The sequence below is a fragment of the Haliotis asinina genome, chromosome 15 (genome assembly GCF_037392515.1).
Source record: "Haliotis asinina isolate JCU_RB_2024 chromosome 15, JCU_Hal_asi_v2, whole genome shotgun sequence".
Lineage (NCBI taxonomy): Eukaryota > Metazoa > Mollusca > Gastropoda > Lepetellida > Haliotidae > Haliotis > Haliotis asinina.
Window position 1 is genome coordinate 14,614,600 of NC_090294.1, and position 144,179 is coordinate 14,758,778.

Consider the following 144,179-nt stretch of genomic DNA (forward strand, 5'->3'; position numbering starts at 1 on the left):
TGAGCTCATTTCAAGCATTAACGTCGCCAGCTGGAGCCGATATTAAACAGTATTACCAGCCGCGAGTACAGAGGAAATCTACCGTAGCTTACGTCCACACAACAAGGTTTCGAGCCGAGTGGTGCGCTTCGACTGTTTATACATCAAAGCACAATTAGCTTATTAAAATAAAAGTTTACAAAATTTGATAATCTTCGTCAAATATTGAAGCGCATAATTACCACTCTAAACTATTAGACAAATTGATCCGTTGTTTGGCGATTTGCACGTGTAATGGCGTTGTTTTGCTCGTGTTCAAAGGGCTGAGAATAGTCCTAATATTCTGACCCGGGGCCGGCTGACTCCGCGGAAAATTGATTTCAAGTTGAGAATATGCCACTACCGTTATCATCGTGTGGTCTCGATAGAAAACAGATCTCGGCTAATGCGAATACACTTTTCCTCCGGTCGCTAATTGTCGCAATCAGGCGGAAAGGAATATTTCTGTTAATACAGATCTGTGCTGAATCCAATGCCTCGACTGAACGACCGTGCAATTATTGCTTCAACACAGTGTCGTTACTGTTGCTGTTTTATATTCGTGAAGCGTGGCTTACAAATCAGGAGAGAATGAGATATTTTACACACCAGAAATATATAAAGTAGAACATAACTTGGGTGTTCTTGTAATGTTTGGATATTTTTCAGCTTCAAGATGCTGCAACAGTAGCTCTTTTCATTTGATTTTAAATACTAAATTTTGGATTTGTTCTTATATAGGTTGGATATATATTTAGATTATTTTCCAATACGTACCTTACAAAACATGCCGATGGGCAAATAAACTTGTTTAACTATGACAAACAAGGTAGAGATATTTGTTAGGGATATATCTTATTTCTGCTCATGATGCTGTTTTTTAACCAAACTTAGCTGCACTGATCTATATCCAGCGTAGAGGCGTTTTCATAGCATTAATCATTATTGCTTCAAATCAAGATTTTTTCTTTTGTTCTGCAACAAATAATTAAATAGTTTTGGAGGACGTTACCTTCAACTGCCATATTTTGTTATTGTGAGCATCAAAAACTTGAAGGGGTATTGAGTACACTGCTTTGTTTTCTATCTCTGTCAGTGAAAAAACATTTTTAAATCGCACAATAATACTAGTGTTAGACAAACGTGACAAAATCCTGTTGATAATTCACGATGAAATATTACATCTTAAAAGAAAAGGTCATCAGTTAAGTACATGGCCAGTGAATTTGATTGATTGATAAAACTACATGAAAGTATCATTTTGTAGCCTGTCCTCAAGAGACTTGCGAGTTCATCTTCATATTTCTCAATTTAGAATTACACGTTGAAACGCTATTCTGTTCCGATTGACATGGTAGAAGCGTGTCATTTCGGTTCCACCGCCAGAGGGACATGGCTGTGACAGTGCCTTATCATATCATACCCTGTCTGCCGCTGCCTCGTCAGAAAATGGCAAGGGAGTCAATTGCTCTGACCTTAATCCACCTCCCCGTTTCCCCTGCGTTTTATCTCAATACACACGGTCTGAAGCTTCCTGACATCAATCTAAAGGAATCTTTTCCGCTCAAATCTCATGTATACACATTTCGGGCATATGAACTGCAAACAGCGCTTTAAACATGCATATTTACTTTACGAATTCTGTGTTCATTTCATCTCTGATCTCATAGCCCAACCGATCATTCAGGTGGTTTGTAAGCTGTTCGAATCAAATATTGCTTTCGTTCATGCCCTAAGTTTAGAACTACGTCACTTTATCGTCCAGTTATATTTTTTTAAAAATTCCAGCTTAATTCTGTTAAGTAATTCGTTACGAAATTTCAAGACGGTCATTCGGAAATAACCCAAGGGTGAGCGACCGCTGTCGGGTACACTCGGGAACGGGGTAGCGACAACGAAGAAATTACCGTGACAAATTGAAGTCGCGATATGCTGACATTTCCGTAAGTGGGAAATGAATTTCATTACGATAGTTCCCTGGGAGTAAGGATTAACAGTTTTGCCCTGCGCTACCCCCGGGGGAGGGACTAGGGTGTGAAGACAGGAGGGGGCACTGTCGTCTTGCATCTCGTCAACACTTCGGTATCAGTTGATCAAGCTCCTTACAGCCACATGCACCTGTACTCAGAGACAGTGTTGTCTTTCACGCGTCGCTTAGGACACACAACGCTGCAAAAAGAAACAAAACTTTCTTTTTAAAAATAAATAAATAAATACTGCTCACGTTCATGGGAAAAGAAGCGCTAGATGCCTCTGAAACGAAAGAGAATACTTTTCTACAGTGAGACGGCTCATTGTGTGGTTTGTGTGTTACAGAATTTGACATTTAAACTTCAGTGTTAACGTTCGTTTCAATTTCTGAAAGACGATCCTGCTATTTATTAGGAGAGATGGGAAGCTTGAAATTTACATGCAAATAGACATCAGAATAAAACTGAAAAGAAACTGTCACACTAATGTGACCTACGGGTGAACGTGTGTATTATGTTATAAATATATTGTTAGTCTACAAATGTATTGCTAGTATTGCTAGTGCCTTCAGGTGTCAGATGGATAAACTGTACCAGTAGAAACGGTATAAAAACTCCACAATTTTACTAAAGATAATCTGTCAGATCATGACAGATTGTTTCCAGTCATACGAAACAAACGCATATTCTTATAAATTAGGTTAATTGATTAGTTAATTGACAGTTTTGTCATAATTTGTTCTTTTTCCTGACTGATACAAAAAGGAAATTTGAAAAGAAGGTATTTGAAACTATTGAAACAATTATACAGCATGTAGTATTTTAATGACAGAGTACTTATGGCATATGTTCGTTGTGAAGTTTTCCTAAACATTATAATCCTTCGAAAATAGCCTGATTCTGAATTTGCTATAAAGTGATGATATAGTACACAGACCATGATGCCGTGGAACTACTCTCAAGCTAGTACATTACAGCACGTCCCTTCTTTGTGCTGATGCTTGTTGTGACAACATAATATGTGATTCCTGTATAAACAAAACTTTTCACTGCTTCCGAAATGTTTGAAATCAGACATCAATTTGAAGAAGAAACGTAAAAACACAACAAAATTGCATTTAAAAAATAAATGTGACTCACAAACTAAACGACATTTATCCAACACATTTTCACAGCGAATTAATTTTTCAAAAATAAAGATCACGATATGAATATTGATAGGAAATCTTCAACTGTAAATAATCTGTCGCACCCATCTGACTACCAGTATGCTTCTGGGCAAGAAGATAGAAACATCGCCGTGATAGCGTGACTTTGTCAATAGCTCCTATGAAATGAGAGTGAAATTGACAAGGCTTTGTCAGCGCTAGGCTATGACTGAGATAGGAGAGATCCGGCTATGTATTAATTATGGCCATCATACCAGATGCCTACCAGTATATGAAGACAGACATAATGGTTAGGGGCGGGGGGTTGTGTTTGATCATAGTACAGGGACAAATTAACGCTGACAAGCCCGAAAGAATTTAAAACATCCTCATGAAAATTTAGGTGTTGGTTTCGTGGGCCATATGACACACTTTAAGCAGCCCCGATAGAACTGCAACGGGAATACATTCGACAATGAGCGTGTATCATTACAATAATGCGACTATAGGTTAAAGTACCTCTATAAGGAGTATTTCATTACATCCTGATTAGCGCTACCGCGATCGGTTTAGACCAAGTTTGCTGACTTGGAACAAGTTACGTCCAACCTGAGTTTCGACGTTTATTTAAATCCGATAATGATGAGTGGGATTTAGCATTGTGTTACAGGTAAACAGCGTGGTATTATCCATGCTTGGCCTCCATGTAAGCAGAAGCTAGAGCTGTTTTAATATTTTTTATGAAACACCATATGGAACTGTGTGATTATATCAGTCTTACTGCTTTTTAACGATCGGTTGTAGTATGTTCGGCCTCGTTAGTTGGAGATTTATTGTACTTTCTAACTTAAAGTTCGTCATTTTAAGGAGATATTTGGTAACCGGGTTATGTGCTGCCTGACATGAACAATAATCTTTAAAGCCATATGTTTATTATAGCATTTGTCCATATAGTTTTCCAGTACGAAAACTGATGCACGTGCATCTCATGCAGATTTGACCGGTTACAGTTCACAAATCCCCATCATACTAGTATTTCCTGAGAGGATTACAGACTAGGTATTACACTTGCTACTGTAAATTTAAAATTTGTTTTTGAAGTAAACGAGATGATTGCGTGTGTATTTTGACTGTAGGTGTTGGCTTACTAGAGTGTGTGTATTGTACTTGTCGTTGTAGAAGATCTCATGTCTATCTCTGGTTGTTGGTTTTGGCGTTGTTTGGTTTTTTTTCTCTTTTGTTTTGTTTTGGTTCTTTACTTTGTTTTTTTTTTTTTGCTTTTTGTTTGTTTTGTTTTTGTTTTTTGTTTGGGGGTGTTTTTTTGGGGGGTGTTTTTGTGTTTTGTTTGTTTGTTTGTTTGTTTTCTTTTGGGTTTTTTTTTGGGGGGGGGGGTGGGGGTAGAGGGAGGAGATGGGGAAGGGGTTTCGTTATTATTCCCGAGTTTTTTTATTCGCTTTGCTGTAATTGTATTTCGTTTATTTGGGTATTGTGTTTTGTTTTTTTTCTGCTTTATTTTGTTATTGTGTGTGTGTGTGTGTGTGTGTGTGTGTGTGTGTGTGTGTGTGTGTGTGTGTGTGTGTGTGTGTGTGTGTGTGTGTGTGTGTGTGTGTGTGTGTGTGTGTGTAGGGGTGGGGAGCGCCTGTATTTCAATCTGTGGGGGGCGGGGTGGGTGGTCCTTCTTTTGTGTTTGAGTTTGTGTGTGCATGGGGGAAGGGGAGGGCTGTCTGGTCTTGTCGCTTTCTGGGATGTGTTTATGTGCTGGCGTGTGAGTATGGGGTCATCACTGTGATAATGCGATGATGGTGGTTCTGTGTAAGTGCGTGTTAGTGTGCGTTCGTGCGTGTGTGTATTTAGGCGTTGCATGGAGTTAGGTGGTCAATGGAGGTGAGACGATCGATATTATGGTTGTATGATCTTTGCAGATCTAAGCGCGTGTGTGCTTTCGTGCGTGTGTGCTTGTGCTTTAGTGAGCTTGTTTGTTATTGTGTATGGTTCGAACAGGTTGCAGGCAGTAAGATTGATTGAGTTTGATTTTATCCCGCACTCCTCAACCATATAGCCGTGTTCTGTAAATAATCGAGTCTGGACCAGACAATCCAGTGATCAACAGCATGAGCATCGATCTACGCAACTGGGAACCGATGACACGTATCAGCCAAGTCGGCGAGCCTGACCACCAGATTCCGTTAGTCCCCTCTTGAGACACGCATGGCACTCGTCATATAGTTGCAACATTGCTGAGTGCGTTGTCAAACAACAAACAAACAAACAAACCTTGTCTATAGTACCAGATGAATAACCTACCCACAATGGCATCTTGTAAGGGTATGTACGAGACGAAGAAAAAGAGCTTAACGGTGGACGTAAACCTATGAGTCTAAACCAATACATTATCTATTGTTGATGAGACGTTCACATCTGTCAAGAGACAATACATCTGCGAACAAGATCTGCCAACATGTCATCCATCCCCCTATCGAGATGAAGTACTTAAGCTGGGGAAGCTTCAAAACACATGACAGAGATGTAACAATATATACCCCAGACCACTGCAGCATGCGATCAAGAATACTCTTACAACAGAGAACTTTGTGGCCACACAAATACGTTTTCCATCGTAAAATTGCATCCCCAGAAGCTTTAGCTTTGTTAAGTAGGACAGTATAGTTAGTTCAATAGTTTCGTTAAATATATTTTAGTATAATTTTACAGTTTAGGTTAGTTTAGATATGTCCAATACATGTGCATGTGGACGTAGTTTGCAAGTTGATAAACGCTTACATTTCCATCTGAACCTTTCTTAATGAAACAATTGCAAAACACGTGAACAATCCTCTGTTGATAATCACCTCTACATTTACACGTGTATAAGTTTTCGACTGACAAAGCATTGTGTCTGGACAAATGGACAAATTCTTTTTATAAAACACATTTACACTGGAACTATCATTTTTTGCTATCAGTAAAAAGTTTCATCTTGACACGAGAACATTAGGCAAGTCATTTATGAAGCAATGTGTGACATTCGAATTGACACTTTGTGAGAAACGTTGTTTCATAGTCAGTGTATCTCACTTAAACCCTTTGTGGTTGAAGGGCAGCCAAGTGCTGAAAGCGCTCGCCTGTCAGGTTGAAGTCCGGGTTCGACTCTCCACATGCTTACAAAGTGTAAAGGCCATTTAGGGTGATGGGGTTTTGCTACAAGCGTCTTATTAACCCATTTTTACTCTTAATTATTGGCACTCTATCCCGTGTTCATAGCTATATATTATCAAAAGACCATACTTGTACATTGTCTCATTTACATATTTCCATGTACACAGTTTTACATTTAGTTATTGGCACATTATAACATTTTCATAGTTATACATTATCGTTTACATATTGTCTTATTTGAATATTGTATCATTTACTTACTGACATAGTTTTCAAACATGTAACGAGATTCTATAACAACGTCAGACTTATAGAGTAATATTCCATCTTAACAATGCCAATAGACTTTACAAATGAAAAATAATTAAGACCAAGATTACGACACAACACTATGAATCTAACAATTCAAGTTTTCTGAAACTGACATCACAAGAATACTACATTCCTAACAAGGTACCTCGTCACAGAACACAGTTGGTCACTCAGTTGGGCGTCGTTGACATGTAATTTTGTCAAAACCGAACACAAAACCTTAATCACGCAAATCATAAAATAATCATATTGACAGCATCAGTCGTTGTCGTCTGGCTGAGTTCTCCAGCTTTATCAAACCCAGGCATCTTAAAATACCCGCATTAACCGCAGTAGTCTGTCGCCTGCTGCCAGACCAAGCAGGGTACAGCATCAATTCACTGTTGCTAGCCGTCAAGAAGCTAGTTTTGATTGACTGTGCTCACAGGGGTCCGTTTGATTATGTCCATGTAAAATGGATGTTAATGGGCGTTCCGTTTTCATCGGTACGCCAGTATATAACTGCTCATCTTTTATGTGCAGTGTTGAGAGTGAATATTCATAAGTTTGTGTATTAACCGTAGGGTTTTCTTAATCGTATATGAAAAGATATTGGGGTGTCTGAGATTGTTGTCAAGTCACGCGCTGTGACTGACGTTGAACACAGTCATGTCTGGGTTACAGGGATCTCACCCAAAGAAAATCAGACAATGTCTTGGTCACGTCTGTTGTCTCCAGCCGTACACCTCTACACGACATTACAGACATTGAGATTATTAATACACTTACCTGTGCTGCCAAGATTACTGCATACAAAGTCTCGATGAAAGCAGCCTAACATGTGTCAGTACTACTGTGTCATATAATTACTAGGACTTGCAATTTCTTTATTATTTACACACAACGTTTCAGGGCTAATGCTTACTACCACGTGTCCCTTTATCACTAAGAAAACAAACAAACAAACCAAATACATTTCATCTGCTAGAGGGGAGCGTATTAGCCCAGGAACGCCGCGTGCAAAATAATAAAGAAGTTGCACATCTATGTCAAGTGTCTTGAATCATTACTCAGTCAACTTCTATCAAACTGCTTGTCAAGCATCTGACGTATGTATTCTTGGCCCAACATCTATAATGTACACTAGTGCCTCCTGCTCCATTGTACTCCCGCGTAATTGTAAAGAAGGACATCACTAATCCACAGTACCACCGCCTAACTTTATGTACTCAAACATACCTATGTGTGAGCTTAGATCTCTTTAATCCACACTACAACCGCCTACTATGTATACTGAAACAGGTGTGTTTCTGAGCGGGATCCCTTTAATTCACACCATAACTACCTACGATGTACCCAAACAGGTTTATTTGTTATCCCTAATCATTCTAATCCACACTACAACCGCCTACTCTATGTACTCAAACAAGCCTATTTGTGACCCTGGATCTCTTAAACCAACACTACAACCGCCTACTCTATGTACTCAAACAAGCCTATTTGTGACCCTGGATCTCTTAAACCAATACTACAACCGCCTACTCTATGTACTCAAACAGGCCTATTTGTGTCCCTGGATCTCTTAAACCAACACTACAACCGCCTACTCTATGTACTCAAACAGGCCTATTTGTGTCCCTGGATCTCTTAAACCAATACTACAACCGCCTACTCTATGTACTCAAATAGGCTGGTTATGACTCCTCCCACTAATGTAACGGTCAAAAGAAATGATTATAAAGTCGAAATCGCTGATGTTACAAAGCGGCTAACCGCCATGCTGAAAAGGGAAAACGTGAATTTTAATAAAAGGTGTATGGACAAAGAAACGTGCATATTGCCAACACACCTGTTAATAAGATTCACTTTCACTGGTGGTTTGTCAGTTTGCAATATCAGTGAAATCGACTTGGTATTGTTTTCGTTTTGTTTTGTTTTTTTGTTGTTGTTGTTGTTGTTGTTTTTGGGAAGTGGTTTGGTTTGGTTTGGTTTGGTTTTTGGTTTTTGGGAGGGGGGGTGTTTTGTTTTTGTTTTTGTTTTTTTGTGTGTGTTTTTGTTTTGTTTTGTTTTTGTGGGTTTCTTGCCCGTTAGTTTATGTACTCAAATAGGCCTATCCCTCTTATCAACACTAATGCATTATAGACTGTTTTCCTCACTCAAACCTAGATGGTTTTGTTGGTTGCCGATATACAGACCTCATACGACACTAGACAACAGATGGTGTACCAATTATTATTCACTGCAAGTGCAACATCAGCGACCAGCATAGGGGTCCAGTTGTCACTAACATGCAAGGTTCATAAAAGGTCACTTCCATCGGCTATAATCCGAGTCAGCTCCATGTCATCCAAAATATTTCGACGTTTTCTTCCACATTCAGTTTCAGAAGCGTCCGTGCAGAAACACATATCTCGAAAGAAAAATATATGGTTTGTTCTTTAAAAGAGGAGGACGAGATATGTCGTCATTCAAGAAATTTGCAAAAACCGTTTATGGAATAGTTAGTGTTCCACATGGTATTAGGTTTGTTGCATGTGTAACACGTGTGTTGCATGTGTTCAGAGCGGCGTAGCTTGATGACTTGAAAGACGGGATACAACGTTATATATGAAACATGGCTGAATCTTGTGCATTGCTCATACCGCTACACAGAGGTAGGTGTCATGGATGTAGGTAGCTATTAAGGAGGGATACCAATAATAAATGTCTTATCTGAAATATGTTGATGGAAATGACTGGACACCTCAAGACAAATTTCACACCAGCACTATATTACAATCTGTATTTCATCTGGCGCTTCTGCACATAAATGGTTGTTTGTACTCACCCATTCATGAACAAATTTTCTCTTCTTAAAAGAACACGCGCGATATTTCAACGAAAGTTTAATTAAATATATATTTAAAACTCTGTCTATACCATTCAAAGAATTCCATTCCATTTTGCGAGCATACCACTAGCCAATGCATATTATGAGAAAACGTAATACATATCGATACAGATGAAACATTTCCACAGGAACGGAATACATTTTCACATTTTCCTCTAATTTCACTACATCCGCTTTCCGCTTTGGCTTCATCATTCGCATTTCATCAATTTTATAAATTCAATATCACCTACTTTTTTGTAATGACATACATGATGACAATAACCTTTGGAACTAGAAACATGTAAAATTGATAATTAAATCCAGTTTAATAGATCAATAAAATTATTTTCTTTGAGGTTTATGACACTTTCCTGTGTGTAAATACAAAAAATATAAAGATTTACGACTTCAGCCCATAACACTTAGCTCATTTTTTTAAAATAATGACGGCCAACTAATGGTCTTTTCATCATATGAGTGAAGTGTCAGACTGTGAATATCACGTAATTAAACAATCGGAATTCATAGTGATTAGACTTTTCGTTTCGTGGCGATATTCTCAGGATTATTGAAATTCTTTCATTTTTAATCTTTGGTAACTAACAGTCTGGCACTGTGACCTATCGTATGCTTGATGTGTTTATGAGTGTCCACGAAAGTGTTCAGATCTCATTTTTCTCATCTGCCTTCAAAGTGAAAATAAGGCGTTTCAATCTCTCTAAATATTTCGGACCATACAAACTACAGAAAGAAGCGCTTAATCTCCAAATGCTTTTCGACTCGGAGGCCAACCCTATCGCTAATGTTTTTGCCCCCCTCGAGGGTCAAAAGCGTTTTAAGGGTTTCATGAGAATCGGCTTCACTGAACGCCTGTTTGTTTGGTATCCCTGGAGACCTCAAGTTGGATGTGCTCCTATGAATATTTATAATCTTGATATTGTTTGAGACATTATTTCATGCCAATATTCACCAATGTCATGAAATCCTTTTCGGCGTTGTAAATCTGTGTGTTGTAAAATAACGCGCACTTCGTAATTTGTGTAATGCCCTTTTCTGTTTCCACCACTAACCGTTGCCAAATCATGTGAAAAAACTCTGTCTGGGAAGTTGAATAAATACGGGAGTCTTTTTTGGAAACACGTACTCATGAATATGATGATGTTTACACATAAAAGAATTTTTTATTATTGTGAATGCCTGCATACTGCAGACATGTACGCGTCTTGGTGATTTTTGATATTTGTAGACAAAAAGTGAAAGATAACATAATCTTGTGAAACCGTGTGAAGAACACATGGAGAAATCGGAGTACAATCAACACGTACTGTTTCTCATAGAGACTCTTTCATCTGAACGCACAGAAAGTTCTTTTATATAGTCGCAAAAATAGTTACACTGCTTTAGTCTTTAGTCTTTTTAATGATCAGTTGTATACACCCTTCGAACTAAACTGTTGCAAATTATGAACTATTGAATGTTCTTCCAGTATAGTGACATCCGGTAAGTAAGAGAGAGAATTAGCGAGAGAAAGATGAGAGAGATAGTTTAGAAAAGCAGGACTAATACAAAACAGCCCAAGTGAGGAAAGTGACACAGTATCCGAACCAGAGGTTCGTAATTCTATTACTAGAAACAGACCCCTATCATTTCAGATGTACATTTCATTTCCAAGATGCGTTCATTTGTCTACAGGGTGACTACAAAGATTGCGTTGTACAAGATACTTTCAGGGATAGCGACAGTTTGTTGAAGATAGTGGTTGTTGACTCAAGCAGATAGTGTCAACGCTTTAACCAGTGTAACGCAGAACGATGAAAGGGGGATAACTCACTCTACCATGGCTCCGTCCAAAACAATCATTACGGGTATTCAACTGTTGTAACAACGTAAACGCTGAGCATGTAACTCGTGCATTTGTGTGAATGTCATTTGTGTGAACGTGTTCTGTTTGTATTTTGATCAGAATCTCCCGACATTAACCAAATAGTGAGTAGTTTGTCCGCATGACTGTGAGGCAATGTCTTCTGGTGGCGTTGCCACAGCTACAAGAATCGGAGCCAGTGCCTCGTAAAGGGAGTGATATGCATAATATAAATGACTTGACCGAGGGCGCAGTTAACAAAAGATGTGTCTGTAGAATGAAGGATGCCCATTCTTTAAACACCCTCTCCACGCATACATGGACACACGCATGCACGCACACGCACACGCACACGCACACGCACACGCACACGCACACGCACTCACTATACTCACATCCACAAATCACGACCGACTCCATGCTCACCGGTACTACAACTGCTACTGCTACCACTACTGCTACTGCTACCACTACTGCTACTGCTACCACTACTACTGCTGCCGCTGCTGCTGCTGTTGCTGCCATTACTAACATTAACACTCTTACTACCACCACCACTACTACCACTACTACTACTACTACTACTACTACTACTACGACTGCCACTACTACTACTACGATAACATCTACTACTACAGATACTTTTGTTGCAAAACAAGGCCCATACAGCTTAATGCTGTGCCCAAGTTTTCAAATTGATAGAGGTATTAGATATATACTATATATTTTTTAAATAATAATTTATGACACATGTAAAAGTTTGGTGCGTATTTCACTGACATATCGACACTTTCTGACATTTGATTGGGAGGTCACATGATACAATAGCAAATACAGGATGTTGATAAAGACTCGATTCTGAACGGTTTCACGGAGCTGAATACCTCGACAACGAAAACAATATTAGGCGGTGTCGACTGTTTCAGAAGCCGAAATCAAAAGAAACAACGAACTAAATACCGATTCGCCGAAACTGAAGTTGCTACACCAGCAGCGTCCGTAACAGCAACTTCACCGTCGCATTCAACAGCCGGACGTCACAGATAAAACAGATTTAACAAAATTCTCGAATCTTAGCAAAATAAAAGCGAATTTTAAAACAATTCCCCAAGACACGTATTGTAGCTACCCCTGATCAATCGCCACGAGGTCAATGAACATGAAAAAAATCAATCAGTTGGACCTAATCCTTCAGATCATTATGATCTAGATTATTATCACAGAACTTCGCATAATGCCACCGCGGATTGTAACAGGTGAAGGTCAGGATTCTTAGATATCCGAAACAGTACCAGAATTTCCCATGAATGAGGAACCTTTATCAATAATCTGCAATATTTCGGTTAATGAGACGGGTTAATCTGCAATCTCTCTCAATAATATACACCAATAAACTAGCGCCCTGCCTGTACGGAATCTCTCCGAGTGCTATAGGATGGCTTTACGACATGGTTCTATGTCTCAGTGCCGCATCTCTCGCAGATATCATATTGGGTTGTTAGTATATCACCCCCTTGGGAGGTTGATAAGTGGGGTACAGTTCCCTACGGAGTAGGGATATTGTTTTAAAGAGCCTCTGTGCATCTGTGTGTCTCCGAGCGTCATATAGTTCCCAAATTGCTTCTTAGGAAATAGTCGTATATTAACTGATAGACAGTTTGTTCTATTTTTATTCGAACATTTTATTTGGGTACAAAGGGGAATTCTTAGTTCGATCTGTCTTACAGACATATACTGTCTCTTAGAGATAAAAGTCACAGTCCTAATACCATCAATAAACTCATAGTGAAATAGGAAAGTATTTTTTGGGATAATAGGTTTTTTTTCATGTGAGTTTTTTAACGGTACAGAGTGCAAAGTTTTGAGTGTTTCGAAAATAAATTGTTTTAATCGGAACCGATCTCAGCGCTATGGCGATCGTTACACCCGTAACAACGACCTACAGCACTTAGTTCAGTTTGTTGAACGGGTCTCTGGGGTATTAGGTGACGCGAACAGGGTCTTAATGTCGCTCTGTTCGTACTGCTTGGCCAGTGGCATCAGTGGTAGAGAGGTACTGGAACGGTAGTACTGTAAGTGGTACATCAGTTTTGTTGGTACAGAACTATTTGTTGTCAAACAAGTATTAACAGTGTAGTATTTTTCATGGTACGGAATTTTTATTTACAAAAGATTTAGTGGTAGAGAAATATCGCTTGTATCTTACTTTAGTTCTATATAGCGACGAAGACATTTCGTTGGAATAAAAAAAATTCGTAGTAGAGGCGTGCTGAGATAGTATAGTTTTCGAAGTTTTTATGTACAAATGTTTTAGAGGTAGAGAAATATTGCTTTGCTCTGGTTTTAGGGTAACAGACGTTTTGTTAGTATAAAAGTTTGAGTGGTACTAAAATATCGCTTGTATAGTAGTTTTAGTGGTACAAATGTTTCGTTGGTGCAAACAATTTAGTAGTAGAGACGTATTAATAGTGCAGTAGTGTTCGTGGCACAGAAGATTATTTTTACAAACGTTTTAGTGGTAGAAACATATTGCTTGCATGGTAGTTTAAGTGAAACCGCGTTATCATGGTGAAATTATCATGGTGAAATTATCATGGTGAAATTATCATGGTGAAATTATCATGGTGCAGAAGTTTGTATTACCAAACATTTTTGTGAAACAGTCGAGTTGTTTGTAAAGTCGTTTAGTTGAAAAGTTTCGGTAGCGCTGGAGAATTAGTGGGGCGGTATTTTTTGGGGTAGGGAGGTTGGGAGGCGTAAAAGTTTCGGTAGTACAGACGCATTGCTCGCTCTGTGCTGTTAGTGGTTAAGAACTATTGGTGGTACAATTGTTATAGTGGTATGGGCTTAGTGGTGATGGTGGTTGCGGCGGCGGCGGCGGCGGCGGCGGCGGCGGCGGCGACTGTTGTGGCGGTGGTTGTAGCTGCATCAGTAGTATGAAATGTGTAGCTGAAAGATGGGAGTAGCGGTGTTTCTAGACATATTTGGCATTAAGCGAAAACAAAACGGTGCGCGGCGGCGACTGTTGTGGCGGTGGTTGTAGCTGCATCAGTAGTATGAAATGTGTAGCTGAAAGATGGGAGTAGCGGTGTTTCTAGACATATTTGGCATTAAGCGAAAACAAAACGGTGCGAGGGCGATCACGTTGTTGTCACCCTGTTACCCTCGTTGTAGCAATGGTGTTTGTGATATTTCCTTTAACACTATCATCATGTCCGCGGAAGGAGAAAATAATCGATGAGTATGAACGTTTAAGACGCTCATCCGGCTCAGCCTTTGACAAAAATCAAAATCTCCTAATTAAAGTATGTCAAATGAATTAGCGCACACTGACAATTAACAACGAGACACGTGATCACGCAAAGGGCAGCAACGAAAATCAAGACATTTCCTTTGTCTCTGAAAGTCACATTTCAAGTTTCAAGATGCTAAGACGAAGTTTATATCGCCGCAGAAGGTGCTGAACTCATAAATCATGTCCCACTGCTAACGACCACGGCCATCCTAAATCCATTACACAAATTTGTGTTGTAAAATCTCCATATTCTGTCTCAAATATCCTGGGAATTCAAGGGCGACAACCCACTTACGCAAATGATATTTTGGTTGACAGACGCCTGCAGTGAAGCCGAATGGCGTTACGGTTGGTGATCAAGAAGCAAGATCGCAGCAATAAAAAATATTCAGAATGAGAAACACTTAGACTCAGGCTTATGATAAGGGCCGGGGTCGGAATTCTCTGGACAATATCCAAAAGTGTTGTAAAAACTAGCTGCGAAACGAAACTTGCTTTGATATTGTAAGCTATTTCATGCAAATCGTGCTGACCCATCATTACCCACAATGCAACACAAGACCATACGAGTTCCGGTATGAGATCAAAAGATGGCGGCCAACCTCTGGTTAGGACTTCAAAGATGACCAAATCTCCATGTGGGCATAACGTCTTATATATAACAATGACTTTTGATTTAATTACATAAACGTTGTCAGAGGCTAAGGAATTATTAGATCACAAGTGAGAAGGTCTCAACATGAACATAATGTCGACACATTGTGGTAAATTCGTGCGTGCCCTGAAGGCTAGTAAAACCAGTTGTTGTCTTGAGTGAGTACTAAAGCTCCGCTCCGTGTCGGTATAAAGAATAGGGTCAGAGGGTAAAAGATACTGAATGTCCTTTCGGGCAGAAAACTAGCACTGACGAAGAAAACCAATTTGTACACTAGAATACAGTAAACAACATAATCATTATCGCGTGAAACTAACTTCTTGGTACAGCAGAGGCCGAACCCTGCCCGCGTGTTTGGAGCTGAATAGTGGTAGTTAAGTAGTTTTAGTGGTGATGCTGTTACTGTAGTATTAGTTTCTTTGTGTGACATTTTAGTTGGCACGTACAATACAAGACGAAACGCAGGGTTAATTGGTGACAATACACATCCGTCCGACTCCTCGTCACACGCCGGATTATACAACAATAATAACTTTTGAAAACACATATTCGGGCAGCTCATTTCATGCAGAGATCCGGAATTGACAGGTGTCGGATTGTAGAGATTATACGTGATGATGAATGTACAAGCCAAGGAAGGGACGAGAATGTATGCCGATGGTGACTATGCGCTTGGACAGCTGCCGGTTTTACAAACTGTATAGACAAAGTTGTTATTCATAAAGTTTGTATACATTGTGCTTTCCAACTTCTAAACTGACAGTCAAAGAAGTACATTCACGAAATAAAGAAGCTGTTATTCATAAAGTGTGACTATACAGTAGTTTTAGTGCTGTAGGATACTGGTCGTACACACTTTTTGTGTGTTGGTGGTGGACAATAGTGGTAGTTTAGTAGTTTTACTGGTAATGCAGTAATTTTAGTTCTGTAGAAATAGTGATGCAAAAGATTTAGTGGTGGATAAATAGTGGTAGTTTAGTAGTTTTGCTGGCGATGCGGTAATTTTAGTTCTTGGGAAATAGTGGTGGCGCAAAATTGTTAGTAGCGGAGAAATAGTGTCAGTCATATAGTTTTAGTGATCGTGCAGTAGTACAAGTGGTAGTGAAATAGACTCAGTCAAATAGTCTTAGTTTGGTGATGCAGTAGTTTCATATCATACCACTACATTGATGACCAGTATGGGAATGCAACCTGTTGACCTATGGAATCGGGTATGTTGACTTGTCCTTGCATGTGTTCGTGATGAGTGGTGCCTTTATACACGTAACTGTGATCATCACTGTCTTAAAGTGATAGATGACAACGTAACAGATGGAGATTGGCATTTAAAACTGCTGTGGACTATGACAATTTATTCAGTTAGCTTTAGTGACTGAGTGAGCTTACGCCGGGTTTTTTTTCTTTTTCTTTTTTCTTTCTTTTTCTTTTTCCTTTTTTTTTTTTTGCAATATTCCGGAAATATCGCGGCAGGGGACACTAGAATTGGGTCTCACATGTGTGGAATCGAACCCTGGTCTTCGGCGTGTGCAGCTACATGTGAACTCAATTCCACCGTCGTGCACTGCACGTGCACGAGCCTTCACCCGCTCTCCCTTTCACAAACCCAATGGGTTTGCTCGTTACCATGCACCGCCTACTTCATGTAAACGCGTTCTCTGCACCGGGGCAATTTATCCTTGTTTGACAGTAGATGAGTGTGGGTGCGGTTTATGGGGTCGGATTTTAACTTGTAACTGTTTTTAAAGATAAAAATGTATTTTAAAAAGTAAATTGTGCAGGATTTGCATGTCATTACGTATCTGTTTTATAACACCATGATATATGATGATGCCCGCTGAAGGCGTTTCTAGAGCAGATGGGCTCTTTTCATTTGACATTTTGGAGATACTGAATCTCGCCATTATATTGTGTCGTGGCTAAAATAGAGCTTCAGTTTTATAGAATTTATTTACATTTAGAATGAAATCATTTCAATACAACAGAAGCAGACACATGAATGGAATGTTCGAGGAACATCCTGCATGACAGCATTACAATCGCCTTGTTCAACCCGACACGCAGCGTAATGACTAACGCTGTCGGTGTACGAATTCAGATCCTTATCTTACAAGAGACATTTTTACAAATAGCAAACACAAAACTCTGCATGGTCGCCATGGTAATGATTTAATTCTTCAGGGTGCAATAGTATAACATTACCATGACATACACTGTGCCATTCAACCGACCGTTCGAAACGTGCGTCAGTATGATCACACTGCAAGCAAAAAACTGATCTCAGACCTGCCAAGGACCACTTGCTACAGGACACAGTTGGCAGTTCGAGACTGGGACAGATCAAACTAAATTATATCTGGTGTGGTTTGCTTTACAACAAATGGAATATATTGCAATCTTGGGAAAACACGTAACCTTACAAGAACCCAAACGTACCCGATGTATTATTTAATACGTTATGGATAATTTCTGTGACTTAAACAAGAAATTTCATCACTGACAGAGAATTCCTACACATTGTAGGCTTTAGATTTTTTTAGTAGTTAATTTGTAAATGTTTTGTCGGAAAATTCAACGAAGGTCATCAACTTTCTGGTTAGGACGAAGGGACGTAAAACAAAGCACATTTGAACATGGATGGACACCTACAAGACCTAACTAGCATACACAAATTGAGAAAGAGAAGAGAGAACCCCTGCAATCTTGGGTCCAACAATGGTATGGAGTTTCATTTGAACAAATACAGTGACAATATCGCTGTATGTGAGAACATATAAACAGTGGTCCTCGAAATAAACAATCACAACTCCCTGTTATCATGTACGTCGTACACCAGGGTGCATTACAGGGAAAATTCATATGGACTTCTATATACCAAAAGGCATGGCACACCAGCTGACTGAAATCCAAATCACATCGGAAAACATTTCAGATTGCGTTTCAAAGGGTAGGTTTTCGTGGTTGAAATGCGATTTACAGCTGACAGAGATGCATTTTCTGTACGACTAGAAATGGTTCCATCTTTTGCGAATTGGTCCTTAGTTATGTTATAGCCTCAAATTCACGTGGCAGTAACACACATAGAAATATATACTTTAGGGCTGCAAACACACAGAAAAACGTGTTTCAAAATTTAAAGAAAAAAATTAAAATGAGTAGAGAGAACAGGAAAGAAAAAAGTCTGTTCCTTCTCATAGCCAAGCGGGACATATGTTAAAATATCATGGTCAATAACATGTCTATGTGGCATCATATTCTTTCCACTCTCCACAGGGGCCAGTTATATGTTGGGATTTGGGATTCTTACCCCACACATAAATGTCGTTTTCTGATTGGATGAGCGCTCTTGTATTATTTGATGTGTCTTTCATAAAGACATTACGTAACATTACGTTACCAGCTGGGAATGTCGAACTGTAGGGGATTCATTTGTATTGGTACTTCGTGCTAGTAACTCTTTATCTCGAAAAACTAGTACTGCGTCACGTATTATGTACGGAAATTACCGGTCTTTTCCGAATGCAATCGATGGAAGGGAGATAACTCTAATTATTATTTTCCCTTGTCTGTTGGACTTGGCCAAGTGCTTAACTCTGGCACCCCAAATTACGAAACACTTCAAAATTAACATTGAGATGTTCGGTAAGATAATTACGTTGTTCACGGGTCCCTCGGGGCCCTTCGGTTGTTGTAGGTAGGTAGATAAGGCTTTAGGGCGACCTTGGGCCTTAAAAGGCCTATATGCGCCCACCGGCTGATCTACACTCTATGTTTGTTTATGTCCCCCGAGACCAAACAAACAAAATGGGCTTATGAACCCATGTCCCCTCCTGACCAGTGAACAACTTATAATATAATAGTAACGCTGAATATACTTTTGATTTCCAAATACAGGCAGACTATTTTATGTACTGTTTCCCGACGGACCGGCAAAGAAACGTATAAACCTTGACAGTTTGTGCGTGTAATTGTACATAGACAATGAAAATAAACTGTGAAGTAGATCAGAGTCTATGCTCATGGGTTGTGTATTAAAACGTAAAATTTGGTGAATGCCGAATAACTATTTACCATGTGCTTTTTGGGCTCCCTTAATCCGGTTTAGGCAAGATATCTGCATGACAAATTTCGGAAAAGTTCACATGACGTCCCAGTTGGAAATTCGTGAAACATCCGTTGGTTACCGTCCAGTGAAGCTTGAATGACTTGAGGAACCTCTGAGACCGTCTATCAAATAACGCTTGCCCACAGGGACTGTAAAAATTAATAATTATTAACAAACTTCTGATTTTTTTAAAGAACTTATATGACTGATAAGTTACATTGTTGTTTTTAACGCCATCAGTTCCAGAGAGGGAAAACTATGAAAAACAACAGTTTAGATGGAGATGTTCTTAATCTATTTTATGTTTTTCATCACTGCTCCATGCTGATGTGTTCACGAGATACCCGTTGTTGCAGTGTGGTGATACTGGGGAATATTCATCGGTGGTGTCATTTTCAACGTTTTCCGGCAATGAAAAAAAAACATGCCTTTTTCAAACATTAGCAATAGCCACTCAGTTAATGTCTCCATTAGCAGAACATTAAGAGAGTAAATTTAAGAAATGTATACGATTTCAATTTTTTAAAGGTTTCCAAATTTTTTTTATAATTTTTTAGATTCTACTAACCGATTGAATGCAAATGTGACATTCGGAACTACTCGCTTCTTTCGGTGAGCTGCAAGAAGACACGGGTAGTCACGAATGCGAATGTGAGTGAGTTGACTGATGAAATAATGAGTTGTTGTCGCCCTTTCACTATACTGAAACCTTTGGCTGTGGGATCGAATCCCTGTGCCCCCTAGTATGTTTCTACGTTTGTCCGCACCATACCAGTGCTAATGGCTTTACCAAAGCTGTAACTGACAGTCACATGCATCATTCGGAAGACGGTGGCATGAAGCCTAGTGGTTAACACGTCCGCTCAACAACGACCAGAGTTCGATTCCCCATATGGGTACAAAGTGTGAAGTCCGTTTCTGGTGTCCTCGCTGTGATACTGCTGGAATATTGCTAAAAGCGGCGTAAAACTATACACATTCACTTTCCTCCCACATTAAGCAAACACGTCATGCTGAGCGAGTGAGTTTAGTTTTTATGCCGTACTCAGCAATGTTTCAGCTATATGGCCGCGGTCTGTAAATAGTCTGGGCTAGACAATCCAGTGATCAACAGCATGAGCATCGATCTGCGCAAATGGGAACCGATGACGTATGTCAACCAAGACATCGAGCCTAGCGTGGTTGCTGAAGGCCTATTCTACCCGGACCTTCGCGGGTTCGCCGTGCTGAAAGACGAATACTGTCCAAGAGGCGTTAAACTCTTACTTAATCAGTCAGTCTTAAGGTATACAGAACTTGAGATCGTGTTAAAAACAATTTGTATTGCAATCTGCAACTTGGCCTTTGCCCTTTTCAGAAATAAAGAAGAACATTGTGTTAGTCATTGATAACGTCTTCTGGTAGATGAAACCGTCATTGATCGTCTGTGGTGCCACAGTTATCACTAAGCTTGCCGATTAGCTGAAAAATATTTTTTTGTTGATCTAAGTGTCAATTTTACAATTTGGTAGTACGTTGGAGCAGAAACTATAATCAAATACAGATCTTTCTCAAAAACCCCAGGGAATTATTTCTAAACTAACGAGGCTTGGATCAGCACCAAGATAAATCTAAAAGCAATTCTGTTTTTACCAAATAAAAAATAAAGATTTTTCTAAAGTTGGTTGGCTGCGAAAAGTTATTTTTTATTTTTTTCTTATTTATTTCTTTAATGATATACATTTTCACCAAAGCACGAATGGACAATGCTGGCTCGGGCATGACAAGATCACACAATTTTCTTACACACTTACCTCCCATAGGTATCAAGGTTTGTTCGAATCCTAGTTTCGACCTGATTATTGGTGTGTCAGCACCATACACACGCTCTACGGTTTCCCAAGGACGTAAACGTCTGAGAATGCATAACGGCGAGATAGTGAGTAAGTCACTGACTAAATCTACAAGGGTGGGCGAGTGAGTTTAATTTTACGCCGCTTTCATCAATATTCCAGCTACATCACGGCGGTGGACACCAGAAATGGGCTTCACACATTGTACCCATAAGGGAAATCGAACCTAGGTCTTCGGCGTGATGAGTGAACACTTTAACCACTAAACTGTCCCCTAAGGTTCCCACGGCCAGATAGATTTCCAAAGCCTGACACATCTTGATACTTCAGGTTCTGTTAAAAGTAGGGTAGACTCACGCTCGTAATGTCGACAGACAGACGCGTATTTGAAGACCTGCATTTGGTCTGCTAGAGGATTATCATCAGTCTGTATCAGACTGTCTTGCCATACGCAATATCTTCCATCATTCAGCGCCAGTCGATTGGTCATGGCGCGGCTTTTAGCAGATCTACTTCAAATTTATCTGGACATGAAATGCTATGAACATCCTCCTTACAGAAATAGGATACACTGAAACAGAGAGGTAATGTTCTGAATGTCTTTTGGATTTGTTTGCTTTCGTTGTTTAACGCCACACTCAACAAAATGCCAGCCATTGGACAGTGCTCTGTAAATACTCAAAACGGGACCAGACAGCCCATAAGTAATTATCTACGCTGTTTATTGTGAAATTTAAAGACTATTTGGGCTGAACTGGAACTGTTGAAATAAAGGTGGTGACATAGAGGTGTTAATACAAACCTGTATATCTTGTTACCCATTGTTATCGGTCTACTGTTATGTGTATATATACTACAACCCTTTAGTTTTATCCTCACCTCACCTGAAGAAGAGACTAGAATCTGTCTCGAAACGTTGTGACCTTGTATAATAAAGAAGTTGAACCATAATGCACTTTTAGTTTGAGAATATATTCAAAATAAAAAAATCAAAAAATCAAATCAGTTTCTTCGCAAAACTCTACGTATCAAATATCCCCGAAGTGTATCAATACGTTTTGTTTTCTTAGATGTTTAACAAAGCATTCAGCTTTATTACCGCCACAAGACGGCGATCTGTAAATCATCGAGTTTGGACCAGACAATCCAGTGATTGATATCATGTGCATCGATCTGCGCAGTTGGAACACGATGCCAGCCATATCACGGCGGGGGACACCAGAAATGGGCTTCAGACATTTACACATGGTGGGGAATCAAACCCGGGTCTTCTGCTTGACGAGCTATCTCGCTGCCTCGGTAACTTTATACATCAGCAATGCTTAATATGTTTGACTCCACGTAGAGTGCAGTGTTTGACTATAGTTTGACAACAAATACAATAGTGTGGTGTCTGACAATAGTGTAGTGTTTGATAGCAAATGCTTTAGTTTAGTGTTCAAAAGGCAATATTACTGTGCATAGTGTCTACTATAGAGATTACTCCCGTATTTCTGACAGCAGAATGAAAAGATTGTTTGACAGCATAGTGGAGTGTTAACTTCAATCACGATATTCAAAGTCACCCTTAAAACTTTAACACCTAGCCCACTGTCTGTGACTTCCGACATTACCCTTGTCACACCAGGTACGTTATTGATTAATGTGAAAGAAGCCCAACCACAGGGGTCTAAGGGAGACAACTCGTCGTATTCAAAGTCATCGCTGGATAGATATTTTAAGACGCTTTTTCGACAAGAGTTCGTCAAATAGTGAGTTAGATTTACACCACACTCAGCAATATTCCAGCTATATGGTGGAGGTCTGTAAATAATCGAGGCTGCACCAGACAATCCAGTGATCTGTGCAATTGGGAACCGATGACATGTGTCAACCAAGTCAGCGAGCCTGACCACCCAATCCCGTTAGTCGCCTTTTACGAAAAACAAGTCGCCTTTCACAGCAAGCATGGGTTGCTGAAGGCCTCTTCTACCCCGAACCTTTACCGGTCAATGCGCCAAAGCACGTAAATGGATGGTAGAACGGTTCCCGAAGGTCTATGAATCTATCAGGATGTTTACAGTATTTAGTCACGATTGTCAGAATAGTCTCTATATAGGCTCCGTGGTATAAACGAATCGTTTATTGGTTTATTCTAGAAGTTGAGTAGAATGAGGACTATGATTTATGGATATACAACTTCTTTTATTCAGTGAGTGATAAGTTTCGACTTAGATACTAATGTATTTTATACAGCTTATGAAATGTATCATAATTCATAATTTAATAATAGTACATAAATGAAAATATTTATAGTGTAATACATTTCATTGCCTGCTTCTGGAATTTGGAACATGAACTATCAAGACATCATTGAATATGTACAGATGTTTCATTGAAAGCGCTTCTGAGTATAATTAGATATGCTTTAAATGACAGATCATAATACATTGTTGGTGGTATGCTCAGGGTTATAAGCACTGAAGAAATTCGCAAAGGCAATCAATGGTAAATATAACTGTTCTTAATAACTCAGATGTAGCATTTTCATTTCAGAGGTCCCCATATGTTTTTTTGAGCAAAGAATTCAGACATGTATGTTCAAAATATATACAATGATTTGTGATGAATTTCGTAAACAAAACAATTACCTAATAGAAGCTGTTCTGAGACTGCAAAGACATATAAAGGTGCTTGAGCACTTGCTGGGCACGTGTGGTTAAGGGGGAGACAGCAGCCAGTATGCAGCAACAGATTTTTGTCTTAAGAAACCTCTGTGCCAGCCAAACCCATCCCACCCCAAACAAACCACCAAAACAAGTCCCTAATTCTTGCTGGATGGAAAACTTTCACTGTCTGACATTACCTAAAACGAATAAATTATAGTTAGATAATACAATATTGGAGCTTAAGCCTTAGAAGAAATTTGACTTGAGTGTGTGAGTGAGTATGGTTTCATGCCACTTTCTGGAATATTGCAGCTATATCATGGCAGAGGACACCAGAAATGGGCTTTGCATATTGTACCTGTACAATGTACAAATGAACCTTCTAACAACTAGGCTACCCTACTGCCATGACTTGCAATGATGATGATGATGATGATGATGATGATGATGGTGTTGGTGTTCCTGGTGATGATGATGATGATGATGATGATGATGATGATGATGATGACAGTTTGATTCACTATGTTAGCTGTTTTCAGATCGAGATGAAGGCTCACGTTTCTCAGGATGAGCCTGATTGTTTCTAAAGTCCACCTTCCACAATGGCGGCATATGTTTGGGCTGCATCGTGTCCAGGAAATGCTTCCTCCACATCTTCTCAAAATCATACAGTTTGTTCTGGGACCTGTAGTACATCACCACCTTCTTACCATGGGGAACATGCGAGCTGTTGACAACTCTGAAATACAAAATGGATGTTTTAGTACTAGTCTTTTGGGGTGTCTACAGGCAGACTTTGAAAATCATTTGTTTTGAGATGAGACCTCTACTTATGGCAACTGTTCACTGTTCAACTGTAGTCTGCAGACTTTGTTGCCAGTCATGTGTAAATGACACTAAAACTGTTATTATAGTTCTTGTATTTTCCCAAATGCGCAGATCGATGCTCATGTTGTTGATCACTGGATTGTCTGGTCCAGACTCGATTATTTAGACCGCCGGCATATAGCTAGAATATTGCTGAGTGCTGCGTAAAACTAAACTCACTCACTCACTTTTATATTCTCCGTTAGCTTTAATCAGTTCTATCTGTATAAGGGACTGTGATAGCAAGCACAAGGGACCAGTAATATTAGTTCTTCATAACTGTCATTGGTTGTGGGCATTTTGAATGAATTCTACAGGTGGTTATTTGTTATATCCAACAGTTCATTACAAGTATGTGTGTTATAAACATAACTTACTCATCAAAATCGCAACATGGCTGTAATATTGCTGATGCGACATAAAGTTTTAACTCACTCTCATCGAAAAGGAATATCATCACTGGATCGTCTGTTCAGTACAATTTGCTAGACATGGTAAACTTCCAAAGTCAGTTATGTGAGAGAGTCAGTGCGTCAGGCAAAGTGCAGCTTTGAACAGAATTTCAGTTGTATAATGATGCAGGGAAATGCCAAAAATGACACATCTCTGACACTGACCAATTTGCAGAACCCAAGACCACAGTATTATTCATTTTGACAAACCTTGAAGGGAGGGGGTCATTTTCCCCCGTTTTCACAAATTCCAACTCTCACCCCCTCTGGATCCATCTTTGTTATCTTGGCAAACCAGCATTCAAACCCACAATAACAGGTTGCAGTTGTGTCTGAGGGACATGACTCAACACACGTACTTGTAACTATTCTGGGTTGGAACTGATCTTCAGTAACCAATGCTCCTCATAAGAGGTGAGTTACAGGATCAGGTGGTCAGGCTCACTGACTTGCCTGTCATATGTCATTGTATCCCAATTGCATAGATCGATGTTCTTGCTATTAATCACCGCATTGTTTGTTTATACAGACAGTTAAGATCAAGGAAACTAAATTGCCGAGTGTGACATAAAGCTAAATTCACTCACTCACAGCAATGTACATATTTCATGATGACAGAGCCACTTGTACCACATCACTGATCAGAAGACACCAAATATATCAATGCCTGTATCACATGGCAGCAAGTTATCAAGATCAGTAACCACATACAACAGTGCCATGGCATCACAATACTGAAAAATTGAATTAAATGGGATCTGAAATATATCATGAACATGTACAAAGACTCACTTTACATCCATTTCTAAAGCTTGTTCAATGATTTCAGGTTCAAGGGAGGTAACTTCATAAAAATCCATCACAGTCTTTTCCAGCTCTTGAACTCTGGTTTGTGGGATCTTCTCTCTGTTGAACTTGAGAGCTCTGGAATAAACACAATAAGAATGATCTATATCTGTGAAATAATACTGATTTGGGGGTAATTTCCTACATAAAACTGTGACAGACCCGAAGTTCATACCCTGGCGTCTCCAGGTAACACTTTTCCCCAAAAAAAGCTGAAAAACTGCTGATGCAGTGTGAAGCAGCGCTCACTCGCCTGAACAAAAAGAGGTGAGCTAACAAACACTGTCCTTACTTTGCTTAAATTCTATAAAGATTGCATGAGCACATACTTAGCAGCAGCCTTGACCTTCTGTAGTTCATGATCTGTCACGGTTTTGGAGCCGGCACCTGAGTCTAGAGGAGCATTACACTGATGGGCCAGTTGCTGTCGGAGGATGGCGTCATGTTGAGAGCTCACTTGATAACAGTCAGGACACAAGATCAGAATGTTCTGTGAGTACCGTGCCGATTTCAGTACACTATGAAAATACCTGCAAGAAAATTATTTGAAACATGATCTATCATGCTCTATCGAGGGTCATGTTTATATATACTGAGCAGCAAAAGAAATGCAACTCACAACATAAACATGAATGCTTACTTTTATTAGATTTCATTTTGGGGGGGGGAAACTTCCATTTCTTTTGTTCTTCAGTATGTATACAGCATGAGAGCTGTTTGATGAATGATTAATGTCCATATTTGTGGGCATGTGATTGAAGCTTAAATATTGGGCGATTTGCTGATTGTGAAAGGAAGTATAATTTAGAGTTATCACCCTCAGTTGTTGGGTAAACTGGTAGCTTGATCCTACAGGAAGTTACATGATGTGAATGGATGGGACCTTCAATATTAACTAAACATTAACTACACAGTACTTGCAAAGCATGAACACCACTATAGATTCAAGACTAAAGCATGGGTTCTTGTCATGATGTATGATTGTGACATGTACTCTGCTTTGGGGGATTGAAAGTACAAGCCTTTCTTTATTCTTTTCCAGGTTACTTCAAAGGGTATATATTGCAGTGTGGTTGAAATTCTGGAAAAGAACAAAGCAACACTTTCACATTCATTCTATGAAATGAAGCTGTGATGTAGACCTGTTGAATTCTTACCTCTTATACTCAGTTGGAATGACATATTTCTTAATGAAGGCCTCTGTTCGGCCACACACTGCACACATGGCTACTTCATCCTCACTGTCCCCGTACAGATTATCGTAGTCCTCATTTTCATATGTCTTGTCCAGCTCATACTTCAACTGGACAATGAAGGGGTCATCACTGATCTTCCCTGTCAGTAGGAAACGCCAGTAAAATCTCAACCGATTTAACTCAGGCTGGTTTTCACCTTTACGAATGGCAGTACATGATTGGACTGCATTGTAATAAAGGAAAAGTGTCCTCCACCATTGTGTGAATGCCCAATATATCACTCACCACCTAAGGTGCTTTAAAAGAATCTCTTAAAGACTTTTTGTCTGTAGTTATAGAAATGGTGAGTGAGTGGTTGTATAGCTGAGTAAGTGGGTGAGTGGCTGGGTTTTGGGTGAGTCAGTGTGTAGCCCATTGTGAAACATGCTTCAGAACACCAAGTTGCCAGTTAATATTAACAATGAATCTGTTGAAACCATTAATGAGAACAAGTATCGTGGAATATACATTGATAACAAACAGAATTTTAATGTGAACACAGATGCTGTATTCATGTGGTGTCAACAAAGGATACACTTCTTGCACAAACTGGGATCTTTCAGTGTTAATCAGTCAATTATGTGTCTTTTCTATCAGTTCTTTATACAGAGCATTCTGGCTTTTTCTGTACAATGCTGGTATGGAGCCTTGTCCCATAAAAACAGAAACTGTCTAACATTAACAAGAATAGTTGTATTAGCAAGTAAAATTGCAGGTGTATCTTTTCCTAACCTAGATGAAATACATGTATATGAAGAAATTGTCTAGTCAGTCCTTAAGATTATATCTGATACAGATCATCCCATTCACTCTGGGTATATATTACTTCTGGGTGCCGTTATATTTTACCCTGTTTTAAATCCAGTCACGCCATGAAATCCTTTGTCCCACCAATAATAAGATTTTAAAGTATTCATAGTGTTTGTCTTACCTTGTTAGCGTGTTATTAGTGTTATTTATTCAATGAAAAAATTTAATCATTTCAAGAAAAAATTCCCTGATGTGTAATAGAGTATTGTCATTCTCATCATTGTCACTTTCCATACTGGTATAATCTAGAAACAGGTATCATAGACTAACATACCACGAGCAAACCAATAATCCACTCCAAAATGTCTAGGGAACATCAGTGCCTAAATGACATGGCAGCCTGTGACCCCTAATGTTTATTGATCCTGAACACCACTTAAATAGTGCTGTTAAAACTGGACTATTAGGAAATACACGCAAGGCCAGACAAATATTATTTTTTTGCTTTCTGGATCTGCCAGTTGTATTTTTTTAAAAATAAATAAAAATAAACATTAATTTCCACTGCTCAAAAAATAAAACAGTAATGTTTTCACTAGCCAAAAATGTAAACTTACTAGAAAAATTTGTTTAGGGTGTTATTTGCCCCATATACACTTCATAAATTGCCAAAAGTAAAATGATTTTAGCATCAAAAGGAAATATTACCAGTACTTTGACTGGTGATTAGTTTTATATTCCCTCTTGCCTTTAGGGTCTTCTGGAAGGACAAATCTGTAAACCTAAAACCAAAATTGGTCTGGCCTAATGAAAACCTTACAGTTCTAAATACACAAAGCATGACATTGCTAAATTGTCATGTTTACTCTGCCAATGAATCAAACTGAATTCAAACCAGTTGTTCAACTGAAACTGAGTTATTAATCTAGTTATCAACATGGCCAAGCTACTTACGTCCAAGGTTCTTCTTCAGGTACCACTCTGCCCTTAGTATGTCACAGCGTTGTATCAGCTTGCCACTCAGCGTCTGGAGCTGGCACCGGAAGTCTATGGGGCGCTGTCTTGGGGAATAGGCCCGAGCTCCATGACTGTCAGTGTCTACTGTCTTATTCAATGGCTGGTAACAATAATCACAGCAATGTGAAAATATGTACATGTATTGTAATTATCATCAATAAAGATTATGAAACTAGAAAGTGTCTGCATTTTAGCAAATGTATCAGAACAGGATGACCACCTTTACATATTGTTTAACATGTCCTTCACCACTGATGACCTTGAGAATGGCCTTGACGCAAGACAATGGAGGAGTCAACATGTCAAGAAGTCTACAGAGTGAAAGTACTCACAATGCCGTAGCTATGCCTCTCCATTTCCCAAAACTTTTAAAAAACAACAGGAGGCAATAAATGATACAGAGATCCTTTCAAACTGCATACAATCAAATGTTTGGATAACTTGCCGAGGACCTGTGGATTTCCTTTCAATACACTATCAAATTCTTAAAGAAGAAACAAAACAGATCCCGTAACCCCCACTCTCTCCACCAAACAAATTTTCACTGGGGAGCGTTTCCCCCTTCCGCAATAATCTCCAGGGTATATGTTATGAAAAATCTCCACTATATCCTGGGTTCATCTATGATCTGGCCAATGATTATATTACATGTACCTCCCTTGGCTGGCTTTCTTTCCAATCAGGTGTCTACGTTGAAAAGTTGAGTGTACCAATCACAACTCACTTCAACTTGGCAATACAATTGATGCAGAGGTACTCTGAAAGAGGTAGAAGGACTTCTTGCATACATTTTTCTTGAAGTTTCAGACCTGTGAGTTTGTCTGTTTGATTTCTCCCAAAATTAAACAAACTTTGCAGCTGCAGCCTCAATCTTTGTTGACAATGGCAAACTCAGTTGTCATGGCAGCTTAGCTGATTCGCTACTGTGAGAATGTGGAGCCAGCAAAGGGAAATAATACAAAATTATTAAGCAGAGCCTTGGATGCATCCAAGGTACTTTTGTGGAGATCTTTCGGAACATGTACCCTGGAGATTATCAAGGATGTGTTCCCCCCTAACCTTTGAACTTCACGATTTATGTGCACACCCCACAACCTCTCCCCTACTTCTCCAAAATATTGGATCTGCCCTGTGCACAACCTTATGAAATTGTGGACTCTAGAACCCCACCTGTCTGACACCATCTTCTTTGTTGTGCGACCTGGTACTACAGAAAGGTTTGTCTATATACCACTGACACATGGCTAATGCAGACTGCCAAAACTCCTCCTCTCCCACACTCTCCATCCCTGGGGGGTACAGCTCATCGGGGTTCTGATTCAGCATCTTCGTGAGAACCAGCTTTGTGAAGATGTCAACAGCTACAGCTGCGTCAGCTGCTGCGTACTGTATCTGGAAGAATGGGTGACTTTCTACTAAACACTGGTGCTTGTAACACTAAAAACTGCCATCAAGGTATGTAGTGTCACTGATGGGATCTGTGCAACTAACAACAGATCCTGACATATCAAAGAGAAGTAACTGTGCATAGTCAGTATTAATTGCTGTATGAGAACGTAAGGCGACACAACCATAAAATGTGCATACAGTTGGAAGGAATATTTTGCTTATTATTCTGGATTACAAGCAGACATATTGAATGAAAGTAGATTTTGTTTTAATGTGTTAAGAGTGAGTGAGTGAGTTTAGCTTTATGCTGCTTTTAGCAATATTCCAGCCACATCAAAGCAGGGAAGACCAGAAATAGGATTCAAGCATTGTACCCATGTGGAGAATTGAACATCAGGTATTCGGTGTGGTGAGAGAACACTTTAACCACCAGACTACCCTACCATCCCTGTATCAGAATGACATGCTGATTCCCACCTTACCAAAATGGATGTGTGTAGTTAAATAGGTCTCCTTTACATGTTGTATTTTAAGAATATTAATTACTGAAACCAAAAAGTCACTTCAGGAAGTTAAATATACCCAAAATAGCTTAAAGAACACTCACATTTGAAAGGTATGTATGGCAAGCCATGACAGACGAACTTTAGTTATAAAAGAAATATGTTGCTCTTTTGATTGGTATATTTGGCACATATAATAAAACTAATAACTATGTTTTTGTTGTCCAACAGTCTAACCAAGTCCACAGTATCATGCAGAGTGTTACTGTCAGGCATGATTGTACCGCAGATTAACTGCTATTATGGTATATACGATGATGCAGATAAAATATAAAAAAATTCACCTAATTTAAATTATAATTTCAGATATTTACAACCAGAAGCTTACTAAATTAAACTAATGTTCTCTCTCCCTGTGACCACTGACAAAAAGAGTACTGAAGTTTGTGATTGTCCTACTCACCTGTTGTTCACTGAGCGTCTCTGCTTCCCAGTTTCCACATCGGATGTAATCATCCTTATCCAGCATCACTCCTAGGACAGACTCTGCCAGACCCTGGAGGCCACGGGATTTACTGTCACATGAAAAAAAATTATAAATGCTTGTTATAGATACTTCACACAAACATCACACACATAGAGCCTTTACATCCACACTACACACAGAGATCCTCTACATCCAAAACCCACAGACACCGAACAAGCATGAAACTCAGGATCATGTTAAAGACGTTGGATACTGTGGTTTGTGCACATACTGTATGTGACAGGATGTGACAGTAGGAACTCATATTTATTGTACACGGTTATTTCCATTTATCTTGCTTCTAATCATATGTCATTATAATTTGGCCATACAAGCATTTATCCTGAGATAAACCTGGGCAAGCGTTACCTCCCCTTATCAAATTTCATTTGTTTATGCTATTTTAATTTGAGATGTTGATACCCATATTTTTTTATAGTGTGAATTTACTATATAAAAATTCACTTCATAAAAAAATCTTTTTACGTCTTTTTTTCATTGATGAATCCATATTGTTTTTTAGATACTTGTTTTTTAGATTTAGTTAGTGTGTCAGATCCTACTTGCTGCAATGAAACTTGATTTCCCTGCTTTACTTCATATCAATACTGAAATATCTTTACAAAAAACACATACTGAACAATAACAGTATACAGTTATTTTTAAGAGAACTTTTATTGACATACTACTTTATAATTAGATACCACTTGTCAAACAAATGCCATGGTAACTTGCTATATTTACTACATGATTAGATTCGGGACACATTTTCCCACAAAATGATACTAAATTTAGAAATTTCTTGACATTTTGATACTTGGTATGGAACCTCCTCAATCATGCAGTTGTCACCATGTAACCGACTTACCAAGTGTATACATGGGTCAGCTGAGGCATGAGGAACCTCAGATCCACACAGCCACTTACAGGAAGGCCGTAATCTCGATACAGCTTCTTGCCATCATCCTTCACAGCCACACCCACTTTCAAAACACTGAAATGACAGACTTGGGATATCACAAGCATAATAATGTCTTAACTGAGTTTAGTTTAACTCCACTTTAAGCAAAATTTCAGCTGCTGCACAGCGAGGGACACCTGAAATTGGCTTCACTAATTGTACCCATATACGGAATCAAACACAGGTCTTCAATGTCATGAACCAGTGCTTTAACCACTAGGCTTCCCCATCATCCTATATAGATTCAACAATATTTTATTGAGTCAGGATCCAAACACACATCATATATTACACTGTCTTGCACATCACTGAACACATTACAAAAACCTAAAAATAAAAGAAACTTCTGCCTCTAATGTGTTCGAGTTAGATTTCTAAAAAGCATGTAAGTATAATACTGACTGTTTGTCTGTGAGGAAGTGTCTGAGTGAGTGAGGAACTCTGTTCTCCATCTGACAGAGGCGTACCAGTAGACAGAGGCCATGTTGTGTGGAGATCTGTAGAAGGGCCACGGGGTGACGGATGAACTCCTCGAACACCCATTCACAATCCAGACCTACCACCTACAAGATCAAACTGACATGGTTAACATGTTCTATTCAGCTAATGCAAACATCCCTTCAGACACCAGTTTCTTTTCTATTTTCATGTTTGTGCAAACATTTATTTTTGCAGCCTTTGAAAACAGCTACTACAAATATATTTTTCTTAATTTGCTATTGAAGATTCATTTCTTTAAAGATTTAAATAAAATAGATTTGACTAAGAGGTACCCAAGCATCACATGTTCAGTTAGTTTCAGTGCCTCCTGCCTAACTGACCATTAATGACAAGTTTCATTGCCTCCTGCCTAACTGACCATTAATGACAAGTTTCATTGCCTCCTGCCTAACTGACCATTAATGACAAAGAAAGTGTCAGAAAAGAAACTTGTTATAAGCAAAAGATAATATCAGCAATGGCATGACAAAGTAGAAAAAAGGTGCAAGAAAGAATTTGTTTTTATGTTTTCTGATGGTCACTATTCATACTGAAAACAGGTTTTGTAGATAGGTCTCACAATATTGGTCAGTTTGTACTACAAGCATCGGTCGCTTGGGTCCTACTCTAACCAAGCTGACTCAGAGTGCCTGTTGAGCATGATGAGGTTGAAATTCAGCAAACAACAGGCAAATATATCTAATTTCAAACTGAGCACAGTTATTCCCATTAAATCTAGCTATTGCTATAGTTCATTGCATATGTATTTCATAGAGAAAAATCTTAAACAAACCCTGATTTGTTTAGTGTCTTCAAGTAGTTGAGGAAAGACCTTCTCCCACTGTGCCGCTGTTGTAATCACATGGGTGACTCCTTCACCATTTTTACGAATCCTCACCTTCTTCTTGCCTTTACTTGATGTTGATGTCAAGTGTCTCTTGGTCCATAGTAGATAACCTTAAGGAGTTACGACATTTCATTCAGCAAACTCAGATATGTTTGAGAATGAAAGAGATTTTGGATGGTTAGAATATTTGAATATTTAATGGCAGAAAATTCAAAGAAATGACATTTTGTTCTAAAAAATAATATAAATATATTGATATACTAAATAAAAAATATATATGATAAAAAATAGCACATATTTTGGTGTTTCATGTTGGAACAAGGAAAGTAAAATATGATTAAGATAATATTTTGTACAAAATATCATAAGCAGAAATAAAAGAATAACAAAATAGATAATAGATCTATATGCTTCTTTAAATTGACATGTGTTTTTAACGTTTAACTTATTTCAATTTCATCTTTACAGTCAGTGCAAATGTTTATATAGAAATAAACATACAATGAGATAACTTCAAAGATAATGAGTACTTATATGCTAGGAAACATTACGTTTATCTTTTTGAACCGGCAACTTTACTTTACTTGGCAATCATCTGTCATGATCTGACGATCGAATACGTACCTCCAAATCCAAAACCCACAAAAATGAGGGCATGAACAATCAAAAGACCCATTGAGGCTTTTATTTTATACATTGTGTTTTCTGACTACCGGGTAGCGTGGTTCTAGCCTTGTGAAACTGTCAGTCTTAAAATACGTCAAACCCTACAAATAACGTGAACCTGGCAATAACATGTTTGTGTGGTGCAATGTTGGTCGCCATTTTAGGTCACATGATGAAAACATTCAGTCACATGACTTCAAGCTGACTTAGAAATTCCAACTGATTGATGTTCATGAAAGTTAAAGCTCATTTCCGTATTTTGATCAGTTTTAACGCGACGAGTTGCTGTTGTTGTTTTGTTTTTTGTTGTTTTAGTTGTTTTTTTTTTGGGGGGTGTGCTTTTTTTTCACTGCACCATATTCACACAAGGGAAAATAGATCATAGAAGAATCATGGAAGCGTTTCTTTCTTTTGTTTCGGTTTTATTTATTTATTTTGTGTGTGTGTGTGTGTGTGTGTGTGTGTGTGTGTTTTGTTGGGGTTTTTTTATGTTGGCTCATTGCGTATCAGGGAGACTATACAGAGATGTTGCAGATTATCCTTGTCCGTATCTAGATTAGATAGCCTTTGGTAGCTTCATAATTGCTCATGTGATATTCCTAATTACTTCTTGTAAACCGTTAATCATAGAAGTTGTTCACTTGCATTACATTCATTACGGTATAATATTGCAGACACGACTGTCGTTTGAGGTTAAGACACCATGTGATAAAAGTTCAGTCCGAAGCACACGCGGCCATGACCTTGGGGATCACTTCAGAACTAACCAGAGACCATATATTATATGGTCTCTGAACTAACCTTTAACTGTGGATCGGGTGGTAACAACCCGTGGATTGTCGCAGAAAGTCTTGTCAACGACTATATATTTCTCGCCTAGCCCTGACAGGCTGCAAAGCTATTCATCTAGATAGTATTGGAGACTTGGCCAACTTTTTCAGCAACAAGAATATATGCATGTGCACACCCAACATTTTTTTTTATAATGGTAGCAATGCCCCTGTCTATAATATTTTCATAAAGTATGAAACATGTACCAACTGCTACCGACCTTGTCATAATTAAACATGCACTCACTCCTGAAGTATTACATTGTTCGTGCTCCTTTCATTCAGTTTATGGCGTGATCTTGAAGGTCCCGGGGTAGAATAGGCCTTCAGCAACCAATGCTTGCCATAAAAGGTGACAATGCTTGTCGTAAGAGGCGACTAACGGGATCGGGTGGTCAGACTTGCTGACTTGGTTGGCACACGTTATTGGTTCCCAAATGCACAGATCGATGCTCATGCTGTTGATCACTGGATTGTCTGGTCCAGACTCGATTATATACATACATTATTTATAGCTGGAATATTGCTGAGTGTGGCGTAAAACTAAACTCATTCACTCACTCACTCACTCAGTTTATGGAATGATATTGCTAAAATATTGCTAAAAGCATCTCAAAGTCCAACTCCAATTAAAGGTCCAAGACCTGCATCACTTTCATTTCAAGGCTTTCCTTAACAGGCAGACAAGCGCTGATATAGTAAGGGAAAAATTAAGGGATTACATGAAAGCACAATTGTTCCTTTATTTTCCTTTCCAGATTTCTTCACAAGCTGCATCATTCAATGCTTGTGAAGAAACTGGAGAAAAAATCAAACAACACTTGTGCTTTCATGTGTTCCCCTATTCTTTCCCTCAGTATATATAACACACCAAATCACTCTGTTCATTGCAGACTGAAGATGTGGGTGGTTCTGCTGTATCGGTGTCTGCTAGTTCAAGCCTTATGGATTCATGGCAGATGCCATTCTTAGCTTGTCAGACCTCTCCTTTTAAATAGAACTAGGGTAGGATCTGTACACCTATATATCTTTCTAACACTGCTTCTAAGTGACGCCAGCGTGATGTTACTTGAATCCCTAGTCACTGCCACATTAAACCAGCCTCTCTTACTCTTTCAATGCTAAACACCTGTTTTCATCTTAATGGTGCAAATAGTCAAATAGTCTAACTATAGATGGAAGTATACTTGATCTGTATGTATGGAGGTACTTACAGTCTTCTGGAATATCAGGATAGATACAAGCAGATGCCCTGATGTAACTGCGTTGTACACTGTTTAAGGGTACATGTACATATAGAATTATAAAATCATATCCCAACAAATACTGAAGAGGAAAACTGTTGTCCCAATGATTATTTTACAGGCAACTGCATCATGTGACCTTGGCGGTTTTGTATGAATATGACCAGCAAAGAGCAGATTTTGTCCTCTCATAAAACCGAACTCTTCTGGCAAGAACATGGGTATTGAATTACAATTTACAGTGCATTTTAGTGGACAGATAAGAACTTTTGACTGTTAGCAGAACAGAGCAGAATAGAATTTTATACAGTACAATAAAATTAAGCAATATATTAGAGTATCACATGACGGTCAACGTAAATCAAATACATTTCTCAAAAATATGGCTACATTTTTTACAATTTTGACATTTTTGGTACTTCAAATGCTACTAACATGTAGGTAAGATAGAATATATTTTTCATGAATAGCTGAATATTTCTCACAGTCAATCATAACATGAAATTCATCTTCTCATTACATAATTTACAAAATGAATTCAAATCATTATCAACCCGTGAAGGTCCCGGGGTAGAATAGGTCTTGGCAACCCATGCTTGGTGACTATGCTTGTCGTAAGAGGCAACTAATGGGATCGGGTGGTCAGACTTGCTGACTTGGTTGGCACATGTCATCGGTTCCCAATTGCGCAGATCGATGCTCATGTTGTTAATCACTGGATTGTCTGGTCCAGACTCGATTATTTACAGACCGCTGCCATATAGCTGGAATATTGCTGAGTGCGGCGTAACACTAAACTCACCCACTCACTCACTCACTCAAATCATTATCTTTAGATTTACGGTAACTGTTAACTCTAAAGTTGTGTAAAGAGATTCTAAATTTGCAAAATGCTCTGATCAATGATATGTCAGTCAAATGGAGAATGGATCCCCCTTTTCACCGAGCAGAGAGAGGGTACCTGGTGGCATAAATCGTCTAGCGCCTCACAGGCAGCTTAGGTTATCTGGGGTAATAATAATCAGATTGTGATTAGTCAGCGCTTCTAGCATTGCCACTGTGTGGTGGAAGTCAGTCCTCCACAAATACTCTTATTATTAAACGAGCACTTTCAATTATTAGGCTGTAACATGCTTAAAATTAACTTAACAACACCAGGGAGGGTGATACACTATTATATTATCAGCCTTTGTTGACATAAATAAAATAAATTAACATGATGTGGCTACTGTGTTGTCATGTTGACATGAAGCATATCTTGCTCCTCAACATCCTGTACACTGTTGCTAGGCAACACTGGAAGGTAACTTCCAGTGTGTTTCCTGACCCACCATGCACCAGTCTCCGCCTCTGGACTTCCAACCTTAGAGTAGCTGTATCTGTACAACTCTGCTCTGATAAATCTGAAATATTATTCATTAAATCTTAACGCTTTGTTTCTTCATGGCATTATAACATTCATTCAGAGACCACTCACTAAATACGAGAATGGTGCTTTTCCAAATGGACACGCTCAACCAACTGTCACTGTTGTCTGCAGTAAAAATATTCATCAAGCACAAAAGGCGTACAAAATAAATGAACTATTGTCATTATTTATAAATAAAACTCAAGTCTGTTGGTCAAAAAGCTTTTAAAAATATTAAATTTCTATTTCATACTTCCCCTGGTGGTATTGCGAGATTGGGGTACATACTTGGGTGGCTGTTGATCTTCAAATGGGTTATAAGCAATCAAGGACAACATATCCTCATCATTGGCAAGTAGTTTGAAGATGAGGAGCTTCAGCCATGAATGTTTCTTGTGGCCCTGAAAAGTTTATAACTTGACGTGAGTCTATTATTGTTATTATTATAGGATATTTATATAGCACACATATGCTTGCAGCTAGTACACGCTCAAGGCACTGGTATATTTCCCTCAATCATTGGATGTCAATCCCAACGGCACATCATATTATCATCCTCAGCTCCATGGGGATCATACAACTCTTGCAGCCACAAGGCGCACTGAGTTATTGCGGCTTCCTCATCTTTACTAGGTACCCATTCAGAGCTGGGTGGACTGAGACACTCAGTCACAGTATATCTTCCAAGTTTACTGCACATTGCTGTACCTGCCTCGGGGCGTTTGCATGTATTCATGAGACCACCATCGGATCATATACCAAAGGTTTCATGGGTTCTTTTAAGTGCACTGGTTTGTGTACTGTACACCAGTGGTTGTGACAACACTGAAAGAGTCAACACAGAAAGTTGACTTCAAGGTCTTTTCACCTGGTCACAGGTGGGCTTGATCCATACACCTTAGGTTCGCTGGATCACAGGCCTGGCGCTTTAGCCAGCCTGCCCACCATGTCCCTTTGTTCTACAGAGCAGACAAATATTTTGTCTTTCGAGAATCAAAACCATCAACCTTGCCCTGTCTAGGACATCCTCAATATCTCCAGAGTATACGTTCTGATAAGTCTCCACTATACCCTGGATGCATCTACTGCTATGCCCAATAAATTTATTACCTCCCTTGGCTGGCTTTTTATCCAATCAGGTGTGTACGCTGGGAAGTTGAGCGAACCAATCACAACACACTTTCGGTTTTTAAACTATCTAACCGATTAAACTTGGCTACACGAACTATGCACAAATTCTCTGAATGAGGCAGAAGGAGTTCTTGCATATATTTTTTTAAAATTTTCGGACCTATCAACGTGTCTGTATGATTTCTCCTAAATCTGAGTCGCACTGAGAACAAACCTTCACAGTTGCAACCGCTATCGTTATTGACACTTTCAAGTTCAGTTGTAACGGCGGCTTAGCTGATTGGCTGATTGTGAGAATGCGAGCCAGCAAAGGGAGGTAATAAAATTTTCGGACCGAGCCAGGGTATAGTGGAGACATATCGGAACGTATACCCTGGAGATATCGAGGATGTGTCTAGGAAGACGTTTATCCACTTCAGAAACAGTTACAGACAAAGAACATGAAAGAACATTTATGAAGATTTTCTCTAATTACCAGTCATCGAAAGCAGGGACTCAGATTGTTCCTTGTTAGAGCTGCCTCTGAACAATAATCAGTATTCTAGCACGACATTGTGAGATACCATTACTTGATTCTGACTGGACTCAAGAGTTCATCAAAACTGTACTTACATGGCAGTTCTAGTACCACTAATTACAGTGACCAATTGAATCTGTATTGATAGAATGAACTCTTTGACCCTTTAGTTTGTAACCAAACATCTTGGACATGAGTGATTTCTACTTCTGCAGCATATTTAATGTGTTAAAAGAATAAAGCGAATGGTCTGAAGAAGAATTTCTACAGCATAATCTCACTGAAGAAACGTTGCAGCAGGAAAATTCGTAAGCAGCGAAAAGGGAAAGTATTCCTCCATACTTCACCCTAAGGTGTTTGGTTTTCACATTACATTTAGCGATCTTTAATCAATAATGAAGGGCAGCAAGACTGAAAACAGGGTAGCGTTATCTTCTAATTCCAGCTATATGATGTTCTCAGAAATAAGAAAGTATGCACCTCATAAACCAGTGACTGATACAATGAGTGATAACCCAAACTGTAAGACCAACAATGACAACATTCCAGAATACCAAAATCGATACATCTTCTTCACATGCTTGTTAGGGATAAGTCTGACCCAGAATCCTCCTGGGACTGTGGACCTATTCTGACAGGAGTCTTTCAATGTCTTACTGGGCCGAGGGGTAGCCAAATGGTTATAGCGTTTCTAGTCATGCCAAAGATTAGGTTCGATTCCCCAAATGGGTACAATGTGTGAAGCCCATTTCTGGTGTCTCCACCGACTTGACATTGCTGGAATATTGCTAAAAGCAGCATAAAACTGCTCACTCAGCATTATACACAATGAAATCATCGATGATGACCACCAACCTGCAAAGCTGCGACCCACATCAGCCAGTCTAGTCTATAGTGATACGGAGAAATGACACATGGGCGTCGGGTAATGTTGCCAGGCTTACACTTAAACTCATACTCTAGCCACTTGGCACTGGGGTCGTTGGGGTCACTGCTCGAGGTCCCTTCTAGTATGATCTCCGTTCGTTTTCTTGTTATGCTGCAAAGAGAGACAATCCAGAAAAAACTCATATTTCTTCCATGAAACAATTCAGGTTTGTTAATGATCATAATGTACACACCCTCATTAAGTTGGATTAGATTTTACATTTTGGTGTTCTTTAACACCATGTCCAACTGTATAGCAACATTACAGATAGTTTAATGAGTGTTTGCTAAAAATGAAGACCCATAAACAACAAGGTCATGCACGGACATTACCTGGATCACTGAGTTAAGGTAACTTGTGTTGTTTAATATGAGCTTCAGAAAGTCTTAGCCCAAAGATCATGATTGAAATAACCCTAAGATCATGATAACAATAACCCTAAGATCATGATAACAATAACCCTAAGATCATGATAACAGATTCATGTCAGCTTTGAGACACATTAAGATAACACAATAACTTTTGAATGTGCTCTGTCCATCAGCCTTTGAAATATATAGCAGTCACTATCCTGAGACTATTAAAATGTGTAAGGCCCAAGCGAAAATAAATCACTGTTAGCCCACAAAGACTAACAGCACTGGAGTGATAGAATTCTGAATCAGTTCTCAATATGTCAAAACTACAAATCTGATTGACTGCTGGCTGACTTACCTTCCAAAAGCCCCATATGTATTGACAAGTCTCAGACTGTCATAGTATTTGTTCATAGCCTGGTGCTGAGAGATGAGATTCTGGACAACTGGAACACTGAGTACAAGGATGAGGATTCCCAAGCCAATGTTGAATATACATCTCAGTGACCTGCCTGTGCAAAGACAATATTTGATACACCATGGTCAGGGGTAGGACAACTGGAAGGTTAGTCCGAGTTAAATCTTAAGTATACTAGATGGATATCAACCTGCAGCAATAAAATATATTCCTACTGCTATGGCTGAAGTGGTCACTGTTGGCATAGGTACTACAGATATGTAAACCAGGTACTTTTGATGCATTTAGGAAAAAATAATGTAATTCTTGTTTCAACATTCATGATAAGAGTTTGCTGACTGTTTTGATGAAACCAACCTAATGTGCATTGACTGTAAACATGCATGACTTAAACGTTTTCGTGCAACCAATTTATTTCACACTCTATGACAAGCCGAACGAAACAGCTACAATTTATAATATAACTCCTCCCCCGTCAAGTATGAAATGTACGTATAAAAGAATTATCTTTGCTGCCAAGTCACCAGTTTCTTGAAAAAACACTCACATTTCATATTTATTCCACTTTCTGTTTGGTGCTGTATTTGGGTCACTTGACACTTTACAGACCCAGAATGTCCCGAGAACATCCATCCTAAACTGCGATCATCAAAACAAGCCAGGCTAGGAACAATGGTCAACCAGTTGAGAAAACTCAGGTTCCCACTGGCGATTAACACAACCTGTAAAAGTATCAGTACTTAATATTGATAATCATTATTCCACGCACAATTCAGAGTAAATGGGTATAGCACAGCCAAGTTGTTATCACAGTGTTCTCTGGGTCACAAAACTCATCAGAACTTAAAACCAATTTTGGACATACTTTAATCATACATGACTCCAAAGTAGCATTAATTGGTTCACTTTGCATTAGTTGTGTGGATATACCTGAAAGAAGATCTGTATTCCTCCACCAATGATGGTCATTCTCCGTCCCAGGATCAGGAAGAATGGAGCCACAAGTTCGATGAAGTGGTTGCCAAGTGTCTCCATCTTGTGAATCAGTTCGGGAGACTGATGCAGGTAGTAACTCAGGGGGTTTGGCAAAGGCTGGGTCTGACAAGAGACATGAAAAACATTTGAGTGAGTGAGTATGGTTTCATGCCACATTTAGCATCATTCCAGGGATGCCAGAAATGGAGTTAATGCATTCTATTCAACTTGAAATCCAAGACACAGACAAATATATGAAAAATATGAAAAGGTCTTGATCTTGAAAGTAACCCTGAGATGTTGTTTACATGAAATGGTGTTGTAGACTTTAATGAAAGTGTTCTGTACTAGACCTATACGGTATCTGTGTTACCATAGTTACAGATGCCCATGCCGGTCTTCGGACAAAATGTCAGCTGATCCTATTCTTACCTCATAGTGATAATTCATGCATGTTAAATTTCTCCAGCATTTATCTCCCCTTATCTTGATCAATCCCTGAAAAAATATGAAACATGAGTTTAGCCTCTTACCTCCTCCACAAAGCAATAAAAATACAAACAGTTCTTTTTTGATGACACACCAACATTATTATCTTAAATATTTGATTATTTCCTGATATTATAAGGTGCAGATTCAACAAATACTGTATTGTCTGTATGACCAATTTCTTGACAAACCTCTAGTTTTCTTTTTAAATATGCAACCAAGACCAAATTGAGAGTGCAAAGTACCTAGTGTATGTTACAGAAAACAGTAGCATAGACAAGGTCTAGAACTGCCTTGGAATTATTACTGAATTGATTCTACTGATGTGAGAACAATGTTCATTCTTAAACATGCTATCTCTGAATGAAAACTATGCCTGTATTTTAATGAGTGCTGAATTTTCTAGGGGTTCTTATTATGACAAATATGGTATATTGATTTGGTCTTGGTTATTTTCTGTCTGCTAAGGGTAATTAATAACTTCTCATGAAATTTGGCTTCATCATTAAAATGGGGGTTTAAGCTGACTTGATTCAGTCTTCACAGAAATAGCAACTGGCCTCTACCAATATACCTCTGTAATGTAATTTGTAATTTTGGAATACTTTGACTTGGATACCAGTGAATGCATTTTGATTGCTTCAAAATAGATGTCTATATGGATTAATTTTGTGAATACCAACTGCTCCAATTATCCTTCTGCAGAGCAGCCACCGAAGGCTCCAGATAACGATGAGAGATGTCGGGGTGTGATGTGGAATAGATGACAGGTTCCACACTGGACACAGGAATACTGTCAGGAACGCAGTCTCAAGTATTTGGTTTTCCCAACCTACACAAATTTTGAAATGACAATAAGTCCTTTTGCAGTGATGTAGCTGTCATTGTTAAAAAAAATGCCCACACTTACACATGATTGTTGCTAAAAAGGTTGGGTAATACTCCTCCATACTATGTAATATAAAGCTCTGCAACCTATCAGGCTTACTCGTGTTTTGGAATATTTGAGGTTCACCCATGACGTTGTAAGGTCCAAGTTGTTGAGTCATAAGATCAAATGAACAGCCATCTCACTTCTAGACTAGGATGAAGACAGTCAACAACTAGACATAATAGGCTGAGCCCACACCGCAGACTTCGGAAGCCAAATTTTGCACCAGCAAACAATATGCAATGCAAGTAGAATGTCATTAATTGTGTTTTATGAAGTGTCTATTTGTTTATTAAACATCATGAATTCATTCTAAAATCCAATGTATCAGACATATTACTTACCAAAGCTGTACCTGAAAAAAAGGAAAACATTAATCAAGATTTAGATGTCAAGAAGTGTTAATTTTATAACTTCTAATACAGAAAGGTCACAGCGAACCATCCTCTGAGAAAATAGCCTTTTGCTGGTATCTGAGTAAAATATCTACAAATTATTAACATGTATTGAATAACAAAGTATATCTGATGGCAGTAGGAATAATAACTATACCGTACAATCAGAAAATCTACAATCAGAAAATATGCAGAAAAGTAACATAGTTACCATTTTTGTCCAACATTGGCAATAGAATGGTAAATCACCCATAGAGCCAACATAATGAACCAGTTTGCTGCTCCTTGTATTACAAGAAAAAGAGACAGAGTCAAGCCTGTGTATACCAGGTAGTCAAGGATCTCATCCAGGTGTGTGTTGTAGCTGAACAACCAGAAAATACTGGGGCATGTGTTGAATGCCTCCCAGTTAATTCCACCTGTCTTTTTCTTAATCTCATTAAGATACTGGTTGGCAGGTAGGAGGCCATTTCTTCCAATCAGCTGTTTATTCTGATTCAAGGCCACAAGGAAAGCAAACACTGAAACACACCAAAGACAAAGATTCATTCATTCATTCATTTCTGACTCAGATAAAGCATGTATGCTTTAATGCAGCTAGGAAAATGTTCAAATACTGATTGGTCAAATACAGAGTTCTTGTATACAGATTCATTCAAGTTAGTCAACTCCTACTGTTCCATTGCTTACTTCAATCACATGATATTGCATGCATATAAGTTTACAGCACAGCTCTAACTGCAGAGGCAATGTCTCGGCTATTTGAAGCCTAGATGTAGATGTCACATTGTAACTTCCATGGTCTCACATAACTTACATATTCAGGCATAAACTGGAAAAGTACACTATAGCCGGTCACGGACACTGTCCCTGATTTTGTTTGGTATTATCTGATAAGAAAGCATGTGGAATTTTCATCTTCCACAGTGTACTGAAAAACATTTCCCAAATACTCAATTTATGTAAGTGCTCATCCCTCAACAATTCTTCACTAGTTACAATGACAGTTCACTCACAGTAGACAAATCCAAAACATCTCAAAATAACAATCCTTGTTAACCAAAATGTTTCCTTGCTTAGGCCACCGATGCTCTTCTTCTGAGTCTTTGTGTCTCCATTGTCACTGTCGATCGTGTCGGTGTGACAGACGCTCCTTTCCGACATGTATTTTTCACTACTGGAGTCACTGTCATCCACGTCTTTCTTCCTCCGCCTCTTTCTCAATCTCAAAACCTTCTCTCTATCGTCTCTGTTACTTCCTATATTACTCATAATTGTTACAAACTATACAAACTATCTGACATCAACAGGTTGGATACCATCGAGTTCGCAAATATTAAAGGTAGATAACTCTGGTATAATTTATCCGAAACATATCGCTAAAACATTTAAACAAATACGTACAGTGCTTGAAAAATGAAGATCATATAGTTTTTTGTAATCATGCAAAATTGTTCGTGAATAAAAGTCTCCCGTGTGGTTTCACTGGATAGAGATGCGATGTTGATGGTGTATCCGGCCAGTAAACACAGTAGTTGGCCTTAAGAGAGTAAGCATTGGTGAAATCTCCATTTAACTTAAGGTAAGTTGTGTTGATGTTTTGTTATTATAATTTTGTTGCTTGCACAGACTATAAAAGGGGCGCAAAGTCCATTTTTTATGTGAGCCAGTGACTGTTAGTTTAAGTAGCACTTCATAAAATAGCTGTTTCACAGAGCTAGATTTCCAACTTGAATAGTTTCTTGGAAACGGTTTATATGGAATCGAAATGGGAAACATGGTTTGTAATGGGTAGAAGAAATTATTTACTACCTTCATCTTGTTCTCCTTTGGACACATACAGAAAGGCACGGGTATTTGAGGTTACTGGTATACTAGACGGCACGTTAAAAGGATAATAATCGTTTGCAACGAATAATTGATTAAGTGAACTGTTACAATTATGCCCTCACTTACGGCCTCTGTGCAGAAAACAGGTCACATAAGCTCACGAAGGGTAGGTGGATGGGAGACGAGTTCGTCAGATTGATTCTGGGACTGTTCTACGCTGCAGTGAAGCACGTTACTTATGACGTTTCCTTTGCCAAGTGACTTTGTTCACAATAAGCCGCAGTTCAACCAGCAAATACCACAGAATCATTTTTCTTTGTATCGTTGTTTATTAGCTCATCGGGAATCAACTCATTATTTTCAACTGAATTATGCAGATGAAAAAGTATACACCAAGGACTGAGCACATTTCGCGACAATCTAAAACACACACTATCTGATGGTCGTAACACTTTACAATATTATTATCAGGAAAATATATTGGCGACAAAACTCCTTGAAAAATGCATTCTGTTGTGGGTCCTCTGCATGGTACTACACATGCTGTATGGCACACAGCCAGTACTGTAGACCATACTATCAGTACTGCAGATCATACAACCAACAAAGTATATAACAAAACCAGCACTGCAGATCATACAACCAGTCCTGTAGATCATACGATGAATACTGCTGACCAAACCACCAGTACTGTGGATCATTATCAGTACTGTAGATCATATCATCAGTATTGTTGATGATATCATCAATTGTACTGTAGATCATACTATCAGTGCTGTTAACGTAGATCATGCCATTAACACTGCAGATCATACTATCAGCACTATAGATCTGTAGATCATACCATCAGTAATGTAGGTCATAGTATCATTACTGCAGATCACACCATAAGTACTGTGGATCATACCATCAGTAGTGTGGATCATACCATCAGTACTGCAGATCACACTACCAGTACTGTTTTCATACCATCAGTACTGTAGATAATATCAGTAGCATTGTAGATCATACCATCAGTACTGCAGATCATACCATCAGTGCTGCTGATCATACTATCAGTACTATAGATTGTACCACCAGTACTGCAGATCATACCATCAGTACTGCAGATCATACTATCAGTACTTTAGATTGTACCACCAGTACTGCAGATCATACCATCAGTACTGCAGATCATACTATCAGTACTATAGATTGTACCACCAGTACTGCAGATCATACCATCAGTACTGTAGAATATACAGGGGAAGCCGCCTAAACAGGCACTCACTGGGACTGAAGAAATAATCCAGCTTAGACAATGTACCAGATTGTAGAGCTGATGATAAATGTACAAGCCGCGGATGGGACTGAGATTTTATGCCGGTGTTGACAACTTGCCGAATTGGACATGTGCCGGTTTTGACAGCTTCCACAGTTTTCTTGTACAGACATGTTTTTGAACCATTCATTTTCTTATTATGATATGAAACCATCTTCACTGAAACACATGCACACACAAGCATTTTCACACTGATATCAACATCTATAACCATCAACCACAAACAACATATTGTAGGAAAAATGTATGTTAAACACAGATCATGGAATAAGATGATAGGACTTTCCAACAACAAATATTAACTACAAACATACTACATACACACAATAAGTTCAGATAAACTCAACATAGCATAACAAGTCAAAACATTGATCTCACCAACACTCCACTTTTTGTCAATACAAAAAACATCAAGGTGAGCTAAAAAGACTCAGAATGGGTAAATGAATGAATTTTGTTTATACGAAATCACCAATATACCTGATCTTATGTAATCAGTGAGCGACAGAAAGATCAGAGGTTGATAGCATAAACAACAACAATCAGTTGGCACACTGTAACCACCAGATTCTTATGTTTTAACATGCTGACTGTCACCACAAACATACTCTTAGTATCAATGTCTAGCTGAATTTGCTACTATGAATTATCTCGTAGATATATCATTGGTATTTTCAAATAAAGTTTCTTATGCTGGCAAAGCAGACACAAGAAGCAATAGTTTCCAGGTGGCAAGAAAGAACACCATAAGATGTTTGTTTCTTACCACTAATTTAGCTACGATATAAGTCATAGTGATTAATTCAGCCAGAATTGATACTACAAGCATACTCATGATAGGCAAGACACTGAATACTGACAACTGATTTGACATAGAATTACATACAATCTCACACTTTTAGTGTGTATACGTGTATTTTATGTGTTTTGACATTTAGAAATGCTCGGTCAGCTGTTGTCTGCAAATACATAAAAGAGATTTGGAAATTTTAACCACATATTGCATATTTACATACTTATCCTGTCTCATGCAGTTTGCCCTTGTTCACTGCTATCCTACAAAGTATACACTGTCAGTGTTTTTTTTCACTCTCCCTTGCTTCGATGCTGAGTGGAACGAATGAGACCTTTCCCTGTAGGCCTCTCTTGTCCATATGCTTGTTTTCCCCAGGCTGCTCTCTTTCTAGGACAGGTCCCTAGTCCCTTGCTGAGCATGCAGCACTCTCCCCTATCTATCCACGTGACTGCCTCAGAGTGATCATTCTCTCCTTGGAGTAGCTTGGAGGCAGGCGTACATTATGTGAGATAGGATAAAGATATAAATAGTTAAAAGTTAATAGTTAAAATTTCCAAATTTTTAAACTTATCCTATCTCCCGATTTGCACTTACCGGTATCCCATAGTTGGACAGCGAGCTGCAGATTACCCAAAGTCAAAAGGCACTGCTGACAGCATACACTGTATAAACTAATCACAACCACAGACAGTAATGAACAAAGGCAAATCATGTGAGGGGATAAGTTTAAAAATTGGTTTTTCGCATTGAATGGTAATGGTCAATGCATCAACATCTCGGTTGTGTTACCTAAATTGGTTTCAATGTCAGAGGTGAGTTCATGGAGTGAGTGAGTTTAGTTTTACGCCTCTTACAACAAGCACAGTCGCCTTTTATGGCAAGCATAACGTGCATGGAACTCCAAACAATTTGCATCAGTAACACATTTGGAGAGATACAGTGGAAGATCAGTCAAAGTAAACTTAGTCTCTGTATCATTTGTTACACTCTAACAAACCCAAGTAGGTGGTCACATCATGTAACCAACAGCATTCAAAATCGTTCGGGTTCAAACTTTTTCGAGTTAAAAGTTCAAAAGTTCAAAATGTAAGTGTGAATGCCCAGTTTTTGCGATTTGGTAAGTTGTGCTCTGATTGGTCAACCTCACAGGTCACCTGACGCAATTTCCTAGACAGACTCAGTGGAGGAGTGTTATAATAATACTGAGGTTAAGTTTACTTAGATTGAGTGGAAGTCTGAACTTAAACTGTAAGTATGGAATGTTGATGTTTTCATATTTGATGAAGCCAAATACTTCACAAATTATTGCATTTATTTCATCCCCACCCCGACAGAGCAATGTTATAGCAGGGAATAAGACCAACAAATATACACAAAGGAGGACCTGGGTTCTGAAAATATACTATGAGGTCAAATCAGTTGTATTTCTTGTTTTACAGAATTTTGTCCTGAAAGACTTATAAGCTGGAGGGAAATATTTTTTTTAAAAATTCACCAAAGTAGTATTCCATTTATACTCTAAAAGCATGTTACTTCGGGCAATTTATGAAGTGTATATGATGCAAAAATAAAAAAATGTTTACATGTTTGGCCAATGAAAACATTTTATTTTTTGAGCAGGCAAAATATAATTTTTTTTTTCTTCTTCTTGAAAAGATATGACTGGCATATCCAAGAAATAAAACTGGTCTAGTCTTAATAAAAATGTTTTCACTGAATTACACCATTAAGACAATTATTTCAAAGTTATTTACACCTAGTTTTGAAAATATGGGATAGTCGTAACTGTAATCTATACTATAAAATCAGTATGTTTTAAAACAATCTTCTGCCTCAAGTTTATTTGAAAAAATATTTTATAAAACACCCAAGGTAAAACTAAAAAAAACCCAAACCACTTAAACAATATCCTCAAGCCCAGAATGTAGGCATCATCACCAAGTACAAAGCATGGTTTTCCTGCAGCGTTGTCATGGTTACTTCTTCTTCAACCTAGGTATGTCCCAGTCCATCTGTCTAGCAATGTCTCGTGCAGCTCTCAGTGATATTGGCGGGAGATAGTTCCCTATGTGTTTACGGCGCCACCAGAATCCAGACTTGGCTTCCTTGCTTCCAATTTTCGTATAGGCATATCGGTAATGTTCAATTCTGATATACCTGCAAGCATGTAGTGATATTATTTGCTAGATGGTTTACATGGATAAATGGGATCATATTTTAATACAAATTGTTCATAATCTGATGTTTGGGTCCAATAAATGTGGACAATCAACGACTTTAATGCAATGCAATGGGCAAAAATATGACACAAGCATTTAATCACAACAGGTTTACATGCTAATATAATTTTATAACATTTTGATGACGTTCTTATCCAAAGTCTGAAGACGCCTTGTCCACATGACAATGTGGACAGCAATGTTCCAGCTATATGGCCGCAGTCTGTAGATAATCGAGTTTGGACCAGACAATTCAGTGACCAACAGCATGAGCATTATTCTGTGCAATTGGGAACCGATGATATGTGTCAACCAAGTCAGCGAGCCTGACCACCCGATACCATTAGTCGCCTCTTATGATAAGCATAGTCGCCTTTTATGGCAAGCATGGGTTGCTTAAGGTCTAGTCTACCATCACGGGTCCCTTAATGTTCAGTACTACAATGCAGGCATAACTGTGAAAAGTGTAGACAAAAAGTGCTAAAAGTCCTGGAAGAATTATCAAAGATGCTGATAAATAATATCCTACTAACAACGGTCTACATACTTTGGTGGTGGTTGACCTTCAAATGGATTGTGAGCAATCAAGGACGTTGTTCCTTCATCGTTGATTAGAAACTTCATGGCAGCATGCACCAACCAAGGATTATGTTGGTAGTTCTGGAACAAATGGTTCAGTTTCAATTCTCATAAATTCCCAGTCTAAGTAAACTTAGTCTCGAAAAGTACTGAGGATAAGTTTACTTAGACTGCATAAATTCCTGTCATGTCAAACCACTGCCCTAGCTTTCAAAGTTTTTTTGAAGTTTATTATACATCCTGACCAACCAACATGGCTGCCAGTCTCTCAGAACCTGAAAACAGAGGACCTTAGGGACCGTTCATAATTTATCACTAGGTGGGGGCGATGAGGATTTTTATATTTTTTCTGTACAAATCTGGTAGCCCCCCCTTCAATACTTGGGACAAAACAAATAGGCCCCCCATGCATTCTATGTACAAAACACATGACCCCCACCCCTCCCTCCCTGCCTATCTAAAAAAATAAATCAAAAGCAAAATAGCTGACCTCCCCTAAAATATCTATACAAAACAGCTGACCCCCCCTATATTCTGTGGACAAAATGAATGACCCCCCCTGAAAATCCTCATCGCTCCCCCTGGTGATAAATTACGACCAGTCCTTAACTCCTCTCTGCAGTACACATAATATCAAGAAAGCCAATCCAGTGTTTGAAGCTGATGGAGGGACCTTAGGTCTTTGAAGTTTTCTCTTTAAGTATTTGAATCAAGTGACCTCCTAATTCTTAAACTTTTAACATTATAGTCTTAGGCCAAATGCTGGAAAAGTCTGTATCTTTCAGGATCAGCAGTAAACATGGCCAAGATGCGCAGTATGGGAGATAAGGCTGGGTGTATCATATTACCTGATTTTGATGCTATCTCTACATTTGGCCTAGAAGTAATAAGCGATTTGATAAAGACTCATTGTCTTCCATGCAAAATTTCTGACCATAAGTCAGTAAGCTCATTTTCGTAATGTCACAACAGTATGACATTCAGATCCGATTTACACATATTCCAGTCATATCAGTTGACTACACATAATATCCATGCTGGGAATCAAACACATGTCTTGGACATGACACATGAATGCTTTAACCATTGGGCTATCCTTTGCTGGAATCGAAGTTTCCAATTGAGACGGTAAACAAATGAAGCCAAATACTTTTAAAACGCTGCTGCCTGAACATGTCCAGAAGCAACACATCCTTTAGAAAGACAGAGCAGACAAAGGTCATTCCAGGGTCACCTGACATGACCTCCAAAGGACGTGTCCTCTGATCGCCACACATAAAAGCATCATACCCAAGTAAAATGTTCAGTCATATAAGATCGTGACATACACACCTGGAAAGCTGCAAACCACGCGAGCCAATCCATCCTGTAGTGATATGGAGAGATGACGCATGGCCGTCGGGTTATGTTGCCAGGCTTACACTTAAATTCATACTCTAGCCACTTGGCACTGGGGTCGTTGGGGTCACTGCTCGAGGTCCCTTGCATAATGACCTCTGTTCTCTCCTTGGTAATACTGGAATATGGTTTTGAATAATGGTTTTGGATATGTCCCTGTCTTAAACAATATGTCTTATCATAGAAATGCATAATATCTCACTGATAAATTATGCATCACAAAAAGAGATAGTTTAAAATAATCATCACATTCACAGTATGCTAACATGTTCATGTTGTACGTGAACCTCAGAAAGGAGCTGGGTGTGAACAAGCTGTTTTTCAGCTTCATCAGTCCAGTCTTGTCTTGTGTCTAACCAACATTAGAATGAGGTGTTTGTGAAAGAAGAGCGTGGACAGTGGGGAGCATGCCATCAGCTGATCCACTACCTACTCAAAGGGGAAACAGATTTTTGAGGTCCTTACAGTAATTACTTTCTACGCAATGATTCAGAAGTGTGAAATGAGTATTTGAAAGCTATCATGTGGTATTCTAGACTGGGTAAATGGGGTCAAGTCATTCATTCAGAAACACGTGAGGTTGCCCACAATGTCCTTCAGTACATGTCCACTAATTCAGACAGCACACACAGTGCACTAGAAAAAGCCAGCGACGCTACTCATTTATTTGTCAGTAACTCGCGCAAAATGAATGACAAAGGTAAATATAATCCCATGATGGGTACCAGTCAGTTCAAAAACAAGTACCAGATTCAAGAGACTTACATGTAGCAAACAGCAGATAAACTACCACTGAGCAAGTGTTTGTTTCATTTATTAGTACCCTCTTTTGATTTTACATAATGTTATTTCATTTCCCTCGAGGACATCACAAACGTATTATCCATAAAATATTCACATACACAGAGCCTAGGCTAGGACAGAAATTAACCTTTTGGTATTTTTTTTATCGTTAAACAAAGTGTTGTATTGGGTTGTGTATGGAAATCGTCAACCGCAAAATAGCAAATAGAACCCATTCCAGTAGAGAGAGAGTGGACTGACACACTTCACAGCAGTTTATCGCTTTACATACCCTCGGTCCCTGAATGGTAAAATGGACTGCACCGATATTCAGATTCACAGGTTCAAATGGCAGGTCGGCATTATTCTTAAGTTCATCTCAGAATAGAGATGTATAGACACACATGATGAGCCACTTTTGAAACAGACCACATCATAATTTCACACAAAAAAGAAATGGTTAATGAGCTAAAAATAACTCCCAAGGATCACTTGACAATAACGTCATGGCATTAGCCCTACTGACTTTCAGTCAGGTGACCTATTTGTGATTGGTGGTTTCCACTGAAAGCTTGGACAGGAAACTACTACAGATAGGTTGAAATTATCAAATGATAATGATCACAAATTAATATACATGCAAACAGTACATAGTTTAATCAGTGGACTGATCACATTGGGGTTTTAATGATATAAAAATGTCTATTAGAGAATTAGATTAAACCTGTTCACACTAGCTGTCAGAAATGTGTGAAAATGAGCCCCATTCCTCACTAGGTTACACCATCTCACTTTCAGTCAAGAGCAAAACCACCCATATTTTCTTTTAAGGTTTAGCATCAGTTTGAACTTTTCTTCCACAAGCCACTTCACCCTGGTAAAACTCAAGGAGTGTGAGTGAGCTTAGTTTTACGCCACTTTTAGCAATATTCCAGAAATAACATGGTAACTGACGACAGAAATGAGATTTACAAATTGTACATATGTGAGGCATTGAACCCGGGTCAGCGTGGCAATAGAACCCTCTAACCATTAGGCTACCCCACTGTCCCTGATAAGTGAAATGCTGTTCCAGTCTCTATTGGTCATAGCTCACTCATACAGAAACATACCTGCCGAATGCACCATATGTATTGACAAGTCGCAGTGAGTCGAACGATGTGTTCATGGCCTGCCGCTTTGAGAGGAGGTTCTGAACAACAGGGATGCTCAGATAAGCGATGAGGAGGCCAAAGCTTATGTTGAAAACTCGCCTGATAAAACCACCTGCAAAACATTAAATACCTAGGTAATCAAGAGCATAAATATTCAGCTAGTGGTATTCAAAACATCTTCTTTAGTAACACTCAGTATTTCCATAATTACACTGTTTAACAAACATGTCTATTTATGTTTCAACAAATGCCAAACATATATCATGTTTTAACAAATGCCAAACATATATCATGTTTCAACAAATGCCAAACATATATCATCTATCTTTAAATATTAACATTACACAAGCGAATGACATTCCTCTGTATCGCTAGAGTCAGCATTTCGGAAAACTAACACTAACCCCTAGATCTGTTCTCAAGGCTGCAGTTTGAAAATACCTGTCCTTGATTTTGCCAGTTTGATTCACGATGATACAACTTGTGTAACTTTAAAATCAGAATCCAAGTTAACTAATCTCAGTGTTGAACTGGTAGTATGCACAGCTTGGCAGTGAGTTCCACTAACAACGATCAAGGTTGTGGGAAATTCAACACTGAAAAACTCATTGCCATGTGAAAGAAAGCCCTCGAAACTACTCATGACGGAAAGGATGACTTCATGACTGGCAATGGCTTTGATTTCTAGGAAATACAATACAACTGATCTCTTTACCCTGTCAACCTTTGATTGGTCAGTGAAACGTCAATGAAAATTGAGGTCTGACAATTTGCAATCAGAAAAGTATGGCATAGGTTCTCCCAGATGCAAATCCTGGAGATGACAAATAATAACCTTACCTAGTTTAGGTGTCAATTTTCCAGTTTCCATCTGATGCTGTATTTGGGCTACCCGACATTTGACAGACCGAGAACGCCCTGAGAACATCCAGCTTAAACTGCGATCATCAAAACAAGCCAGACTAGGAACAATGGTCAACCAGTTGAGAAAACTCAGGTTACCGCTGGTGATTAAAACAACCTGTAAAACAAACATGGCAGTTGGGTTTTTGATGAAGCAGATGCCAGTTTCTTCCTTAAATCCCAGGGTGATCATCAAGGTATATCTGAATTACCAATGTTATCAGTGAATGAAATGCGCCAAAAACCCAGTCTGGCATCAGGATGGGTAACTTCAAAATGTCACCAGCCCGAAATGGATTCAAACAGACCAGACAATCCAAAATTACTCAGATGCATAGAACAAGTTATCTAAACTTTTTATCAGACCATCAGGCTGGCTAGCTGTAAATTTAGATTATACGTCAAAAAAGGGCCATATGATGTCATGTAAAATTGTAGCTCACTTGCTCACTCCTGCACTAACCACCTCCATCCCTTCCACACTCACTCACTCACTCACTCACTCACTCACTCACTCACTCACTCACTCACTCACTCACTCACTCACTCACTCACTCACTCACTCACTCACTCACTCACTCACTCACTCACTCACTCACTCACCTCATGCAGTACTTGTAGACATACCTGGGATGTTTTCTAATAAGAGTGTTGAATACATTTCCACTTCAATCAAAAATACTCTCAAAGTAAACAAAGTGTTGCTTCACCAAAGTTTGGCATTAGATTAGCCTCTTGGATGTACCTGAACAACACAAACTTTACACTTGGTGCAAATAAACTCAGCCAGATTGTTATAGTAATGCTCACTGAACCAAAACACTGACCATCACTTTCTTACCAGATAACTGGGAAGTCATTAAACTTTCAACGTACCTGAAAGAAAATCTGTATTCCTCCACCAATGATAGTCATTCTCCGTCCCAGGATCAGGAAGAATGGTGCCACAAGTTCGATGAAGTGGTTGCCAAGTGTCTCCATCTTGTGAATCAGTTCAGGAGACTGATGCAGGTAGTAACTCAGGGGGTTTGGCACCGGCTGGGTCTGACGAGAGACACTACTTTAATGTCATACATTTGCAGGAGATTGAATGAAATAAAACAAAACAAAATCTTACACCAAAAATAGGTATTCACTACTTCAACTTGACATAATACATTGTTTTCACAAACTATTTCCGATCTTATGAACTTCTGAAAGTGCTGAGTCAGCTTTTGTGAACCTTAAATGTTGTTGCAACAAACGCTATACTACATAGATTTGGTTCAAATTAAACATTAATCAAATGCCATAATTTTGACCAGGTGTATCTAATTTACGCATCATATCTGATTATATTTCAAACTTAGTTCCAATTTCTAATTACCGCAATAAGTTTCACTTAATACTGTACTCTTACCTCATAATGATAGTTCATACAAGTAAGGTCTCTCCAACACTGGTCTCCCCTGATCTTGATTAGACCCTACAACCATGATAAGAAAGAATGACTTATACATCAAAAATCAAACTGAAAGCTGTGCAATTGTTACAATTCACACAACAGAATTAAGCTTTCAATACAGGTAAAAATTGATTAAACAGGATGAAAGAAAACAGTGAAGCATGGAATACCTCACAATCCTTGACACCCCAATCCATCTATCTAACTATCCAACCAACCATCTATGTATGTTTGACTATCTACTTTGTACCTACCGCTCCTAACATGATGCGGAAGATAAGCCATCTGTAAGCATAGATGGTAATAAGTGATGTGGGCGTGTGTTGTGGAACGGTATGCAGATTTAACACAGGGCAAAGAAATATCGCCAGGAAACCAGTTTCCAATAGCTGGGACTCCCAACCTAGCAAAGTAGAAATGTTAGGGATAAGCATGACAAAATCTTTCATTCCATAACAAAAATTATTTTCCTTTGAACAAAATTAGCTTGGTATAAAACCAGTATATAGCAACTGTCTGTATGCATGCCTCTGGAATTGCTAGACAAGTTAACTCGCAATGATATTTCAGAAAAAAAACCTAGATACACAGAGTGGACTTTGGGGTTTTTCCTATTGTTTAGGGCTACACTGTAAAAATCACACCAGTGGGTTATAGCATGAGCATACATCCATACAATTAGGATAAGAATGGCATGACAGTCATTGAGCATGAACATCCACTCCAGTTTGTACCTTCATTTGAGCAATACATGCCAAAGTGCTGTATTCCCCTACATTCTTACTCACTACCTACCACTACTACCATTACCTATGAACACAAATTGAAATCAAGTAATGAAACAAAGTATTACAACAGCAGTAAAAAACTTACCAAAGCTGAACCTAAATGAAAAGAAAAAACACAGATAAGAAAGTGCAGTTTGTTCATATCGAATAAATAATATCATATATATTACTTAAAGATTAAATAGATAAATATAAATATGTATGTAACTAGAAATTGTTTATAGGAAGAATTATTGAAAAATATCAATATGAAAACTTAATCATCAATAATATCTTACATAAGCTAATGCAATGAAATTTTATGTTAACATACACAACATACAAAATAACATCTATATTCATAGACCATTTCTAAATGCTTAAATGCATTGCCACTCATAAGTGACATGACCCCAGTGGCAAAGAAAGGGTTAAACCTTCTTCACATATTTTATGGATCAAAAGTATACTTCAACATTTATTGATAATCAGTCTATATTAACAGTTAACAATTATTGATCACAGTTATCCAAATCAATGACCAGTCCTCACAAATATGCTTACCACTGCTGTCCAACACTGACAACAGAATGATATATCACCCATAGAGCCAACATAATGAACCAGTTTGCTGCTCCTCGTATTACAAGAAACAGAGACAGAGCCAAGCCTGTGTATGCCAGGTAGTCGAGGATCTGATCCAGATGTGTATTGTAGTTGAACAACCAGATAATACTGGGACAGTGGATGAACATGTCCTGCTTTACTCCACCAACTCTGTTCTTGATGTTGTTGAGATATTTATGTGCTGGCAGAAGGCCATTTTTTCCAATTAACTGTTTGTTCTGATGCAGAGCAACAAGAAATGCCACAGCTGTAAAAGAAGACATAAACATGGCAGCATTAATATACAAAACTAAAGAAAACCATACATTCTGATTAAGTGTTTCCTCAACAATATTCGCCTAAAATTTTAGTCTTGTTTGTTTACAAATGCAGATGCATCTAATTTTTTAACACAATTGAAGACAGTTTTGTATACAGGATATATAAGTTCAGGTTTTCAGCTGTTCGCTGTATCAGGGTACCATGGGGTGAGTAGTATGTTGTTCGTTGTCTATCTTAGACGTTTGTTTAACATGCATATGCACACACACAATACAGAAAATTAAATTTACTTTACTGCTATATATTCAGTCTGGGTGGACACCTCTCCTTCCTACTTATCTTCTGTATTTCCTTTCTTTGCCTACATGCTCTTGAAAATTGAAAGTGTTATCTGTCTAATCTAAAGCATTCTACATACATTATCATACTGCAAGTGCAAGGTAAAACTTTTGTTTTCAGTGCTATTCAGGATTTCCCTTCATAACATGTCATCATATTGAAAAGGACACAGATTTCCTAATAAGAAAAGATCTGCCCAACATGAATTACACTGTTGACGGTGAAATGTGCGTCCATTTAAAAACTTAATTCGGCACCTTACTCATGGGAGGTCTGCAGAACAAACTAAATGAGAAGTAACAAACGAATTTAGAGCTAAAACAATATCAAGTTACGAAATAGCACGAATATCAAACTAATGGGTCATATGACAGTAAGACTTCTGCCCATACCCCCTCGATTTTGAAGGTTAATGAAATAGATTTTTGAGTGGTATTTTCAGAAGTTGGATATGCCTTTCAGTATGTTCAGATACAATTAAAGAAACATGTTAAAACACATCCTTATTGTGTGAGGTATATATATTTAGGTGGTATGATTTGACTAGTATGATGCAGGCGGCAAACTTTCCCATATGACTACAGGAATACGAAAATGCTCGTTGACATAAAACGAATTATCTCGCTGCTTTCTCATTTTGTGTAAATGTGATTTTGATTTTAAAAACATTCATTGTTAGCATAACATACTGTTAACAGATATATCGTATCATACATCTTTACGTTTTCCTTTAAAAACGGGCATGCTTACAGTAAATGAATCCAAGGTATCTCAAAAGGACAATTCTCGTCAAGCAGAAAGTTCCCTTTTGGAGCCCAGCCCTGGCAGTGTTTTCCGTCTCTTTGGGATTTGAAGTACTGTCCACGGTTTGCTTTTTAGCATCTTCTGGTTCTTTTAGTTTCTCATTTTTTGGTCTCCTTTTCCTAACGCCTTCCCCTCTGAGGTCTCTTTCCCCCCTTGAATCGCTCATTTCGAAGGAAATTATTATATCGCTAACAAACGTGGATCCAAACAAAATCTTTCTAAGGTAGGTAACTCTCATCCTCTATGCTGTATTGCTGACCGCTAAATATTTCATATTGTCGGTTGTGATGCTATTGCCCTGTATGGTTATGGTCCAAGCCATATAAAATAAATTCCTTGTTTTTCATCAGTTTTGAAAAGAAATAATGGGCAAGTAAGGCGGTTTCTACTTCTATTTTTTTTCTAATCCTTTTTCCGATTTTCGAGGATATAATGTTAGTCCAAAGCTTGGAATGCCGAAGGTTAGAATTCTGTGGGCTTTATACACTAGTGTGAAATTACCAGTCTAAAATACATAGGCAAAAGTTGGGTCGGGTGGTAATGAGGAACAAGAAATGTCGCTTTGTATATAGGCGGTCATAGGTATAATCTTAACTGTCAAGTGATTAAGAACCCTCAAATGAAATGGCAGCATTGTCAGACCTAAAATTGTTTTTCTTACGTGATCAACCATATCAACACAAAGTCGTATTGTAATGGTTCAAATTTACAATTTTTGTAGAAGCATATACCACTCTTGTCTCAAGAAGAGGAATGCTCCGGAGAACTGAACTTTCACAATTACAGACAGAATATAAAGAAATATAGCCTGTTTCGTTAATGAAGATAAGCGATGACTCAAACTATATTATTCTGTATGTACAGTAACCTGTCCGCATTGTCGAGGTTATCTTGTATACTGTACTGTGACTTAGGTCATGCTGTAACCGAGATGGTTTCCTCTCTGTCATTCAATCTGTCTGATATTTTGACATGATATGGGAAAATAGGTTTTGTTATGTCGCCGGCACCCGTATTTCTTATTTCTTCTTTCGTCAGTCCTGTGGCTGCCTCTCAACAATCAAATAATAAGGAGTTGTGCGTGCTACCTGTATCTGACGCCCAGGTAATTCACGAGCTTTTTCCTGTGACGTCAGCACAATTTGAATTGACTTCTTATTGTCATCTGTCAGCCTAAGACGACGGCATACAGACAGATGTCAACATTTAATAATGTTGTTATAATTACAGACAACAAACAGCTTTTTAAGACAACTCCGTCTCATCAAATTTGTTTCGGACAAAAAGGAGACTCGAACCTGCGACAGTTAAATCTATAATATAAAAGTAATAATATCACCTTGTATTTGTTGATCAATCAAGTCCATCTGTGTAAAGAGACACATGCACACACGCACATACAAAGGGCTTACTTTCTCCATGAGAGCTTTTTCAGAAGGAGCACACAAACAAAGCATCAGTGCATACATTTGACACTCAGCAGGCTCGAAATTAACGTCGGTCCTAGGCCCAAGACCGACTGAAAACCACTCGGCCCCACAGCTGTTGTTTTCTGTAGGTCCTTATGGGCGAGAGCTTTTCATGGTTCTGGGTCCTTAGGGTCTGCAGCTTTTCGGGGTTGAGGGCAAACACTGCTTAGTAACTCAAGACCGTTGCTTCCTCTGGTGTGATATCAATAGTTGTTGGATATATTTTGATCGCTAACTACATATGCAATATTACTGGTCGTTTCAAATGAATCACCATGAGGCCATCGATATGAATGTTGCAGATTCGAACCCTTTCGAACTTTCTGTTGAATATCCCTGGGACAGGATGACATTCTTTGGAACTTCTTTGCTTAAAACAATATTACGATCACGTCACAAGAGACTTTTTCGAAGTCATAAAATCTAAATTGCAACGGGAGGACATCTATCCAGATTTTTAATCCCTGTGCGTTCTTGCGTATCTTCGTTGCTCTCATATAAAAGATACCTACGGTGCTATTGATGTACACATGATGACATTCGATCAACGGGATCGAGTGTCCAGGTTTGCCGACTTGGTTAACACGTATCATCGTATCCCAATTGCGTAGGTCGATGTTCATGGTGTTCAGTACAAGTCCGTTTGACATTTTCAGTTGCAGAAATCTTCGTGTTTAATTGATTCTCAAATGGAGGTCATATAGTATTGTTTTATCATGGAGTTTTGCGCCTAGCCAATCAACTTGGGAAATGATCGTTTAAAACATTGTTAGAATTACCCTGGACTTGTGGAAGGGGAAAAGGAACATACGTTGCACATTTTTAATTGCCACTGAAAGCATGGGGTACATGTCTCTGAAATCTAAACAATACTGGTCAAAGAGCGTCCAACATGACTAATAAGCGGTTTCTTGAGTTTAATCCGAGTAAAAAACATATTTCACCTAATGATTTTAGCCTGTTTTTCATAAAGCGACAGTAGCAATAACTCCAATACTATTATACTTACATGAACACATACTGTCAACTGTGTAGAATGGGGCCTTGGGACCACTCGCACAAGCGTTCTTAACGCTACCACGATCCTATCTCCCATACTTGCACATGGACTAAAGGCAGTCCACGTTTCCTGGTTGCCATGTGCACCGGGACGCTGGTCTTCCGGTTTTCACACACATTATCACACGCACTCACACGAGTCTCACACCATCGTTAGCTCGAAATGACCTAGGGGTCAATATTATGAGCACTTGATTACGAGGACACCCGCGGCCGGTTGTTGTAAGGAGGGTACTAAGGAGCGCGGCCGGTTGTTCTCTATTAACCAGTAACATAATGAATAAATGGAGTTGAATGTCAAATGCAGAAGAAAAAAATGTAATGTACAAAAATATATTTATTGCTTCAAATGTAAAAAATATGTACAGTCTGCTAGGACGTTATGTCCAGGTTTTTTTTACAAATGTAAACATCGCATTTCCCCCCCAAAAAACATTTTATAACTGCAGTTGAGAAAAGTGGAATTCACGCTTCCAGAATATATAACATCGGCAACATATTCTGTTAATTAAAAACTGTCAATCAGCTAGATGGAACGCAAAAAAAACAACCTAAGATGATCAACTGCTACTGTAAAACAGTTACTGCATGATGTCAACAAATGACGAAAGCAAACATTGCTTGTTGATTGAAATGTAATGAAGCAAATATGTGATGATTTTAGGATCCGATCATTTTGACCATATAAAAGAATTCGCTGAGCATCAAATAAAGAAGTATTATGAATACTTCATTGTTCTCCAGGCCAATCGACTCATCAATCGTAAAATATGACTTCCCAGGTATTATACTTGTTTGGACTAGTACAGATTCACAAGAACACTAAGAATTACTAACTCTGTAACTGTGGCTTCTTAACAGCAAGTAACAATAGACAATAACACAACTATGCCAAAGCCACTGTTTCGTAGCGGCTCGCGTCAACTCATGAGTGTTAAAAATATTAGAATGAAATATACCCAAAGAAAAAAGGTATTTTCGAAACAGTGATCCTTGACGCTTTCGGGTAGATGATATGTGTTTGATGTTTCTGCCACAGTTAGACACACAGTTAAAGGTGCCTCAGTACTTAATAATTGTTCTGTTATTATGATTTTATGAAGACAGTTAATGTTTGGATGTATCACATAATTCAATCGCGTTTTGTACGTTTCCATGACAACCTTAGAAAGCGTAAAGGCTATATCACCAATTCCCTAATGATAATTAGTTTATGTACAAATACTTATAGTTTGTAAATTTCAACATGTAGAAGAACGATTTGTGAAAATAGTTTACACAGAAACACGGTGGGAAAATCCCCAGAATATGATATCACAACTCCGAATATGGTATGAAGGTCAAAGTTGAGCTGCAGTCGTATTGCAATCGGTCGTTTTACATATTCAGTCATTCTGTCTTTTACAACACCACTGGAAGATGTATCCAGAATTGTTGTAACTTCGGTTCTTCTCATGTACGGGACCATTTCGACCTCTGTTCCATGATTTGATCTTTCAGCATGCGCGCGAGACATACGAACAGCGCCTGTAGATAAAGTGAATGTGTTCAATATAATGAGTAAGTCCCATTAGAACAAAATGAGAATTTTATCACGGTATGACAGCTTTATGTCTACAAGAAAGCATACAACTTTATGGATAACATCAGCTTGTTTATTGTACAGAACGATGTTTAGGTGTAACTTTCAGCTTGAAAATGGTGTAAGAATCTACACCGAAAAGGCGCTCTGTGCAATATACAAAAAAATGTTATCCTCAAAGTTGTATGCTGTATCAACTTCGAGAATGCTGATCAAACAACAATTATAGCTTTATGTGACTCCGGCTTTCCACCAGTGAAGTTACCAACCAGGGCCTAGATTTTCGAAACTCACTAAGCGCTGAGATAGTCTAAGTGGCATGCATAATCATCAACTTAAGACTCTCTCAGCCCTAAGAGAGCTTCGAGTGAGTGAGTGAGTGACTGAGTTTAGCTTTACGCCGCACTCAGCAATATTCCAGCTATATGGCGGAGGTCTGTAAATAATCGAGTCTGGACCAGACAATCCAGTGATCAACAACATGAGCATCGATCTGCGCAATTGGGAACCGATGACATATGTCAAACAAGTCAGCGAGCCTGACCACCCGATCCCGTTAGTCGCCTCTTACGACAAGCATATCGCCTCTTATGACAAGCATGGGTTGCTTAAGGCCTATTCTACCCCGGGACCTTCAGGGGTAAAGAGAGCTTCGAAAATCTAGGCCTAGGGACCCGTTTCACAAAGTTCTCGTAAGCCTAACGTTTCGTAACGTTTCTCGTGGCATTCGTACCTCTGTGTTACAGTATAGGGGAGTGAATGCTACGAGAGAAGTTACGAGATCTTAAGCTTACGAGGACTTTGTGAAACGAGGTCGAGCGTACGTTTTTACAAGCATGAAACAATACCAAAAGAATCCTATGTAAGATGACGACGACGACGACGACGACGACGACGACGATGATGATGATGATGATGATGATGATGATGACTCACCTGAGGTAACAGCACCCCTATACAAACTCCCCCTATAATGAGCGCTGAGCCGTCCATGAATGATTGGAGCCCTTTCAAACATCCCTGTGTATATATCCGGGACGACAGCTGTGTCGACGGCTGCAAGTAATACACATCAACGTGAATAATTCAAGTCCCTTTCAGAATACTGTTCGTGGGACAGTGCCTCACTTGACTGACTATTCTTTACCTCATTTCCAATTTCAACTCGAACAAACTAAACTCGACACATTTTTAAACGTTTTTAAGTGTTTGTGCTATGATGTTTATGGATGTGCTTGTCCTCCTTGGAAGCGTTTACGTTCATTTCCGAGACGCTAAAGATCGGACATTTTTGTTTCGACTGCATCCATCGCTTGTGCCAATACTTATGAGCGTCGACACCGAAGAATGAGAAAATTTAACCTGGCTATGTGAAACAGATTTGAATTTAAGATACCAATTTCGTAATACCGTTTATAGTTTGTATGCATTCAAAACTGGTTAGTTTGATTTTATTTCGGCAAGTAAGTTTCACCCTAAACAAAATGTAATTATAGTCGAGGAAAGTTTGAAACAGAAACAGGGAAGGTGAAGGTCACATGGACGCACTTGTCATCGTGAATAACTAGGTTCGAGTCCCGACGTTAAATATTTCAACTAATTTGAAATAGCCCCAACACTGACAATACGTGACCGTCACAGCAGGCTGCAGAAACTATGTTGACTATGTTAGGTTGTATTGATGACATGTATACTACCGATCAAAAGTTTAGAATCACTTAAAGCGCTTACTATATGCCATCATGCCTATATATGTTGTTACACCGAAGATGAATTTCTCCACTAACTTGGACGAACGAACTGTAAACGTTGTGCAGATACACTGCATGAGGATCATGGATTAAAATGCCGAAAGGCGTTTTAAATTTCGAGTATATGAACAGTAGCTTTTTGAGGTAAAGTTTAGTTAAAAATTCGACATTTTTAACTCAGTTTCATCACTTATTCAACTCATGGCGATAATATTTTCAGTGTTACCAATATATTTTACAACGATACATCAGTTGATGTGTAAACATTGTCTGCAAACAGAATGGAGTATCTTGCATAATCTAGTTTAGAATGTTTGACTGAAGTAAGTGGCTGTGTTTATGCTTTTGATGAGTAGTATGTAACAGTAATGCACTTACGTCTGATTCTTTAAGGGCTCCGCCACCGCACAAGTAGTTTATTTTATCGCCCTGGAAGACACAAATACATTTTATTATGACATTATTACATATTGCATCCTTGCATTGACACACGATTGTAAGGTAGTCGAAAATGAGTACGTGAGTGAGTTTACTTTTAAGCCGCATTCATCAATATTCCAGGTATATGGCGATGTTCTGTAAATAATCGAGTCTGGACCAGACAATCCAGTGATCAGCACTATGAATATTGATCTACGCAACTGGGATGCGATGGCAACCAAGTGTCAACCAAGCCCGCGAGCCTGACCACCCGATCTCGTAAGTCACCTCTTACGACAAGCATAGTCGCCTTTTACGGCAAGCATAGTTTTCTGATGGTCTGTTCTACGCCGGAGCTTCACGGGTACCTCGGGTGGAGGCTAATAACATGCCAACATGGCTAGGTTTGATGACAAGTCTCACCGATTTGATGTTACAGCAGGAGAATGGAACGGCACAACTCTCTGGACTTTGATTACTGGAGCTGCAGTTGAAGTAGACGTTGAGGTTCCAGTCCAGGTAACCTTTGTCGTCGTTGCTCAACCCGCAACAGTATAACTGTGGGAGAGATAGATTCAGACGAAACCAGGATATCAATCATATCATAATTATGCATTTTCACTTCTTCCTTGGCCAGGTGGACAAGGCGTCCGCCCGAACAGCGGAATGTTCGATCCTTGTGGTGTCCTATCAAAAGACGTACAAAAATGTTAGTTACTGTTACCCTGCGCGTATCTAAATAGGATCAAGCAAGGGCTGATTGGCTCGGGGTCAGTATACTGTGTTTATGTGTGGTGTCCATATTTGTGTGGCATGGTGGCTGCGTGCTAGCACTCTTCTAGCACTACAAACATGTCACACACACCTATATGCACGTGGCTATGTGAGCACAATCATCTTCAACACATTACTCACCATTATTTACATGGGATGTGGGGTCAGTAGTCCAATGAGTTGCGTCACGTAAGCATTTAGGTGAGTGAGTAATGTTTAACGCCCCTTACAGAAAAATTCCAGCAATTCACGGCGGGGGACATCTAAATGGGTTTCACACACTGTACCAATGTCGGGAATCGAACCCGGACCTTCAACGTGAACAGCGAACGCTAAAACCACTGGGCCATTCCACCGTCCCCCTTAAGTACTGGGAAACAAACAGTATTCGATACGGTGATTTCGAATATCTTATTGGCCCTGATTATGATTTTTTGCTTGCCACTCAAGCATGTGAAAACTTAAAAGCGTAGTTTTCGACAATGCCTGTACGACAATGCCTGTCAACTGCAACCTTTCTTTCGCATAACCGTTGACACTGCACTCCGGCAAATGTCATACTGTTTGAAGCGTCTTATAATATTGACATGTCCAACATCAAAATACATACAAGTGTGATGGAATTAATGAAACTTTAACTATAATCAGTATAATCTGCAACATGTGATTTGCTGTATGACACAGCGTTATTGTTTAATGCAGTGTTCGAAACAGCCACTGGCCCGCTTGCACGCGGCTAGTAAAATTCCAATTGGACTAGTAAACCTCCACTGTGTGCATTCACATTTCGGGCTCGTGAATTATTCTGTGGGCTATTAACTTTCAGGCATGGCTAGCCCCACTGGCAACCAAAATTTGAAAACTGTTTCGTACACCGGTTTGACGCCATTTTCGTGCCATCTAGGCAAGCTGTTTGGTTGCGTTGATGACCATCGATCTATGAATCAGTTCTAGTAACATGTCGGATCTGTTTAAACAGGTGGTCCACTTTATCTGACCTCCATCTGTCAGACAGTCTACGTACTGAGTATAGTATCACACAGAAGCCCGAGGGTTGGGACTGGGGTGAGGGTGTAAATATATACGTCCACTAAAATGATGACCGGGGGTAATAACGTACAGTGTAAATAGTTGGACGGTTGTGTAAACATTCCGAATGCCCTCCCCTTAACCCTTTGTCTGTGGTAGCAGGTCCTGGGCTTGTTACCGGGCATCAGGTCATCAACAGTATTGTTTACATCTGCATGTGAGACAACGGGGATGTGAATAATCTGAACAACCATTGGTTACAGCTGTTAAGGTTAACAATGCTGTCCAGTCGTGTCATGAAGTGAGTGAGTGTGTTTAGGTTTACGTCGCTTTCAGAATTGTTCTAGCAATGTCATGTACATTTTGTCTGTTTGTTGTCAGTAATATAATATGCCTGCGGGCTGCGAATAATCGAGTCCGGACCAGGCAATCATGTGATCTACATCATGGACATCGACCAGCTGTGATACGGTGACATGAGTCAACAAAATCCTGACCATCCGATCCCGTTACTGTGAAAATTCCACTAATATCATGACTGGAAAAAAAACCCCACAAAACATGGTCTACAGCGATTGTACCAACGTGGGGAGTGGAACTTTGGCGCCAAGGGTGAGCGCTCTAGACATTGGGCTATCTCACCGTCTGCAAACGATTTTTAATCCTAAACTTGAAATCGATTATGATTAAATATTCGAGTAGATTATATTGTTGAACATACGAGTTATTCCGAAACCTAAAACCGATTGCAAATAAATCTTGGATAACATATGTTATTGTGCATAGGCGTGGGCGTGAATATAGACTTGCAGAAGTCTACAGGGTAAAAATTCATAGCATAATTTCTGAAAAATGATAAATAACAGTCTTGGTTATTTAGTCCGATTATATATCTTGACTTGAAAACGGTTAGAATTACTATACATTCATGGGCTCAGCACTGTACAGCCTTGGAGCAAGGCTAGCGCGAACCGATTGAGATGTCCTACTCACAGCTAAACACAGCGAGAACCCGATATACAAAGATACTGACGCAGTTGCTAGGAAACCACCTATTAGGAACCGGAAGTCGTTAAGATAGACATCAAGATTTCCAGCTGATCCGAAAATATCAACAGATGATGAAACATAAATGACACAATAATCCTGAGAGTATGCACATGTATGTGCATCTCTTTAGGCACGTGATGCTAGTCTGCGTGCTTCCCGACACTGACCATCACGTGACCTGGCTGCTGGGCCCAGTTGCATAAAGTGATCTTAGCGTTAAGGTGGTCTTACCTCCATGCAGTAACAATGGTTTACGATAGTCGTAGCTCTATGATCGCTTTATGGAACGAGGCCAATATATCTACAACTAGACAGCTTCTGTATAAACGATAACTACACACACAGATTACAGTGATACAATGAAAGGTCCTCGCAACATAATTGAGCGTAGCGATTACTGGTTTTGTCAAAGGGAGACAACTCACCGTCTGCTGCATGACGTCAATGAGATTCTTCATATCATCGTCATCTCTATACTTGACAATGGCTTCCTTGAGAATATCCTCGGGGTAGAGTTTGAGCGTCGTCCTGGCGTCGGGGACGTAGTAGAACACGAAGACGAAGATGATGAGGGCAAGCTCCAAGAACAGAAACAACCCCACCAGGTAGTAATACTGAAACAAGGATGCAGAGGTTGAGACGCAGACTTGTGAAACCCCGTTTATCCAGACGATGGCGACAGGTTGGTTACATTAACCGGGTTTCTTTTATATCGATCCACATCCTAGTCATGATGTACTTGCAGCTAAGCAAAGACGTCCACAACAATATATTTCCGGACAATGCGGTGACCGGGTTTACAGGGTCATGACTATATGTTTCCCACGAAAGACATGGAATATGTCCGGAAAATAGGTATTTACTTTTAATCGAAATACATGTTTTACCATGTTTTAGAGACTGCATACGTACAATTTTAAGTAATATCGTGTTCTCCCTGAGCGAGCCTGCACATCCGGAGAAGGCCAGGACGAAGGCGATGCAACCGGCCAGACACATCAGACATGACGGGTCGAAGAAGAAGTCGATAGGAGTCCGGACCTTCTTCTCCTTCAGATACAGCACATAGCCCCCAACGATGGCCAAACTCAGACCGACCAGCTGAAATAGTCAACAATATGTCAATGACATTGTATATCTGGGAGAAAAGACATGATTCTCAAGAGTGAGTGAGTGAGTGAGTGAGTGAGAGAGAGAGAGTGAGTTTTACGCCGCTTTTAGCAGTAATCCAGCAATATTACAACGGGGGACACCTGAAATGTGTTTCACACATTGTACGCGTGGGGAATCGAACCCTGGTCTTCGGTGTGACGAGCGAGGCCACTACATCGCATCATAATTCTACAAGAGCCATCTCACACAACTGATGGGCAACTTTGGCAGTTCCAGTCTAGTGAAACTCGACTATAGTCAGACCGAAGATCATTATTGTGGGCTGATGTTCGGATTCGAACCTACTATCGTAATATCCAGGTGTGCCTGTGGGTGTTCACGCCGAAGTCGCGACAGCCCATTCCTAGTGTCCAGTGCCGTCTTATTGCTAGATTATTGCTAAAAATTGCTTGAAACCAGACTCTAGGCAACTCACTCACTAACTCACTCACTCATTCACTCACTCCGGCACTGACTCGGGATACACTTTTCTATGACATGTTACAAGGTATCGTATTGTCGTCAGAACATGTCTGTGCAGCTATAAAATGGACACTGTATAATGCCATTCTGATCATTTCATGGTCACTGCGACCTGTAGCAGCAGGAGAATATGTAAAGGTCAGTTGGTCTCAGCTGTCTGACACGTCGTGTATATCCTGATGGTAGAAACAAACGGAACTCGTAACAATAGTCCCAATTTTGTGGCATTTTAAATCATGTAATCATTATTCGTATCAGCAAACTGTTAAATGGAAATGTTGTTTTAGCTTCACCACGCAGACAGACGATCTCTTGTCATTGTTATCTACACACACTATACAGAAACTATATGATAGACAACGATCCGAAACAACATAATAGTGAGAAACCAACTGAAATTACCAACATATCATCAATAATAATAAACAATTAACGGAAATAAAGAATATTATCGTAAATAACGAACTGATACAAGCCACACTGACGTAAACAACGAACTGAAAACATGTAACATATATACAGTATATGTCATGTCATGCTATCGTATCGCGAGTTTCTCGATCGTTTCTCCTGAAAACGTGAATACATTTAACGAAGCAGACAAGAAATATGTTCATTTCTATATGTTTTTTTAACGATATTCTCCATAAGTGACATTGCGTCAGGTCACGATGACCCAGTGGAAATGAGTGAGGGAGTTTCGTTTTACGCCGCTCTTGGGATTATTCCAGCAAGATCACGGAGAGGGACACCAGAAATGGGCTTCACGCATTGTAGCCATGAGGAGAATCGAAGCCGGCCTTTGGAGAGACGAGTGAACGCTTTAACCACTAGGGTAACCATCGCCCTTCCTATGGAAAGACGCATGTGCTCTTGTGTGCGTGTGAACATTCATGTATATGTTTTTGTGTTTGCGTGTATGGGTGTCGTGCGTGTGAACATTCATGTATATGTTTTTGTGTTTGCGTGTATGGGTGTCGTGTGTGTATTTTCAAATGTTTCAAGATGATTTCCGGATGTTTACCTCATAAATCATCACTCAAGTCTAAACGTTACAAACAAACAGTTCAATTTGTCTTTAGAACTCCATCAAACTTTATCCATGACCTGCTATACTATCAAGTAATTAGCTCTCAAATATAATGGCAGGGTCCATGCAATAACGTCAGACGAACGCCCTATATTATGAAAACATCACGCACGATTTCCCATTCACGAGCATACCAAAGGTTTATCCAACTCCGCGGGAGTATGTTGACTCGAGGTATCGTATTTTCATCTTGCGGTAGAGCCTGATGTAGAAGAACTGTACACAGATTAGAGGAGCCATAACAAATCGGCCAGTGTTTACTCTGTTGAAAGTCCGATTCGAGAGACATATGTTTGGCCGCGCCCTTTATAAGTCCATAGGTGCATAACTGGAGGAGTATAAACCTTTGCGACAATTCTCTATCCCGTCAATGACTCATACGAGCATACATAAAGCATACATAACGTCTATGAACATTAACAGGCGATTTTTGCATTGATAATGACATCTGTTTTGTAATGCACTGTGTGGTGTGTTAGCATATTTCGTTTGATTTCTGTGTGAGGACTGTAAGTTTGAGTTGGACAATCATTATTTTTATCGTGGTTGTGGGTTTATTCAATATTTTCTACCACAAACACGACCATATAAATATTTCATCATCAATGCATTTTATATCTAGTGTCTTGGATTTGAACCATCACATGTGGCTGAATAAAACTGTTACACGTGGAGTAGAAGAGGCAGCATCAATAGTAGTAGTAGTAGTAGTAGTAGTGGTGGTGGTAGTACCAGTAGTAGTAATAGTGAGTGAGTGAGCGAGTTAATATGTAACGTCACATCGGCAATATTGCAGCCATATCGTGACGTAGTAGTAGTACCAGTCGTAGTAGTAGTAGTAGTAGTAATAGTGGTAGTACCAGTCGTTGTAGTAGTACCAGTCGTAGTAGTAGCAGTACCAGTCGTCGTCGTCGTCGTCGTCGTAGTAGTAGTAGTAGTAGTAGTAGTAGTAGTAGAAGAAGAAGAAGAAGAAGAACTAGTTGTAGTGATGGGGGTGGCTGTGGTAGTAGTCAGGGAACCGAAGGGCAATCAGTTTAATCTGATCGCTTCTGCTTATATCAGTAATACATGTACACAGACTGAAGCTAGAGAGGCTAAGAGTTACAGCGAGAAGACACCCAGTACCAGTGACACCCCTCTTGCCACGAGAAGATCCCTATCCCAACACACGCATATAATAAGGCCATTTACACAACAACATGTTTTGAAGGCAAAACAGTGTCAACACCGTTCAGTGCAGAAACGTGTAAAATTATGACCTACTCGTTGAGGTTTTCAGTGCAGACTAGACCATTCTGTAATGCAGCCCTCGTGAATCTCTCCGCTGAGTGCTTAAAACAAACGTCAACATTCTCATAGACTAGAAACACGACACTGACTCTTGTCCAAGTGTTTACGATTCCACTGTGACACTCCCAAAGTGTTGTAGCCTTTCTCACGCCCTACAAACGACACATACTTGTTATTTGAATGTTGGTCATATTGTAAGCATATTCATATCAATATATTTGCAATTTATAAATTTTCCAGCAAAAGGTTTTTGACTGGGTGATCGTTGTATCCCATCCTCGGTGCTCCTGATATCAACCGTTGGACTGAATGTATTAGACAGACGGCCGTCACAAATATAATTGCTGCGGCATTAAAACAACGCATAAAGAACATTTTGGAAAGGGTGGGGTTCATGTATGTGCCAGTTAATGCTTTTTCTTGCGACATCTGGGACGGTGGTGTAATCTAGTGGTTACAGCGTTCGCTCATCACACTGAAGACCCGGGTTCAATTCCCAATACGGGCATAATGTGTGAAACCCATTTCTGGTGGTCCTTGACGTGATAGTGCTGGAATGTTACTGAAAGTGGCGTAAAACCAAACTCACTCACTCATGCGACATCCGAAGTATTCGTCCATTTTCAATGACGTGTCTAAAGTATGCAAACTACAAAATGATTTTTAATACGCAAATGATAAACGCTCAGTCTTAACATAACGGTTGTGCGATGGCGGAATTATTCTACAGAGCGTACAGTCAGTCACGAGACACAACACCAACATCACACTCCAGGCCTCACATGCACAAAGTCATCTTAGCACTACGTACAATGATTGTAGCTCCTATTCTTCAGCATGGGCTTAATTAATGTAGTCGTAGCTCTAAGGTCGCTTTGTGCAAGTGGGCCCAGGGCCTGATCATGCAATACAGCGGGTGACCTGACCTGACCTGACATGACATGACATGACATGACATGGGTTATTAGTAGTGATATCCATGACTAGTATATATGTACACAGCTATGCTTACAAAGCATTCGCAAAGCTATGAACCGTTCAGTGAAGACCGTATGTGAAGACATACACAACATGACAACATCGTGACACAATGACTCTCTCTAGAGGAACGATCCCTTCAACGGTTACGTTGTTAAACTCTTTCAATGTATACACAATGACAGTAGCCATGTTTGACTGTGAGAGCACATCTACGATCACATATACATGGGAGTGATTCAGAGTAAGCATTGTTGGACAGTTAATGCTTGCATTGCGTTAAATAGGATGACATTAAGCCATGCTGACAAATGGGGCATTACTCGTAATGACATATGTTGTTCCTATGGAAACAGTAGCCAGTTAACAGAAGCATTATATATGTAACAACATACATCAGTGTTGCTGTTCTATATAGAGACAAATGGCGTTTGAAATGTGCTGTTTACTAGACGGGACCTTGACAGCATTTTTCCACAACACAGTTACATTTTTCATGACACAGTTGATGATCTCTGTTTCCTTGACAACCGACCACGTTGTTACCATAAAATACAAAAAATACTCAACTAAATCAAAGTTATTTGGGGGAACAAGGCTGACTTGTGGTATAATTAACGTTGTGTCCATTTCTCTGAGCAAGATATCACGATAACATGACTGAAATATTGCCGATGTAACTTTAAATTTTAACTCACTCACTGAAAAATACCAGATTTTGAAAAGTCTTATGCAAAAAGTTACATGTAGTCTATAAGAAATCCCCACATCCGGGATCCAGTCATATTTAATAAACTGCAATTATTTTGCATATTTTTCATTTAATGATATATTCGAAATTTACACAATGTACCATTTTGTCATTAGACTTGTCTAGGACCCGTGAAGATCGGGTTTACAATTGATCTTCAGTAACCCTTGCTTATCTAGACTAACAACTAGCCTCTGAAATGAACATATTTTATTGAAAAATGTTCATAGTAAAAACATATATTGTAATGAAATGGAGCCCTGAGACCTCCTTCATTTTCAGAAACAAAGGGAATCTAGACTTGCCCTATTTTCTCGACTTGCATGGTCTTTCTTGGATATATTTGCCTTATTGTCTGTACGTCAGACTAATGCTTATCGCAAGAGGCTGCTAACGAGATCAGATGGTCAGACCCGCTCACCTGGTTGACAAGTGTCATTGTATAGAAATCGATTCTCAAACTGTTGATCACATAACTACCTGGTACAAAGACAATTATTAAGAGACTGCTGCCATGTATCTGGAATATTGCTCAGTGTTAAACAACAAACAAACATTAGACATAGTGTATGGGTCTAACGTCTTTGCTGGCAACGTGTTTGAAGGTTGGTATTACAAAAAATAGAACTCACTATATACAAGGCTAATAACCAACAGGACCCGTTGTGCCATCATACATTAAGTTATGAACATCTGTGGTCAATCTCTGAGTTCTTCCTGCTCCACTGAAGGAGTTGTCTTGACGACAAGATGGCGTGACCCTACGTGGATCTAATGGATGAAATATCATCCCTGCTCAGTCGGTCGTGTAATGTTTATGCTCTCTGTTTGTGTATAAAGTATCTTTAATGGGTAACATAGTCTACCTTGGCTGTATACTTTGCATTGTGGTTGGAGGGAAGTGAACATAACCAGTGAACCATACCCGGAGACCAAAGCAATTGAGCTCACAGTCTCACACTAAGTATTCGGCCATTTTGTTTTGTTGTGGTATTCGTCTAGTGTCCAAATGGGTAATTTCACAATGATGTCCAGCATACTCTCAGGGGTTTGCCTTAGACTAAGGCTTAGTCTCTGAATATTTATAATTTTGATAGTAACAAACTCATTTTAATTGAAAAGGAGTCCCAGGGAGACCAGAGATTCAGAACCAGAGGAAATCTAGACTTTAAGTCTTTAGCACTGCAGAGAAGGCTTGGCAGTGGGCAAAATAATGTCGTTCAGGGTGAGACAGACTAGGGTTTGCCTCATTTGTAGTATTACCAAAACACGTGGTCATGGAGACTGTAGTATTGGTTTCAAACTTTGTAAAAGTCACAGAAATAACACAAACGTTTTGTAATGAACACTGTAGTATTAGTTTCAAAAGTGTCTTACAAACGCTGAATTACTACAGGCGTTGTCTGTAGCATAGGTTCGCTTCAAAATGTGTCAGAAACATTTGGATACCACAGATGAGCTGTCATGGTGTCTGTTAGACAAGCACCTAATCTGTGAAATGAACATATTTTAGATAAAACACTCTTCACACACAAATATAAAATATAATGAAAAAGAGACTTTCTTTAAGTTAATTTTCAGAATATTTGACACATATTGTAGACTTGCATTGGCTTTCTTGGATGTATTTACTTAAGGGTCAGTTTGACAGAGTAAAGGTCTGTAAGAGAATTGTGCTTCAAAAGTGTGAAACTTTGAAATATATATCACAGAAGTGTTGAGACTATCACAACTTTGGTTCAGAAGTGTGTCAGAAACATGGAATACCACATTTTCGTCACTAATGCGTCAAACATGGAAATCTCGTCTGTTGATAGCGTGGTTGGTAAACATGGTCATGCCCCAAACTTAAACAGATTCAGAGATGGCTAATGCAAAAAGAAGAAATTCTACAGAAACGAAACAGGATCATCAACACTATTCATCTATGTCTAAAACCCATTTTACTAACACCTCAAATACTGAAATCCTGAAGATACACGTTTTGGTCAAGGGTCACGTGACATACTTTGAAGTCTTGGTAGAAAAAGCATGCCCAAAAGTTGTGGAATGAAGACACCAAATTCCTGGATTATTGCCGGAATTGATAGGTAATTTGGAGAATATAGATAGTTAAAATCAAATAATCCTGCATCTCATTTAGTCAAAACTGAAGACTTTTCAAAATAACATTTTCGGAATTTTACTGAATTGAAGCAGAAGGTCATGCTATAAATCATCCACGTCGGGGTGTGTAGGTGTCACTGGGAGAAATAGTGGGTGAAGGATGGAACACACTAAAACATACAACACTGAGGCCGAGTCGCATTCTGTCACACAGACCCAGAGAGAAACAGACCAAATACAGTCTGAGCAAGTCTTACAGATGGTTAGTGCATAAAAATGACATCTCAGAGAAAGAGAAAAATAAGTTAACTGATTTTATTTCAGAATGAGTCAGTGAAATAGTTCAGTTTTACGAAGCTTTGAGCATTGTTCCAGCAATAACACACCAGAAATGTGCTGGAAATGGGGAAGGGGGCTTCAGTGCTACGAGAAAATGATATTGCTGGGCGAGGTCCGTAGGGAACCCAAGGTCCACTATTCGGCTAGACTCGGCTCACTGTCTGGCATAACGGCTCTAGGAATCCCGAGTATGTCCAGTGATGATTGAAACCAGGTGCCCCCATCACCACTGCACGAGCACTTGTTAACGCAAGAACCCACTGAACTCTACTTCTGTAACACTCTGCCACAACCCATCGTTGGTTCCAGCTATACGACTCTAGGTCATACCATCTCATCAAAAATAATCATCCCTGGCATTTGACGGGAACATGTTGGAGAGGTCTCTGAATGTATACATGTAGTTATATTAATGGTTGCTTTTAAAGTGCTGGCAAGGGCCAGATGGAAAATTATGTTTTATTCATTTGTAAAACTATATTCTTTTCTGATCCTTCTTAAAGCCCGTCTAGGGAGGTGTCCCCTGCACTAAATATATAAACTGATGGTCGTACGAGGTGACAGGATTTGGAAGGCCCATGACCACATCATGTTTAGAAATGGTCTTTGTAAGGCAATCCATGCTTGTCGTAAAAGGCGACTAACGGGATCGGATGGTCAGTCTCGCTGACTTGGTTAAAGCATGTCATCATATCCCACTTTCATAGATGCTATGATGTCAGTCACTGGATTATTTACAGACCCCTGCCATACAAGTCTTTGAAGGGCATTTAGAAGTGACATAAAGAAGTTGATATCCATAAAATCTTCATTCCCTGCCATACAGGCGGAATATTGTTGAGTAGGGTACTCGAGCTGCAGTCAGCAACATTCAACCACCCGATTCCGTTAATCAAGTGTCTTTTCACGACAAGCATTGGTTGATCAAGACCAACTTAATTCCGGTTGATCAAAACCAACTTAATTCCGGTTGATCAAGACCAACTTAATTCCGGTTGATCAAGACCAACTTAATTCCGGGCTAGTTACCTTTAAGCAGTATTACTCTGTGCTGTCACTGCTTAAGTCAGTTTGAGTTCAACTTCACGGTCCAGCGGTGCAAACAGAAAGTAGAAATCATTTTTAAGTGAAATATGATTGAATATATACCCCATTCTCCTTATATTTCCCGTGAATAGTGACCAGGCTAGGATTTACAGGGACGTGCTGCTCTGATTCCGTGTGAACCTATGTGTCTACATTCATCACTGTGGGTGAACATTAAGGGGGTCAGCAATCTGGGTCTGGCATGGAAACAGTTTATGACTTGTACGTGTGGGCATTTGGCTCTGCGTCAACAAAAAGCTGCTCACAAATGTGATTACATTCATATTTATTATTGTGAACAAAATTATAAAAAAATATCCAACATTTCCAGTCTGAAAAAAGACACAGAAGCCCTGCCCAAAATCTCGAAAACGCAACTTTGATACCCGTATCCAATACGTAAGAACTGAACTGGGTTGTCAAGTCACACGAATAATTCCAGCTGTATGCCTGAATGTTAATAGTCGAATCTGGGCCAGACAATCAAGTGGTTGACACCAACAACAACTACTATTAGTTTTTTCTCCAGGCTACATAAAACATGATCACTCAGTACCGATTCGACATAAGGGTACAATGTTTAAGGTCGGTGGTATAAGAGTACAGTGCTAGTGCTGGAGGTCTATGGAATATAGATACAATGTTTGAGGTCCAGGGTATATGGGTACAATGTTTGAGGTCCAGGGTATATGGGTACAATGTTTGAGGTCCAGGGTATATGGGTACAATGTTTGAGGTCCAGGGTATATGGGTACAATGTTTGAGGTCCAGGGTATATGGGTACAATGTTTAAGGTCGGTGGTATAAGAGTACAGTGCTAGTGCTGGAGGTCTATGGAATATAGATACAATGTTTGAGGTCCAGGGTATATGGGTACAATGTTTGAGGTCCAGGGTATATGGGTACAATGTTTAAGGTCGGTGGTATAAGAGTACAGTGCTAGTGCTGGAGGTCTATGGAATATAGATACAATGTTTGAGGTCCAGGGTATATGGGTACAATGTTTGAGGTCCAGGGTATATGGGTACAATGTTTGAGGTCCAGGGTATATGGGTACAATGTTTGAGGTCCAGGGTATATGGGTACAATGTTTGAGGTCCAGGGTATATGGGTACAATGTTTGAGGTCCAGGGTATATGGGTACAATGTTTGAGGTCCAGGGTATATGGGTACAATGTTTGAGGTCCAGGGTATATGGGTACAACGTTTAATGACCATGGTGAGGTACGTTCATTTTCACTGCTCTCTTGCCTTGTACGCCCAATGAGACTGGTGTTGACGTTTTATGTAACGGTATGTCATGTCAAATCATGTTCAGTATCCTTTCATGCAAACTGCTTTAATTTCCAGTTCCTAGGCAAACAAATATAATTGTGTTAACCGACGTATAGTATAACCCAGATTAACATGTTCTTACCAGTGTTAACACGTTTACAGATTTAACTCACAATTCGGTTCACGTATGTGTATGTTTTCCATAATGCAGCCTTACAGCTTTTCTAACTGTACGGGTTGTATATACACCTACTCTGAGTCTCTGAATATATATAATTTTGACAGCGAGAACTTATTCCTTTTTGTTTAAAAGGAATCCAAGTGGGGTGGAAAATTCAGAACATGAACGTTGGGAGATTTTAACTTGCTTCGTTTAGGGCTTGAGTGAGTGAGGTAAGTTTACGCCACTTTTAGCAATATTCCGGCAATATCACGGCGGGGGACACCAGAAAATGGGCTGTCACACATTGTACCCACGTTGGGAATCGAACCCGGGTCTTCGGCGTGACGAGCGAACGCCTTAACCACTCCGCTACCCCACCGTCCCCATTTAGGGCTTGAGCTCTCCAGAGAAGGCAAGGCGGAAGGTGGGGTTTACGCCGCGATTCAGGAACTGTAAGACGGGCTAGACAGTGAGTGGCATGGACCCCTTAATTCGGTGACATGCATTGTGTCAGATATAAATAAATAACCTTTCAAAAATTAAATCGTGGTGAAAGCTGTCAAGTGTTTGCGCAGTGAAGGAGAACAACGCTTGTTACTTGACAACTGTTTCGTGCAAAAGACGTACCTTTAACAACGCCCAATGCACAGCTAAGGTTATACTGTGCCCAAACACCTGGAGCTTAAATAGGCTTTAAATTGGGTTCCAGACTTTCAGATTACGTTTTTTCTACTGGTTGCGCCATGAAGCTAAATTGTTACTTTATTTATTTTATTTATTTTAGGTTTACTAATACTCAAACACATCGAGATATAAATGTTGGTTCCTGGGTAGAGTATCTCAAACTCTTTAGAAATTATTTCTGCAATTATCCTGAAGAAATGTTTCCACGGGCAACGTGTTAATGTAGCATTAGTCCCAAACTGACTTTATTTGGAGATGACAGATTTGGGGTTTACGCCGCTTTTAGCAATATTCCAGCAATATTCCAGCAATATTCCAGCAATATACGGAGAGGGACACCAGAAATGGACTTCAACATAATCAGTCCCTGTAGTCATTTTAGCCACATGCACGTACTTAACACATTACCGGGGTTACAGAAACTATCAGGTTACTAGAAAATAATTCCACTTATATTCATAACAATTTTTCAAACTTTTAAGTCTCCGGTAGGGTTATATTCCTGTAAGTAAAAATGTGCCTACCACCCATACCTCGTCCATATAAGAACCTACTAAATATAAGTAATAAATTGTTGTTATGATATCTATGGTTTCATAATGACATTTATTCACATGCCTTTACAGCTCTAGAAAATTAAATACATGCCGTTCCATTTTCAGTCACCAAGTTCAATGGTGTCAGCGTCAAAATTGCGACAGATCGCCGAATGGCTGACATTGTATCGAACTCCCTCTGCAAACGCCGTGAGTTGAACGGATTATTCCTTAAAACGGTTGAGTGCACAGCGTGTAAACTACTTTAGTATTATCACACCTGAGCGAGTTCGTTTATTGATTTCATAAATGCTTAAACAAATTACGCTCACCACCCGATCCATTCGTTGTGCAGCAATAAGGAGGAAGTGAAAACCAGTTAGACGACCAGTCAGAATATAAATAAGACGAAATGTATTCTATAGACGAAGACGCATTTGTCGTTGTTGTTGTGTTCGGAGTCACTGTAATTGATATAACTCCCATATACAAGTATTATGCATATTAAACCTTCTAGTGGCCATTACAGAGTCGGCTGTGGGGATAGATAATTCAGGGTCATTATGCTGCATTTTATGGTCCATATTCTGATACCAGGTGTTTGGGAAAGGTCAGTCTACCCTGCGCCTCTCAAGGAACAATATTCTCAACACATGCAAAGACAGGGTTATTGTTCAGCTGAAAACACACGAAAAGATATCGTATGAGTTTTACTAATTCTACAGTATATGACATACGAGTGCCAAGCTTATTCCATATTCTGATAAAAGACGTTTGGGAAAAGGTGAGTCTACCCTGTCCGCAACAGGACACACTATTCTAAACACATGCAAACTCAAGGTAATCGTTCAACTGAAAATACACGGAAATATATCGTATATGTTAATATATTGCTACAGTTATGGTTTAAAAATACCTTGATTATTTCATATTCTGATATCAGATGTTTACGAAACATCTGTCCTGCCCCTACCATGACACAACATTCCAAACACATGCAAAGCCAGGGTAATTGTTCAAATGAAAGCACACGGAGAGATATCGTATAAATTTAAACATTGCCACGATTTATTGCCTGTGGGTACCTAGCCTTTTCCAAATATCTGATATCACGTGTTTTAGGAAACGTCAGTCCCCTAAAAGGACACATACTAGTATTCAAAACACATTCGAAGGCTGGGTAATTGTTCACCTGAAACACGTGGAAACATACCGTATAAGCTGAAATAGGGAACAGCATTAACATCTTGTTTGTATCTGAAGGGAATAGCATTAACATATTATTTGTATCTGTAGGAAATAGCATCAACATCTTGTTTGTATCTGTAGGGAATAGCATTAACATCTTGTTTGTATGTGTAGGAAATAGCATTAACATCTTGTTTGTATCTGTAGGCAATAGCGTTAACATCTTGTTTGTATTTGATGTGTCAAATTTGGAAATGTCGCAAAGCAGTAAGATATATGTTGTGAATTGTTTTTCCGGTATGGGAATGCTAGTATTTAGCTGCTGAAATTCATTTTCGTCGATTTTCTTGCAAAGAGTAACAAATCAATACATTTCACAGCTGTAGGACACGCAGTGTCATGTGTTTTCTATATGAAATCCAAAACCAATTTACTTGTACCAGCTGTGTACACTGATAGCACTCAAAAGTGTATAATTGGATGCAAATTTAGACAAATTAAGAGGCTTGTCGGGTTCCTTGAGAGGAGGGTAGCAGTCTCACTGAACCTGATCTTCAAAGTGATTGAACAATTCAGACTTACTATCCAATGGCAGATTGTGCCTCTCTATAGCGAGTGAATATGGTTTTAAGTCGCTTTTAGCAATCAGTATTTCAGTATCATCACGACGGGAGACACCAAAGGGGATTTCACGCAGTGCACAAATGTAGGGAATCGAACCCGGGGCTTCGGCGTGACCAGTTGGCTGGTCCATCGCCCCGCGTCACACCAAAACACCTAAAGACTAGCTCCTGGTCAGACACGTTCCGAATGTTGCCTCAGTGAAGAATTAATAAAATAGTGAAAAATGTGTACAATTGTCATCGTTGTTTGAGTGATATTTGGTGTAACGCCTCACTCAGCTATCATTCAGTTACCTGAAGCAGGTAGTAAAATTACTGAGTCGGGAACACAACATGTAGTGATTGATATCATGAGCACCGATATACGTCATTAGGATACGATGACATACATCAATCAAGTCAGCGACCCCGGCCCTGTTCGTCGACTCTCGCGACAAGTAATAACCCAAAAGTACTATCCAAACGTGCTCAATGGTACAACTCCGACTTTCAAACCTTTCACAAATATATATGCTTCATTAACACCCGGAAACAATAATCTACCGGATGTTAGCGGTTAACCTTGACCTTTGATCGGTATAGCACGTGGGAACTGCAGAAGTCTCGTTCTAGACATGCCGGTAAGCTGTCTACATTCCAAAATCTGGCAGTACTCTACCGAGTGGTTACAAAATAAAGTGTAATGGTGAGTAATAACCCCTCAAAAAGGCATATGAAATATATACCAAGCTGACGACCGACTTGACTCGAGCTATTTGTAACTCTATATCAAAACACAGACTTAAGTCACGCAATTTTCACTCCGACGCCTCAACATTCTAGACTATAAGTGCCAGTCCTTTATAAAGGTTTGTGTTCATTTTGCGTTTTGCGACTTTGTGGTGTCCCACCTTCCCCGCTTATCCACTTTAAAACTAATGCTTAGTCTCTGGGTATATAATTTTGATAGTAACAGACCCATATAAATCGAAAAGGAGCCCCAGGGAGACTAGGGATTCAGAAACTGATGGAATCTAGACTTGCTTCATTTAAGGCTTCAGCATTGCAGAGAGGGCTTGGCAGGAGGGAAAGTAATATGGTCAGGGACTGTGAGACAGACGAACCCCCTCTGTGGAGAGTATAAATTATGAGTATAAAGAAGTAAATATAGTTCAATGTTGATATACGTATCTTATTTTATAATCGACTGAACAAACTTGCACTCATTCGCCTGCAACATTAAACGCAGTTGTGACAACCCAGTAATCAAATCTTGCCTTTTTCTTAAAATAGAAGCATATTAGATCGTAGCACAGATTAAAACCTAGTCTCTAAAATGAACATATTTTACAGAAAAAGGTTTATGGTGAAAACAAAAAATATAATGAAAAGGAGCCCAGAGACTTCATTTCCCAAATCTGTGAAAATATTGACTTGCCACATCTTCTAGATTGGCATGGGCCTTTTTGGATATATTTTCTTCAGGTTTACTACAGATTAATCGTAGCTTAATGTTAGTATATGGGTTTGTCATCAAAAAAAAAAGAATTTGTTTAGAATTTTTGAGTATCACGAGTACAATACCTGACTTCACTACACCACTGTGCATCTATCAGACAGAAATGATACCAATTAAAATACGTGTTTTTGTCTGTTTGCAGTGACACCTGTATCACGTAACAACAGTTCAAATCACGTTACTATTTCTAGTGTCACTCCGCTGTGATATTTCTAGAACATTGCTGAAAGCAGCGTAGTCTGTCGTACAGGCCCTGAAGTATATATGTCCAAGAAAGCCCACGCAAGTCTAGAAATGTGGCAAGTCTAGATTTTCATAGCTTCTGAAAATGAAGAAAGTCTCAGGGCTCCATTTCATTACATTATTTTTTTTCACTATGAACGGGTTTTTTCCGTAAAATATGTTTATTTCAGAGACTAACTGTTAGTCTAAAAGCAGCGTAAAAGTCAATCACTCAATCAATGAACACATATAAATTTGAACAAGAAATGAAACAGTTTCCTATCATTAAAGGTGAAATAATATTCCTCATCAATAACAAAAGAGTCAACAGAAATTACCCTCCTTCGTGACTGATAATTACATCGTGTACCGGAATAAAGAATATACATGTACATTAAACATGAGCAGCAATTTATCCATTGTCCTATTTTCACAAAATATGTATACATGTAGCATGTTACAGTCCTGTCATGCCCGTAGTCATAAATCAGTCGGCCACAGCTGTTTTCTGACATGCCGAGTTGTTCATGTCAATCAATATCACAATACCGCTAGAAACACACAGGTATTACAGCTTCGCGAGCCGGATGGAAATAACAGAAGACGAGTTCCTCAGGAGGGTCACGTGACGATTCTCCATTTAACCGTAAATGATCTTATCATGTATATATCTGTTTACACATAAGTGTTCATGTTTACCGATCACTTGTTGGTATGGATAAATGTTGTGTTTCATTCTAACGTTTCTTGAGCGAAAGCGACATGTTGTGATTGATAGCTTGTGATTGGGTGTCAGTTGATGTTTTCATTTTCTTGTGTTTCAAATCTGGGGCAGTGTAACTCAGTTCAATTCACATCAATGCTTATCGTCAAAGCGTTATGACACAGAACTGTTCGCTTAAATCTCAGCTGCGCCAAATAGCCAATAAATGGAAATTTGAAAAAATTCCATATCTTCAAATCCTAATATGAGAGTAAGGAAAGGTTGTGTGTACCTCTTACATAATATCCCATCCACCAGCTGATCTTAACCGTGTTGTTTGTACGGTTTCTCATGGACTTCTCTAAAACATTAACTAAGTAATATACGTCTTCAATACCAATAAAACATTTAAATGATCCACATCGATGTAAGGGAATGATAGCCGATAAATCTTTTTTTGAGAATTGAGTACAATTTCTACTCTACATGTTCCAATTCGAACAGAAAAGTAACATCAGACTAGTACAATTGGTTTTGAATACAATGCTGGGATATGTGCCTGGACAATCCTTACGCTGATGTAAACAATGGTTGCGACAAAATACAATGCTTTCAAACAATCAAAACACGGCGACATCACGTGGTACACCCCACACCTCGGCATCAAAGCCAAACTTGAACAAATCAATGATCATGACATACTTACAATGAACAGAAAGTTGATGAAGAACAGGACGTATTTCACAAACAAATTAACAGCACTCCGATCGGGGTCGGGACGTTGTCTTCCTCTCGCCATATTGGAGATATCCAAGCCCCAAGACAACAATTATGTCAGGTCTCACTCACGCGGGGCAGGGCAGCCGGAGTGTGTAGTTCACCTGAATCATCTACCCGGAATTGAAGCTACAGTAGGGCGTTATTTGGAGGGCCATTCAGCGGTCACCGGCAGGGCTCACACACACGCCTCTTGTTCCAGTGACTGTGTACGGAGCCCCGTGACTCAGCTCAACGTGTCTATATCGGTAGCGAGTTTGTATATTGTAGGTAGTGAGCTTCGGATGCTGTGTACATCATGCAGAATGCATGTATCTACAGTGACTCATATTCCTCAACCATTTTATTTCGCTTCAGTCTATGTAGCCTCAAAACAGGAATTTTAAATTAAGCAAGTCTATATTTTCCTCACGCCTTGGGATGCTATACCTACTGTCTGACTGTGGCGCCTTTTTCATTATGACGGAGCGTTAAATAAATCACTTTGTATGTGTATGCTCATATAAAAATTATCTTTAAATATCCACTTTAACTGAAAAGACCCCTAGCGTCTAGTCACGACATGAGTGCAATGCATTCAAATGACTCACAGGTAACATCATATTGGTAGAAGGACGGTGGGGTAGGCTTGTGGTTAAAGTGTTCGCTCGTGACGCCGAAGGTCCGGCTTCGATTCTCTCTCAGGGACAATGTGTGAAGCCCATTTCTGGTGTTCCTCCCTATGATGCCATACTCAGTCAATATCGGTAGAAAGAGGTATTGCCTGTGACTACTTGAAGTTTTTTCTGCTGAAGTTTATGGTCTTAGTTCCATTCCTAGTACCGGGCAATGACCTTGACGCTGGTTATGGATTCCCAGATACAGTCTACATATCATTTTGAATGGATCGAGACTTTACCAGTCTGGGGAATCAAAGTTTGGCTTCCGGTTTAGAAGTGGTTCCAAATTATTAATGTCCGTAAGAGGCGACCATTGAATAGGATGATCGGGTTTGGTGAGTTGGTCTACTGGGTGTTATCGAACCGTTGCTCTTAACACTGATCACTGGATCATCACGTTCAGACTGATAGACGTCATATGGTTGGGATATTGCTGTGTTAAACAACAAAAACAAGATGCTAGTGGTTTTCTTGTGTTTTCAATCAGTCAGAACACTTGACGATACCATTTGTAGTGTATTGGTATTCTGTATCACGTCAGTTCCATAGAAACCAACGCCTCTTGTAACACTGGCTACCAACGTATAGGATATCAGCATTCCTAACTTGTGTACAATCACGCACAAAGGATTATACACTCTCTCCCATGGTAGCAGCGTTCCTGCAAGTGCACAGGAGGTCTGTGGAATGTTACTATTTTTATCTCGGCTGAAGAGAATAGCAATGCAGTTACCCAATATTGATAGTAACGATCCGGGAGCTGATGCAGCGATAATCCTATCCGCTGCAACACGTGTCTGAGATAGGTCGACTTATCGCAGCTGTGCTGAATATATTAATGGTAAGAAGTAAAACAGTGAGTTTCAGTTTAAAATGTTTTGTCGGTGCATATTTGTCAGGATTTAGGTCAAGGAGATGTTATTGACTTTGGATGGATTTCTTCTCAGTGTTTGACATAAACACAAGCAGCGAACTGGGTCGTATTTAGGAGGAGGGTTCGTGACATTTTATATTCATAGGGATTAAGTGAGTACAGCTCCTATATATCAATATAAGTCGTGCGTCACGACTATTTGGGTGTCTTACATGAGTCGAGATGTGGCGAAATGTTAAATGTCGTATTGAAGACTCTGCGTATGCGGGTACTAGTCCATATTACCACCAGGTATGTATACATAGAGTTACCCCAATGACATACCAGTGCAGACCGCCGATCTGACCAGTCATTGTGTTATCCCTAAACGCCGAGAACCAGGCACGGCAACAACAAGTACCACCTTATAGCTTTGATGACACCAAGGGATTTAACCATCGACGATATATGGCGATGGTCTGTAAATAATCGAACCTGGACCAGACAATCCAATGATCAACAGCATGAGCATCGACCTGTGCAATTAGGAACCGATATCAACCAAGTCAGTGAGCCTGATCACCCGATCCCTTTTGTCGCCCCTTACGACAAACCTAGATGCCTTTTGTGGCCAACATGGGCTGCTGAAGTCCTATTCTGTCAGGATCTTCACGGGTCTTGACATCATGAGCATCGACCAGTTGTGCTTCACCCGACCCTATGGGTTTGATGAAGATCAATTCTAAACCGGATCTTGACGGGTCTTCAACTCGCGAGGTCACGTAAGTTTGGAGAAAGTCTTCAAGATGACCACCTTCATCAAATGAGTAGAAAAACAGTATGAACGCCTCGATAATAATGGCATTTGATCAAAGCTCCTTTGCTGCCCTTTAGTTTCATTTACCCAGCTTTTAGCAACAATGCCTTTTAAAGCATTACCAGACCACCAGAAATGGACTTCACACCTTTAACCATGTGGGGAATCGAACCTAGGTCTTCGTCGTGACAGACTAACACTGTAGCTACACGGCTATTCCTACCGCCACACTGTGATGTGACTGAAACACCATTCGAAGTCACTCACTCATTAAGATTAAGATAGATACAGCAACATTTCCACGTTGATGATATATTCTTAAAAACGTGAAAATGAGAAAAAAATATTCTTAGACACATACATGATTAATAACTTCAATAAAAATTAGTGTCTGGTTTGACGAGTGGGTGTTCCACGGCGATTTGCGTTCTATCAATTATACAATTTCAAAGGTAGATCACGATACAATATACCGCAACACCAACCCAAGACGGCCATTATACACTCAAAGTCACCTGTCACGTTGTCCACGCTTCAGTTCACACGGCCTCGCTAATTACAGCGATGCTGACGACAACGTAAGTTGGGTACTGACAGCTTTGAAACACGATGTGTAGAAAACCGCATTGAGCCGTGGTGGAGGTATTGTCCCTTGGGCGGGCCACACTACAAAGCATGTTAGCTGTCGGGGATGAGACACAACCCCAGCGGTCAAACAGCGTTCACGCTGACATGGCGTGGTGTTAAAACGAGAGAGACGGGGTGCCGACTTGTTAAAAGAGAAATTTATGAGACACTCACGAGATTACGTTTTTATTTATTTTATTTATTTTATTTATTTATTTGTTTTTTATTTTTTGGGCGGTCTGTGAATTAGTGAGACTAGACCAGACAATCAAGTGATTAACATCATGAGCATCAATCTACACAGTTGGGATACCATTACTTTGACTACGTGAGTGAACAAGTATGTCCTTCCCGTTAGTCGTCCAGCACAGGGATGGGTTCAGACTGCGATATTGATGACCCTAAATAACGTTATCCCGATACCCTCTACTCGTCACATAGAAGGAAATACAATACTCGAAACAAAAAACCAACTACAAATATCCGTCTTATAATGAAATGAATCAGAATTCATATGATATTTCCATAACAACAACGATATTTCCCTGAAACTATTATACTAATGTACACGCCTTGGGTCTCCTTGGCAACGGACAGTGGTTTTGTCATCAAGTGAATCACACCGTCGAGAGTGAACTGCTTAATAACACAGGTTGAATATAAATGATAAAATACCTGGTTTCAGCATAACATTAGTTGCTCAAAACATATGGTACTTTTAAAATCTGAACAATAATTTTTTGCTAAACCTGTGTGAGTTTCAGCTGCCGCAAGTCATAACGGGATCACGTGATACATATTTGGGTGGAAACGCAAAACACTCGGAGTTACGTCCCCTGAATCTCTCCTGTAAGAGTATGTACATTACTAGTATATGCATCCTGTTTAACTGTTAGCATCCACCTGACGAAAGGGCAAGGAATAGCCCAGAAACGTTGTGAAAACAATAAAGAAGAAGTTGACATCCATAACATTTTGTCGTATATTAGAATACCGACTTTTAAATGCCTCTCAAGAAGCTCCTGTAAGAGCGTCCCGCTTCGGAGCACCCGTGCATACGTCGTGAATGTATGCTATGAATTAATTATTATTCATATAGTAGAAACATGGAATATCCATTTGGCGATCGCAACCAGACCATATAAAACTCGACCGCTCCCTCCAGTTCAGTGGGGAAATTATCAATGACAGCAAGAACTCAAAATTCATTAAAAAATTTATTCGTAAAACATTATTACAAATTATCGGCATTTTGACATATGACGTCAAAATGGCAGGGCTGTATCATATCGTCTGCACCATTTGCATAATTCCACTACGTCGGCTACCAGGCCACGTGTTTGTCATGAACAACACTGACTCGATGTGAAAATATAATATATTACGCAATATATATTTTGATTTTAAAAAACCAATGGAATGATTCTAGAAATGAAACTCTTATTGATTAAACCGACAACTTTACGCATGCTCATGTAAATATATTTGCTCTTTCCTCCCGAAGGAGAAGCAAAGCGCAGTATTCATACTCTGAAATATTGTAGGACATATTGTCATCTTGAAACTTTATGAAATACCGTAAAACTGTATACATTCTATCCCAGGAAATTCGGCTGTAATTGTGCAAAACCTTAAAGATGACTTTATATATCTCACTCTATATTTTCCCACAATTTTATGAGGTGGACCTTTCGAAAATAATATGTGTGTATATATGTATTAGTTATATAGGCACATATTCTCTTTCAAATCCGTACGTCGTGTAAGAAACAATCCTATCGCGTGGTTTATCTGCACAGATTAGCAACATGCTATTTTATACATTATAAATTAGTTTATAATTATCACAATTATCCACAAAAAACCTGGCATGTTATATACCATTAAAAAAGTAGGGTATCTTGGATTTACAAGACTGATTAAATGCAAATGATGACGCCTAGGAGGAAACAGATGATGAAGAGAAGTTAAGGGAAAATGTGACAATATATTCCATTCCTTTGGAAACGCTTCATCTGTATACACTATGTATATTATGTATACAATATTTCTCATTTGCATTGGCATTGGCTAGTGGTATGCTATGAAAATGGCATAGCCTCTACTTGTTTTAATGGTAGATTTCCTTCTCCATTATCATTGAATTGCATTGGGCAATATTGCCGATGCGAATATTTTAATTCGACAGCTAAGTGATATCATAGAAAAATATATCGCACTGGACAAACGAGGATTGATCGTAAAGTCGAAAGTAGCACAGCGCTCATCACATCTACCTAAACTTTGATAAACACAAGCTGGCGCTCAGTCTTGGTCTCCTTACACTTCACACATAATAACCGCACCCAATGTAAGGATTGTGGGCATAGTACTGTTACAGAATGACATCGGATGACTTTGACCAGACTTGGTCATGTAACACTGACGGAGGAAATACAATGCAATGGAAGCTGTATAAACCGGCACTGATCGGAACTGAAGAAATAGTCCCGTTTAGACAACGTGCCGCATCGTAGAGCTGATAGAAAATGTAGAAGGCACAGGCGAGATTTTACGCCGGACAACGTACCGGATTGGACAGATGCCGTTTTGGACAGCTTTGTACAGGCTTCAACAATGTTTGAATGTCACCGAGAAGCGATACACAGACAAAGGAAGCTTTAAGGATATCATGTCTCTGTATCATGAGGAAGAGACGATTCAGAATGTCTCCTTACTCCTTCAAGAAGTGGTGAATGCTAACAAGCAGAGAGTGAGTGGGTTTAGTTTTACGATGCTTTTAGCAATGTTCTAGGAATATCATGGCTTGGGTCACCTAAAAGTATCTTCAAATAGCAATCAGAAAGCTATATGAGTGAGTGAGTGAAGTTAGTTTCACGCCGCAAGCAGTAATATCCCAGCTATATGGCGGCGGTCTGTAAATAATCGAGCCTGGAGCAGACAATCCAGTGATCAACAACATGAGCATTGATCTGCGCAATTGGGAACCGATGACATCTGCCGATCAAATCAGCGAGCCTGACGACCCGATCCCGTTTGTCGCCTCTTACAAGCAGAGTCGCCTTTTATGGCAAGCGGTATGGGTTGCTGAAGTCATACTCTACCCTGGACCTTCACGGGTCAGAGAGCTAGCGAAAAACTGAATTGTAAAATGTAAGTATAACAAAACATTGTAACATCCATATAGCACAGAAGTTGAAATTGAGGACATAGCATAAACTGGTTACGAGGTAAAGATACTGATGCAAAAAAAACCGTCCATTGTAGTATCTGTGTCCGGATTAATAAAGTCTGGATAAAAGAGGGTTCGTTGTATATTCGAAATTTTCTTTTGGACTTTGGTTGTGAATGCTAAATAAAAGATTGACTATTAATTCAAAAGCAGATCACGTAATTTGTTCATGTTTAATTGAGACAAACCCGTAATGGTTAAGCGTAGTAATAAGAAAGAATTGACTGATCTTCAACTCATTTACTACTAAATGTATTTTAAACGTTGTTACAGCTGTCTGTGTACAAAATAAAGACTTTATGTTTTTGTCCCGTATACAGGAAAAGCAATCACGGTAAAATGAGCTTGTTTTGTGAGGACCTCGTGAAGCACGCAACTTAATCAATTACTAAGAGCTTTCGTCCGTACAGGATTAAAATTTTATTATAATGGGATCTACAGAAATAGAGAACGATATATTATTTCAGTCCCAGGGGACATGATCGTATTAGTTGTTTTACTGTTGTCGACTGTTCGTTATATCAGGATAACATTCGAATAACAAAGGTTGTCCTCGGTATCATCACAAAACACAATAATTTGATGAAGCGCCATAAAATCTCAACAACTCCTGTTCATGATGCTCAGACTTTTCTGCTCTTTGAGTGTGGTTGTTGAGCGAACAGAATAATGTGAAACCTCGATAAACCGAAAACCCTTAAGTCTAAATATTGCATAAGTAACAGTAGTGCTCATATAGCGACAGAATGATCCACCTAAGGGTTAGTCGTTATATTCGTATATCTACGAGTTTGAGTTAAAATATGTGCTACATTACACAAGCACCTGTTTGTATTGCCTGTGACAAATCATATGGATGGGAAGGGACCTAAATATATGACCTATATACAGTGCAATCATTTTAATCAAACATCTTCTCCACACTTCGTATTTCATGACTTTAAAGTATTGATAATACGCACACTTCCGTAAAATATAAAATATATTCTTGGACATACACACATAATTCTATGTCATAATACTGTCAAATGGCCACAAACTGTAATTGCGTGACGGGTACAAGACACACCAGTATGTATTCTGTACAGTGGAGACAGATCTCCTTAAGTACTTGCGTAGAACACGTGCTGATCATTCGTCGTTGCTCGGTTGTTTCCGATGCACTATGTCTGACTTCAGGTCGATCCAAGAGCTGTTGCGAATCACGTGTGTGATATCCGAAATTGATATAGACGAAACAGATGAATTGAAAAAAAGGCTCCTCGTGAATCACAATCACACACGTGCGCTTGATCATTCCATTAGAAGACAGGGTTGAGACGATGATTGATGTGTGTAAAAATCACAATTTCAAATTCGGTTGAGCCATTTTCATCTCAGATGATTCATCCGTCATCAGAGACACTGACAGAGACAAGTGACACTCTGACACATATAGGTGCCATCGGACTCACATATACAGGCGGGTGTCATCAGGTACTCACAACAGGCACACAAACAGGCATCAATCACATGCCATTGTTTATTTCTATTTTTTTAGTTTTTTTGTTGTGATTTTTTTAGACACAGACAATGGATAAATAAAGTAATCACAGATAAGGACCAGTTAAACCTGAAAAGGACGCCAGGTAACGTATTCCCATTTTGAGCTGTTTCCAGCGGCTCTGATAGACCACGTTTCTATACACCTTCAGTGACGTTCCCATTTCCTCTTCTGAACTTTAACTCCGTCCGCCACACTCCGAGCCATGCATATGAGGAAAATCTAAAACAGCAAAAAAGTTACAACTTGTAACTGAAGTTGTGTAGCCTGATCTCTACTCTTCGGGGTACGATCACATTCACCAGCTAGATCGTTTACGGCTGAAATCACCCTTCTATCATCAGTCAGTTCTGCCATACTATGGCAACCTACTCTGAAGAGTCATCTAACTCGCAAAGTGGGCTGTTTAATGTGAATGGAAAATCACAATCACTGCAATAAATGTTGTGTGGTATGTATCATATAGATTTTTTCATTTTTGTTTATTTTGTTTTATTTTATTTATATTTTTATTTTATTTTTCTCTAACGCTGCACTCAGCAATATTCCAGCTAAATGGTGGCGGTCTGTAAATAATCGAGTCTGGACCAGACAATCCAGTGATCTAATAATAGACATAATGAGCATCGATCTACGCAAATTAGACACGTGACGTATGTCAACAAAGTCAGCGAGCCAGACTACCCGTTCCCGCTAGTCGCCTCTCACGACAAGCATGGATTGATGAAGAGTAGTATTTGTAGTAACTCGGAATTGCACGGATTCTGTGAAATGCTGAAGACGGAAGGAGAAATCTAGTTACCTGTGGTAAAAGAACACCGAGCATGACTCCTCCAATTATGAGTGAGTGTTGGTTGATCCACGAGCCCAGGGAGTACAAACACCCGTCTGTGTAGATCTTACTTGTGTCTCCGGGTACTAATACACCATCCTGAAACAGGAAATAAACAAATGCAGTCGAGCACCATTGGCTCGATATTCATGGGAGCAAGACAAAATATCGAGTTATCCGAACTTCGAGACATCCGACCAGGGCATATCATCACATATCATTTGGAAACTCAACAATCACATGCTTGTCGCGTGATTACGCAAAACCCTCATTGGATTCTCAGTATGTGAATTCGAAAGTATATTCCGTAATCAGTAGTGTTTAGTTGTAACGGTGAGTACTTCCTGATCAATTCCGTCTTAATTAATCCTTATTAACTATACAAACCAGTGATACCGTCAGCTCAATTTGACCTAATTAGTTCATACTACCGCATCCCCTTGATTCATAGGGATACTTGCCCGTGGACAGTAGGTGGATATCGAGTTTCTTTGCAAATATCGAGTTAAAAGGGTAGTTCTGGGACCATAAAATAATATCGACATATCCGATCGAGTTAACAGAGTTTGAATTATGACAGAGTATGAAAGACTTGCAGTGACCAAGATGTTATTTTGAGACAACCGAGACATCGAGTTATCAGAGTTCCACACAAGGGTGCTCGACTGTACCATGTTAATAGTCACGATCGATTCTATTTGAAAGTGAGTAATTCTGGATAGATGTCTGCTTTAGGAATATTCAGGAGATTTAAACACTGTGTCCAATCAGCAAAGGCGGTTATTCAGTGTAAGAAGTGGTCGATTTCAAAACATCGGACATTTCATTGTCTCCACGAACGTGACCACCCGAGCCCCTTAGTGGTCTCTTACTGTTGAAGCGATGGATACTGACGACAACCTTGATTTTAAACGGGTGCGTGAGTTTAGTTTTACACCATACTCAACAATATTCCAGCAATACGTTCTGTAAATAATCGAGTCTGGACCAGATAACCCAGTGATCAACAACAGGGTCATCGATCTGAGCGAATGGGAACCGAGGACATGTGCCAACCAAGTCAGCAAGTCTGACCACGCTAGTCGCCTCTTAGGACAAGCATAGTCGCCTTTTATGGCAAACGCGGGTTTCTGAATGCCTTTTCTACCTCGGACCTTCCGTTAAGATTTTAAATGGACTTATGTAGGACGTATGTCCTATAGTGGTGTTCTGTGAGTGACCAGCAAATGTTATTTTATGGCTCAGTTATATTCAGGTTCGTTGATAACTGCCTATACAGTTTCGACACGAGTGGGTGATGCGAAGAACACCCATCCTTGTCCCTGGGACGTACTGACGCTAACAACCGTTCACTTCGGACAGCTATCATTCAATACGTAATTGCCCAAGGCACACTGTTTTAGTCTCATGCCGTCGGACTAGCGTTAGTTAGAAGCCATGACTATTTGTAACGGAGGGAATACTGAATAAACTCAGAAACAGTTGACCTCAGTCAAGGAAGATAAATCGATTCCCCGCATGGGATCAAAGTGTCGAGCTCCTTTCTGGTGTCTACCGTCGTGATACTGCCGGTATAATGCTAAAAGCGGTGAAAACTAAACTCACTCGCGGAACCTAGACCTATAAAACTAATGGTCGATATAATGAGTGAGTATGGTTTCGTGTCGCTTTTAGGAATATTCTAGCACCATCACGGGGGACACCGAAATGGGCTTTTCACCCTGTTTTCATGTGGACATTCGAACCCGGATCTTCGGCGAGATGAGCTAGCGATTGAACCACCAGGTTATACAACAACTTCGGTCGATAGAGTTACCAACCCTCTTCCATTAATTACACGTACCTCTATCTTCTGCACCCCCGCACCACACAGAAGGTTTATAATCTCTTCCTGAAATTCAAATCAAATTGGGGAGATGGTCATATAAGTCATGAGCAAAAAGTGTAAAAAATTCCATACGAAACTAGACCAAAGATGACCCGATTCTTTCACATTGCTCTCGTTACATGGCAGACAATCTACACCTGGATAATCATTATCATCTCTTAATTCTTATATTCAATGTCTGCACGTAAGACATGACAGTTAACATACAGTGGAAGCTGTCTAAACCGGCATTCATCGGGACTGAAGAAACAATCCTTTTTAGACAACGTGCCGGATTGGAGAGCTGGTGATAAATGTAAGTTCTGTCAGAAGTAAGTTCTGTAAGAAGGAAGAACTCCTCTATCACAGATAGGAGAGATAGCCTTATGCATATGATGACTCTTGTCGGATGACTCAAACTGCAAGGAAGTCTGTCTTCAACATGCATTAGTCTGTTGTGTTTGGGTGTTTGAATCTAACATGGTGCTTGTGTTTCAGCACCCTTGTATTTCGCTGTTTTTAACAATGTTTCATTTCACTCACACTCAACGAATATTGAATCAGTGCCCATTAAGCACACAGAATGTCGCATTTACCTTAGAGAATAAAGGACCTTACCAAGTTTCAGTTCATGTATGAATGTTAGGGTGTTCCCATACTATTTGCTTTTAGTATATTTTTAGCGTTACTGATAACTGCCTATACAGTTTCGACTCTAAGAAAATACAAATCAAACGAGTGGGCGATGGGAAGAACACCCATCCTTGTCTCTGGAACGTACTCTCACTAACAACAGTTCACTTGGGACTGCCATCATTCAATTTAATAATTGCCCAAGACACACTTTATTAGTCTCAAGCTGTCGGACTAGCGTTATTTCCAGGTGTACAGTGTACAATTGTTACAGGGGGTATCTCAGGTTTCCGTCTCACCGGTTTCATTATACAACAGGACGGTGGCACAGAGCACCTCTCCGCGCTGGGGTTGTTGGCGCTGCAGTTGAAGTAGGGGTTAGCGTTCCAATCCTTGTACCCTTCCTCGTCGTTACTGACGCCGCAGCAACCCAACTGAAACAGTCATCATTTGTTTCCTATGAGGTCCAATGCATACACATGCACAAAGGTTAAACGCTACCCACTATTTTTGTGATCTGCTACTTTGGATACTCAATGGTAACTATCATACCGAGATCTATGACTGTCATTGACATCATTGGTTTGATTATGTTTGGCAACTAAACGGGTGATGACGCTGTAATGACGACCCATTTGCCTTGTAATGGCCCTGCATAACATGCCAGCATTTTTCATGCCCATCACCTGCCATCTCTCAGCGGTAGTTAACATTCTCCTCACCATGACTGATTTTCTAACTCTAAAGTGAAAGGAGAATCTCACAACAGACCGGTGAAACCAAGTGTGTGAAACTTGATTTTCAAGATTCAAATGGTAGGGAAACGGAGTTGCACGTGCAGAACGTTTTCCTTGTCATATCTCGACAATCTTAGGTTCACATGCTTGCCATAAAAGGCGACTCAGCTTGTCGTAAGAGGCGACTAACGGGATCGGGTGGTCAGGCTCGCTGATTTGGTTGACACATGTCATGGGTTCCCAATTGTGCAGATCGATGCTCATGTTGTTGATCACTGGATTGTCTGGTCCAGATCTGAGTATCTTGTCAAAGGATAATACGCAAATGTGCCCATTCTGAATTTCTATTCAGTCGCCTCTTGCAACAGGCAACAATTCCGGCAAGACCCTCAGGGTCTTCAACTCACTACTGCCAGTAGGCTCCAAGAACCTGTCACACAAGCTATTGTCATACAACTAGCGATGTTGCTGAAGATCGAGTTTAGCGTCTGCCTTCGCGGTTTGTTGACGGCATCAAACATTTGCATGTCTAGAGGAAACTGACACCGGGTGTCTCACCAGTTTCTGGAAGTTGTCGATGAGGTTCTGCATGTCGGGGTCGTCTCTGTATTTGATGATGGCGTCCTTGAAGTCCTGCTCAGGGAACAATCCCATCTGGTCCCGTACATCCGGGGCGTAGTAGAAGATGAATGTGATGACGGCAAGAGCTACCTGCCCCAGCAGTAGCAGACTCAGGACGTAGTGGAACTGAATAATAATTTTAAATATGATATAAAAATAATAACAATGACCACAAAAGCAACATCAGGTGACATGTGACATGTACATGCTGATTGTTAAAGTAATGTTATTTATCAGCTCTTGTGCCTGCGCTTTTCTGTTTTATACAGACAAGAAAGATTGAGACAGCGAACTCATTCCTAAAATTTAATAATAAATTTGCTATGAATACATGCTTAAGTGTGATAGCAAAAGTGTGGCGTCTCTGAGCTGCTATAGCAACAACAATAGAATCGGGCATGAGTGAAACCTTGTCTGAATATGCAACCTTGGAAATGCATAGCTGATTTGAAGCCGAAATTGATTCACTCGTAAAATGTTCTAGAATGTAAAATCTAACGGTAGATGCTGCAGTGCTTTCTGGTAGAACGGCCTGTTTTCCAGAGCGACTTCAGCGTCTCAATGTGCTTGAATTACGATAATACTACAATTAAGACTGATATGGAAAAAATCCCCGAAATATATATTCAGGACAAAAATAGTTAAGGATATATGTAAATTTTGAAATTATGAATAATGATCTATGTATTCATTGACACACTGATGAAATATCAATCATAAATATACCAATATCCCCAACATATTTTGTCCAGTATATATACCCTTCAAGGGCGTAGCAGAACTTCATTTTTATTTACGATTGAAAAGTGGGAAATATAGTGGAGTCAGTCAATGCTGATATGATAAATAATGAATATTTTGAGAGTGCATCACCACTTGTGACGATAGGTTATAACACAGGAATCGCTCTCAACAGATTATTATTGCTGTATGACATATCTTTGCGTGTGTACTATTTTCAAATACAAACAAAACAAAGCGTCAAGAAAAAACACCAGCAACTGTGTGATTGAAGATAATTGCCAAAATTAATGGCCTACAGTGATGTATCGATCTTTTTGAAAACCGTCAAAATCATGAATGGAACTATTGCCTTATGCACACGTATCCAGTGCCTTGTGTTTAGGGGTGGTGGTAAAGAAAAATGGTGTGTGTGTTTAAGATGTCTATCTTTAAAAAGAACGTTAGTTAAAACTTATACTATCTGTCCAATTGAAAGTTCAGGTTTTTTAAAAGAGTGATAATTTGTGCACATTCTTTTCAACACGTAATAATAAAAACAATCATTCCAGCCAGGAGCGAAGCAAGTCATTTTTTACGTGTAAGCCCGATAGGTTACAAAGCTTACTAATGTACTATATATATTTATATCTTACCGCACTCATGAATGACGCTTTTTGATTGGCGAAGCGCTATTCTATTATTTTCAATGTACCCCTCTTACAAGCGATGCATTATTTTCACCGCTGGGAATTCCGAACTCTTCTGGTGATTCATGGTAGTACTTCTTTACTCGAATAACATTGAATCACGCATGAAGCGCGGAAATTACCGATATTTTGCGATTGGAAATCGATGGCAAGGGAGATAACTCTAAATTTGTTTATCTTGTGTCGTCTGCAAAAGGGCGATTCGCCTCGCCTTCAACAGAAGTGCTTAAGGCAGTTTAAAATTAAAATTCAGGTGTTCGGTAAGGTAAATACGTTGTTCACTGGTCCTTCGGGGCCCATGGACCCCGAGGGACCAGTGGACAACTTATAATATAGTACTGAGGGTTTACCCAAACATTGTAACAACTATCAAAGTATCATAGGTATGACCGAGGTTGTGGGTTTTTTTTCATAATGTTAGGTACGCCCCTGCCAGATGAACAACTTACAATTTTAAGGAACACTGTGTTTTCTCGGAGCGAGCCCATGCAGCCGAAGAAAGCAATGAAGGTCATCGTAGACCCAACTAGACACAAGACGCAGGAAGGGTCGAGGAAGAAGTCGATGGCGTCCGTCACCAGTTTGTGTTTGGTGGCCAGGATGTAGGCTCCAACGGCTCCCATTCCTATCCCGACAAGCTGCAATATAAGTGAGTGAGTATTATTTTATGTCGCCAATTAGCAAAACTCTACGAACATTGGAAGCTGCAACATTGAGTAAGAGAGCATGCCTCAACATTTTGTGGCCGCAGCATTTTGATTTATAGTGAGTGAGTGAGTGAGTGAGTGAGTTTAGTTTTACACCGCACTCAGCAATCATTTTGATTTATAAGACATATGGTGCAGTTAGGTTCAATGCAGCTTTATTCAATGTTGATTATTCCAGCAATAGGACAAGGGTATAAGAAATGCACTTCGCGCGTTGTACACCTGTTGGGATTCGAACCAGGACCTTCGGCGTGACAGTATAGAGCTTCATCTAACAGAACTACCCAAGAATCTGCAAATATCTTACGGTAGTGATATCACATCCCACAAATCTAACTGTGTCGGCGTAAAGTCAACACGGATTCTTTCACATGGTTTTGTTTCAGTTTCAGCGTTTCCAATTATAAAATACAATTCGCAAATTGGATAACTGTTGTATAGTTGCCTCGGACATCTCTGAAATAAACAGCCTTTGGGACACGCATTTAGAACATATTAGGTAAGTAAGGGGTCTGTGGTTGTAAATTCATTTCTCATCCGAATCTTCAATGAACCAACATATAATTACACAAACTTACACTGTCCTACATATCTTTGTACAAGCTGTTGCAGGAATGAGTGACGGTTAAATATGTATAATCAAAAGTAACGACAGTTCTCTGTATTTTCAATTACATTTAAAACAAACAAGCTATCTGTTGTCCCCATGTCACTGGGGACGCCACAGTGTTGGAACGGGTCTTTAAATCGGTGACTGGGTTCTTATCCTCATGACAGTATGGAACGAAGACGAGATCTTTAATCGCTTGTGTGTCCGTTAAATAGACAAAGAACTGTTTTTGTTTAACGCTGTTTGGTTTATAAATACTCGAGTCTGAACCAGACAATCCAGTGATTGGCACTTTGAGCGTTGAACCTTGCAAGTGGGAAACGATGCCATTCCTGAACCAAGTCAATGAGTCTGACAATATAAACAGTTAGTTGTTGTGCGAAAAGCAAAGTGTGCTGAGTGATAATGATATTAATAGATATGTACTTAACTCAAGAGGAGGTCATATATTATGTTGGGAACGTTTTTATGTAATTCACTACAAAACCACTATCCCGAATATATTCTAGATACCTATTATTGTTGTTCGGTTTATGTACAATGAAAGAACCCGTCTGCATTCCATTGTCAGTTATACCTCCAGTAAACCGATCATCCGACTGGCCGCCATATTGCAGGAATTTTGGAGACCAACACTCACCATCCCGTCATGTTATTTCCTAATGTACACAGCCGGAAGTTGGAGACACGCGTCAGCTCGAGTAGATATCTTGACGTTACATATGTAAAACGGAAGTAGCATGTGCATAATCATTGTAGTGGTCGGTTAGTGGGTGTTTAAGTGAGTTAGGGTCAGCTCTGTACTAAAGATGGGGTTGTCAGACATGCTCTGTTTAGTTGTCTGGCATAATAACGATATACCCTGTGTCATACGCTACATTAGTGAGTGAATTTAGCTTTTCTCCGCTTCTGGCAATATTGCAGCAATACCACGACGAGGGACACCAGAAATGAACGTCATACATTGTACAATCGAACCTGGGTCGACGATCAAACTCTTTAACCCGTAGACTACCTACCGTACATTACTTCTTCCTGTGTCATACCATCTAGGAAGATAATCTTTGTCACACCCTAAAGTAAATACCTGTGTCATACCCTAAATAAGAAGCACCCTCGTGATACCCCACTGTCCCACACCACATACAAACACCCTTTGTCTTACCCCAAAGGGGACGGTGGGGTACCCTAGTGGCTAACGCGTTCGCTCGTCAGAGTGAAGACCTTGGATTAATTCCATACATGGGTAAAAAGTGTGAATCCCATTTCTAGTGTCCCCAGGTGTGTTAATGCAGGTATATTGCTATATGCGGCGTAAAACCATGCTTAGTCACTTACCCAATGGAGGCATACCCTACATGAGACCTATAGTAACATATAAGCAGGTCAAGAGACAATAATGCATCATAACCTATAGTAACGTACATATGCTGCCTTTTAAAGAGGCAATATCGTGACCGTTGACGAGACACCCGTAAGTCAAACACTGATGACGAGAACTGTACTCCAAAAAGCGTGACAGTATCTATTTCGGAACCCGTTAGTAACAAACTAAAACTGGGATACATCGTGATCTATATGTCAGACATATGTCACGAGATACTCTCTGACGTATACAGGTCGCCCTTTCACCTAGCAAGGATATTGTATGCTGTTATCAGCAACTTGCAAACTTCCTGGTCTGAGGTAATCTCTTGGCGCACTCTCAGTGCGTTGGCCAACATTCTGAGGGACAGTGACTTTAGCTTACGATTTTTAAAATAGTTAAAACAGATCCTTCAAGTTAGCGGAAAGTGAACGTATAACTTAGATTACGCCCGGTTATTTCACTGTGTACCTTGGTGATTCAACCAGGGTCTATGTACTGTCAGTAAGTATACGATCAAACATAATCGTCATTCTATAATAAACATCAACATCAACTTCCACGTTCTTCCTCAGCGCATACAAGAATACAGCGTACACGATTCATCTCAGTACGGAATCTTAGAAGGGATATTGCCGTGTTCTCGCCGAAAAAGATGGCAAAAACGAGCGACAATGAGAGTAAGCATAAGCGAAATTTTGGCTATATGTCGCATTATCGATATGTCGCATTATCGATATGTCGCATTGTTAAAGGATACTGTAAGGGATATTCTCGCGACCTCGCGATATCGACCTTTGGAAAGCTAAAAATACCAAAAGTACGGTACGAGAATTCGAGATCGCGAGAATGTCTCTTACAGTATTCCATACATTGTCGAGATTTGAATAAAAAAATCACCTACAAGGTGACAATGCTATAGCGACAATGCCCATAATGGGATTCCATATCTAAGCCTCACACGCCACCATTGCCGAATCAACACTATCTGGTTTAAAGGGTGTCCCCTGTATGGAATGGTTAACGCGTATTGCTTCTGCCACAATGTCGAGACCACTTCCACATCAAAACCCGCCTTTACGTAATATGTCACTCTGTGTTCGTTTTCCAGTACTTGACGTGAGTAATAAATCAAAATCCTAACTCTGTCGCCGTTAACAGCTTGTTCGTCCTGACATCGAACAAATAACCAACTGTAGACTCCTTTAAGCACTTGACCGACGCACAAACACAGCTATTAACTGTAAACCTGGTCCCTACTTAACAGCGAAGACCCGTGTTAGAATGCCTTCAGTAATCCATACTTGACGTAACTGGCGACTAACGGAATAGGATGGTCAGGCTTACTGACTTGGTTGACACGTGTCATCGTATTCCACTTGCGCTGATCAATGCTCATGCTGTTGATCATTGGATTGTCTGGTATATATATACAGAACATAAGCAGAGTCCATGTATCAGCCACCATGTATCTAGAATATTGCGCATTATTGAACAAACACAGACTCCTTGACGTACACACAACCCCAACATAACAATACCAGATTTCTTATACCGCCAGCACCTGTCACTCTATTTCAGCCAAGCGGAGCTTTTACACAGTTATCTTTTCCATATATCTTATACCTATTATGAATCATTATACTTGTCTTTCATCGTTTCTCGTAAATCGCGATTGGCTGTGAACTTTTGTTTGAACCTTTGCATTGTTTATGATGTTCTACGGATTTGTTTTTATGTACACAAATGAGACGTAAATAAACATTTGAGAGTAAGAGTCCAGAACAGACCCAGCCTATGATATCGACAAGCTCCAAACTAACTCACAGGCCCAACCTATGATATCGACAAGCTCCAAACTAACTCACAGGCCCAACCTATGATATCGACAAGCTCCAAACTAACTCACAGGCCCAACCTATGATATCGACAAGCTCCAAACTAACCCACAGGCCCAACCTATGATATCGACAAGCTACAAACTAACCCACAGTCCCAACCTCTCCATACAGCCACTGATCACCGCATCGAGCAGAAACAGAAGGTCTCCTACCTATTACATCGTGCTTCTCACCTTACAGACTTTAATTACCAACTATGAAGAGTAATAATGCACTAATGCCTCACTGCTACCAGCGAATTCGCTCCAAAAATGTGTCATAGAATTAGGAAACCGGACCTTAGTAAATACTAATTTCCATAAACTACATCGCATGATTTGTTGAAATAATTATATTACACGAGAACCCCATTATAATGGGCGTAGTCGACCCGGGATGTTAGTTATGGCCAGTGTTAATCGATAAATGTGGGATCAATGTCCAACCGTTTCACTTCCCGTCATGAATATTCAGTGTTATAGAAACTAACAGCAACACAAGGAAGTTTCCAATATTGTTAATACTCACTCACAAAGCACCTGGCATATGTTTGCAATTCAAATTGTGAGTTAGGTATTTTGTCAGTCTGTCCGTTATTGTAAGTATGCCACGTTATGCTGACTGAAGCAGGAAGAAAACTGGAAGTACTGCAAGCTACGGTTACAACGAAAGACACTGCAAAGTTTGGTTCGGTATAACCGCAGTTCGTTATACGTATTTCGACAAAAATATATACAAGCGTAATAAGAGCTCACGTCCCCCAAAACAGTTTATTATATCTGTTCGTATGTAACATATATGGTTTACTGACCGTGTTAATTGTTCTTTGCTGTTTAATGAGTTTATCAGCAGCGTCTCAGCTATGAATGTGACATAACCAGTTAGCCTTGACCAAACCAGTGACTGACATCATGAACATGAACATCATGTTGTTACGCATGTAGGGATTGCGCCGAAAATCACTTGTGACTGTTTTTTCTGTTTGTTTTTTTTTTCTGTTTGTGTTTTAAAGAAATATGGCCTAAGCAGAATTTGTACATTGCCATCTGGTTCCTGAATGAGAACACATGCAGAATAAAATAGGAAAAACTGTAGAACTAAATGTGCAGAAACCAATAAAAAACACATCCTCACGGAAGCTTTTAACTTATCTTTCTGTATCATTGAAGTTTGATACTGAGAACAGTTCTTGAGATAGATGACAGTAGCGGTGCGATTACAGTGAGGAGGAGTTCAGAATGTCAGGAACTGGCCCGGATATCGTCGCGACAGGTCAGCGCTATCTACTGTGCTACACGTGAACATCCGTGGGAAACATAGCACGCGCTGACGTTTGCAACGAAACGGGGTGATCAGCATAAGCCGGTATATGATCGGTCAGTCAAGGTCAATGTATTAATCAACATGTCCATACGTAACAGCGGGCAAGCGGTCATCTGCTGAGGTCACCTAGTGGTCATCATTTCGTACGAATCGAAGTAATACATCAGAGGTGACAAGCTTACTGATCAGTGATATGATGTCACCTAAAGTTGTAATTAATGAGATAGGCTTTGTGACAGATTGTCACGATACTTACAGGTCGACTGTTAATGGTGTCATCTACAGGAGATCAAAGGCATGGGGATGTATGGTGCCATTAAATCAACCCTACTTCCATCTATATGACCCTTTGCTAATCGTAACGCTTTCTTAACGAATTTTCTATGTTTACAGAGTAATGTACTATTGCACTGCAAATTGGCTGTCCCGAGAAGCCATTCCCACATCGTGCACGTGACCGTGATTCATATTCGTAGTCACGTAACAATTCTTTTCTTATCCGTACTTCAATCCAAACATTACAAACGGTAAAGACTTTGTTATATCATTCCTTTGTGATAAGGTAGTGTCATAAAGAAATGGATTAACGTTGTATAAAGGAACCGTGCCCCAACATACATACGTGTTTCTTAGTCATGTTCCCAGAAATCCAACGCCAGTTTCCATGGTAACAGAAGATTTCAAGTATTTTCTGTAAAATTGCTCAAGAACGACGCGGTTACCCTATACGACGTCTCACTGATATGTGGATATTGACATGTTATCTACTTTCAGTCACCTGCGCATTGCAGATGTGTACTGAGTGAGTGAGTGAGTTTAGTTTTAAGCCGCACTCAGCAATATTCCAATCATAAGGAGGTAGTCTTTAAATCAAGTCTGGAACAGACAAGCCAGTGATGGACAGAATGAGCATCGATCTGCGCAATAGGGAACCTATGACATGTCTCAACGAGTCTGACCACCAGATCCCGTTAGTCGCCCGTTTCGACAAGCATGGGTTACTGAAAGCCAATATTCTAATCCGGACCTTCATGAGTTGCAGGTATGTGATCGGGTTAACCTGGCTTTAACATGGCTTGTCATGAAAAGCTATCGGGAACAATGCTGATGCAGCTAAACGCACATGGGCTGTACGGCAACTTATAGTATGCCCGACGTCAATTGTCGATGCAGTCGCATATTGATAAGCAGGAGGTTGAAGTTTCCAGGTACGGCCAAACAGACGGTTGAATCAGGTAGCACTTGTCCAACGAAAGACTGACATCAAAGTAGCTTGTTACTGCTAAACAAACGATCGTATTTGTCATTCATTTTAAGTAGGAGGGGGAAGATATCAACTAGTGGTGGACCAAGAATGTTGAAACATTTAGATTCATATTGTACAGATTAAGAGAAGGACTGAGCATCGACCTATTGGAAAAAGGGGGTCTCGGACAGTTGCTCCCTTATACAATTGCCACTCAGTACAAATGGCATCCAATACATGAAAATATAATTCATTTTCTTCGCCAAGCTGATCAAAGTCAAAATATGAATATATCAAGAAGACACTGACTTTTTATAATCTAAATTTGGGACAACCCCCATTCACTTTCTCAAATGAAATCTTGATGGCAATTGTCCTCGCCATTATAGTAGAAATTACTGGGGTATGGGAGGATATGTGTGTAGGTAGTGGGTGAGGGTGGTAAGGAGGGGACAGTGGCTTTATGCCAGTGTTGACAACCTGCCGGATTGGACAGATGACGGTTTTGGCAACTTCCAAGTACTGTATTGCCAAACAGCAGAAACAGCCACTGTGGAAACCAGGTGAAAACTTGAGTTATGTCAAGCATATAGATGAAACACTGATAGATTTTACAGAGACGATGGAATGTGTCAGTTGTGATGGGGCGCAATACGTTAGCTATTGACAAACATTCGAAGGCATGACTTCTATGAGTGGCACCGAAATTTGGAAGTACAATAAAGATACACTTCGTGTATAACAACTAGCTTTCCATTCCTGCTTCACAACGGTACAAGAATCTGTATCAAAACGTCGCACTCACGAAATAAAGAAGTTGTTATCCATGAGGTTTGTCCTTATAAGAAGGCATGAACTGAGAAATCAGGTTTCATCGCACAGTTGTTGGCGCGGCATTACATAGGCACAGTTCACCAGACCCCAAGGGATATCCCCTCGTATGAACACACAGCTGACACATGTCAATCACAGATCACCTATGAAACATGGTGGGTAAACAATAGCCTTGGTATCTCGGCCATGGTGTCACTGATACCTTGTAGATGTGGAGGAAATTGTGACTTGGGCAATTGAGATAGAAACTGATCCCCTTGTCGGTGTTTCTTACTCATCAATAGCTGGCTCACTCTTACTAATGACGTCAATATTGAGCTGTTTGTTTACCAACATCCACGATACAAATACACACACGAGTGACAATGATTGTCTTATGGCAATACGATCGGATTACAAATTTGCTTAACAGTTTCTTAATGAGGCAGTAGCCTATCCTACAATTACATAGTATATATATACAGACCACTGTATATATGTAGACCACTTTACGCTTGGAAGGTGGAGTAACCAAGCGGTTAAAGCGTTCGCTCGTCACACCGATGACACGCATTCGATTCCCTACATGGGTACAGTTTGAGAAGCCCATTTCTGGTGTCCCCCGCCGTGTTATTGCTGGAATATTGACAAACGCGGCGTAAAACTAAACTCTCTCAGTCAATGAAGAATTTACATTCCGAAACGAGTGCGCTTTTCGTAAGATCGGGATCATGACACAGTTTTCCAGTTTTATAGGTCGATGCTCATGATATCAATCACAGAATTGTCTGGGTCAGATGCGGTCTCTAATAGAACGGTCTCATACAGTAGCATTACAATACAATATTTTTAGAGCTATGTCAAGCAACATGCAAACAAAGTGGGACTCAATGTCAGAAAAGAATCACCCTGTTTAACATGAACAAACAGCATGTAACCCAATATTTCACAGTTCAGGGATAAACTAAAAACTCATTGTGCCATTTACACCCGCAATAAAATGACGTTTTCTATCGAATGTTATTAGTTAAATCTTCATTCTTACGAATGTTTTGACTATTAACATTATCAAATCAGTAGACGATAATTGTCCTATTTTGGTCTGGACAAACCCCCTTCCGATACTGACACGACCCGATGAAGTATATATGACATATTTGTCATCAAACTGGCGTTTTAACTGTCAAAAAGTCGCCCATTTTATTGGTCATTAAGTCTCAAGTTCACACGGGCACGTCGACAACCCCAGGGTATTACACAGAACTGAATGAGCGCCACCTGTCGGTTCACTGAAAACTGGTGATGCGTAGTGCCATAACTGTTCGAAATGTTATCATCATTAAAAAATATGTGAAATACGTTTTATGAGGAGACAAATCATTGCTGCAGGACACAAACACTTTATAAGATGCAGATTCCCTAGCCACATTCTCTGTATCGTTTGTGGGGATTTGTTTGCAAACGTGTTATATGTGTGTTATAAATCAAATCTGGGAAAATAGCTATAACAAAAACTGAAATGAAATAATGTGATTTATCATTACATATCAATGTACAAAAAACGGTTATTACGGCGAGATTTGAGTTGACATTATTAAACGGATATTTAATGACAGATAGGTTTGCCTGCTACATAAACGTGACGAATCCATCAGGATCCAGAGGTCCAGATTACCAAGTAATGTAATAATTACAGTGAGTGAGTGAGTTGTGTTTTACGTCGCTTTTTCCAAATACCACGGCTCGAGATACTAGAAATGGGCTTCACATATTGTACCCATGTGGAGAATCACGTGAAGAATCGTAAACAGGTCCTTTGCGTGACAAGCTAACTGTTTAATCACTTGGTTACCCCACGGCCACAAAGTAACAGAACACATTCGATGCGAGGTGAGGCGAGACGCCTGTGCGGTGCTGTGCTCTGCGCGATGACATGAGATTGGTTGCCGAAAAGACTCACATCACTAGATGTTCCTCCTTGCAAATGAAGCTGCTTTAAACTACAATTTACTCACAATCCTTGAAAATTAGCAGGCTCCAAATGGCTCTTTGTCACGAATATTTCAGTGCGGCGAATGACAACATTCATTCCATAACTCAGAAAGGTTGACCCTACACCCGTTCAGGTTTACCGTGTCGTTTATCTACAACGCAGGTGCAAAAACAGATTGGCCTTTAAATGTCTTATATACACTGATCGAATGTCATGCTGACGCGAACGATCGTCTATCTGTGCCCTCCCCAGTATGTCAACGTGCACTAGGCCTGGACCGGGGACTGTTTACCTGGCGTGTGCCTCTCAAAGACTCCCGTAAGCTGATGGCGTTAATACCGAGTCACCCCGCCTAGAAGTTAGATAGCTCGCCGCCTCTTCTAAACGACGACGCGCATCGTCACTTAAACACAAGTCTAGTGTATTTACAGAGGAAGCAGCATGTATTGTATCCATTTACGTAATGTATAACGCAGCGCCGACTGTGAGGGTACAGGTGAAAATACTTCACAATCACAAATAACAGGAACAGATCCGTGAGGAGACGAGGGGGCGACGTTATGTAAAATAGGTAAAGCACTTAAATTTACATAGAGCGAGTGAACGGATCTTGTTTGACGCCAATTTGAACATTATTATCGTAATATTTTATAGTGTGTTAGCTTAGTTGGTACAACACTAAAAGGACACCATACCGGGAAAGGATCCACTAGTTTCTCTTGTTTACGCGACTGTAACATCTGAATAGAGCAGATAGCAACGCGGTTTGGCGGCAGGTGTGGTCCCCATGCAACTGTGCATCAAATTCGATAATAATTCTATAGGTAGGAGAATATGTTGAGTGGGGCAACAACATTGTCAGGCGTGCATCTAAATCATAATCATAATACAGTCGTGCCCCGTATACAAAAGTTCTCAAAACGTAACTGGGAAGTCAGAACTCAGAAAATAGGACTCAGAACGGTCGTTTAAAGAATCTAACCAGTTACGGTCAAGGGTCCCGTTCCTCAAGGCGGCCGTAGCGCAACGGTGAGTGAGTGAGCGCCATACTTTAAAGGTCACATGCAACCCAAAAATCAAACATAATTAAAACACATTTATCACATATTCATGACATATAATATACACTGCTGCTTTTAAAAAAACAAATAAACACAATTATAAGCGTACAATCGCGATTCAAAAGTGCAATATTTTGTACTTGGGCTTACTTCCCTCGAAACGAAGCCCTCGGGAGACCGAACCCAGTCATAGCGGGTGGATATGCACTCAAGTGAAACGACGGCTTCCGATTGGCTGTTTCATTTGCTGATATGCTAGGTTTCATTGTGTGTACAGAAAGATGATCTGTGTGATGGGCATTTTAGAAGTATAGCCAGTCACCAGAAAGTAAAATTCTTTATGGATAACAACTTCTTTTAGTGTACTTGATCCGTCGTTTCAGTATGGATTCATATACTGTTGTCAACCAAAATCATATACACTAAAAGAAGTCGTTATCCATGAAGAATGTATATAGAGATGTTGGTTTTGGAAAATACATATTCTCTGAATTTGTCAAAAAATCATGTCAGTAGAGATAGTAAACTACTGCGCGGCTGGAATCTGTCATTCGTCCAAGTACAAAGCAGGACTTGAAACTGACAAGAGTTTGCACCAGTTTCCGTCAGATCCAGTCATCCGAAAAAAATGGATGTAGTTTGTTTACAACCCACAGACATAAAAAACATGTCATGTGTATCACACGTGCCTAATTACATAATGTGGCAGAGACGGGACTCGGGTGCACGAGTCATAAATCAGCTTATTTTCTTTATGTCGTATAGTCTGATAGGTGTTAAGTTCAAATCGCACGTGGTCAATGATTGAAGCTGTGTACTGCATGTTGTCTTTAGCAGACAGTCAGGCAGACATATAGGTGTGAATAAACCAGACACTGAGCTTTCTCTGTGACAGAGACTGCTCACCACAATCAACATGGTTTTTTTTACGTAACAAGTAGATTATTTACTTGTTTGTGTACACAACCAAGATTAGACTACTGCTCACGACCTCAGTATGCATACTGTTTCAAGCTCCGCGAATCTATTCACTGCGCATGCGTTATGGACGCAGCGCAGCACAGCTGTTGAAACCAGTTTTCCCCCCAGCGCTGGGGGGAATTTATTGAAACGTTTGAACTCCGATTTCGCGGGCTTTTTTTTCATCGCGTTTTTTTCAACTTTATAGATTGAATTGGCATTTTTTATGATTTGTTTCGGTAAGTGCATACCAAAAGGTACCAGAATCTGCAAAGTTGTGTTTTACGTTGCATGTGACCTTTAACATAGACTTACGTCTGTCGTAACTCCCATACTTTAACATAGACTTACGACTGTCGTAACTCCCATACTTTAACATAGACTTACGACTGTCGTAACTCCCATACTTTAACATAGACTTACGACTGTCGTAACTCCCATACTTTAACATAGACTTACGACTGTCGTAACTCCCATACTTTAACATAGACTTACGACTGTCGTAACTCCCATACTTTAACATAGACTTGCGATGCCGTAGGGCTACGAACGCTTTGAGGAACGGGACCCGGATCACAATTGTGATAACCATTTCTAATGCGTCTCCATTTAAAACTTATCTGTTTTTTTTTTGTTTTACAGACATCGGCAAACATGTGCGTAGACTTCCTTCTTGATAGACGCGAACCACGTTAATGAAACCGAAGAAAACAGGTTTAGTTTTGACAAACAAAAATCGTGCTTGTTTCATTGGATTTAACCATTCAACCACAGACATTAGAGACATGCAACCTATGTAAAATAATAATTTGTTGCAAATACCTGCTGGGCGGTAGGAAGCCTAGTGGTTAAAGAGTTTGCTCGTCACGTCGAAGACCCGAGTTCGATTCCCCACATGGATACAACGCGAGAAGTATATTTCTGGTACCCCTCGCCGTGATATTTCTGGTATATTACTAAAAGCGATGTGAAGCCAAACTCAATCACTCACTCTAACTGACTGTGGATATTCTTAAACACGCATTTGTTTGGAATATTTATGACGATAACTGAGGGGAATGCAATTCCTTTAACAGCTTACGATGTAATCTGTCTCACAGTTCTTGACCCGTAATATTTTCCCTTACTACCTAACCCTTTCTGCGATGCAAAAGCCCCAAAAGAAGCAAGTGTTGATTTCCTGAGGTTCTGGGTTCGGGGTAGAATAGGCCTTCAGCAACCCATGCTTACCACAAAAGGCGACTACGCATGTCGTAAGAGGCGACTAACGGGTTCGTGTGGTTAGGCTTCTAACTTGGTTGACACGCGTCGTCGGTTCCCAATTGCGCAGATCGATGCTTCTGTTGCTGATCACTAGGTTGTTTACAGACCCCTGAAATATTGCTGAGTGAGGCGTAAAATTAAATTCACTCACTCACTCCACAGGTTCTGAATCTCCAACCTCCCTAGGGCTTCAATTTAAAAGGATTTACTTTTTAAAAAAACTATAATGTATTCAGAGACTAAGAGAAGCAAGCCGACGAAAACCTCGAAGAATAGAAGAAGAAAACGGACTGCCTAATAACTTTTATTCCAGAACACCTTTGTTTTATGACCAGTGGGGCGTTCTGGTTCAGATTTTATTGATTACAGAAGAAAGTGACTATGGCTTTACGCCGCAAGTTTTAAATAAGTATAACGGCGGGGACTCGGGAAATGGGCTCACCACGTTGTATTCATGCGTGGAGTCGAACTGGGCGTCGAGCTAACATTGTAATCTGCACGCTACCTGCAGACATGTTGATGACATGTTGCCTAAAAGTGGAAACATTTAAAGATTTTTGTTGGTGTTGGATTGTTTGGTTTTTTTTGTTTTTCCTTCCTTTTTTTACGTTATTGACTGCCAGTAGCCGAAATTATATTACTAGATGTCAGTATTCTTTAGACGCTGACATTTTGAAAAAATTGTGTCATCCTGTCTGGAGGTCTGGCGGTCAGAATGCGTTAGTTCAAAGTGACCCCCGGATACAGACTAGTAGTCCCGGCGCGCCAGATAGAGCAGTTAATCTCTTCCTAATCCAGCATAATCCCGCATATAGGTCGACGTGCGTACACGGTCATGTAACGGTACCTCCCTCTACTTCAGTCAGCACTCGGATTACCGTCACTGTAACATTAATCTAAGTCCACATTTCTTTCTTTTTCTTAAAATTACGGTTAATGTGAACGGGACGAGTGAGTGAGTGAGTGAGTGAGTGAGTGAGTGAGTGAGTGAGTGAGTGAGTGAGTGAGTGAGTGAGTGAGTGAGTGGAGGTTTACCCCGCTTAAGCATCATGTCAGCAATATCAGGGCGATTGCAAAGATTTAAGATTCTGTTTCCGACTAATCATTCGACAACAATGATACGAAACTCCACTGAAAAGTAGGTAAATTTTCCATCTGTTGTTTTCATTGGTGAGGTAGAGGACCCAGGGTTAAAGCGCTGGCTCGTCCCGCCGAAGGGGTGCAAAGTTTTCTGGTTTCCCAAGTCGTGATACTGCTGGAACATCGCTAAAAAGCGGGGTAAAACTAAACTCACTCACTTCATCGAATGATAATGCAGTCATGTTGTTAGCCACAGTAAAGTGTTACTATCATAAGTGGCAGCAAGAATGCACCTAGTGACCTCCTCACCCTAACAACACAAGTAACCAGGCTCATCTTCCGAAGGATACCAAACAGGAACAGGATTAACTAGTTTCACTTGTTCACGTGACTATCACAGTATTAACACAATCTGAACGCAGTCGTGGCCCTATATGTTAGTATTATTGTTCACAGTATATTGATCGTAACTAAAACTGTCAAAGTCGCCCGTTGTGTTTGATAAGGTATTTGAGATCAGAAGTCGGTATGTAGTACAGTCAGTCCCACTCACGACCCCACTACTGGCTGAGGTATATATGTAGGCAACAAAATATGACGAATGTCCCCAGGGGATTTTCCCAAAGTGCGAACATCCAGAGCTGAGCCAAGTACCCCACAAACCACTGTGTCTTTACTCCGGTGGTGGCGGGGTATAATGTGTGGTGTCCATTCCTAGCGTCCTCCCCCGTGATATTACTGGAATATTGCTAGAAGTGGCGTAAAACCATACTCACTCACAACGTGTTCTGTAATATTGTAATTTTAGCATTGTAATCTTCAAGCCGTGATGGTTTGTCAGCACGTGTCCTTGCACCAAACAAACTAGTGGTCAATAGTGTGAGCATCATTTTGCGTTGTACGGTTAAGATGATCCTGAAGAACCTGGCTTCATGTGGGGTGTGTTTCTGTGAGTCATGACACTGAATGTTAACCATACGATGACAGTACGATCGACCCGGCGCCCTGATAACGAGAGTGGGAAGACGGGACTCATGTCTTGCGATAGCGGTTGGGATACTGACATACTAACATGAAATAGGAGAGATAGGTCACATGACACCGGGTGTTGAGATTTGTCTCAAAATCGTGTTCCCCGCAACGGTTAGTGGAAGGTGTACATCACTGACTGCAGGATAGGATCATGATCATGATCATGCGATACAGGCAGGATACGCCCACACCACATGACACCGGGTGTTCAATAGAAAATATTTAACAGCCTAACAGTCTTGCTTTTAGAAAAAGTGTTGTCAGATGCTGTTTTAGATGTTAATCTGGCGAAAGGGTTTATATGGACTTAGCACAGTTAACTTCATGGATAGTTTGGTCAGAATCGGCAATTTATTAGTGCTTCCTGGTGGCATGAATCCATGCTAACAAAATCATTGGATTGTCTGATTCAGACTGTATTTTTCAGTACGTCGTCATATAACTGGAACGTTGTTGTGTGTGGCATTACACAGCAAATTACCTCGGTGCCAGGCAGCAGTCATGACACCATCCATATGAGTCTTCTCACAAGTCCAAATGTAATGGCGAGGGTATGATAAGGCAAATATTGAAAGCACCGAGTCTATAACAGTGCATGTGAATTCGACCTGTCCCGAAGCAGTTCACAGTGGCGTGATGTATCTGTAAAGCCGTGACTCATCACGGATGATGTTTTAGGATAACGCCATGATGCAGGCGGGAAACAGATCCCAACAATATGACACCGGGTGTCTACGAAAGAAGCAAGCATATTTCGCCCGAATGAACACGCTCGCTAAATCTTTGAGATCAGTGAACTTATTATCCTTTTGACTTCTCCACATGCCGTGAAGGGATGGTAGGTCACTGTGACCTATGACGAAGCGGGACGAGAATCTCACATGCACCAGTCACCCCAGAAACAAGAGTTCACTTGTATGGAAGGAAAACCAAGTTTTATGGACAGTCACTAACTTCTTTATTGCAATGAGTGCGACATTTCGGCATAGGTACCAACATTATTATCAATCACTCACACATATCAGACAGTTGAAACAGTGTGTGCGTGAATGAGTTTAGTGTACACTCAGCAATATTCCAGCTTTAAGGCGACGGACGGTAAATAATCCAATCTGGACCAAACATGTGATCAACAGCATGAGCATCGATCTGCGTATTTGGGATACGATGACATGTGTCAATCAAGTCAGCGAGTCTGCCCACTGTATCCCACAGTCAACTCTTAAGACAAGCATGGGTTGATGAGTTGATGATTGATTACCCAAATCTTGACGGGTTGATTAGGGAATAACGGGAATAGATAAATTATAATGTGCTAGGATGTTTGTGGACGAGTTCGTGTGTTACAATCACTTATTACTCGACCGTTGAAGATACTGCAGTGTAATATTTTCACTTCAATATTACACTAGTTTAATACCGCTTGACGTATGACGTCAAAATGGTTCAAAGTGGTGACGTCACAATGCTAATGTTGATGTCGCGACTTTACTAGGTCGTTTAGTATCCTCTATTTTCGTTACAGATACTAGTCTCTTTCGAGAAGGATGGCACAAATACTCATAAAATAATCTCTATAGATTGCACCTACATGGGGACCGATATCATTTGTTTTGTACTTAAAGGAATTTGCCATTTCTAGAACAATATAACCGATACAAGATTATCACACTCATAGATCCTAAACAATCAGACAAATATATTCTTACTCAAACACAAAATACTAAGTCCGAACAGATCTGTCTATTTGTCACACGATCGATTTTTGTTTGAATCAATAAAATACATAAACTAGCATTATCCATAGGTATTGTGCAGTTTAGGAAAGAATTTGTCAATAAAAACTGCATGGTCTGAACTGGACTCGCTCACTGGGAGCAGGTGTCAAGCCCTTTCATTCAGCCAGCTGTGAAATTGACATAATAAAGGGCAGGTGGCAGGGTTGTTCATTTCATTATGAACAAGGAACATGGAATGTTTACCTCAAGATAGGACACGCGATAGCGAATTTCCTCATGAACGGATATTTCTTCCGCGTTATCAATATCTTGCATTCATTATGATTAACGGTCCAATTTTATTCAGGTGCGTGTGTACGTACAGTATGGTGTAGAAATGTTTAAACATGAAACATTTTGGTGTCATTTATTAACTAAAGGGATAATTCAAGGAATAAAGCCGTGAAATGGAAGCTGCAGGAACGGTGCGGGAATAACGTGATGGCAACATTGACATATTTGTATCAGTGTTATATAAAAACTAGTTATAGCATTGTTTAACCGCTAGTAGTTATAAGTGAGTGAGTGTTGTCATACCAGACACGTGTTACGCTATGGCAAGTTTCTAATAATCATCACGGGACCTGTTCACTGGTGGTTGATAGCATGACAGCATTGGTTGGTAGTATGTATACACCGCTGTCGGATGAGATAACGCATCGTTGAAGCCTGAGGAAATGGTAACTAACACATCGCACACGTGGTTGACACACGTCATCGTATACCCACTGCTCATGCTCCTGGTCACTGGATTGTCTGATCCAGATTATTTACAGCCGCGCTAATAGCTGGAATATTGCTGAGTGCGGCGTTAAACAACAAACAAAGCTTCAGGGCCAGATGTCCACCGTCCATGTAGCTATGTGCTTTTTTATGTCCTTTGCTCTTGTACCACCGATGGTGGTTTTATGAGAATAAAGAGGTTGAAGTTGACTTACCGGTGTCGTTTAGATTGATGCTGCCAAGAAGTAATACATCCCCTCAGGCCTTAGTCCCCATTGTCAATACAGATTGACACAAGATTTGAGAGACAATTAGCAACAATAATAGGTTTGTATTGTCACTGCTGAAGTCTTAATACAAAAGGATCCTATGATCCTAAGCTAAGAACCCTTCAGGGTCAATACATACATGATAGTCTTTGCGAAACTAAACCCGATGCATTCGGACACAGACGTAAGCGAAGCCGAGTTGTCCCGAGACAATGCTTTGTCCTTTGTGCAGTCATTATATTTTAGATTGATAAATGTCAAAACATTTCAGTAGGGACAAATAAAATAACTAAATCAGGATGGCGAAAGAAATTATCATTACTATAATCAAATAAGCAAGGCTAGTTGATGATGATTATTTGATACAGCTATCAAATAGTGTTTAGGTACTTTCAACATCGATTAATTCAGTCCTGTGATGTTTCGGTAACATTTATAACATTCTGGGCCTATACATTGTTCACATGTATACTTTCTTTTGTCCGGTAGTGTACTTCACATCATCAAAACCATCTTGCATTAGTCTAATCTCGATTTAAATGTCACTAATAACACTCTATGTGATGAACATTGTATTATCCCTCTGTGTGTTTGATTAATTAATAACGACTACAATTATAGTAATCACGAATTACATCACCAGTGCTTATCTGGACATATCCTGTCAGCGATAGCTGTGTACGTCATCATCTCTACAGTTGTCAACATCGCCAACGTGGGCGACCCCTGTCCTTACACTCGCATGAACCCAGCTACAGTGATATGCGTATAAACACTTCACAGCAAACGTTACATGTACTGAATGTAAAACGTGTAAAACGTGAGCTGTTATGCAACATCTACCGACACAGTGAGTGACAGTCGTTAATTACATGTAGATTTCAAATATTTGAAAATTACATACCTCGCAAGCAAAGTTCCAGAAGAACAGAATATATTTTGTGACAAACGGGACGGCACTTCGATCCCTTCTCTTTCGTCGTCCCCGCTCTATCACTTCTTGTAGAACCATGTTGATATCGTCAGTTATCCGGGGTGATATATACAAGTGTCAATATTCTATCAATATGTGGTATCCATGTATGTAGCACTCATGTAAATATCATGTATATTTCACTCATACGTTATTCCGTATTGACTGTGTGAGAACCCAGGATGTTGTATATAGCTTCTAACTCTACAGAGGATCCTGATGGTATCCCTCCTTGGTCTGTCTGTCGGTCTGAACTGCCGACAGGTGATAAGAGACTCTCGCTGATAACAGGTCACAGGTTAAGGGTCAGAGGTCGCTGCGACTTGCGACTAGACTTGCCACGGGCTCTGTGATTCACGGTGTTGTTTCTGTCTACATTAGTACAACTCCTGACAGCCTTGTGACGCTGTGTTGACAGTCAGCTTGTGACGTTGAGTTGACAGCTACATTTACTCTCTACTGCAAGCGTGGGAACCGTCAATATTTCCGTGTTTCGTTTCTTTGAAGTACCATGTGTAGATGCAAAGCGTTAATTACAAATTGAACTCTCGTATTAATAGTGTTGTACGAATTACTCTTTAAATATAAATCGTTCTAATTCTGACCTTTATATGAATTCTCTCACCATCTCGGCATGTTTTGAATTAAATACAGTTATGCTCTGGTGTGTTGTAGCCTGGTATTATATACTCTGGCTTGTTTCTAAAATATAGCTTCCGCGTGGATACTCCATATGTTATTTCAACCCAATCATCTAAAGCAATCCAAATTTTGAAATACGTGTTTAAAGTTTGACCTCGTTATCTCGAGATGCGATATCTGGAATACACTGATAATTCGAACCTATTCTCCTGTCGAGGTATCTTTACATAGATACTTATAAATCTGACAACATGCTTTAAATTTGGGCAGAACATACATAAGTCTTTCGGTCCAAACTTTGAATTTCCATGGAACTTTTTACATTTTACATTAATCTCGAAGTTGGCAATGAACGTCACTCCTTTTGAGAAGCTTTAATAAGCATCTCACATAGTGAAATGGTTTTGCTGTTGATATGTGATACTAATCTTATCTTGATATGTTTGTCTGTCTGTCTGTCTGCCCCACTGGGCTAGAGACATCAGTTGGGAGTGTATTCACAATTATACTGTGATAATCATTGTGGAGATTTGTTTCCCTTGTAGGTATAGGATGTAAACACTGTTAATGTTCTTTCGACTGTAAGTTCCTTTTTGTAACATATTCCACTTCTAGAGCGACCCAGTGCCTCTTGACCAACTCGGCTAACGCACAAGAAGCCGTACCACTAGTTGTTGCGCTAGTTTCGATAACTAGGGGTTTTTTTGTATTGTGAGTTCGAATCCGTTTTCACTCCATTTGTGTTTCTAGAATCGTCCTCACCACATGCTTACGAATTTCAATAAAGTAACCAACGCCTGAGGCACACATCGGACTTTTTTTCCAAACATGGCCTGAATGTTTTCTTCCAAAATCTCATTCACCTACAAATAATGAGCTAGATTTGCTGGAGAACTTGAATGTCTCCATACTACCAACCGCGGATCGTATAATCAAAACAATTAACATTAGATTTAAGAAATTTTTGCTATCGTTAACATAAATTCTCACTCAGTGCACAGTCCGTCTTGTTGTTAGTGGCCTAATTATTTTTTCAAAATAGCGAGGAACACCCGTCACGACGTAAGTTAAAAACTGATTACAGTGAGTGAGTGAGTGAACTGGATTTTACGTCACTTGTAGTAATATTCCAGTATTCACGGCGGGGAACACCAGAAATGGATTTCTCACATTGTACCCATGTGTGGAATCGAACCCGGGTCTTCAGCATAACGAGCGAATGCCTCAACCACCGGCCACCCCACCGCCCCAAAGCTTTATTAGAACACTATTCACTAATAATGTAGGTACAAAGAAGGCTGCCAGCAAGTCTAAGGGGAGTGACTTCGGTCATGTGACCCAGGTCCGTTCTGCCAGTGTCGCCTTATGTCACTCTGTCTGTGAGCGCGCGTAGTCTCACCTGTGATTAACGTTTCACCTGTAATTAGAAAACACGGAACACGTTTGCCGTCTATTGTCTCCATCGTCATGCACAGTGGAGATTAATTACACGGGGTTGGGTATAAATCTACATAGCGGTGTTTGTACTTGCGTCTTATCAGCGTCCTACATTCTGTCACTGGCACAGGCTGTTATATTTAGTTTAGTTGACGATGTTCTAGCGACTGGGATGGCGCATGACGCATAACTATATCGTTACTTTGTTACTTTGTACGCTTTTTGTTTTTGTTTTGTTTTGTTTTGTTTTTTTATTAGTTGGTGTTTTTAACAAACTGAAACTGTGAATTTCAAGGGGGAAATAGACTAAACTTTAAAAACGTTTAATAATGTACACGAAAAGAACAAACAGAAACATCTCTTTGTTTGAAAAAAACCCATTTTAATACACTTGGGAGTGGCCCTTTACATATTCTAATCAGTGTCTTAGGACGGCGGGGTAGCCTAGTGGTTAAAGCGTTCGCACGTCGCACCGAGGACCTGGGTTCGATTCCCCATAAGGGTACAAAGTGTGAAGCCCATTTCTGGTGTCCCAGTCGTGATATTGCTGGAATATTGCTAAAAGCGACGTAAAACTATACTCACTCACTCACTCACTCATTCACTAATCCAGGTCATTGTGACAGATAGACAAATTTGAGAGTAAGTCTGGGTACAAATGTCAGAGTCAGATAAAGTCGTTAAAACAAGGGTGCGTTGACCTTTTACAGGCCTTGACGAAATGTCGGCTATGCATGTAGACTGACATTAAGTCTCTTACATGAAAAAACATTAAATGTTTAACTATGAAATATTATGAAAAGCAGCGAGCACGCATACTCACTCCATCTGAAACTGCGGTAACGCTTCCCATTTTTTATACACTTGCATGTGATATATTTACAGGATATATTTACAGGATATATTTACAGGACATATTTGCTTCAGAGTCTTCATGACGATTCTCAGAATTACTTTGACACTAAGGGTACTAAGGGATGCTTTACCAAACAGGAACTCACTTGGATGATATACTTCACAGTCACTTACTACAATGAAATACTTCAGAGGTACACCCCACAATGATATATGATATACATGTATGCGCTGTGACCATGTACCCAACAGGTACTCCCTCTGATTATGTACTCAGTGGTACTAGCTGTTATTTTCAGGTACCCACTGTGGTTATCTACGTCATTGGTATTTACTGTGATTATCAACCTCGCAGGTGCCCTCCGTGATTACCTACCCTATTCGTACCCATATTACGTTTTGTATGATATATAACGAACAGATATATAATTGTGACTATATGTTTGAAAAAGCGGGGTTTCTGGGTTGAAGCCGGATCTGTACAAAATGTCAAATAAACCTATATCAAACATTAACTATAACAGACCACGTTCAATCAACGTTTCACATTGAATAAACAGGACATTGTACTTGTTAACATACATTTCAAGTATATTTCGTGTTTTCAAATACAAGGACGAAATACATGCCACCGATACTGGATAAAAGCGTGTACAATAATTGTTAGCAGTGTACAATTAGTATACATTTGTTACGCGAAGACATGAGGGTAGCCTTTTACTTCGCAGATAAACCCCAGACACATGTTCTTGAATGTGTACACAAGTCCTTGTATCTCGCTATAAATCGTCACACAATCGCCCGAGTACACGACTGTTACTAAATTAGACCATGGCCACAAGTATGCCTCACGCTTATGCACTCAGCTTTTCTCGCCCATTTCCGTAAAATCCAGGAGGTGGAATGTTTCCAATACCTAAATGTTTCACTATATGCCATGGTTACCGCCTCCTTGGTCTAGCAGATTGTGTGTTTGCCTGGGGAGGACAAGTTCGGTGGTTCACATCCCAGAAACATATAACCAAAAGATGTTAAAATATAGTCTTAAACGTTACCCTGACTGAAGTTGGTATTAGTGAGTGAGTATAGTTTTATGCCGCTTTTCGCAATATTCCAGGAAGAGCACGACAGGGGACACTACAAATGGGATTTACACATGGTACCCATCTGGGGAATCGAACCCGGGTCCTCGGCATGACGAGAGAACTCTTTAACCACTACGGTACCCCCACGTCGATGTTAAGGGACACAACAAGAACTAGTCGGCTTGGAGTCAGTTGATTGTGTCTGAGTGGGTATGCATCATAAATAGCCGTATCTCAGCGCAAACAAAACCGTCCGTTGACTGAAATATTGAAGCACATGTGATCTGTATGTGATTGGGAGATCACTAGACTTGCACAAGTCTATAAAATAATACGTAATGGTTTAAATTCATATTTCTGAAAAAAACATAAATAGCAGACTGGTGTCCTTGTACTGCCCGCTTATCTAGACCTGGGGCTTTATTCTCGAAATGTTCGCAGCCCCAAGAATTCTTAACTTTGATCGAAGCCAATGTGTTAAGAATGGGCTTAAGAACTTCGTAGGGGTACGGACGTTTCGAGATTAGCTAGCATGGCTCTTTAAAGAACAGAATTACTATACATCCATGGGTTTAGTATTCAGTATAGTCTTTGAGTGAGGCAAGGGGATCACGCATACGACCTGAGCTAGTAGCGTATTGATGGCATTGTATATTAATGTTTTTGTCAGATGCAGTTTTCAAGCGTATTGATGTTTTTGCCTTGCCGTTAGTGATGCATTTTGAGTGAGTGGGATGGTGTTACGCAGCTTTCAGCAATATTTCAGCAATATCACAAGGAGCACCAGATATGGGCTTGACACACTGTACCCACGTGGGCATTCGAACCCGGGTTTTGGGCGGCACGAGCGGACGCTCTAACCACTAGACTATCCCATCGCTCCTGGCTCCAGGTGCCCTTACGGGTAGGAATAGCTGACGTAGCATGTTTTCAGCACTGTCAGCTTAGAAAGTCAGCAGTTGTCAATATTTCTTGACTTGCTCGTTTGTTAATGTGTCTGTTTGTTTGTTAGTGCGTCTATTTGTTTGTTAATGCGTCTAATTGTTTGTTAATGCGTCTGTTTTTTAATGTGTCCGTACTCAGCATTATCCCGGCTATGTTATGGCGGATTGTAACCCAACGAGTCTGGATCAGACAATCCAGTGACTTTGATCATTCTTAAAATAATGGGATACGAGGGCATGCATCAAATTAGCTACTCTAACGTACTGATCCCGTTAATGATCCCCACTGATCCCACTGATCCCCTTACAAGCCTGGGTTGTTGAAGCGTAACCATGTCTTCACGCGTGACGTAGTGTCTATAAAATGAACAAATATTACATTACACATGTTACATATTACAGTGAGAAATTCTTCTTTTTCTTGCAAAGAATAATGTAATGAATAAAAACCGAATTAAATATACGAATACAAGAAAACGTAAATTTTTATCATCACAGACCTCACTTAAATATATAGCTAGAGCCTTAAAAACACACGTTCAGATAACAAAGTGAGACATATCTTGTTTATAGAGACAAATGCACTGCTCCTATCAACGCCCTGTTTTTTAATATCTATTGATCCGTCACTGATACCAATAATCCTGAGTAATCAACACACATGACGCAGGTCATACATCATGATTGTTATCGTTACATCGTCGTAACCACGGTAACCGTCATCTGTTTACAACCCTCACCCCCAGGCACTGCCTGATTTACTTCCAGTCTGGGTAATTAAGATAAAGCCGGGGGTTTCTCCTTCACTTATCTCTTTGATGTGGCGACACGGCCGTTGTCACACGGAGTTCCACACAGCTTGAGGAGAGCTTTGGGGATACTATCTTCACACTTAGGACGCACCCAGGGAGAATGTGGGGTTAGGTTTGTGTGAAAATTACTTACAGTGAAACCCTGACCGTAGATAATTGTAGTTATGATGTAATCCACCTATAATGTTATACAGCCTGCTTGTTAATCTGTCAGGTCGCTGGGGCGTCTTTATCCGTGCTGACGTTTCCCACAGAACTGCCGACCCTGACGTTGCATTATCTCTTACATCGATACTTTATGCTTACGTTTCCTACAACCTCAAAAGAAAGGGAAAAAAAACATCTGAAAAATGCAGACGGACGGACAGACAGACAGATAGGCAGTATTTATTCAGTAGAGAGGCCTCTGTCCATAAGACAATCAGACTGACATATTCAGACAGAACAGAGTATTTATGATATTATAAACAAAGCTGGCAATATGTTTAATTGTGCATACCAAACAAAAAACTTTTTTGTAAAGAATCAGCTCCCAGTCTTAGGTCGAACTAAGGATCCTACTCTGGCTCACACTCCAGGGACGTATGTGACAAGACAATAAAGACAATGTGAAGAGTCACCAACGGACATACTCAACAAAACACAAGTGGGCATTAATACCTTTCTGGTCAGCTCACACTGTGTCTTTGGCCACCCCATGCACCATTTTTTGTGCTCTGGATTAACAGTATATGTACATATAAATGTTTCTCATGGACTTTGTCCTGAATTTACTGGAGATGTTAATACATGTAATTTGTCTCCGAGATCCTTGAGAATAGGTGAAGAAATCAGCCCCTTTCCGTCTCGAGAACTCGGCAAATCTAGACTGAGTTAACTCCCGAAATTAAGCTTTGTTCTGTTCTCTATTTTGAACTTTAAATGATATTGTATAGATAGGTGTATATTTTTTAATTAAAAAAAACTATTTTGCAAACAAAATATCGCACGAATGGATTAGTAACATTTTACTGACGCTTCGATTTCCCTGACTCTGGGGTACGCACACATTTCATATACTCATAAAAATCCGCAGAACAGTTAGACCGTTTAGTGATGAGAATGCATCACATCTACCGTTATGCCACTCTCTTTAATCTGGGTTCTCTTATACCACGATATGTCGACGAATATGGCCTGATGCGAAAGACAACTGTTGGAGCATCAAATTGTTGACAATAATTATAAGAAGCGCCCTACAATCTGCTTTGTCTCCTGTGGGAGACAAATCTCACAAGAGGAAGATGCGGTTGGTTGGATGGCACGTCATCGTATCCCAGTTTGATCGATGCTCATGCTGTAGATCATTGGATTGTCTGGTGAAGACTTGATTATTTACTAGCCGTCGCTGTATAGCTGAAATATTCCTGAGTGCGGCATTAAACAACAACCAAGCTTAAGACGGACGCTACTCCATATTTTTCGAATTCTGTGGGTCACTTCTCAGTCTAAGTAAACTTAGTCTCAGTGTATTTCGTTACCCGACGCGACCTCCCATAAGGTTTTGTTAGACTCAGTAGTGGAGTGTAACGAAAAGTACTGAGGCTAAGTATACTTAGACTGAGTCACTTCTAAAACTCATTCAAGAATATTTTGCGCTGAAATATTGAGCCCGATGTGTATTTATGTGGTGTGTTATGCACCTGTGAGTGAATGTTTATTTACGTGACAGCCAGTAATATGCAAACCAGTGCCTGTAAATATTTGATGTGTCACGAAGGCCCAGAAAAGAAAATATGATTCAAATTGCGAGCGCGTTCCCCAACTCAACACTTAAACACTTAAACGGGATCGGATTGTCAGACTCGCTGAAGTGGTTACCACACGTCATCGTACCCCAACTGGCGTAATTAGATGCTCATGATATTGATCACTGGATTGGTTCAGAATGGATTATTTACAGACCGCCGTCATATATGTTGGAATATTACTGCATGTGACGTAAAACTAAGCTTACTCACTCATGGTCTCAATCACTGAATTGTCTGGGCCAGACTCGGTATTTACATTTATATTCCGTATAGCTGGAACATTGCTGGAAAAGTAAACCAACCAACCGCCAGTCGCCTCTTACGACAAACATTGGTTTCTGAAGACACGAAAGTCTCCTTCCGATCACGTTTCCAGCCTCTTACGACTAGCATTGATTTCTGGAGACAAATTCTATCCAGATCTTCACGAGGCTCACCCTTAGAGGTGGACTGTTCATCACATTTGGTAATGTCCAAATATGGCTCGAGTAGCGGTGAATTATTTTTGTTGTAACCCTCATCATCTTGAAAGGGTCGTTAACTTGGTTAATGAACCTAATGCATGCAAACGATGTAGATCCAGGTTGGAACTGGTTCTCAGCATCCCATGCTTGTCGTAAGAGGCGACTGGTGGGATTGGGTGGACAGGCTCGGTGACTTGGTTGACACATATCATCGTATCCTGATCGATGCTCATGCTGTTGATCACTGGTCTGTCAGGTCCAAATTCGATTCTTTACAGACCGTCGTCATATAGCAGGAAAACTACTGAGTGTGACGTTAAACAAACAAAAGAAAAGTATATAGATCGTTGCTCATGATGTCAGTCACTGGACCGTCTGGTCCGATTATTCACAGACCGCGGACATGTACCTGGAATAACGCTGGGTGTGGCCTTAAACACATTTACGACAGGTTGATTGTGATCAAAGTGATATGGTTGGTTGGTGGTTTGACGCATCACCCAGCAATATTACAGTATATGGCGGCGTTTTGTTAAAAAACAAAACTAGGCCATACAATCTAGTGATCAACAGCATGAACATCAATCTACGTACACGGGATACAGTGACATGTGTCAACCAAGTCAGCAAGTTTCAACCACCCGATTCCGTTAGCTGCCTCTTATGACAGTCTTGGGTTGGTGAAAACCAATTCCAACCCGGATCTTCACAGGTGCAAAGTGGTAAAGACGTTTCCGTGGAGAACATCAAAGCCCTCAAGGAATACAGCCCCAACGGGCGTCACAAAAAACATGATTGCGAGAATACTGAATTAATGTTTATTACATCGATACATTAAACTGTTTCGATGATCTGAGCTAAGTACATCTATAATACATCAGTGATAAAGCAACAGTGTGAAGATGCATCCTTTGGATGCAGTACAGGCAATAATTACAATTAAATTATTTGTGTATTAAGTGGCTTGTAGCATCACGTCTGTTGTATCACGGTAGTTTTAGCATTAAGGACTAGTACTGTGTCTTTCTGAAAATAATTCATGTTTTTCTTAACATTTTTATACAAACATAATAAAAATGAAAATCACATACATACATAGCCACCCCATCATACCCAAAGCACCCGATCCTACTTTTATTGGAGGTCACCATTTTTGTTTCATTCGCCAGCTTGTCACCGGTGACGTTCATAATGAATCCCTACCAGTGAACAGCCTCTTACAGAACTAATAAACTGCTCTGTTTTATTGTATTGAATATTTCGATCCGCCTGTCACTTCTGAGCGCCACGGTGTCAACGCCAAGTTTGGTGTACCGTAGGTGATATATTTGTGTTTTGCGAGGGGATTCTTGTGCACAAGTCAACATTTCCAAATCGACGTGGTCAAGATATGAATCTAGACTGTCTTAGAATGTCGACACCCTATAAGCTTAAAACCTGGGATATTCTTCATTTGGATTTGGGAGTCAAAGATCGATTAAGATTCATATGACGTAACTTTCGAAAGTTATGTGGTGGTGCATTAAAGTCTTCAAGAAGAGAAGAACCATGTCGGACTTTAATATATGAGTAAGATGTAGGACACCACGGACTCGTATTTTCTAAAATATGAAAAATAGAGCCAACAAAATGAAAAACAGCGTCTCTGACCGAGGCATGACACGGATTCTGGGAGACACAAAATGAAATTGAGGTTAAACTGATGTACCGTGCACAGAATCATTGTTAATGTATTGACGATCAGAGTTAAAAATTAAAATAATTTACACAGATTATGATAATCATATTGCACGTGAGATCAAATCAAGGGTTACGAAGCGGGCTATGTGCGCATGTCTCTCCTCCATAACTGATCACCTGAACACTGTCATGCTTGTCGGGGCTGACTTCCGGTTCCGGATCAGAAGATCCTGACCTTGAACACGTAACACAGGAAGTGAGTTTCGTCCGCAAGCGCTCCATCATAATCCCGTAGACAAAAGGGTTGATGCAAGCGTTGCACACAGCAACGCAGTACGTTGCAATGAAAACTTGAGATGACATGATCATTGTATCAGCTGCCCCATCGTACAGAATGAGGATCATAGAGATGAAGATAGGCGACCACATGATCCCAAACAAAAGAACAAGAAGGAAGAGGGTTTTTACAACTTTAAAATCCCGGATGTCACGTCGACGTCTGACGTTTAAAGAGTTCATCCATATGCTCGACAGGTTTCTCTGATTTTGTAAAATTACGCCTCTTATTTTCCAAAACTTCCTGAAGATCTGGAAATAGCTCCAGGACAGGAGGAGCAGAGGAAGAAGAAATCCACAGATGCACAAAACACTTGTGAAGAGGAAGGACACTTTGAATTTGTTCTGTCGAGGCCATACCAACGTGCATATCTCAACCTTCACGTTGCCCATGGGTACACTTCTGACGTTGAAGTAGACGGCGAGGGGCGTGAAACTGATGAAGGCGAACGCCCAGACAACGCCGAGGATGACTATGGACGACCGTGGGGTCAGTCTTGTCTTTGACCGTCGGACGATGCACATATATCGGTCGATACCTATCAGCGTCATTGTCCAGATGTCCACAAATGCGCACACTGACCCCGTGTACACCAGCAAACTGCACATCACCGACCCGAACACCCATCGTTCTGTTATCCGAGTAACTGCAATGAATGGTGCCACACCGCTGAAGCACAAATCGGCAATTGTCAGGTTGCATATGAAGCACGTGGTGGTGCCTCGGTTTCGTCTCTGTAGCACGAGCTGCACGAAAACGACAATGTTTCCGACAAGGGAGATAACTGTGAGTAGGAGGAAGATTATGGCTTCAAGGTAGCCAAGACTCGGAGATATTCGGTTGAACTCGGAGAAGAATGTGAAGAAGCTTCTGTTTCCCCAGCCGTGCACGACGTCAATGTCGTAAAAGTAGGAGGAGTTGAGGTGGCTGTACTTGGGACTCGCGGTCACCATAGTGATAGCTGAAAGTAGACAACAGCATTATTTAACTATTGGAGTGAGTGAGTGAGTGAGTGAGTGAGTGAGTGAGTGAGTTTAGTTTTACTAAGCACTCAGCAATATTCCAGCTATATGGCTGTGGTCTGTACATAATCGAGTATGGACTAGACAATCAAGTGATCAACAACATGAGCATCGATCTGCGCAATTGGGAACCGATGACCAATGTGTCACTTACGTGAGCGAGCCTGACCACCCGATCCCGTTAGTCGCCTCTTGCGACAAGCACAGTCGACTTTTATGGCAAGCGTGGGTTGCTGAAATTTAACTATGGGACAAACTGGAATTCTATGTTACATTTATATTAACGTACAGCATATGATGTGTCACTATTAAACATGATACTGACACATTTGGGTATTGATCTCTGCTGCAGTGATATTAACATAGAACGTATGATATATATCTAATAAAATATTAATATACCTGAGTAAAGTTGAGATTCTCTGTTACCTTGATGTGACATGTGAGTCAGTATCAGACAAGGTACCTATGTGTTTGTGTACTAGCGCCTCTGTTACATGAAATGTCATGTTACATTGATATTAACGTATGATTTGTGTCAGTATCAAATATAACACTGACGTAATCGAATAAGGTGTGAGTCTCTGTTACACTGATATTTACGAACAACATGTGATGTGAGTAAGTACCAGCTACAACACTGACGTACGCCAGAATAGATGTGAGTCTCTTATGCAATGACATTAACATACAACGTATGATTTGAGTCAGTATCAAACATGACACTGACTTATTTGGCTAAAGTTGGGCTTCTCTGTTACATTGCTTATGAACTACAACATATAGGATGAGTGAGTACCAAAATTAGCTAGCATACTGATGCGCTTAAGTTAACATGGAAATCTCTGTTAAACTTATTCCCTTATAACGTTACGTTGGGCATTGTTCACAATATCATCTCTGTTACAGATGTCATAACCCCAACCAACATGATACCCCGGGAAGCGGCAGCCTTTCAAGTCTGTAACATTACAGTGTTATCATCAAACCACAGGCAGCCTTTGTCACCATCGCGTTGTGTAAGTGAGCTCATCTGAACCGGGGCGATGGAATAGCCTTGTAGTTAAAGTGTTCGCTCGTCGCGCCAAAGATCAAGTTCGTTTCCTCACAAGGGTAGAATGTGTGACGCCCATTTCTGGTGTCCCCTGTCGTGATCTTGCTGGCACATTGCCAAAAGCCACGTAAAATCACACCCACTCACTCACTTTTTTCTACACAAGCATCAAACCAAGGTTATGGAGACCCCAAAGGGACCATAAATTCGATATAACCGTTGTTTCTTGTACTCATTTTGATAAAGCCAGTGACCGGGACATTTACAGCAAATGTGTTAAACCTGTACACCAAGTGGGCGTGACCAAGGACACAATTCGTTAAAAGCGTACTCGTGATAGACGTAGTGAGTGAGAGAGTTTAGTTTTACGCCGCACTCAGCAATATTCCAGCTATATGGCGGCGGTGTGTAAATAATCGAGTATGGACCAGATAATCCAGTGATCAACAACATGAGCACCGATCTGCGCGATTGGGAACCGATTACATGTGTCAACCAAGTCAGCGAGCTTGACCACCTGATCCCTTTAGTCGCCTCTTACGACAAGCATAATCGCCTTTTATGGCAAGCATGGGTTGCTGAGGGCCTATTCTACCCCGGGACCTTCACGGGTCTGACAGACATGGTCTGTTGTGCTATCTGATTAAACCTTATACTACGGTTATGGTGAATCTAACGGGACAGCAAATTACCGTTGTTCGTTGAAAGCAAGTGGCTGTTACAACATGTGCGTTGAACATGTACACTAGTACATTAAACGCGTTTCCAAGCTAGACCAAATATTAGAACAAAGACAGGTGTTGACAAACACGCTAGGCGTGAGTGAGTGAGTGAGTGAGTTTAACGCCGCACTCAGTACTGTACTGTCTATAAGGTACATAACACATAAAGGTCAGTGAGTCTGAACACCGGATCCTGTCAGCCACCTCCTACGACAAGCATGGGATAGTGAACCAATTCTAACCCAGATCTTCACGGGTTCCTATTCTATACAAGAACGTTCTTGTCTGTAAAAAAAATACACACGTGTTATTGTTCGCACGTGCCGCTCGCATTAGGGCCACTCACGTGTACAAGAAATCGTTACTGATGTTGACACTGTCTGAGATCGATTAATCTCTCTGGACCAATCTTCTGTCAGTCTTATTGATTATGCTCTTCATACAGTTTTGATTAACTTGGCTATATTTTTATTCGAGCATTGGCTAGTGATACTGGGAGGTAAAATTAAGCCCGAGGCAACTCCACACCATTTTGCGCGGGAAAGGAGAACTGGACGGTACTATCGGTGCAATATACTAATACCTTCAGCTGTCCCAGCTGGGAGGCATTTAGTGTTTGAGGATGACAAGCTAACCTTCCGCATCACCACATCCATCGAGTGAACGTAGATGAAGTTTGTTTCACGCCACTTTCAGCACTATTCCAGCAAAATTACGACGGAGGGCATCCGAAATTGGATTCACACATAGGACCTATGTGAGGAAATTTGGCGTGACGAGCAAACGCTTTAATTGTACCCGACACCCATATATTGCCGTGGATGCTTCACACCTTTTCCATCTGTATCTCTTTGAAACAGACCCGTGAAGGTCCCGGGGTAGAATAGGCCCTCAGCAACCCATGCTTGCCATAAAAGGCGATTATGCTTGTCGTAAGAGGCGACCAACGGAATCGGGTGGTCAAGCTCGCTGACTTGGTTGACATATCGGTCATCGGTTCCCAATCTCGCAGATCGATGCTCATGTTGTTGATCACTGGATTATCTGGTCCAGACTCGATTATTTACAGACCGCCGCCATATAGCTGGAATATTGCTGAGTGCGGCGTAAAACTAAACTCACTCACTCACTCTTTGGAGCAATACTGGAAGCCGAGTTCGTCAATCCTACAGATTCCTCGGATCGTAATGAGGCGACTCATATGTAGTATCCCTTGTTCACTGAATGAGTGTTTGACAAGTCGTGGCGATATTACTCGCTACTGATCTGAAAGCATCCACTTCAGAGTTCCCCACCTTACCCTTACGATCACTAACATCATTATCCGTCATAACACCTTCCGTTATCAAGCAAGTGATAAACGTGTTAGCATTCACATCCAGACGGCGTATCTACTGCAATGAAGGTGTTGTCTGCTCATAAAAATTGAGACCCGGCTAGCTGACTTGGTTGACACGTGTCATCGTATCCCATGCTGTTGATCACTAGGGTGTCTGGTCCAGACACGTTTTTCATTTCACAGTCGACCGACAAATAGCTTGAATATTGTTGAGTGCGGCGCAAAACTAAACTCACTCACTCACTCACTCTAAAAGCCACTCAAATAAGACACCTTTAGAAATTCATACTTGCGGTTGTAGTGAGTTCTAAATTCGTTCAATATCACCATACAACTATCAAATAAACTAATATCTCTTATCCATGGAAATCTGAAGTCCAAGTATCTCCGGTATTTACTTTCATTTGTATAAGCTCTGCCTCAGAAAGCATTGTTCGTGTGCGTTTATCGCGATCGGCAAAGGAAGTAAGTAATTGTAGGTTTAATAATAACACTATCAAAGTCTGTTTGACAGACCGACTGCTAAAGGTCCTCAAGTGCTCAATATGGCATATACCACATGCGGGCTGCAGCTGAAACCAGGTGATGTTGACATGCAGCTGAAGCCATCATGGAAATACGACCTCCCCCCAACCTGCCTCTCCCTCCCAGCTCTCCGACACCAAGCCACAAGCACACATGTCTCACATGAGGATTGGCAGTCAAGGGTCACTGACAATCGCAATATAAATATAGATATTAATATAGATGATTATCATGTCAATTATTGTCAATGGCAGTTTGTTGCGATGTGATGCCGAGGTCATGACACGTGGCCTAACTACAATTACTTGATGCACGAACCGACAAACATTACCCCCATCCCCAGTGCACACGCACTTTGGAAACAATGGCATTTTTCATGAAGGCCACGTCGAATAATCAGATAATCAGTGTATCAGATATTTTTGGAAAGCCTGCTGTCACGGAATATACGAATTACACATACGTGAAGGACACTCCTCAGTACACTGTTCATGCAACTGGGATACATCGGAAGACAAGATTTTACTGTCCTAAATTCATAACGAATATTCGAATCACAACGAGAGACAAACACGGGGTTTCCAGATTGTATTGTTCCAGAATCACTGCGAGAGACAAATATGCGATTCCTACATTGTGGTATCCGAGAATCACTATGGGAGACAAACATGGGGTCCCTAGATTGCATCGGCCTAGAATCACAAGTGCAGACAAACATGGGGTTCCTAGACTCTATTATCCGGGAATCACGACGGGAGACAAACGTGAGGTTTCTAGACTGTATTGTCCAAGAATCACTACGGGAGAAAAATATGGGGTTACTAGATTTATTGTCCCAGAATCACTACGGGAGACAAATATGGGGTTACTAGATTTATTGTCCCAGAATCACTACGGGAGACAAACATGGAGTTCCTAGATTGTATCGTCCTAGAATAACGATGAGAGACAAACATGGGGTTCCTAGTCAGTTCTGTCCTAGATTAACTCCTCGGCAAACTACTGATGACCTACCGTGTAGCCAAATATGGCATAATTGTGCTGTAACATTTGCAAATTACGGCCAAATGATATCGGTGACGCCCTACATGTTATAGGGCTACATGTTATAGATACATGAAAACATAGCAATGAAACTGTAGTCTACCTGGCCATGTAGTGCATAGTCATTTTATAAAATTTTACTTACACATGTATATATCTATCTGTAAAACACGTTGATGTCCAACTGTGTTTATATTGAAACAATGTCTTAACAAAACCTGGAAGAATAAGAACGCTAATTTGATCAAAACATCGTGAAAACATAAATTACTTTCAAGTACAGTTCTCTCAGAGGAGAAAAAGTTTACCGAGTGAAATTATATGTATTTTGAGAGAATGGGTGTCAGCCGAAGCAGTCAAGTGGATTCTGAGGAGATGTTTACATCTAGGAGAAATACATCGTAAGTGAATTAAGTAGAATGATCAAATATCGAGTAACCAGGACATTGACTGGTCCCTAGACTTGCACAAGTCTCTTAAGTGATTATTAATAACTTAAAGTTTACTGTCTAAAATATATTCATAACAAGGACACGCTGTTCAGCTGTCAGATGCGCGCTTGCACACACACACACACACACACACACACACACACACACACACACACACACATACACACACAGAGCAGGATAGAGAATATCCAATTATACACATCCATGCAGTCATATTCGGTGCAGTCAACACACACACGGCTACAGTACAATAAGATAGAGTACAGTCAACACACACGCGTCTACGGCACAGAAAGACAGAGTACAGTCAACACACACATATCTACGGAACAGAAAAATAGAGTACAGTCAGCACACACACGTCTACGGTACAGAAAGATAGAGTACGGTCCACACACACACGTCTACGGTACAGAAAGAGAGAGTACAGTCAACACACACATATCTACGGAACAGAAAAATAGAGTACAGTCAGCACACACATGTCTACGGTACAGAAAGAGAGAGTACGGTCAACACACGCACGTCAACAGTACAGAAGATACAGTCAACACGCACATGTCCAGCACAGTAGGATAGATACATGTTTCTTTTGTTTCTAAGTTGATTTACGCCGCACTCAGCACTATTCCAGCTATGCTGTCGGTCTGAAAATAATCGAGTCTAAACCAGACAATCCAGTGGTCAACAGCATGAGCATCTATCTTGGCAATTGGGATACGATGACATGTGTCAACCAAGAACCAAATCAGCAAGTCTGATCACCCGAGTCCGTTATTCGCCGCGTATAAGAAGTCACCTCTTATAACACATCACACGTCATCATATGAAACACCCTGGTAAAATAGTGTTTTAGCCAGTGTGGCAGATCTGAAGTCAAGACCCTGTCACACAAATTACGTGTATGAACAAAGAAAATCAAGTCCCTGAAAGCGTAAAAGCATAACACATTCATATTTTTAAGACTAAAACAATAATGAAGTGTTTCCGCGTGTGGAGTAATGTTCGGATATAACCCGTCAATGACTGCAGTGTTGTGTCAACACAAAGAACAGAGTATCTCACAAACAGGATCCATTAAGGCGCTACGTTCAGATCATGAATAAAGAGTGACGTTTGTTAGGAAGATTAGTCATTGTTGAACGAAAACGGGAGTTAACCTGTCAGCATTGCAAGTTTAACCTTTTACAAACCAGATATTTTAAAATATAACTGATTTAATCTGTTCTACTGTAAATACGGTGTTGTTCATGCTATTGCGCCAGAGGCGCTTTTTTAAACTGCGGCACCCAACCTTACAGGCATTTAGTAAGATAACCCGTCATCTTAAGTTTCACGTAAAAATAATATAATTGACAATAATATGAATGACATGAATTATGTTATAATTGGGAATACTCTGTCGTAGCAAAGGACAGATTTTTGTACTTTTGCTGGACTGAGTTTCTCATACGTGATTCCAACCCACATCCTCAAAGTCAGGCAGCTATTCTCCTAACACAAACGTAATCGCCTAACCTGCTCAGCCACCACGGCTGCAAATTCACTGTCTATATTTCCAGTGCTTATGTTTTGGAAAACGCATAACATACCATTTCCAACGTTATTTCTGACGTGTAAATGCATTAAAACAGTGACGTCAGATTGCATTTGCGTTCAATTTTCAACTCCCTTAATCAATACGCCTAATGGGAACTAAAATTCACATTTTGTTTTATAGAAATCTGTGATTTTGTAATCCAGTGATCATCAATAAAAGGCTGTATTTGGCCGATGTCGATTAAAAATGTCATTAGAGAAATCCTGATGCGTGACAGTTAAAGTTGTGCAATGAACAGAACAAAATCATCTTTCAAAGCAGCTTAATTCTATTTTCGTGAAGATAGATAAAAAGGAAAAATTGCAATACAATACTCACGTGTCATAAACCTGAAGTGTGACTATTCACGTTCGTAAACATTGCATAGATCAGTTAACAAACAAGTTGTATTTCAAAATGCTTGTGATACATCTGTTTGTCAAGATCTACAAAACCCCACCTCGATATAAACACACATCTGTCTGCAACGGCTGTACGTGAAGCATTGACACGTGACATGACGTCACAAGTGTTATTGGTGTCAGTTTCGTTTCTTTCCGGAATTTAATTACACGCACCTCTGTCAACCAGAACATTAGCACTTAGCCATTAAAACTCAGCACAAATGTATGATCGGTCGTGGAACTAGGAAACTAAAGACCGAACAAAACTGAGTGATATATTTTTTATATTTTTATATTTTTTTCAGTTTGAAGAGCTTTATATACACAGAGAGTTTCTGCTTTGTCTGCTCGAGAGTTGGTTCCCGTGGCGCGAGCAGACAGGTTTGTACCAGATGTTTAACAGCCACAAAAATAAACTCGTAGTCTAAACAAACTCAATTTGAAGTTTAAATTTCCCAAAGAAGACACAATCAAAGCTTTGGCACATGTATGTTTATAAACATATGTCTGTCCAGACATGGCAAACATTGATAGGTTTTCCACAAAATGTGATTAAACGACAAGGAAGAGTATTTCCTACAGGTTAACTATTCCCGTGTCCGTATGTAAACCTACTAAAATGTGAGACGAAAACAACTAGACCATGATGGACGCTCCAAACAGTAAGTGAGCATATTTTTACGCCGCATTATTACAGCCTTGTCACGACGGTGTACACAAGAAATTGGTTTTACACATTGTACCCATGTGGGGAATCGAACCTAGATCTTCGGCGTGACGAGTAAACGCTTTAAGCATGAAGGTACTCAACCGCCCCATACACAGAAGGATTTTCATACCACTTATCGTCGTGTAGAGTGAATGAGTGAGGGAGTGTGAGAGTGTGATTTTAAGCCGCTTTTAGCAATATTTTGAGCAATATCACGGCGGGGGACACCAGAAGTGCGTTTCTCACATTGTACCCATATGGGCAGTCGAAGCTGGCTCTTCGGCGTGGCGACTAAACGCTTTAACCATGGGGACCCAACCGTCCCCTACACAGAAGGATTTTCATACCACATATCTTCGCGTAGAGTGAGTGAGTGAGTGAGTGAGTGAGTGAGTACCAGCAATATCACGGGGGACACACAACAAATGGACTTCACACGTACCCATGCGGGGAATGGTACCCGGGCCTTCGGCGTGTTACACATTAACCATCCTTCTACCCAACTGCCATCGTCGCGAAGAACAAACCTATCTTATTCAAACTGAATAAGAGGAAAGAAAGAGGATTTAAGAATACACAGGGGCCGAGTGGTTATTTGGAGACAACCGTAAGTCCGACTTATCAGCTGTTTGCGACATATCGGCGTGTAATTAAGAAAGTTAAGAAAACAACGCAACAGATTGATTATAGAAAGAGGAAAACGACGACTCACCCTACAGTTCAACGGCAGTTGGCCTTACCTGGTTATGTGACATACAGACTAAGTGTTTTCTTCATCATGTCAATACAAATCAGTTTAATCTTGACTTTGACGTGTCCATTCTACGATCGATTTCATCCCAATGATATAGCATACATTGTATATCCGGAGTATGGGGTCTTACGTAGTTGTATTGTGATCTGTACAAAATTTGATTCGTAAATGGCCGCTATGTAGTGATATCAGTGGGGAGGACATCAGTAAAGGGACAATGCATTCTCTGTTGTGGAAATCAGATCTGGGGTCTTCGATGAGACGACCGAACTCCTCAAATACTTAACAAGATCTGTTAGGATCTAGGTCAAATTGGTCTTCAACACCCATGCCTGTCAACAGAGGCCTATTGACCAGGGCCTCCTTTCACAAAGCACTAATGTTATCGAAAGTCACTAAGGTAACCTTGGTGCAATGTTAAAGAATGGAGGAAGGGTTGCTTTGTGAAAGGACCCCATTGATGCATGTCATCGCATTCTACTGGCACAGTCGTAACTACTCGCCTCTTTCCGTGGCGTCCCAGCTTGCCGGAATCACACGAGTTGTTACGAATGTCCAGTGACATTGATAGATACAACCGTGTCAATCACGGGATTGTCTGGTCCAGACTCGAGTAATATACAGCAAAATGTAGCTGGTAGCTCTCAGTTCAGCGTTAAACAGAAATGAACATTATTACGACCATTACTAGGAGAATATCTTTGTCAAAGCAGAAACCTTCAAAACTTGAATGCCTGCCAGCACATGTTGAATTGCTTTTGCCATTATCAAGCGCGGAAATTTTTACAGGGTTTAAAATATGTTACATCCTTTAAAACTGGTGCTGGAAAGTTTGATCCATGTCAATGTCAAGATTCAGAGGCCACGAAGGAGAACCTGTTTCTGGAAAACCCTCGACAACATTCGAACACATGGAGCCCCATGCTGAGGAACTCGTTAATAGTCCAGCTACATGGCGACAGTCAGTAAGTAGTCGAGTCTAGACCAGATAATCCAGTGACTAACATTGTGAGGACTGGTCTCACCATTTTACAGAAGTCCATACACACATGTGATGATATGGCCGGATTGGTACAATGGACTCGGTAGAGAATTCTTACCAACAGGAGAATCGTTTTGTGATTTTATTTAACACATAAGTGGTCAGGAAAGGAACATATACATCCATGTTTGAGGTTGACTTAAACTGAACAAACTGTTTAAATTGTTATTCACGGGTCTGGTCATTATTTAATTTGAAGTTCCAAACCTGTACCAAAGACTGGTTTGGTTTGGTTGGTTTGTTATTACGTCACACTCAGCAATATGTCAGCAAAATGACGTCGGTCAGCAAATCTGAAGCAGACAATCCTGTGATCAACAGTCTGAACACCAGGATGCGATGGCATGTGTCCACAAAGTCAGCGAGCCTGATCACGTGATCATGTTAGTCGAGTCTTGTGACATGCATCGGTTGCTGAAGGTCAAATCTAGCCCGGATCTTCACGTGTCAGGTTAAGATCGACGTTCTGAGCCGTTGTCACTTCAAGTGATGAAGCGTACGTGCTAGTTAAAAGAACAATTCTTTATATTATCAACTGGTTCATGCACTACAGAGCGCGTGCGCAGATCAGACACACACAGTCATGGCCTCATCTACTCGCGACAGAGTGCTTCCTTCCTGAGCTGCTTAACACTAATCAGATGAAACACACTGTACACGCAGGATCAACCATCCTAGCCGAAGCCCAGTTCATGATCGGGCCTGCCTCTTGATATTACCCTCACTTACACAATTATAGCTTTGAAGGTGACCTGCCTACAGAGGTCGGCTTCCTGAATAGCCACAAATACTATATATTCAAATTGTCCGCTGTTACTGTCGCATTTGGAATACGCTAAATGAGTGGTTGTCAGAATCCCAAACTTGCACAAGGTTCAAAGGTAAAAATTAATAGCTTAAATAATAATTTCTAAAACAACAATACATAACAGACTGTGGGCACTTAGTTTGCTCTGTCACTTATCTAGCCTTGCCTCTTGGAGGGATAAAATTCCTATACATCCATGGACTCAACGTTCAGCGCAGCCTTGGAGCAAGGCTATCTGTATCCAAATACATGTAAACCAGTTCATAGCAGTTTATAATTCATCTGGAGATGGCCATCTCAGGTTGTCCAGTCAGGGAGAGTGGCGGGCAGTAGGTTGTCAGTGCGGGTTATTTCGTCTCAGGGTTAACCTGTCACACAGTCCCAGAACCACATTATTTTATCTACAGCCTATAGCCCTCTCTGCAATGCTAAAGCAAATCTAGGTTTCATCTGATTCAGGAATCTGTGCTCTCCCTTGGGTTCCTTTTTAATTTTAATTTGTTACAATCAATATCGTATATTCACAGAATGCAAGCGTTTGTCTATTTCGGGGTGATTGTTTGATATTCGACATGTTTGAAATGGTGATATTTTGATCTATATTTTAGAAACCGATATCCACGTAGGCTCAACCAGACATTGCGTAGAAAACTGTAACTCAGCTAGACTGTCTTTCGAGCATTAAAATACACAAACGTTATTCTTATCCTTACTCTAAAAACATTCTCTCCTTACATCTCAATCTCTCCCTTTGTCGGGGCTGTGGGGTAGCCTAATGGTTAAAGCGTTCGCTCATCACTCCAAAGACCCGGGTTCGATTCCCCACATGGGTACAGTGTGTGAAGCCCATTATCTGGTGTCCCCCGCCGTGATGTCGCTGGAATATTGCCAAAAGCGGCGTAAAACCAAACTCACTCACTCACTTTCCCTTTGCCATCCACCCTCTGTTCCTCTCTGTCTTTCTCACAGACGCACACTCTTACCACCTCTCTTCCTCACACTTTCTCTCTCACACACACACACGCCATCTCACTCTTCACTTCCTTTTCACACTTTTTCTTTCTCCCTCACAGTCATACATCCTCCCACCCCCTCTCTTTCTCACACTTCCTGTCTCTCTTCCTCTTTACCACAGACACACACTCTCTCATCCCCTCTCTCTCACACACACACACTCACATTGCCTCACCCCGCCCCTTCTTTCTCCCACTCTGTCCTCCCCTCTCTCACTTATCCCTCAAAACCTCTTATCCCTTACACTATTTCCCCCTCCTTTTTCACAGAAACACACACACTTTCTCATTTCTTCAATCTTTCTCCAGTCTATCTATTCTTTGTCACTCACCCCCCCCCCCTCTCAATCTATCTACCTCTATCTCTCTCTATCTCTCTCTCCCTCTCTCTCTCTCTTTCTCTCCCCCCTCTCTCTCTCTTTAGCCCTCACTTTATTCTCACTCACCACAAGTCGCCTTACTCATGTTTTCAATAATGCTCCCCCCCGGCCCTCTAAACATCGACAATGTTCTCCTATCAACTTCCCTTTCCTTTTAGTGTCAAAGACCGAAATATCCATTACCCCCAATTGTGAAAGACGTTCCCTCAATAACTTCATACACCAGCATATGTTCCATTACCGATATCAAAGCTCGTGGGACAATTTCTGTTTAGAATATGATTGACATCTGGTTATGCGCAACTCCATCCATATGTCCTGCAAATGCCGACCAAATCTGACATTTGACACCCGACTATTGAGTTCCCTTGAAGCCTGAGGAAACAAGAATAGTACAAACTGTTTTGAAACGCGAGAAGAATTTGTCTCCATCGTAGTCTATTGTTTCTGAGGCTGTAAGGCCAGGGGTGAAATTTGTATATAAAGTGACGGGCTCCGTCTCGTGTTTAAAACGGTACTTGTCCATATGTTGCACTTGCTTGTTTTTCTACTCTGTCGTGTATGTATAAGCGTCTCCTGTCTGGACGGACTAATGAAGTGCTTCAGTAAGGGCTCGCTGAAATCAGAGGCTCCGATGTCTTGATATGGGAAAATGATGCTTGTAGAACATGCCTGCGTTAAAATGGTATTAATTTGACATGAAAACAATAGCAAAACTACTCTTAAGGACGCGCCGTGGAATATTCTGACTCATCTATATCTTGGGAGTTTTTTTTGTTGTTGTTTGGGGTTTTTTTGGTTTTGTTTTTTGTTGTTGTTTTTTATATTTTTTTTATTTTGAAGCAGATCATTTTCTCATTACACAAAACATAAAGTTCAGGTCAGGAACCGAAATTTTCCTATCAGTTGACTTGTTTGTGTCAGCTATGAGCTAATAAAGTTACTTTGTCCTGGTATATCTTAAACAAAGTACCACCATACCACGTTCCTACAATACAACAGAATACAAACGAACAGGCCCTGAAGGTCCCTGAATAGGCCTTCAGCTACCCATGCTTGCCACAAAAGGCGACTATGCTTGTCGCAAGAAGTGACAAACGAAATCGGAGTAGGTTGACACGTGTCATCGGTTCCAAATTGCGTAGATCGATGTCCATGCTGTTGATCACTGGATTGTCTGACCTAGACTCGATTATTTACAGACCGCTGCCATATACCTGGAATATCGCTGAGTGCGGCGTAAACCTAAGCTCACTCACTCACTGAGCAGGGGACCAAAAACAAGGCTTCACTCATTGTAACAATAAGGGGAACCGAACCAGGGTTTTCATCATGACGATAGAGTAATATCTAGTCTCGGAAATGAACACATTTTACAGAAAAAAAGATTAATAAATTATATTCATCAATTACAATAACACTGTTGTAATCTAGATTTGCCGCATATTCATAGGCTGTTTTAGGTATATTTGTGTCTGTATGACTGACTAGTATGACGCGCGAACACTTCTGCCACATGCAATATGCTTCAAGATGACATACCTGTATATGCCAGCTGAACAACAACTGTAAGTATACTGTAAATATCCTATGATCTTCCTGTCAAACATCACCCTACCCATATCAGCGGAACTCTGCATTACAAACCATTAATCCATGTACCTCCCCTGTCAATGAATACAACCTCAACCAGTGAGTGCAACCTCCCGTCCCCCTCCGTACCAGACACCATTCAGAATCGTGTACTTTGACTAGAACTGAATTATATCCCATTGACAAGCCTAAAGTTGATTTAGGTCGCCCTCCGCACCAGCAAGTCACACTATAACTAGACAGTACTAATTAACGCTACCACTTGACCGAGTTCTGTCCCCAGAGGAAGACATAACTGGTTTCCTGATTCGACAGCGTTTTTGACAGCTTCGTCAAGAGTGCCAGGCATCTTCTGGCCACCCAGATGTTTAACGTATCATCTCTGGGGCTGGGAATACAGATAACGGTGCCGAAGGGACAGTATTGGATAGCCCCAGGGGTAAAGCATGTGATGAGGGAAGGTTTTGGTGAATGAAAGACACCGCCTGACGTTGGCACTGTTCGCCTCGTTATGGTATAGACCAAGGTCGAAGTGTCACCTAGAAGGGTGTGAATGAGAGAGGGTAGTTGTATCGGTTGTCGTGGTTGTTGAAGGCTTTAGAAGATGGAAAAAAGGAACTGGCTAAAAAATGAATAAAACTGTCATATAACCGCAACAAAGTATCACATGAAGCGTATCATGTACACGTCGCTCGACAAGACACAGTGTGCTCCATGAGAACAGGGAAGAAAAAACATCTCACTGAATGTGACAAGACGCCAAATCTTGCAATGAAATAAAACATATCCAAATGTTTAACCCTTGAAAACTTACAACACTACGAATAATCCTTGAAAACTTACAACACTACGAATTCTAATATTAACCTTATTACGTCCACTACATGCCTCCCACCCACAAGTTTACTTCCGGGTTATCCAACCAAATGAACGTTGACATTCCTATGCATCTCACACGTCCTTTACTTTTCTCCATTAAATACACACATTGGAGCACAGGAATGACATAAAGCTTATTTACATTGACTGAAAGGACGATCATTTTGTCGTTCCCTTGGCTGGTCCAGCGACCTATTTCTTGTTGAAGCTTATTACTTACAGAAAGTCGGAAGTTGTCACGCCTTGAGGTGTTTTTGTCGACTTGTCATCGAACTTCAAACCACAAACCCTTGTTCTTCTGCAGCGCCCATTTCCTTGTTATGTAGGACGGGGAATGTATGTAAGTGTGTGTGATTAAACACAGTTTCGGTCAGATACACGGATATCCATGCCGATTGTCTTCCTAAAGAAAATAATCAAGATACTAATACTAAGAATTTTATAATAATATACGTGTAATTTGGGGAAGGGGTTGATTAAAGCAGCACCTCTTCCACTTAAGGACGAGCTGTGTCAGAGAATCCAGTCACTGACATATGCTACTCAAATGAAGTTAAGGAACACATTTACTCAC

General features: G+C 40.1%; 6 protein-coding genes across 10 annotated transcripts in view; all 6 read right to left on the reverse strand.

The window, feature by feature from the left end:
- Positions 1–23,363: 23,363 nt before the first annotated feature.
- On the reverse strand, positions 23,364–34,571 carry LOC137265425 (exonuclease 3'-5' domain-containing protein 2-like). Of its 2 annotated transcripts, none has more exons than XM_067800824.1 (11): positions 34,346–34,571; positions 33,668–33,831; positions 32,797–32,957; positions 32,302–32,427; positions 31,371–31,482; positions 30,186–30,407; positions 28,953–29,115; positions 27,171–27,348; positions 26,343–26,543; positions 25,960–26,091; positions 23,364–24,587 (listed from the first exon to the last, which is right to left on the reverse strand). In XM_067800824.1, the coding sequence occupies exons 1-11, from the start codon at positions 34,416–34,418 to the stop codon at positions 24,374–24,376; spliced, it is 1,746 nt and encodes a 581-aa protein (XP_067656925.1). In that variant the 5' UTR covers positions 34,419–34,571; the 3' UTR covers positions 23,364–24,373. The 2 variants fall into 2 exon arrangements, with proteins under 2 accessions (XP_067656925.1, XP_067656926.1); XM_067800825.1 differs by having other exon boundaries at positions 33,773–33,831; positions 34,346–34,474.
- Positions 34,572–37,628: 3,057 nt separating this feature from the next.
- On the reverse strand, positions 37,629–45,384 carry LOC137265545 (lipase maturation factor 1-like). The gene is made up of 11 exons (XM_067800964.1): positions 45,026–45,384; positions 44,221–44,530; positions 43,959–43,969; positions 43,367–43,515; positions 42,627–42,692; positions 42,150–42,317; positions 41,767–41,941; positions 41,160–41,313; positions 40,373–40,556; positions 38,158–38,270; positions 37,629–37,864 (listed from the first exon to the last, which is right to left on the reverse strand). The coding sequence occupies exons 1-11, from the start codon at positions 45,279–45,281 to the stop codon at positions 37,687–37,689; spliced, it is 1,764 nt and encodes a 587-aa protein (XP_067657065.1). The 5' UTR covers positions 45,282–45,384; the 3' UTR covers positions 37,629–37,686.
- A 770-nt stretch (positions 45,385–46,154) lies between these two features.
- On the reverse strand, positions 46,155–59,457 carry LOC137265908 (lipase maturation factor 1-like). The gene is made up of 11 exons (XM_067801384.1): positions 59,181–59,457; positions 57,768–58,077; positions 57,310–57,320; positions 56,691–56,839; positions 56,392–56,457; positions 55,869–56,036; positions 54,930–55,110; positions 54,048–54,201; positions 52,087–52,270; positions 50,723–50,835; positions 46,155–50,113 (listed from the first exon to the last, which is right to left on the reverse strand). Exons 1-11 carry the CDS (start codon positions 59,398–59,400, stop codon positions 49,933–49,935), a joined length of 1,737 nt encoding a protein of 578 aa, XP_067657485.1. The 5' UTR covers positions 59,401–59,457; the 3' UTR covers positions 46,155–49,932.
- A 2,622-nt stretch (positions 59,458–62,079) lies between these two features.
- Positions 62,080–85,578, reverse strand: LOC137265406 (tetraspanin-5-like). The gene is made up of 7 exons (XM_067800805.1): positions 85,242–85,578; positions 69,281–69,469; positions 68,794–68,982; positions 65,939–66,073; positions 65,474–65,524; positions 64,281–64,400; positions 62,080–63,289 (listed from the first exon to the last, which is right to left on the reverse strand). Exons 1-7 carry the CDS (start codon positions 85,332–85,334, stop codon positions 63,215–63,217), a joined length of 852 nt encoding a protein of 283 aa, XP_067656906.1. The 5' UTR covers positions 85,335–85,578; the 3' UTR covers positions 62,080–63,214.
- A 3,888-nt stretch (positions 85,579–89,466) lies between these two features.
- LOC137265883 (tetraspanin-33-like) lies at positions 89,467–118,548 on the reverse strand. Its single transcript, XM_067801343.1, has 7 exons — positions 118,172–118,548; positions 99,613–99,801; positions 97,671–97,859; positions 96,675–96,809; positions 95,719–95,766; positions 93,846–93,974; positions 89,467–93,265 (listed from the first exon to the last, which is right to left on the reverse strand). Exons 1-7 carry the CDS (start codon positions 118,277–118,279, stop codon positions 93,191–93,193), a joined length of 873 nt encoding a protein of 290 aa, XP_067657444.1. The 5' UTR covers positions 118,280–118,548; the 3' UTR covers positions 89,467–93,190.
- Positions 118,549–127,073: 8,525 nt separating this feature from the next.
- Positions 127,074–144,179, reverse strand: part of LOC137266005 (free fatty acid receptor 4-like) — a 20,853-nt gene continuing 3,747 nt past the window's right edge. Inside the window, exons 1-2 of one of the 4 annotated variants that reach the window (XM_067801505.1) lie at positions 142,676–142,780; positions 127,080–129,247 (exon numbers count right to left, since the gene is read on the reverse strand). In XM_067801505.1, the coding sequence (XP_067657606.1) occupies positions 128,073–129,239 (1,167 nt within the window). In that variant the 5' untranslated portion in view covers positions 129,240–129,247; positions 142,676–142,780 and the 3' untranslated portion in view covers positions 127,080–128,072. Of the gene's footprint in view, positions 129,248–133,962; positions 134,016–136,362; positions 136,531–142,675; positions 142,781–144,179 lie in introns of those variants that run through there. The other 3 variants (XM_067801504.1, XM_067801506.1, XM_067801503.1) reach the window with 3 other exon arrangements.

Bases quoted from the DNA above. Each gene is read 5' to 3' on its own strand.
- LOC137265425 (XM_067800824.1), bottom strand. From the start codon at position 34,418: ATGTATAAAATAAAAGCCTCAATGGGTCTTTTGATTGTTCATGCCCTC. The intron at 30,408-31,370 runs GTGAGTAGGACA...CCATTCTTCCAG, and splicing joins AGACGCTCAGTGAACAACAG to ATACAGTACGCAGCAGCTGA. The intron at 24,588-25,959 runs GTGAGTCTTTGT...TTTGTATTTCAG, and splicing joins GCTTTAGAAATGGATGTAAA to AGTTGTCAACAGCTCGCATG.
- LOC137265545 (XM_067800964.1), bottom strand. From the start codon at position 45,281: ATGAGTAATATAGGAAGTAACAGAGACGATAGAGAGAAGGTTTTGAGA. The intron at 42,318-42,626 runs GTAAGAATAGGA...GTCTCTTGTCAG, and splicing joins GCATGAATTATCACTATGAG to ACCCAGCCTTTGCCAAACCC. The intron at 38,271-40,372 runs GTTGGTGGTCAT...TAAACTTTTCAG, and splicing joins TGTGGGTCGCAGCTTTGCAG to GGCCACAAGAAACATTCATG.
- LOC137265908 (XM_067801384.1), bottom strand. From the start codon at position 59,400: ATGAGCGATTCAAGGGGGGAAAGAGACCTCAGAGGGGAAGGCGTTAGG. The intron at 54,202-54,929 runs GTAAGGTTATTA...AATGTTTTGCAG, and splicing joins AAAATTGACACCTAAACTAG to GTGGTTTTATCAGGCGAGTT. The intron at 50,836-52,086 runs GTGTGTATGTCA...CATTTGTTCCAG, and splicing joins CGTGGTTTGCAGCTTTCCAG to AACTACCAACATAATCCTTG.
- LOC137265406 (XM_067800805.1), bottom strand. From the start codon at position 85,334: ATGGCGAGAGGAAGACAACGTCCCGACCCCGATCGGAGTGCTGTTAAT. The intron at 69,470-85,241 runs GTAAGTATGTCA...TGACTATTTCAG, and splicing joins TCATCAACTTTCTGTTCATT to CTGGTCGGTCTGAGTTTGGC. The intron at 64,401-65,473 runs GTAAGTGCATTA...TATTACTTGCAG, and splicing joins GAGCCCTTAAAGAATCAGAC to CCGTCGACACAGCTGTCGTC.
- LOC137265883 (XM_067801343.1), bottom strand. From the start codon at position 118,279: ATGGTTCTACAAGAAGTGATAGAGCGGGGACGACGAAAGAGAAGGGAT. The intron at 99,802-118,171 runs GTATGTAATTTT...CTTATATTGCAG, and splicing joins TCTGGAACTTTGCTTGCGAG to CTTGTCGGGATAGGAATGGG. The intron at 95,767-96,674 runs GTGAGACGGAAA...TTTGAATTTCAG, and splicing joins CCTGTTGTATAATGAAACCG to GAAGAGATTATAAACCTTCT.